The 136,214-nt window shown below is 58.0% G+C and overlaps 6 protein-coding genes and 1 non-coding gene across 8 annotated transcripts in view; 3 read left to right on the forward strand and 4 right to left on the reverse strand.

Moving 5' to 3' along the window:
- The first annotated feature begins 860 nt into the window (after positions 1-860).
- CHD3 (chromodomain helicase DNA binding protein 3) lies at positions 861-63,004 on the forward strand. The gene is made up of 41 exons (XM_065417167.1): positions 861-1,171; positions 16,931-17,049; positions 17,632-17,799; positions 20,551-20,675; positions 29,077-29,315; positions 30,106-30,236; positions 30,929-31,076; positions 32,182-32,196; positions 33,369-33,544; positions 34,070-34,303; positions 34,920-35,123; positions 35,338-35,549; positions 36,027-36,158; positions 36,535-36,634; positions 38,514-38,705; positions 39,257-39,457; positions 39,840-39,977; positions 40,665-40,786; positions 41,338-41,511; positions 42,058-42,199; positions 42,844-42,975; positions 43,314-43,431; positions 43,867-43,991; positions 45,915-46,146; positions 47,420-47,586; positions 47,666-47,843; positions 52,443-52,508; positions 53,392-53,477; positions 54,555-54,688; positions 55,247-55,391; positions 55,951-56,116; positions 56,835-56,956; positions 57,444-57,579; positions 57,912-58,001; positions 58,230-58,370; positions 58,559-58,667; positions 59,694-59,826; positions 60,466-60,661; positions 61,926-62,089; positions 62,348-62,465; positions 62,901-63,004. Exons 1-41 carry the CDS (start codon positions 970-972, stop codon positions 63,002-63,004), a joined length of 6,036 nt encoding a protein of 2,011 aa, XP_065273239.1. The 5' UTR covers positions 861-969.
- TRNAK-UUU (transfer RNA lysine (anticodon UUU)) lies at positions 15,446-15,518 on the forward strand. Its single transcript has one exon. It is a non-coding gene; the product is annotated as a tRNA-Lys (tRNA).
- A 1,964-nt stretch (positions 63,005-64,968) lies between the features above and the next one.
- LOC135889425 (protein mono-ADP-ribosyltransferase TIPARP-like) lies at positions 64,969-73,018 on the reverse strand. Its single transcript, XM_065417295.1, has 6 exons — positions 72,943-73,018; positions 68,369-68,971; positions 67,464-67,626; positions 67,101-67,288; positions 66,765-67,010; positions 64,969-65,493 (listed from the first exon to the last, which is right to left on the reverse strand). Exons 2-6 carry the CDS (start codon positions 68,932-68,934, stop codon positions 65,043-65,045), a joined length of 1,614 nt encoding a protein of 537 aa, XP_065273367.1. The 5' UTR covers positions 68,935-68,971; positions 72,943-73,018; the 3' UTR covers positions 64,969-65,042.
- A 19,367-nt stretch (positions 73,019-92,385) lies between these two features.
- Positions 92,386-94,766, reverse strand: RNF227 (ring finger protein 227). The gene is made up of 2 exons (XM_065417122.1): positions 94,268-94,766; positions 92,386-93,450 (listed from the first exon to the last, which is right to left on the reverse strand). Exons 1-2 carry the CDS (start codon positions 94,764-94,766, stop codon positions 93,398-93,400), a joined length of 552 nt encoding a protein of 183 aa, XP_065273194.1. The 3' UTR covers positions 92,386-93,397.
- A 14,780-nt stretch (positions 94,767-109,546) lies between these two features.
- On the reverse strand, positions 109,547-117,515 carry KCNAB3 (potassium voltage-gated channel subfamily A regulatory beta subunit 3). 2 transcript variants are annotated; one of them, XM_065417104.1, is made up of 14 exons: positions 117,274-117,515; positions 115,771-115,814; positions 115,547-115,584; positions 115,353-115,432; positions 114,700-114,744; positions 114,504-114,548; positions 114,202-114,245; positions 113,704-113,790; positions 111,730-111,815; positions 111,397-111,517; positions 110,861-110,955; positions 110,567-110,687; positions 110,260-110,348; positions 109,547-109,636 (listed from the first exon to the last, which is right to left on the reverse strand). In XM_065417104.1, the coding sequence occupies exons 1-14, from the start codon at positions 117,513-117,515 to the stop codon at positions 109,547-109,549; spliced, it is 1,227 nt and encodes a 408-aa protein (XP_065273176.1). The 2 variants fall into 2 exon arrangements, with proteins under 2 accessions (XP_065273176.1, XP_065273177.1); XM_065417105.1 differs by lacking the exon at positions 113,704-113,790.
- Positions 117,516-133,092: 15,577 nt separating this feature from the next.
- On the reverse strand, positions 133,093-135,507 carry TRAPPC1 (trafficking protein particle complex subunit 1). Its single transcript, XM_065417218.1, has 5 exons — positions 135,440-135,507; positions 134,675-134,773; positions 134,381-134,451; positions 133,642-133,780; positions 133,093-133,259 (listed from the first exon to the last, which is right to left on the reverse strand). Exons 2-5 carry the CDS (start codon positions 134,771-134,773, stop codon positions 133,131-133,133), a joined length of 438 nt encoding a protein of 145 aa, XP_065273290.1. The 5' UTR covers positions 135,440-135,507; the 3' UTR covers positions 133,093-133,130.
- Positions 135,508-135,560: 53 nt separating this feature from the next.
- The window catches only part of CNTROB (centrobin, centriole duplication and spindle assembly protein), a 12,948-nt gene continuing 12,294 nt past the window's right edge, over positions 135,561-136,214 (forward strand). Inside the window, exons 1-2 of the mRNA XM_065417373.1 lie at positions 135,561-135,596; positions 136,130-136,214. The exon at positions 136,130-136,214 is cut by the window's right edge and continues 4 nt beyond it. Of these exons, the coding sequence (XP_065273445.1) occupies positions 135,561-135,596; positions 136,130-136,214 (121 nt within the window). The remainder of the gene's footprint in view (positions 135,597-136,129) is intronic.

A 136,214-nucleotide genomic window follows, 5' to 3' on the forward strand; every position in this document is an offset into this window, starting at 1 on the left:
TCTCTTCTGAAGTATTTAAAAGTAAGAAAGGAAGAAAAAAAATGAAAGGGCCCCCCTTCTCTTGTCTCTCGCATGCACTAGTAAAGCAGGCAAAAAAAAATTATATATATATATATATATATATATATGGTGTTACTAGTATGGAACTAGTTAACCTTTAACAATTTATGCTGATGTCACACTGAGCATGAGTACTGATTAATCCCAGCCTTTTCTGCCCCCCCCCCGGAAAATATTTTTATTGAGGGAGGTGGGGGGGGAAGTATAAGAAAAAAGAAATAATTTAGAGCAGCCATCTTTGTTTTATGCAGAAATCTTTCTCTTTCAGTTCCCCCCCAGTGCCAGGAATATACAAATATTGTTCATCTATGCAATGAGCTGAGAGATTCAAACAAGCAACAATAAGGAGAAAAATTAAGGGGGGAATCTTTTTGTTGTTGTGGCTGTTTTGGATTGATTTTTGGGGGGGGGGCTGGGTTTTTTTTTTGTTAACCTCAAGGAAGAGGTGTGTGTGTGTGTGTGGGGGGGGGGGTGACTTAAAAATCAAGCCAGCCATTTTGTTTTTTTTTTCAATAAAGAAAGGGGTGGGGGGGATTTTTTCCCCCTTTTTTTCCCTCCTGGGGGGGTCTGTTTTAAAAATAATTTAAGGGCGGCCATTTTTATTCCTTGCTCTTGTGGCAAATATTATGCTGAGCTGCCCCCTCAGAATTTAAATATATTTTAAACTTCTCTCTTCCTCTCCCCCCCACTTTTATATTTTAAAGGGGGGGAGGGGAAAAAGTTAAGAGTTTTTTCCCCTCTCTTTTTTTTTTGAATTCATGGGACTTTTTCATGCAGTTCTTTTTTTTTTTTTTGTGACTGAGGTGATCTGAACGGGGGGGAGAGGATTTTTGTGTGTGGTGAAGGGGGGTTGTTCCCCCCCTTCTCTCTGTGTGTGTGTCCCTGCCCCCCCCCCCCCCCAGCACCACCATGGCTTCCCCTCTGAGGGAGGACGAGGAAGAGGAGGAGGAGATGGTGGTGTCTGAGGTGGAGGGGGATGAAGAAGAAGAGGAGGAAGAGGAGGAGGAAGAAGGAGCAGGGGACAACAGCCCAGGCGACATATTCCCGCCTGCTGCTGCTCCACTGGCACCAGCACCAGCAGCATCAACTCCACCAGCAGCGGCTCCTCCAGGTAAACAAGCCCCCTTCCCCCCGAGCAGGGCGCCAAAACAACCCCCCCTCCCCCTCCAACGGCTTTGGAACTTTCGGGGGGGGGGCACTGTTTGTAAACAACCAACGGCTGTGGAACGTTGAGGGGCCGAGAGTTCTGACTTCCGAGGCTTCCCCCCGCCGCGCGCGCGCCGCTGCCCAACGGTTTTGGAACGTTGAGGGGCCGAGAGTTCGCGGCACCCTCCTCCCCCCACCCCCCCGCTGCCCAACGGCTGTGGAACGTTGAGGGGCCGAGAGTTCACCCCCGCCCTCTCCCCCCGCAGGCGCGCACGCTGCCCAGAGGGGAGAGTTTCCAGCCCCCCCCTTCCCCTCTTTGGATCGTTGACGGGCCGAGAGTTCCGACCCCCCGGCCCCATGCGCCCGCGCTGCCCAATGGCTTTGGAACGCTGAGGGGCCGAGAGTTCAGCCCTCCCCCCCCCCGCGCGCGGCTTAACGGCTTTGGAACGTTAAGGGGGACCCCGAGAGTTTCTACCCCTCCCCACACGCGCCTCGCGCGCGCTGCCTAACGGCTTTGGAACGTTGAGGGGGCCCCCCGCGTTTCTAACGTTCAGGATGGGGGAGGGGTGGGGGAGGGGTACGGGCAAGCCCCCCTCGACTTGGTTTTCAGGGTCCCTCCCCCACCCGAAGTGGCCTCAGTGGGGCCCAATGCGCCTCCATCGATTCCAATAGAGAACAGGATCGCCCCCCCCCCCGAATGTGGGGTGGCCCTGATTGCTTGGCAACACAGCCCCCCTTCACCCTTCTCCATTAAAGCCCTGGAGGCTGCCCTCAAAGTGCTCCCCCACCCCCTGCCAGCTCCTGTGAGGTGGTGAGCACCCCCAGGGTTGAGGGGTTTCCCCAGCCCCAAAGACGGGGGCAGTTCTGGCAGTGGCGGTGGAGGAGCAACAAGATGGGACCCCTGGGGTCAGTGTGGGGGGAGTAGAATAGGGTTTGTGGGGTCAGCGGGTGCTTGGCTGGGGGGAAGCTTGGCATCCGATGGGCAGGACTGGGCCCGCTGGGCATTGGTGGGAATGTGGGGTGATTGGTGCCTGGCGGGCAGGATGGGGCCTGCTGGGCATTGGGAGAGGGGGGTAATAGGTGCCTGGTGGGCAGGATGGGGCCCCGTGCTTAGTCAGCAGATAGGGAGGGCATCTGGCAGACAGGACAGGGCACATGGGGTCCATGGACAGGGAGGGAACCTCGAGGGACCAGCTGATGGCATTTGCCAGCGGGCTGGGAGAGCGCTTTGGTGCCCTTCAGCATCAGATCAGCTGGAACGAGGTGGCGTGGGGGGGGGTCAGTAACCTGTGGGGCGTGGCCTGCTGGCATTAGGGGCGGTAGGTGGCATTTGGCCCTCTGACTAGTGGTGGTCTCCAGGGGATGTAATCTCAGGGTGTAGGGAGCAGATGGGGCCAAACACCCAACCCGACTCAGTGCCCTGCGGGATGGGCCGCCTCGGGTACGATGCAGGGGAGAGCGTTGGACTCTGTGCAGGGTGAGGACGTATTGGGAGAGCAAGTGGCTCCGCTGTCCATGGGACATGGCCACGGTGGTTACCTAAATTTGGATGTGGTGGTCTCTGGTGGGGTGGGGGTCAGTAGCCACAGCTTGTGTGGAGGGGACTTTGCACCCCTCTTGATAGCGTTACCTCACCTGTGATGGGAGTAAAGGGTGCCTTAAGGGATGGGGCTAATTGCCCTCAACAGGAGTGGACGGGGTCAGGGCCAGGTTGGCGATGGTGGGAGCGGAGGGTGATGTGAGGACAGGGTTAATGGGCTGTGGTGGCAGTGGGTGGGGTCAGAGCCAGGTTGGCGATGGCGGGAGCGGAGGGTGAGGTCAGGACAGGGTTAATGGGCTGTGGTGGCAGTGGATGGGATCAGGGCCAGGTTGGCGATGGCGGGAGCGGAGGGTGAGGTGAGGACAGGGTTAATGGGCTGCGGTGGGAGTGGGTGGAATTAGGACCAGGTTGGTGTTGGCGGGAGCGGAGGGTGACGTGAGGACAGGATTAATGGCCTGCGGTGGGAGTGGATGGGTCAGGGCCAGGTTGGCGATGGCGGGAGCGGAGGGTGAGGTAAGGACAGGGTTAATGGGCTGCGGTGGCAGTGGATGGGGTCAGGGCCAGGTTGGCGATGGCGGGAGTGGAGGGTGAGATGAGGACAGGGTTAATGGGCTGCGGTGGGAGTGGGTGGGGTCAGGCCCAGGCTGGCGATGGCGGGAGCGGAGGGTGACGTGAGGACAGGGTTAATGGGCTGCGGTGGGAGTGGGTGGGGTCAGAGCCAGGTTGACGATGGTGGGAGCGGAGGGTGAGGGGAGTACAGGGTTAATGGGCTGTGGTGGGTGTGTATGGGTCAGGACCAGGTTGGCGATGGCGGGAGCAGAGGGTGAGGTGAGGACAGGGTTAATGGGCTACGGTGGGAGTGGGTGGGGTCAGGACCAGGTTGGCGATGGTGGGAGCGGAGGGTGAGGTGAGGACAGGGTTAATGGGCTGCGGTGGGAGTGGGTGGGGTTAGGGACAGGCTGGTGATGGCGGGAGCGGAGGGTGAGGTGAGGACAGGGTTAATGGGCTGCGGTGGCAGTGGGTGGGGTCAGAGCCAGTTTGGCGATGGTGGGAGTGGAGGGTGAGGTGAGGACAGGGTTAATGGACTGCGGTGGGAGTGGGTGGGTCAGGCCCAGGCTGGCAATGGCGGGAGTGGAGGGTGACGTGAGGACAGGGTTAATGGGCTGCAGTGGGAGTTGTTGGGATCAGGACCAGGTTGGCGATGGCGGGAGCGGAGGGTGAGGGGAGGACAGGGTTAATGGGCTGCGGTGGGAGTGGATGGGGTCAGGGCCAGGTTGGCGATGGCGGGAGTGGACGGTGAAGTGAGGACAGGATTAATGGGCTGCGGTGGGAGTGGGTGGGGTCAGGCCCAGGTTGGCGATGGCGGGAGCGGAGGGTGAGGTGAGGACACGGTTAATGGGCTGTGGTGGCAGTGGGTGGGGTCAGGGCCAGGCTCGCGATGGTGGGAGCGGAGGGTGACATGAGGACAGGGTTAATGGGCTGCGGTGGCAGTGGGTGGGTCAGGGCCAGGTTGGCTATGGTGGGAACGGAGGGTGATGTGAGGACAGGGTTAATGGGCTGCGGTGGCAGTGGGTGGGGTCAGGACCAGGTTGGCGGTGGCAGGAACCGAGGGTGAGGTGAGGACAGGGTTAATGGGCTGCGGTGGGTGTGTATGGGTCAGGACCAGGTTGGCGATGGCGGGAGTGGAGGGTGAGGTGAGGACACGGTTAATGGGCTGCGGTGGCAGTGGGTGGGATCAGGGCCAGGTTGGCGATGGCAGGAGCGTAGGGTGACGTGAGGACAGGGTTAATGGGCTGCGGTGGGAGTGGATGGGATCAGGGCCAGGTTGGCGATGGCAGTAGCGGAGAGTGAGGTGAGGAGAGGGTGAATGGGCTGTGGTGGGAGTGGGTGGATCAGGGCCAGGTTGGCGATGGCGGGAGCGGAGGGTGAGGTGAGGACAGGGTTAAGCGGAAGGCAGGGTAGTAGGTGGGGTCAGGACTAGGGTGAATATGGCGGGGACCTTTTGCGATATGCATCAAATGCTGTGTTTTGCGAGTTTACCTTCACTTCAGTTGTTGCCCTAAGTCCAGTCCGTATTCCCCCTGTATAACTGACCTGCTCCCTGTTCTGTGGCACCCATTATCTTGGTATCGGACTCCTGCATGGTTTAAAAAGCAAATTTTAAATGTCAATGAAATCACAGGGATGTAACCAAAGGGTGTTGTCCGTTAAAATTGGAGAGTATTTTCCTGCTGCCAAACAAATCTCTACCCAGATTCGCTTCGATTTGCTCTCCCTTATTTAGAAAACCTCAGGCGTGGGGGGGAAGGACGCTTAAGGAATCGAAGGAGCAGAGAAATAAGGAAGTGTGGGCGTAAGATCGCACCGGTTCTCCCTCTCCCTTTATCGTTGGCATAATTATTAAATTATTTCTATTACAGTAACACCCGGATGCCGTAATCATGGATCAAGGCCCTGTTGTCCTAGGCTGTGGGTACCTGCCTAACAAATAGATGGTCTGTCGCCAGAGTTTACAACCTAAGGCTTCAGCCTTCCAAAGACTTGTCATTTGCCGTGCGTCATGTGAAAGACGTGCAAGTCTTTTGCCTTCGTCTAAATGGACAATCTCTGCCCCAATCCTATTATTCTCAGCAGTAGGGTCTTTCCGCACATTGATTGGTCATAATGATCAGTGCGTCGAGAGAGAAAAATATGCTTATTAGTTTCAGCCTTGTAGGAAAAGGATTTGTGACTTGAAAAAAAAAAAAGTGGGGGGCCGGGGAATAAAGTCAATATTTTTCTGTCACCAAATTTGATTTCCAGGTCTCCAAAGTCACTTTGCTTTCTCTTGATTTAATAAATGCGTTAATTTTAATGTTGGGCCGGGGGAGTGGAAAGACAGCTGTCTCCCCCGACCTTCTTTCTTAGCATTCCCTGAGTGACTGAAACACGTGATCGCTACATATAGAAAAAACATGTTCTGTAGTTTTGAAGCATGGGGCCTGGTCTACGCTGGGGTGGGGGGTCGATGTAAGATACGCAACTTCAGCTATGGGAATAGCGTAGCTGAAGTCGACGTATCTTATTTCGACTTACTTCCTGTCCTTACAGCGCGGGATCGACGACTGCGGCTCCCCCGTCGACTCCGCTACCGCCGCTTGCCCTGGTGGAGTTCCGGAGTCGACGGGAGCGCATTCGGGGATCGATATATTGCGTCGACGTGATATATTGATCCCCGATAGATCGATCGCTACCCGCTGATCTGGCGGGTAGTCTGGACGTACCCTAAGTGTCTGATCCTGGAGACGCTTGGGTGGGTAGCTTTGCTCATGGAAGTAGTCCCATTGGCTTCAGAGTGTGAGTCAAGTTCCATGTGTTGTGTGTTACATCGTGCCCGGAAGATGTGTGGCTTGAGATCTTCATTCAAATCCTGCCTCTGCCAGTGGCCTTGCTAGGTCACCTTGGGCGAACCGCTTCCCCACCCCATGCCTCGGTTTCCCCCTCTGTGAAATGAGGCTAAAGATACTGTTGACTTGCTTTGGAAAGTGCTTTGAAATCTACTGAAGAAAATAGATAAGAGCTGGGGATAATTATTATATGAGAAAGTGGAGGAAAGATTTGCAGGTTTATGACCTAACACGTGTGGCTAAGTTAAAGAAAGGCAAAGATGATTCCCCATTGTGAATACTGATTTTAAAAAAAATTAACACTAGAGAGGGAGAAAAACAATCACTTTATTTTCTCTTGATCAAGAAAAGCCACTTTCAGTGAAAAGGAAAAGAAAAGTGTGTGTGTGTGTGTGTGTGTGTGTGTGTGTGTATAAGCTCCAGGATTTAAAATAGAGTCTCCTCTTCCTCGCTTTTCAAAATGGTCAGAAATCGATGTTTCCGTTTTAAAAGCAGCGTTGCTTCATCACGAAAACGGTGTCCCCTCAATCTTTAAATCTACCTCCCGATTCTCCACCTGTAACATTGAGACGCTTAAGCGAAAGAATCCAGAACCGTTCATAAAATGACCGTATGGCCTTGCTTTTTGTTTATTTGTATTCAAGTACATGCTGCTGAGCAGAGATCAGGGCCGCCTTGAGCTAGGCCTTGTATTGAGTAGGCGCCGATCCTGCAAGGCTTTTCAGCATTTATGATGAAAATCCTGGCTGTGTTGAAATCAGTGGGGATTTTGCCTTTGTCCTCAATGAAGCCAGAATTTCGGCCATAATTTTTTGACTTCCAAACTCCTCCAGACCAGGGAGGTAGAAGATCACAGGTTGATTGTTTTTCCCAGAGCCCTGAAAACATCCGAACTCTGGTGCTGATTCTGGAAAGACTTAAACATGTGCGTAACGATGTGGACAGCTAAAGTCACTGATCGAAGTGGGACTCCTTGTGTGATCAGAATTAAGCACCTGATTAAGTCTTCGCAGGATTGGGTACCTGCAGGATGTAACACCGTGGTGCCCGCTTCGAAGAAGCAAGTTCCTGATTTGAAGAGGTGCTGAAGGCTCACCATTTGTACTGAAGTCTGCTGGACCTGCAGGTGCTCAGCACCTTTGCAAATCAGACCACTAAAGTTGGCAGGGGGGTGCTTTATAATTACTCCCCCCAAAAGGGGCACTTTAAGTAGTATTTCCACGTAAAACAACCACATGGAAATTCTTACAGGATCTGAGAAACGAGGGGATACGTTTAGCCCCTGATCCTGTGATTGATGACGGATCCAGCTGGAGGATTGGCGGCCTTGGTTGCTTTCCAGCATGAAATCTCTTCCAACGTAGCTGTCCCCTCTCCTGAGTAGGGCACTGGGAACTCCACCAGGTTTCCTTGGCAAGAGTTTTCCTCACATTGGTCGTAAAGCGGCGGCTAATCCAGCTCATCGTCTGAAATTCGGGAAGGTCTCAGTAACCTACCTACTCCTGCACTGGGTCTCTGATCTCTCCCGGCCCCCCTGCATTTCCTTGTCAGCTGGTGTCCCTGTGGATTTATACCCGATAACAGACTATTCTCTGAGGGCGAAATTTGCAAAGGGGCTCCGCATCCTACCTGGGAACAAGGGGGAAGAGGTGGGCTTTACGTACTTCTGAAAATCTGCCTGCTTCAATCAATTGCTTAACGGGGGACCTGAGCGCTTTCTGAAAATCTCCCTCGTAGCCTGTATTTAATTTGGCAGAGTTCCCGAGGTGCAGAATCCCTCCCTGACTGGCGAATTTCTACCTTGGGGACAATGATTTTTAAAGCCACTGTTAAAAATAAGGACATATTCCCCTGCCCCAGTGGAAATGGCCTCTGTTAACTGCCGTAGATAAAGGATCTGTTCTTGGTTTGCTTGTCTTTTGTTTAAATTTAAATATGCAAGTGGGGTGGAAAAGACATCTGTAGTGAATGAGATGAAGATTCTTGAGTCTTTCTTTGTTTCGGGTTATGGTGAAATAACTCTTGATTTCTGGTTTTAGTTAAATTTCCATCCCCGCCATCCCTTGTCGCGTTATATAATATCTATGTGTGTGCATGTATTTTATATATTATATATATATATAATTTTTTTTCCAAGGTAGGGAGTGAAATGTCACGTGTGTGGAAATTTCTAGTTGATTGCCTGCCAAAATACCGATCTCGGCTGCGCATGTGCATCAATATTATGATTAGGGCGGGGGGGGGGGGAGAATCTGAAAGGGGCGATGGGGGAAAAAAAAAAAAGAAAAGATTGATGGCAGGATTAGAAATTGACGGGATTGAGGGGCGGTAAGGAGGCACCGCGGCCTGCGCCGCTCCCCTCGGCTTTGTGAATTACATCCCACCGGGAACTGAGCAGCGGCTGAATGCAACCAGGTGATTCAAACCCAGAGGGCTGAAGAGATAATGTGGTATTGTCAGAAGAAACTGGGACCTAGCCAGATGCGTTAGACAGAAGGGGCTGGCGGCTGAGCCGGGCTCCGACAGGAATCTAGGCGGGGAGGGTGCGAAGCCGAGTCCACCCCGTTGGCTGTGCCTCCGTTTTTATTTTATTTTTATTTTTTTGCATTTTGATTTGCAAGGCAAAAGAGCTGGTGGTGTCAGCGTATGGGGTGTGTGCACGCCTGCGGCAGGGGGGGGTGGGTGGGTGTCAGAGGGCTGTGTTGTCATTTCTAACCTAGCAAGGCATCCCCTGTCGAGGTGACTGGCATCATCTGACAGGTCATTCCTCTCTGTGCTGCTGAGTTCATGTTTGCCTTGCAGCTGGCCAATGTCTCTCTCCCGTGGCCAGCCTGCTGTGTGAAGTTGCCAAAGGATTATTAGATGAGGAATCCACCCCGAAAGGTGGTCGGCAGGCTCCTGCATAAACCAGTGCATTTGTCTTGTCTTCCCTGAGGTTGTTTTTCCCCCCTCCCTTCCTCCCCCCCCCACAGGCCAGGGAAATCCATTATCTTCTTTTGTAAATCCAGGCTCATCAAGGCCTCGATCATCCAGCAAGTGGGACCCACTCAGATGCTTTGTTAGTTCGGGGCCTGTGGGCGAAGACGCGGTGGTGTGAATTTAGAGCCGGTGAAGGGTATTAGTTTGGGATCCTGGAGCGGACAGGTACAGTGGGATCAGTGTGCTTAATCTGTGACCTAGAGGGACCCTCTCCGGGTGCTTGAGCCGTGACCCCGTTTAGTTCTTGACCTCTGTCAAAAGACAGCCAGTTAGTGCCAGCTGTGATTTATGCGGCCGCCTGCCCCACGGGGAGCCAGGCTAAGAACCCGCCAGCTTGTAGGGTCACTGAACAGCCGTCGGATAACGACGCGGGCTTGATTTGGACGGATGAGCTAGAGGAGAAAGGCTCTGCATGCCGGGGAGGAAACTCCCGATTCGGGAGACGGACGCGCCGGTGTCTGATCCTGTCTGTCCCGGGCAAGAATTTGGAGCAATCAAATTTTTTAATTGCTCCGCTCCAGCTCCGTGCATAAAACCTACTGGTCCATGCTCCAGCTCCGGGCTCCGCTCCAAAGCTCTGGTCCCGGGGGCCCTGAGTCCCTTACAAACATCCCGACGGCTCTGTGGGGAAGGGACATGTCGTTATCCCCAGAACTGAGGGCCACAGGGATCGATGTTTTTTTGGTGCCAAAATCCCATTAATTCCAAATGCCTGTAAAAATCTGGGTCTCGGTGACTTAGCCAGGGTCGTATCAGAAGTCTGTGTTGGGAATTGAACTCAGATCTTCTGAGTCGTAGTCAAAAGCTTTACCCGCAAGACCCTCCTTCCTCTGCTTAAACCTAACTTTTAGGGGTCTGTCCTGTAAAGTGCCGAGGGCCTTTGGCTCACGGCAGGAAGTGCTCCCTGCTCAAGGTGTAAGGCGGGGAGTTGGGGCGCTTGGAGCTATGGAACAGTTTGAATCCAGCCCAGGTGCCATTGGGGTGTCCACCAGTGGCGTGCGGGGAAGCGCGGACTCACCTCTCCGTTGTTCTCAAGTGTCTCAGTTTTTGTTTAAAAAAAAAACAACTCTATCGGGGAGGGGAAGAGGACAAACCTTGACAATGTGAGGTGAGTGTAACTGACTCTTGAATTTGCAGAGAGCCTGCGCCCATTGGTCTGAGAGAGGGAAGCTGCCCCACGTGCAAGCAACGCTGCCTTCTTAGCATATGCACAATGTGCTGCGGGTGGGGGGTGACCAGGATTCATCACCGAATTTGGTCCGGTGGTCGGCTCATTAGCTTCCTCAGCCCAGGGAAGCGCGCAACGGGAACGGTGATCTATGCCCCCCAGTGACGCCGCCTGGGGGGACAGCTCAGTTAGGAAATGGATAGCTCAGTGGTTTGAGCAGTGGCCTGCTAAACCCAGGGTTGTGAGTTCAATCCTTGAGGGGGCCATTTAGGGATCTGGGGCAAAAATCTGTCTGGGGATTGGGCTTGCTTTGAGTAGGGGGTTGGACTAGATGACCTCCTGAGGTCCCTTCCAATCCTGATATTCTATGATTCATTCCTTTATGACGGCCGTACGGTGGCCGTTGTGTGAAGCGAGTGCAGCGTTCTCAAAAGTCCCACCCGAGCGCCTGTGTCAGACGAAGTGGTTGTAATGCCCCTTCTGGCCTCCAAAACGGACTCCAGGGCCCTGTCGCTGGCCATCCCAGCATTGAGGCCTGGCTGGGTTGTGCCTGTGTCTGTTTGCTAATTATCTTCTGTCCCCAGGGCTGCCAATCTGGCAATTTCACTGACACCAAATTAAAAAAAAAAAGGATCAAAACCCCATCGCCCTAGGTGCGAGGAATTTGGCTGTGCGAGGAATTTGGCTGAGCGTTGGTGGCTGGGATTCTGGTCTCGCTGGTTTGAGCGTGGGTTTTCTAGAGGCGATGCTAGATGTTCTGCGTTAGTCACGCTTGGGGAACGTTCCCCCACGGTCTCCAGTCAAGCAGGTGGAGAAACGGCTCACGGGGCGGGACGAAGCATGAGAATGGCTGTCTAATTGCTGTTCAGCTGGCTGTCTTGTGACATTAGCAAGGCCTCGTTACGTCTGGCCTCCCTGAGCTAATCAGAGCTTCTGCGGAGGAGAGCAGATGGTTAAACAGCTGTCCAAAAAAAGGTGCAGAGGGACCCATTCACACCAGCGGAGCGACTCCCGATTGACATTGGGGTGAGTGAGAAGAGAACAGGGAGCGTGCTGCACCCCACAAGCTCTGTCTTATTTTGCCGGTATGCTGAGGACGGCGCTGCAAAACTCTTGTGCCATTTCCTGATTTCCTTAAATCCTCAGCTCCCAGAGTCATGTGATTAGGTGAGACTTTCAGCTGTGGTTGTTTGAAAATAGCAAGTTGTGACCTCTCTGGGTTGTGGGGGAAAGCTTGAAAACATAAAACCGGGCGGGGGTGGGAGGAACCCTGGATTTATTATTTATTTTTTAAATCTCAGGATTATTATTATTTTTTTTTTAAGAAGTCGACCTCATGATTTTCTTTGCGGCCTGACTCATGGCTTTTGAAGGCTTCGGCTTGGCAGTGTCCAGTGGATTAAAAAAAAAATCCCCTTTTCCCAAGGTCTGGCTTCTGTCATTCATACTACCCTGAGCCACAGGCGAGGGAGCCAAAATCTCTTTCCTCTGCTCTTCGGCACATAACTCAGAGCTTTGCTTGTTTCAAACCGCCGTCGGCCTTGCCAGGATCCCGGTCGTCTGACATTTGATAGCTGCTCCGAGGTGATTGACTCATGGGTTTGCTGCTGCTGGCTTCGCCGGACGTGGTCCGTCTTGGGCTCTGGTCCCATCAGATCTCACAAGCTGGGTAGGACTCGGGGGACAGAGGCGCCAAGGTCGCAGCAGGGGAAGTGGTATTAGAGGAAAGAATGGTGATGGGAACGGTTCACTTCCTGTCTCAAACTCTGTCACGGTGTCGCTTGGCTCCACCCTCTCAGAGGTGGCTGCATTTTGGTAAAGCAGGGGAGACGACGGCGGAGCGTTAGAGCTTCAAACCGTGAATGTCTTGTCAACAAGGCAGGCACGTAAGTTACCATCGGGTCTGCCACGGTGCTGGGGTTTTTTGGGGTTCTTCACACTCCTGGCTTAGATTTGCAGCGGGTCCCTCGGCTGAGTGCCTTGGAGAGACTTTGGGTACGTCTATACTTACCTCCAGGTCCGGCGGTAAGAAATCGATCTTCTGGGATCGATTTATCGCGTCTTGTCTAGACGTGATAAATCGATCCTGGAAGTGCTCGCCATCGACACTCCTGCTCCGCGAGAGGAGTACGCGGAGTCGACGGGGGAGCCTGCCTGCCACGTCTGGACCCGCGGTAAGTTCGAACTAAGGTACTTCGACTTCAGCTACGTTATTAACATAGCTGAAGTTGCGTATCTTAGTTCGAAGTGGGGGGTTAGTGTGGACCAGGCCCTAGAGACTTCTTGGAGTTTAAGGCGGAAGGATCATCTACTCTGACCTCCTGTGATCTCACCCGGTTACGCCTGTAGTGAGCCCGATGACTTTAGTTAGACCAAAGCATCTTGATGTTGCATTAGCAGGAGCGTCGTAAGCCAGACACAGGAAGTAATTCTTACGCCCTACTCCGCGCTGATACAGCCTCAGCTGGAGTCTTGTGTCCAGTTCCGGGCGCCTCATTTTAGGAAAGATGGGGACGGATTGGAGAGAGTCCAGAGAAGGGCAACAAAAATGATGAGGGGTCTAGAAAACATGAGAGAAGATTGAAAAAATTGGGTTTGTTTAGTCTGGAGAAGAGAAGACTGAGAGGGGACATGATCACAGTTTTCAAGTACATAAAAGGTTGTTACAAGGAGAAGGGAGAAAAATTGTTCTCCTTAACCCCTGAGGATAGGACAAGAAGCAACGGGCTTAAATTGTAGCAAGGGCGGTTTAGGTTGGACATTAGGAAAAACTTCCTGACTGTCAGGGTGGTTAAGCTCTGAAATAAATTGCCCAGGGAGGTGGTGGAGTCTCCATCATTGAAGGTTTTTAAGAGCAGGTTGGACAAACACCTGTCAGGGATGGTCTAGATAATAGTTAGTCATAGAATCATAGAATATCAGGGTTGGACGGGACCTCAGGAGGTATCTTAGTCCAACCCCCTGCTCAAAGCAGGACCAATCCCCAACTAAATCATCCCAGCCAGGGCTTTGTCAAGCCGGGCCTTAAAAACCTCTAAGGAAGGAGATTCCACCACCTCCCTAGGGAACCCATTCCAGTGCTTCACCACCCTCCCAGTGAAAAAGTTTTTCCTAGACCTCCCCCACTGCAACTTGAGACCATTGCTCCTTGTTCTGTCATCTGCCACCACTGAGAACAGTCTAGATCCATTCTCTTTGGAACCCCCCTTCAGGTAGCTGAAGGCTGCTATCAAATCCCCCTTCACTCTTCTCTTCTGCAGACTAAATAACCCCAGTTTCCTCAGCCACTCCTCGTAAGTCATGTGCCCCAGCCCCCTAATCATTTTTGTTGCCCTCCGCTGGACTCTCTCCAATTTTTCCACATCCTTCTTGTAGTGTGGGGCCCAAAACTGGACACAGTACTCCAGATGAGGCCTTACCAGTGCCGAATAGAGGGGAATAATCACGTCCCTCCATCTGCTGGCAATGCCCCTACTTATACAGCCCAAAATGCCTTTGGCCTTCTTGGCAACAAGGGCACACTGCTGACTCATATCCAGCTTCTTTTCCACTGTAACCCCTAGGTCCTTTTCTGCAGATGGTCTAGTTGTCCTCTCTAGGTCTTTTCCAGCCTTACGGTTCTGTGATGCGTTGGGGCTTGGGTCTGCGAGGGAGTAGCTTGCAGGTGTAACTTTGCCTGCCAGATCCCCATATTTTTGCCTACTGTGAAATTGACAACGGGGTGGGGTAGGGTGTGAAATGACCAGCCGGGTCGGCCTAGAAACCATAATTTCGCTTTACGCAAGGCCCGAACTCATGTCTGACACTGTGTATTTATTATTTTGCAAGAGAAGAGTAACGGGTAAATATCTGTTTCACCCTAAAAGCCCTAATAATGGTTGGTTTTCCACAGCTGCATGGGTCAGTAGCACGACCCTAGGGAAGGAATAAATACCAGAATGCAGCTGTCTGCCCTTTGGTGAAATAACAGGGTCCTCGGAGTAAATATAGCATTTAGCCGGCGGGGGGGAGGTTGGGGCGGATTGCACGGGCGTATCTCAGCTGCTGGAAATCCGTTGCCAGCTGTGAGGAGGATGAAGATGCATTCTGACCTGGTGCGGCCTCGCTTTGGAGACGCATGTCAAGGCTTGAAAGTTAATTTGGAGGAAGGGAGGGTGAGAATCGAAAGCGCTGTCGCTGTTCCTGACAGGGAGGTTTTGTGGAACAGCTATTCCGCTTAATTTCCCTATGTAAATAATCCTTAATAGATAACGTGTGACTCCATCCCTAGGAGGCTTTCCGGGTTGGCACTGGCTTCTCTGTGACTTATGCGTTACTTGAAGGAAACCGTTGGGCCGGGGTGAAATGCCAAAAGCTATTCTTCCTGCGGTGCAAATGCCGTTACGGAAAGAGAACGTTTCCCGGTTCTTTGCTCCTGACGTCAGTCATTCTCAGCAGCGTGGACCGGGAACGCCAACATTTGCAAGGAGCCCAGTAACTTAGTGCAATTAGGACAACGACTCCGAGCCAATCTCATGCTTCAGGGCTCCGGCCAAGTTGCCTGCAGGGGTCAGGAAGGAATTGATGCGCAATTGGTATCGGGGAGTGGGAGCCACTTTCCCCTGGGGCATCAGAGATCGCCAGGGCTGGCTCTGCTGCTGACCCGCTGTGCGTCGGTGGGCGAGTCGTTCCCATTCCTGGTGCCTCAGTTTCCCCTTCTCTGCTGATTTCGATTGTAAGCTCTTTGGGACGGGGACTTGTCTCTGACGAGGCGTTTGTGCAGCGCCTGGCACAGCGGGGGCCCTGGTCTCAGCTGGGGCCTGCCGATGCTTCCGTATTATTGCAAAAAATAAACAAGAGTAACACTCCCTCAAAACGCCAGTGGAGAGGATTTGGCGCGTTTGCATAATGAATGGCCAGCCGATGGTTTGGAACCACGGCTATCCAGCCAGGTTTGGCTCACTAGCCAGCGGAGCTGCATCTACGTAAAGCTGGTGCAGGAAAGAAACGGAATTGAGCCCGTTGTTTCGTTGAAGGCCAGTTAGATCATCTAATCTGGCCTGTCCAACGCGGGCCCATCAATTTCCCCTGCACTCAGAGAAGTGTCATTTTACCCTTTCACACCGTACAAAAACCAGGGCTCACCCGCCAAAACAGAGGCAGCTGGTTTAGTACGAAGAAGAGGAAGTCCGGATAGCTCAGTCGGTAGAGCATCAGACTTTTAATCTGAGGGTCCAGGGTTCAAGTCCCTGTTCGGGCGAGTCTCGCTTTTGCCAAGAAGGCTAATGGCATTTGGGGCTGTATAAGTAGGGGCACTGCCAGCCGATCGAGGGATGTGATCATTCCCCTTTATTCGACATTAGTGAGGCCTCATCTGGAGTAGTGTGTCCAGTTTTGGGCCCCACACTACAAGAAGGATGTGGAAAAATTGGGAAGAGTCCAGCAGAGGGCAACAAAAATGCTTAGGGGGCTGGAGCACATGACTTATGAGGAGAGGCTGAGGGAACTGAGATTGTTTAGTCTGCAGAAGAGAAGAATGAGGGGGGATTTGATAGCTGCTTTCAACTACCTGAAAGGGGGTTCCAAAGAGGATGGATCTAGACTGTTCTCAGTGGTACCAGATGACAAAACAAGGAGTAATGGTCTCAAGTTGCAGTGGGGGAGGTCTCGGTTGGATATTAGGAAACACTAGTTCACTAGGAAGATGGCGAAGCACTGGAATGGGTTCCCTAGAGAGGTGGTGGAGTCTCCTTCCTTAGAGGTTTTTAAGGTCAGGCTTGACAAAGCCCTGGCTGGGATGAATTAGCTGGGGATTGGTCCTGCTTTGAGCAGGGGGTTGGACTAGATACCTCCTGAGGTCCCTTCCAACCCTGATATTCTATGATTCTAAGTTGTTTTTTTGCACAATTAATCTGTGGAAGTCCTTGCCATGGGATGTGGCGAAGACCAAAAATATAACTGGGTTCCCAAAAAGTTCACGGAGGATAGGTTCATTGGTGGCTCCTAGCCAAGATGGTCCGGGACGCAACCCCACGCTCGTGGTGACCCTAAACCGCGGGCTACCGGGAGTGGTAGAGCACAGTGGGTCACAGCATAATTGTCCTGTATGCTCTCCCAGCGCGCTAGCTCAGGCCACTGTTGGAGACAGGATACTAGGTTAGTTGTAGCGAGGCCTGACCCAGTCTGGCAGCCTTATGACTTCAGGATTGTGCAGGAGAGAATGAATGGGGAGCTAAGGTTGACGCCAGCCGAGAGATTCAAACTGTTCGCCCGCGGCTCTTTGGCCTGCCGTTCACCTCGGAGGTCCCCGCGCGTCCTCAACGCGGTGGCTTCGAGCGGCTGCAAAACGCGACGAGCCGGGCTCTGAGCCCAGTTCCTTGGGGGCCTGTAATCCGTGCCCGGCAGGCGTGGAGAACAGATGGCAGCTCCGGGCCCGCGGGACGGTGCGGCTGTAGGCAGGGGCTCTCGGCTTATTAGTGCCTGGCCCCGGCTGCTCAGAGGCGAGGATCCTAGGCAGGGTGGATTGTAGGGGTGGGCGAAGAGGGAGCCGGGGGGGGGGGGGGGGGAAGACAGCTTGCTTCAGCGTGTGAGCCAGACGCACAGAATCCTGGTGCCGGCAGCCCGCTCCCCGGTGCTGACTTACTTATCTTTTCTTTCCCCCCGGCTCTGCAGACGAAGAAGATGGGGATCTCAGGAACCAGGAGAGCGCCCTGGGCGTCAAGAAGAAGAAAAGGGGTCCCCGCAAACAGAAGGAGAACAAGCCGGGGAAGCCCCGGAAGCGCAAAAAATTAGTAAGCCAGTTTGCCGGGCGGCCGACTCGTCGGGGGCAGGGCAGCTGGAGGCGGGGTGTGTGTGTGATCTCAGATGGGGAGGGAGCAGCGGGTGTGAGGGTGGGGCGGGTTGATCTTGGACAGGGAGGGGAATCTATGCGGGGACACAGCCCTTTTTGAGCTCGGTGGGCTGATCTTGCCGCCGAGCTGCGTTTATCGGCCCTGCCCGTCTCCTCAGCCCGAGAAGGCTCAAACCCCGCGCCCAGAATCTGTTCGGCCTCTTTATTGGGGGCAGCATGTATTGGTGGCACAGGATCCTATTCCCAGCTCTGACACTGGGTAACCTAGAGCAAATCACTCCCTCCTCCTCCCCACCCCCACCGTGCCTCAGTTTCCCCATCTGCGAACTGATGCCGACCTCGTTTGTGAAATGCTTTGAGATCTGCTGATGAAACGCATAACAGCCGGGGCACCTGAGAGATTTCCCCCCCAAATCCTCCCAGCCGGTTCAACCGAGATTGACATCCGCCCTGTCCCCGCTGGGAGCCGTTGTGTTCCCTCGCCAATTAGCTCCCTCTTGACTTTGCCCCTCTCGCCCCTCAGGTGAGCGAGGATGAGTTTGAGTCGGACCGGGAGGAGTTCCGGGAGAAGTCGGAGAGCGGGAGCAGCGACTATGGAGGGGTGGCCAAGAAGAAGCGGCGGAAGCACCGGGAGAAGAAGGAGAAAAAGACCAAACGCCGGAAAAAGGTGGATGGTGATGCAGGCCAGAAAGTAAAGGTACAGAGCAGCGATCCGCCACCCGCTGCTGGCCGAGCTCTCTGGGGTGAAACCCCCCACCCCGGTGGCCCTTTGCACGTATAGGGGAAATCATCACCCGGATCAGTTTCATGGGCTGGAGCCGATATTCCCATAGAGCGTGAAGCCAGATGGGGCCACCAGGTTTCATAGAATAGAATATCAGGGTTGGAAGGGACCTCCAACCCCCTGCTCAAAGTAGGACCAATCCTCAGACAGATTTTTGCCCCAGATCCCTAAATGGCCCCCTCAAGGATTGAACTCATAACCCTGGGTTTAGCAGGCCACTGCTCAAACCACTGAGCTATCCCTCCCCCAATCCAGTCCACCCTCCTGTCTAGCATAGGCCAGTCACTTCCACCCACTTACCCCTCAACTGAGCCCAAAGACCTAACCATCTCCGGAGACTAACCCGGCAGAGACCGAGATACCCCCACTGCCTGATTTCCCTGCCCTGGCAGGGGATTGATGAGGCAAGATGTGCCCGGAGGATCCCAACAGGCAGTCCACCCCCAAACCTGACGAGCCGTTGGACCCCGCGTGAACAGGGCGGCGGGAGAGAGGGATTCCCAGAGCCGTGGCGGGAGAGCTTAACTGGATTTTAGCGAGCGCCGTTTGGGAGCTTGCCTCAACTCCTTGCTATCCCGTGCATGCAATGAACCGAAGCAGCGGGCCGCGGAACCACGCGCAAACGGACGGCATGGTTAGATCGGCCTGGGCTGACAGCAGCTTCGCTCTGGACAGAGGCCTGTTTGCTAGCAAACTTCTGCCTCAAAATCTCTGCTTTTTGGCTGATGTTTGGAAAGGGCACAAGGGACATCAGGAGTTAGGTGCATAAACTCTGGTAGGCCCTTCAGCCATTCCAAAGCACCTGCTCTTTCTCAAGATAACTCCCCTATTAGCGGAGTTTCCCTCCTCCCTGTTGTTTCGAAGCCGAGTTTGCCTGTCCAAAGCGCTCTGGGACTGCCGTTCTGTCGGAGAAGGTGCGGGGCAAACGGATGGCGTTGGGGAAATCCCAAATCTGAAATTGTCCACCAGCAAAATGTTGTGGGTTTGGGGAGAATTTTCCTTTCGAAACCACATTTTTTCTTTTTAATTGAAAATAGTTTGTTCCGATGTTCAGCTTTGCGATTTTGGGGTTTTTTCCCTCTTTCACCCTTTGATTAACCTTCTCCCTGAGAAAAAGTGGGAAGAACCCCCTCCCCAAAACAGGAAATCTGAAAATGGAAAACGGCAACGAAGCAACCGTTTTTTAGTTGAGACCTAGGACAGGCAGGGAACGCCCGAGTCACCAAGTTTGTGTCAGCTACGGCAGGCCCCCAATCAGACACTGGGCAAGGTCCGTCTTCAGACTCATTCGGCTGTCTCCCTCGTGCCCCCCACTGGAAGGCCGTTCCTGACCCTCCCTTCCTCTGATGGGTATAATTCTGCTTCGGAGCTCCAGCCTCAGTTAATCCCCATCTGTTCCGCCAAAAATTGAAGTGAAATTTCTCATTTTGATTTTCCCGCTTTGGGAGAAATGAAGCATTTAGTCGGTTTTGACAAAATCACATTTTCCAGTGGGAAGTTTTTCATGTGGAAAAAATCGGGAGTGTTTGAAAAATATAGATTCAGTGGCACCAAAATATTTAACAAATTTGCCTCCATTTTGCCAAATAGTTTTGGTCCCCAAGCAAAGTAACAAACAAAAAATTCCTAGGAACAAAAAAAAAAGCTGAAAAATTCAAACTGTTTCTAAACGACTTTTCATCTAATACATCTCTACCCCGATATAACGTGACCCGATATAACACAAATCCGGATATAACGCGGTAAAGCAGCGCTCTGGGGAGGGGGGGGGCTGCGCACTCCGGTGGATCAAAGCAAGTTCGATATAACGCGGTTTCACCTATAACGCGGTGAGATTTTTTGGCTCCCGAGGACAGCGTTATATCGGGGTAGAGGTGTAATTTCATTTAACAAAAATGGTAAATAGGGCTCAAAACCGAAATGAAACATTTTGATTTTTTCAGTTGAAAGCGATTTTCTATTTCTTCATTTCCTGTTGTTTTACTCTGAAAAAATCCAAAATGTTTTGGAAAAAAAAAAGTTTGCAGACGAAACGTTTGATTTTTGTTTTCTTCAAAACAACTTTCAAAATTTCTCTTCGTTTTATTTTTTTTAAAAAATGAAACCTGATCGAAATCGAAACCAATCATTTCATTTCCGGGCGAGCAAAAAGTTGCGTTCGACCCAAAACAGTTGGGTGGTTTGTTTTTTTTGGAGATGCCGAGAAGTTTGAAAAACTTTATTTTTGGTTCGAGCCCATCATGGTTCTCCCGTCCCCTGATTTGTCAGACTTGCCCATGAACTGGAAAACCGAGAAAGGTCCCCGCTTTTGTTGGGTTTAGTACGTGGCTGGCCATGCGCTAGACAGGAGGCCGTGCTGCATGATTTGGTAGAACCTTCTGGCCGCGAATGCTATGGCTCCATTTTGCCCACTCCCTTTTGCTGCTAATTACTGGATCCTTGGCAATTCAGTATGGATGCTCCATTGTATCCTGTCTCTAGCAGGGACGTAGGAGAATGGTAGATCTCTCAGGACTGGAATCTTTAGGATGCCTCTGTGGTGGTCCCTCACGCTTCCTCTCCACGCGCCAATCCTGGGAAACCTCCCACTGGGAGGGCAGGGGTGTATCCTCCCCTTTGGATAGGATCTGGCTAACGGGGAGCGTTTGGCTTGCTCAGCAGGTGGAGCAGAAGTCCTCGGCCCAGCTGCTCATGACCTGGGGGCTGGAAGACGTGGACCACGTGTTCTCCGAGGAGGATTATCACACGCTCACCAACTACAAAGCCTTCAGCCAGTTCATGAGGTAAGATCCTGGAGTCTTCGGATTTCCCATTGAATCAGGCTGTAGGGTGGACAGTGGGCGGCAGCTAGGAGTCAGGACACCTGGGTTCTGTTCATGCCCCTGCCCTGTCATGTGACCTCGGGTGGGTCGTCTCCCCTCCCACCCGTTGTTTGGGCAGAGAGGAAGGTTTCTGGGCAGGAACTGTACCTCATGCAGCGCCCGGCAGGCCTTCGTTGGGATCTCTATGGGGTGGTGGGCCCCATATCTTGGTCAGGTGGGTCTGTGCGGTGCCTGGTGTGATGGGGCCCTGATCTTGGCCAGGGGGGTCTGTGCAGCGCCCAGCACGACGGGGCCCCGATCTCGGTCGGGGCAGGGTGGGAGTTCTGTGCAGCGCTGAGCTCATGAGCTCGTTAGTAGTGCCTAATGGGGGTGCATGGAGCTGCTCTAGAGCGTCTCTGTTCTGGCGGTGGGGTGCTGCCCCAGGTCTGCCTGCCCTATGGCTGGGGAGGAGAAGGATGAAAAGGCTCCCCCAATCCCTAAAATATGCCCCCGCTGCTGATCACGACCCTGGACCAAGCCGTCGCCGTCTCCCTCTGCCCCAGCCCCCTTGGCGGCAGCTGCCGCCAGCAGATCCTGAAGCGGGAGGAGGAAGTGGATCCAGTCTCAGCTCCCCCCACGCTCGGAAGCACCAGATGTTCGGGGAGAAGGAACCCCAAGAAGACCAGTAACATGTGTCAGTGGAGCCAGGACTGATTGACACCAGCTGGGTTCTGGCCCCGTTGACTCCAACGGAGAGACACCCATTGATACCAGCTGGGATCTGGCCCCATTGACTCCAACGGAGAGACGCCCATTGACACGGGCTGGGATCTGGCCCCGTTGACTCCAATGGAGAGACGCCCATTGACACCAGCTGGGATCTGGCCCCGTTGACTCCAATGGAGAGATGCCCATTGACACGGGCTGGGATCTGGCCCCGTTGACTCCAATGGAGAGACGCCCATTGACACCAGCTGGGATCTGGCCCCGTTGACTCCAATGGAGAGACGCCCATTGACACCAGCCGGGATCTGGCCCCATTGACTCCAGTGGAGAGACGCCCATTGACACCAGCCGGGATCTGGCCCCATTGACTCCAACGGAGAGACGCCCATTGACACGGGCTGGGATCTGGCCCCGTTGACTCCAATGGAGAGACGCCCATTGACACCAGCTGGGATCTGGCCCCGTTGACTCCAGTGGAGAGACGCCCATTGACACCAGCCGGGATCTGGCCCCATTGACTCCAGTGGAGAGACGCCCATTGACACCAGCCGGGATCTGGCCCCATTGACTCCGATGGAGAGACGCCCATTGACACCAGTCGGGATCTGGCCCCATGGACTCCGATGGAGAGACGCCCATTGACACTGGCTGGGATCTGCCCCGTTGACTCCGATGGAGAGACGCCCATTGACACTGGCTGGGATCTGGCCCCATTGACACCAGTTGGGGTCTTTCCTCTGCCGACCCCCATCACTCTTCAGCCCGCTGTGCTAGGCCCAGAGGAGGGTCAGCCAGGAGACACGGGCTCTGCCATGCCGTCATTACCCCGATGACGCCCCAGCAGCCCGCCCCCGTCATGCCTCACCCAGCTGGTGCGGCAGCCCAGACATCTGTAGGGACCTGGGCTGAGTGCCCCCTGGCAGAGCCCCAAGAAGCCCGGGAGAACGCTGTGGGGAGCTGGCAGGGTTCACGCTGGCGCCCTTGAGCGAGGGAGTTTGCGGCAGCCAGCTCGGGGGCTGGAGTCAGATTCTAGTCTTGCCAGGGGAGGATCTACGGCCAAGAAGGCTTCCTTACTGCCTGGCGAGCGCGGCCGGCAGCCGTCCTGGCCGCGGAGAGCGAACACCTCCAGCCCTCCCAGAAAACCCAAGCCGGCGCCAAGTCTATTCAAGTGGAATTCCAGGCCCGGAGCGACGGGAGCCGTGGTGGCTGCCAGCTGGTTCCCGGGAGGAATTAAAGGCATCGGTAGTCGCCTAATTAGCCCTCGGAGCTGGTTCCCCGAATAGCAGAAGCACTCAGACTGGAGCTGACTTCTCAGTGTTTTCCATCAGGGGTCTCCTCTCCAGCTTGGCTTCCCGCAGGCCTTTGGAGCGAGCTGGGTGTCTATTGGCTCCTTTCAGCTGTGTCAGCTTTGGTCCTCCCCCGGGCCCAGAGACCAGGGGAGCAGCCCTGGATAGCGCTGGCGGTCGCGTTTCACCAGGCCTGTTCTTTGCACCCAGCATCCTTTGCGCCGCTGAGGAAGGGACCTGGTCGGATCCACTTCAGAGGATTGGCTGAGGCGCCGACTACTGGGGACCACCCCACAGACCCCCACTCCCAGCCAGGGGTGGGAGGCAGCATAGGCTGGGAGGTAGGAGATGTGGGTTCTGCCCACCTCCTCCGTGCCTCAGTTTCCCTGTTTGTAAAACAGGGATAATATTCGTCCTGGTCCTTTGCAAAGGACCCCCACCACTCAGGATGGAACAATGCTGCCGGGACCGATTGCCTCTAGGGCCCGAACCAGAATATCCCCACAAGCGGTGGCCTTTTTCCCTACTCCCCGAGGCCGTAGCTGGGCTGGGAGCGCCACCTGGTGTCTGATTTGCCAAATCAGCTCTTTCCATGAGTTGGATCTCGAGAGGTCTGGCCTCCACTAGGTCAGTCCACCGTGGGCGGACATGGAGAACAATTGGTCCCCGTCCTTTTTATAACAACCGTCTTACGGCTTTGAAGACTGCGACCGAGTCCCCCCCTCGGCCTTCTCTTCCCAAGACCTTTCCAGACTACGGTGTCCCTTGCAGGAGTCTGATTTGTCTTGTGTACCCCCAAGTTTCACCTCAGTAAAAACTACTTGCGTACAAAATCCCACATAAACATACCAAAGTGTCACAGCGCGCTACTACTGAACATGTGCTGACTTTCTCATTTTCACCCATATCATTATAAAATACATCGGTTGGAATCTAAATATTGTGCATATATTTGCATACAGTCTATAGAGCAGTATATAAAGACGTCGCCATATGACATTTTCGTTTGTACTGACGTCGCTCGTGCTTTTTATGTATGGGTGGCCACTTTATATCCGCAAACTGTGTTTGTGAATCATAGAATCATAGAAGATTAGGGTTGGAGGAGATCTCAGGAGGTATCTAGTCCAATCCCCTGCTCAAAGCAGGACCAACCCCAACTAAATCATCCCAGCCAGGGCTTTGTCAAGCTAGACCTTAAAAACCTTTAAGGAAGGAGATTCCACCGCCTCCCTAGGGGGAACCCATTCCAGTGCTTCACCATCCTCCTAGGGACATAGCGTTTCCTAATATCCAACCTAGACCTCCCTCACTGCAACTTGAGACCATTGCTCCTTGTTCTGTCATCTGCCACCACTGAGAACAGCCGAGCTCCATCCTCTTTGGAACCCCCCTTCAGATAGTTGAAGGCTGCTATCAAATCCCCCCTCATTCTTCTCTTCTGCAGACTAAACAATCCCAGTTCCCTCAGCCTCTCCTTGTAAGTCATGTGCCCCAACCCCCTAATCATTTTTGTTGCCCTCCGCTGGACTCTCTCCAATTTGTCCACATTCCTTCTGTAGTGGGGGGCCCAAAACTGGAAGCAGTACTCCAGATGTGGCCTCACCAGTGCTGAATAGAGGGGAATAATCACGTCCCTCGATCTGCTGGCAATGCACCTACTTATACAGCCCAAAATGCCGTTGGCCTTCTTGGCAACAAGGGCACACTGCTGACTCATATCCAGCTTCTTGTCCACTGTAACCCCCAGGTCCTTTTCTGCAGAACTGCCGCTTAGCCAGTTGGTCCCCAGCCTGTAGTGGTGCCTGGGATTCTGCATAGGTCACGTTTTTTCTAAAGCCCTGAGCGTTTTGTTGTTGTTGCTCTTCTCTGGATTCTCTCCAGTTTGGCCACGTGGCTGTTAAAGCCCAAAACGGGACGCAGTCCTCCAGCTTGACAGCGCGGAACAGTCACTGTGTCACGAGCCCTTGGCGTGCTCTGTAAAAACGGGGTGCAACTCCGAACTGATCCTTTATCAACAGGATCGGGCTGTCGTTCTAACCGGAATCATAGACGGGATCTCGAGAGGTCGCCTAGTCCAGTCCCCCGCACTCATGGCGGGAGTAAGTATTATCTAGACCATCCCTGACGGGCGTTTGTCTAATGAAGAGGGGGAATACAGATGATGTGTGTACTACAGAGCAGAAATGGTCACAAAGAGAGGGGGCGTTGCCCCTCTTAAAACCCAGATGGTTGTTTCCGTTCAGAGGAGAAATGGATGATAGAAGTCAGATATCCTCTTAGGTGCCATCCTGTTCGTTTACCAATAATATCCACCAACTCACAGTCTTAAATTTTAAATCAAGATGGGATTTCTCCCATCTTCCCCCGAGATCTATTCCAGTTCAAACTGGAATCACTTTGGGGAAGTTCTGTGGCCCGTGTTGTACGGGAGATCAGATGATCTCGGTGGTCCCGTCTGGTCTTGGAATCTGTGAATCTCTAAGCCCGCCTTTCTAGCCAGCAGTAGCGTAGCTGGGGGGAAGCGCGGAGCGGCCTTGTCAATTTCTTGGCACCTTTTTACTCACCCTGGAGAACGATTGGGAAAAAAAAAGGCGCCATCCACTGCGGCGCTTTTATTTTACTCACCCGGCGGTGCTCCGGGTCTTCGGTGGCGGGACCTTCACTCGCTCCGGGTCTTCAGCGGCACTTCGGCGGCGGGACCTTCAATGCTGCCGAAGACACCCAGAGTGAGTGAAGGGCCCGTCGCCGAAGACCCAGAGCGCCACAGGGTGAATAAAAGCGTGGGTGGTGCCTTTTTTTTTTTATTGCTCTCCCTGTTCCCTCCACCTGGCTACGCCACTGCTAGCCAGCCCTGTGGCCCAAGGAGCTCTGTCCCTTGGCCTCCTCCTAGGACACGACTGCCTTTCTCTCGCTTTCTGCTGGCTTGCTGTCACTCTCTCTCTCCCACGCACACTGCAACCAAATCAATCCCATGGAAACACCCTTAGCTTTTGCTCCGCATTGCTTTGGGCGTTGGCTTCCTGTTGTTTCAACTCTCGCTGCATAGAGGGATATTTAATTGCTCCTTTGGCTTAGCCCTATGAGCCTTGGCATTGGCCAGTGTTGCATGTTTCAGATGCAATAAAACCGCTATTAGAAAATACCTGCCCAGAAGGGAAATTTCATCCTCTCTATTTGTGTTTATGCCCTTTCTCCTGTCTGATGAGATCATATAAATGTCTGAGTGTGCGCAACAGGGTAGCAACTCCTCAACCTCTCTGTGTATCCCACTACAGCGGGACAGAGCACCACCCTGACCGGGTGTGGGCCGTCCATCTAAATGAAACGTTTGGGCTCATTTGGAATGTCGGATCATTTCTTTTCCCTTGATGCGAACAATTCGGTGAAACCGACACCAATTCACAAAACGTTCATTGGCGACGCCAAATCCGTGGTTGTGGTGGGGGGCGGAGGCTTTTTGGCTGAAAATTTTTGCCCCGCGTTCGTCTAAGGGCCTCTCCTATTCCAAGTAGGTTTTGAGAGATGTCAGTGTTTTATCTGCTAGCTGACCTATCTCTCGAGTGGGGCTTCACATGTGACTAAGGCTCCATTATCTCTGCCTAATGTGCTTCGTGCCACTTAGCTAGTGCATTAGGAGGCAGGGTGGTAAATTATTCAGACTCAAGGACGGGTGTCAACATAAAAGAACAAAGAACATCCTTCCTCCCTGTTTTGCCAGGCACTGAACAGACACACCCGGTGACCGAGATCAGGGTCCCTGGGGTGCAGGGTGCTGCACAGACAGGTAGCGAAAGAGACCGTCCCTGACCCAAAGTGCTTACAACCTAAATAGGGAAAACAACGGGGTGCGAGGGGAAACCAAGGCACAGAGCGGGGCAGGGAGTCTCTCGAAGTCGCGGAGCTGAGACCAGAACCCAGGCATCCTGCGTCCCAGTCGGTCCCCCTTGCACTGGCCCACACCGCCGCCTTCTCTTGCCCTTCATTCGTGACCTGGCCCCGTCGGGTTCCCACCGCGATTTGGGGCGTCTGGGTTCTGTCGCGATACAACTCTGCAGCCGAGGCGACGGTTTGCTAACTTGCAAGCTCCAGCGGCTTGCAGTGGGTCTCCCCGCCTGGGAATTTGGAGGTCTGGGGGTTGCTGACGCCCGGGACCTTTCTCTGGGCCTGTTTCCCGACGCTCTAAAATAGGAGTAATGAGGAACACTGCTTCAAGCAAAGCCTGTACTGGTGCAGATTGGTATCGGTGCAGGCTCTGGCTGCTTTCTTAACTTAAGGCTAGGTCTACACTACAGCGGGGGGTCGACCTAAGATACGCAACTTCAGCTACGTGAATAGTGTAGCTGAAGTGGCGTATTTTAGGTCGACTTACCTGGCTGTGAGGACGGCGGCAAGTCGACCGCTGCCACGCCGCCGTCGACTCCGCTGCCGCCTCTTGCCGCTGAGGATTTCCGGAGTCGACGGCAGAGCGATCAGGGATCGATTTTATCGCGTCTTCACTAGACGCGATAAGTCGATCCCCCATAAACCAATTGCTACCCGCCGATCCGGCGGGTAGTGAAGACGTGCCCTTTGTGAACACAGAAATATGCTTGTGATCATAAAGTCTTAGCACCTTTCGGTGCTGTTTTGCTGGTGAGCCGCTGTAGAGTCAGCTTTTGCTTCCTTTGATGCCGGTGTAAATCTGGAACGTCTCCCTTGGCTTCAGGGATTTACGCCGAGGTAACGGAGGGAGAGGAATTTAATGCTCCGGATGTGTTTCTCCTCTGACCTGGCTGTGAATTGGTTGCACTCCCAAATCGCGACTTTCATTTCAAAAGCAAAACCAAAGTCTGGCGCTTTTACGGCGGCCCAGAAAACACTCGCTTCACTCTGAGGGTTATCCGAGGCAGCCTGAGTCTGCAGAGAGCCTGAAACCAAATCCGCCTTGGGTGCGAACTGCCCCTAACGGGACTGACGCAGCCACATGTGCCTGAGAGGATAGCGCTGGGGGGGAGGGAGCTTCCCGGAGATTAGCTGGTGTCTGCAGAGAGCCTGAGCCAGTTGCTCAGCGAGGTGTTGAACTAAGCCTGTGCGTCTCCGAGGGTGCTAACTCCAATGGCAGAGACGGCATCGGTGCCGACTTCGTGGGTGCGCCGGGTCTGGAGCACTCACGGGAAAGAAAATTGTGCCAGCAGCCCCGCTGACCAGCTCCTCCGCCTCCTCGCCAGCACCTGCCAGTGATGAGCTGTTCGGCAGCGTGCAGGAGGCGCTGGGGGGAGGCAGAGGAGTGGGAGCAGGAAGAGGCGGGGCAGGTGCTTGGGAAATAGGTGGAGCGGGGGTGGGACCTGTGGCAGAGCAGGGGCAGGAAGAGGCAGTGGGGAGAGGCGGGGCAGGGGCAGGAAGAGGCAGTGGGGAGAGGCGGGGCAGGGGCAGGAAGAGGTGGGGATGGAAGACGCAGGGGGAGGGGGTTGGTGGAAAGGGGTGGAGTGGGGGCAGGGCCTGGGGCAGACCAGGGGCGGGAAGAGGCAGGGTGGGGGCAGGAAGAGGTGGAGAGGGGGCAGAGCGGGGTCGGGAAGAGGCGAGGTGGGGGCGGGAAGAGGCGGAGAGGGGGCAGAATGGGTCGGGAAGAGGCGAGGTGGGGGCAGGAAGAGGTGGAGGGGGGCAGAATGGATCAGGAAGAGGCGAGGTGGGGGCAGGAAGAGGCGGAGAGGGGGCAGAATGGGTCGGGAAAAGGCAAGGTGGGGGCAGGAAGAGGTGGAGGGGGGCAGAATGGGTCAGGAAGAGGCGAGGTGGGGGCAGGAAGAGGCGGAGAGGGGGCAGAATGGGTCGGGAAAAGGCGAGGTGGGGGCAGGAAGAGGTGGAGGGGGGCAGAATGGGTCGGGAAGAGGCGAGGTTGGGGCAGGAAGAGGTGAAAGGGGGCAGAATGGGGTGGGAAGAGGCGGGACGGGCAGGAAGAGGCGGGAAGAGGCGGAGAGGGGGCAGAATGGGGTGGGAAGAGGCGGGGAGGGGGCGGGAAGAGGCGGGGCGGGGGCAGGAAGGGGGAGGGGAGGGGGCGGGAAGAAGCGGGGCGGGGGCAGGAAGAGGCGGGGCGAGGGCGGGAAGAGGTGGAGAGGGTGCAGAATGGGGTGGGGCGAGGGTGGGAAGAGGCGGGGCGTGGGCAGGAAGGGGGAGGGGCGGGGTGGGGGCAGGGCCTGGAGCGGAGCAGGGCTCGAGCACACCCGGGAACTCTTGGCACGGCAGCGGGGTGACCCATGCTGCTGCTCGTCGCAGGGAGCCTGCAGGGGGTGGGGGGCGCTCAGATCTGGGGGGTGGGAAGGGGGGACTCTGCTCCCAAAGGCCCGGCCGGCGCCACGCTCACCCTCCCCCCCGTTTTGTCTCGTGCCGCGCAGGCCTCTCATTGCCAAAAAGAACCCCAAGATCCCCATGTCCAAGATGATGACCATCCTGGGCGCCAAGTGGCGGGAGTTCAGCGCCAACAACCCCTTCAAGGGCTCGGCAGCGGCTGTGGCGGCAGCGGCAGCGGCGGCAGCTGCTGCCGTGGCCGAGCAGGTGTCGGCCGCCGTCTCGGCCGTGGCTACCGAGCCGCAACCCGCTCCCATCCGCAAAGCCAAAACCAAAGAAGGGAAAGGTGAGTCGCCCGGGTTCCCGTCCCGCTTGTCTTCTGTGGGGTGAGGGAGGGGGTTGGACTACATCTCCCATGATGCACCAGGGCCAGGGACTATGACGATGCACTGCTTCTCCTCCCCCAAGACCATGGGGGAGCATTATGGGGGATGTAGTCCCACCAGGGACCCCGGACTACAGAGGGGAAGGGGCGCATGAAGCACCCACCACTACAATACCCATGATGCTTCCTGCCCGGGTATGCCCATGATGCACCCCTTCTCCAAGACCACGGTGCATCATGGGATATGTAGTCTGACCAGGAATAGTCCTCTGGCCTATAGAGGACAATAGCTGCATGGGGCACCTGCAACTACAATTCCCATGATGCATCAGGGCCGGGAGAGGAAAGGCCCTGTGTCTCATTCCCCTCCCCACCCACCTGGACTCCTGGGTTCTCTCCCCAGCTCTGGGAGGGGAGTGGGGGCTGGTGGGTTAGAGCAGGGGGGGCTGGCAGCCCGGACTCCTGGGTTCTCTCCCCGGCTCTGGGAGGGGAGGGGGGGCTGGTGGGTTAGCGCAGGGGGGCTGGGAGCCTGGACGACTGGGTTCTCTCCCCAGCTCTGGGAGGGGAGTGGGGGCTGGTGGGTTGGGGCGGCTGGGAGCCCGGACTCCTGGGTTCTACCCCCAGCTGCTTGCGTTGTGACCTATGGCTGGTCCCTTCCCCGTGCCTCAGTTTCCCCTTCTGGGACAGGAGGCCGGCCATGCCTGTCCAGGAGGTGGATTTGGAGCCTTTGTCTCGCTTTCTTTGACAAAAGGGCCGGGTCACAAAAGGCGGAGCAAGAGCCCTCGCGTGCCGGAGATGAAGAGGAAGATGAAGGGGAAGAGGATGGCTCCCCTGAAGATCAAGCTGGGCATGATCGGGGGGAAGCGGAAGAAGAGTAGCTCTGTAAGCCACGCCCCTGGGGGCCGTGGGCGCGGGGGGAGCCAGGGGTGGGGGCTGGGTGGTCAGGAGGGAGGTCACGCCGGGTCCCCAACTCTCACGAGGTCTCCCCGGCTCGCATCCATGCTTCAAAATAACCAGGTTGGGACTCGGGGCACCCGACCGACCCATGCCCCAGCAGGGTCCTACATCCCAAGTCCCGAGAGAAGCCCACTTGCCTTTGGTGCTTCCTGCCGTCACACCTCCGTCACGACCCGCTGCCCTGCCCTCCCGGCTTTCGGTAACCCCTGGGGGAAACTGAGGCACGCAGGCGCAGCCTTCGGACTCGACGTTAAGAGCATTCCCAGGCGAGCGCTGACCCAGGAGGCCGGGAAAAGCCTCCGTGGTGCGAAGAACCGCGGGCCGCAGTGCCCGAGTATTTGCAGTAATGGGTCCCGACAGGCGGGCTTTTTATCCCCGGCCTCGGGGCGCCGGGTAGGGCACGGCCTGTCCCAGCTGGGTCTCGTGTGCGACCGCGGGGGCCCCGCTAATCCATGGCCCCGGTCTCTTCGGTCCCACCGATGCCCCTTCTGTGCCAGGTCTGGGGGGAGGTTCAATGACCCCACGTGACCCGCCATCCGTCCCCGTTTCCCCCCCCCCTCCCCGTTTGTGCCTCTGGCCGAGCCCCTCCTAACGAGGGCCGCTCTGGTTATGTACAGCATGTGTTTCAGAGCGACGAGGTGGGCGAGATGGAGGAGGAGTCTGACGTCGACAACTCCAGCGTCCACAGCTCCTCAGTGCGCTCCGACAGCTCGGGGCGGGTCAAGAAACTCAAGCGGGGCCGGCCTGGCCGGAAAAGGAAGAAGGGTGAGCGTGGCCCTGGCAGCTGGGCGGGAGGAGCTTTCCGGCCAGGGGCGGGGCTTCTGGGGATGGGAGGGGCTTTTGTAATGGGGCGGGGCTTCTCAGGGTGGGAGGAGCTTTTACCCAGGGGGCAGAGCAGATATGTCCATTGGAATGACAGCCCGTGGGCCGAAATTGATTGAGAGACGCTCCAGCTGTCGCCGGCTTGCAGCAGAGGGGCTTCTAGTGTACCAGAGAGGGCTAGATGAGCCCAGGGGTCAGAGCCAGTGTGCCAGGGGGTGAGCCGGGAGACCGCGCTAGATGGGCACAGGGGTCAGAGCCTGCGTGCCAGAGGGCGTGCCGGGAGACCGGGCTAGATGGTCTGACTCGGGCCAGCAGTCCCTAAGATGTAGCTCGCCCCGGCTTGTGCAAAAAGGCCCCGGTAGCTTACAACTGTGACTCAGTGCGATATGCGTAGTATTCAAATACTTGACGTGCATCAGTCCAGGACCCCAAGGTAGACAAGCTGGGATGTCGGCCATTCACTTCCAGGCTTCAGGGCATGAGCTGTTTGAAGGGGTCAGGTAGCATCTTCCAGCACTCCTTAAAACGGAAAGGCCCCATGTCTCATTCCGTGCCTCCCCGTGCCAGGCAATTCCTGCCCTGGGGCCGGATGGGAGCCGGCGCCCCCTAGAGGGGACAGGCCCCTGCCCCATTCCCCGCCCCCCTGAGCCAGCCTGTGGGTACGACAGTGATGCAAACTCTGACCGTTATTGTATTACAGCGATCTCTGCAATCCCAGTCCAGGATCGGGGGCCCGTGGTGCTGGGCGCTGCGCAGACGCATGGTGAGAGGCTGCCCCCCACCCGGACGAGCTGTTCCAAGGCTGGGGAGGGATCGTGGTATCTCGTCTGACCTCCTGGGGGACACTTCCCTGAAGGAATTCGAGTGGTTGAACCAGAGCGTCTCTAGTTCCTATAATAACAGACTTTAACTCCTATCTAGCGCTTTCCAACAGCAGATCTCAAAGTGCTTTCCACAGGAGATCGGTGTCATTATGTCCATTTAGAGAAAGGGAAACTGAGGCACGAGGCGGCAAATTGCCCAGTGCCAAGCTGGGAACAGAACCCAGTTCTCCTGTGTCCCGGTTCAGTGGGTTTCTAGCTTGTTTTGGTAAATTTCACACTTCAAATTGGGTTTTTTTTATCGATTATTATTTTTTTTTTAGTTAAGTAGCCTGTAGAGAAGCCCTGAATAGATAGAGGCTAAGTGGGGAAACTGAGGCACAGAGGAAGTGACTTAACGCAGCTGGGCAGGGATAAAGCGCAGGACTCCCATGTCCTCCATCGAGCCAGACTTCCTCTGCTCCTAGTACGGACAATGCGGGAATCTTTCGATGAATCGTTTCTTCATCATCAGAAAATGCCGATTTGTGAAATCTGAAAGCATTCAGAACAGGTTGGGCTTGGGGGATTTTTCCGACTCAACCAAAATCCCAAGGCAGAGGGGAGGGGTTCGAAACCGTCGAAATGAAAAGTTCCAGTCGGAAACAACTCTTTGTTCAGAAATCTGAACTAATTAGGCTGCGAGGGGAAAAGAGCTCGCGATTGAAACGAGTCGTTATGAGATTCTCCAAATGAATCATTTTGATCGTCCCAAAACGGAAAAAAAATTCTGATTGTTCCGTTCTCGATTGGTTTTTTGAGAGGTCATGTTTTCGACCCGATTCAAGGCAGGGGAAAAAAACCGTGAACTCTCAAAAATATTCATGGGGACAGGAGAAATCTTGAAATTGTGGTTTCCGTTCTTTGGTTCGAAATGCCGTTTTGTTTAGAATTCGACTGGGAAAAGGTTGAAGTTGGGAATATTTTCAACATTGAAACTAGTCAAAATCATGAATGTTTTTGAAAGGGAAGTGAATTAGATCCCAAAAGGTGGAAATCAGCCACATTTCAAGCTGATTGGACTGAAAAAGATGAACATTTTCCGCTGGAAGAACGGTCAGAATCGCAAACGCTTTTGAAACATGAGCTAATTGGACTACAAACAAAGTTTGGAAACGGTCCAAATTGAAACCAAAGTTTTAGAAAGTCGCCAAACAGATTATTTCGATTGACCCGACGTGAGGAAAAAAAGTTTGGTCAGCCCGCCGCGAGCGGTGAACTTCTGAGCTTTTCGGCCTGGCCCGAGACGGGATCGCTGGGTGGGGATCCTGACCTCGCGGGGATGGGAAATCCGTTTCCTGGCCTGCGGGAACGGCGTGTCCCGGGAGGTCTGGGCGCCGCCTTCTGCAGCATCTGCTTTTGCGTCCCCTCCCAGTGCCGGGCGAGGAGGAGGTTGACGGCTACGAGACGGACCACCAGGACTACTGCGAGGTGTGCCAACAGGGCGGCGAGATCATCCTCTGCGACACCTGTCCCAGGGCCTACCACCTGGTGTGTCTGGACCCCGAACTCGACAAGGCGCCCGAGGGCAAATGGAGTTGTCCCCACTGCGTAAGCCGCCCCTGTTCCTTCCTGGCCGCCCCCCTCGCTCCCCGCCCCCCTGCCCGCCTAGGTACCATCCCTGTGCCCCGTAGACCCCCCCGCCGCCTTTCCCAGGAGGGCCTGGTGCATTTTGGGTGCTACTGAGAAATCAGTGCCCTTGGAGGCCTGGCACGTGTGATCCGGGCGACCCGGGTGCTGGCGGCTGGTGAAAAGCCGACCGGCCTGACTCGGTTTCCCTGGGCAAGCTGCTCGAATTTGGAGAGAAGAGAGTCCGGCTTTCTCTGAGAGAGGCTATTGATCTCTGCCTGGGCGTGCGTCCCGCTGGGCGCCTGGGCCCACGCCTGGCGTCGGGTCCCTGCCTGGGCGTGCGTCCCGCTGGGCGCCTGGGCCCACGCCTAGCGTCGGGTCCCTGCCTGGGCGTGCGTCCCGCTGGGCGCCTGGGCCCACGCCTGGGCGTACGTCTCGCTGGGCGCCTGCGTGTGGCTCGCGCTCTCGGCCTCGCTCGTCTCACCCGCTGCCTCGCTCCCCCCGCAGGAGAAGGAGGGGGTGCAGTGGGAAGCTAAGGAGGAAGACGAGGAGTACGAGGAAGAGCTGGAGGAGGAAGGCGAGAAGGAGGAGGAGGACGACCACATGGAGTACTGCCGGGTCTGCAAGGACGGCGGGGAGCTGTTGTGCTGTGACGCCTGCATCTCCTCCTACCACATCCACTGCCTCAACCCGCCGCTGCCTGAGATCCCCAACGGCGAATGGCTCTGCCCTCGCTGCACGGTAGGGGCCCCCCACTCCGCTCCCCGTGCTGGGGGAGACCCAGGCCCCCTCCCACTGGCCTCCCCGGGCTGAGCACCGAGGGAAAAGCGCCACGGGGAGATCTCTGCATTGTAAAGCGGCTCCGGGGCCTTTTCGTCCCGCAGGATCCCAGAGAGACTGGGAGTTCGTGGACGTGGGGAGAGCTGGAAAATTGGAGCAGAGATGCAGCCACCTCTGGGGCGGGGCGGCTGGTTACCCAGGGACCCCTTGCCCGGCGCTGAGATGAAGCCACCTCTGGGGCGGGGCGGCTGGTTACCCAGGGACCCCTCGCCCGGCGCTGAGATGCGGCCACCTCTGGGGCGGGGCGGCTGATTACCCAGGGACCCCTCATCCAGTGCTGAGATGCAGCCACCTCTGGGGTGGGGCATATCAGCTGTTCTGAGGCAGGATGACCAAACCTAACAGGGCCTTTTTAGGACAGGAAGTGGAGTCCTGCCCAGAGTGCAAGGGAGCAGCAGACTCTGCGGGGATCAGGGGGAGCTGGCGCTGAATCCGAGCGGGACCCGGTGCCCGGGTGGGCGTTGGGGGGGGGGGGGGGAGCACGGTGGGCCTGACTCTCCCTCCGTCCCCTCCGCAGTGCCCCGTGCTGAAGGGCCGGGTCCAGAAGATCCTGCACTGGCGCTGGGGGGAGCCGCCCCCGCCCGTGCTGGTGCCCCGGCTGCCCGACGCCGCCCCGGACGAGCCCTCACCCAAGGCGCTGCAGGGGCGCTCGGAGCGGGAGTTCTTCGTCAAGTGGGTTGGCCAGTCGTACTGGCACTGCTCCTGGGCCAAGGAGCTGCAGGTAGCTCTCCGGGGGGGGCTGGGGGGCGCATGGGGGTGTGTGGGGGCGCGGGGTGGGGTGGGGAGCGCATGGGGGGGCATGGGGGCGCGGGGTGGGCTGGGGGGTGTTGGGGTGCATGGGGCTCTGTGCAGAGTCCGGCAAAGCCCCAGTAGCCGCCCCCGGGCTCGGCCGGCCGAGCGCCTCACCCCCTTTCCTCTCCCCGCCCGGCGCCCAGCTGGAGATCTTCCACCTGGTGATGTACCGCAACTACCAGCGCAAGAACGACATGGACGAGCCGCCCCCGCTGGACTACGGCTCCGGCGAGGACGACGGCAAGAGCGAGAAGCGGAAGAGCAAAGACCCGCTCTACGCCCAGATGGAGGAACGCTTCTACCGCTACGGCATCAAGCCCGAGTGGATGGCCATTCACCGCATCATCAACCACAGGTGGGCCGGGGCGAGGCCCTGGGTGTGCCCCCGTCTGCCCCCCGCGCTGCCCTGGGTGTGCCCCCGTCTGCCCCCCGCGCACTGCCCTGGGTGCCCCCCGTCTGCCCCCTGCGCTGCCCTGGGTGTGCCCCCGTCTGCTCCCGCGCTGCCCTGGGGCCCTGGGTGTCCCCGTCTGCCCCCTGCGCTGCCCTGGGGCCCTGGGTGTCTCTCCCTCTCCCCCTGCTCCACCCTCAGTGACCCCTGGGCGGCCCCGCGGAGAGCTGGGGACCCTCATTTCTGTCCCCAAAGTCCCCGGCACCACACTGGGCATCGGGCGGGGGCGGGGGGCCGTCAGCTGATTGCCCAGAGCCATGCAGCCCGTTCCAGCCGCCGGCCCCCATCTCCCTCCGGCACATCCCACCCCCCACCCCCGTCCCTCACCGGCTCCCTCTGGCACATCCCACCGCCCCATCCCTCACCGGCTCCCTCCCCGGGCAGCATCGACAAGAAGGGGAACTACCACTACCTGGTGAAGTGGCGCGACCTGCCCTATGACCAGTCCACGTGGGAGGAGGACGAGATGGCCATCCCCGACTTTGACTTCCACAAGCACGCCTACTGGAGACACAGGTACCCGCTGGGGGGAGCCGGGGAGGGAATCCCGGGCCCCGAGGATGTGGGGTCGGCAACCGGCCAGCCCCGGCTTTGGCCTTGAAACGAAGCGAAGGTTTTTCTAACCACCGGCGGAGCCAAGCTCGGGAGCCGCGGGGGGCAAAAAAAACCGAACTGGTTTCTCGATCCGTTTACAGAGGGGACGGGGCGAGGGGACTGGGGGTGTTCTTCAGCGTGGGGCGCGGCTTGCCTGCCGGCATCCTCTGCCCCACGGCTCGCCGATTCCCTGCCATGGCGGGGGGCTTCCGGGGCCCCCCGCGCTCTGTCCCGTTCGCCGCCGGTTACCTCTGCACCGGAGCCGGGTCGGTTCCTAACTCGTCTCTCACCCGCCCAGGGAGCTGATCATGGGCGAGGACCCGGCCCAGCCCCGCAGGTACAAGAAGAAGAAGAAGGAGATGCCGTCGGAGGGCCCCCCGAACTCCCCCACCAACGACGTGAGTGTGTGTGTGTGTGTGTGCCCCACGCCGCGCCCCTGCGGTTTCCAGGAGGGGGATGCCGGATGCTGGAGGCACCCGGGAACTGGGGTAACAGGGGGTGCTCCTCCGGTGGAGAACTGAATGGGGCTCGGTGATGGGGGGGGGGGGCAGTGGGTCACTGACTCTATATGAGTGTGTGTGTGTAGGTTTGTGTGTGGGACGGTGGGTCACTGACTCTGTGTGTGTGTGTGTGTGTGTGTGTGTGTGTGTGTATGTGTCTGGATGGTTGGTACGACTCCGTGTGTGCAGGGTGGATTTGATTTAAATCAAATCTAGTTAAATCCTGATTTAAATCACTAGTCAGGAAGACTCGATTTAATCATGGTTTTCTACACAAAAGTGCATTCTTGTGGGTTGTTATAACCTCAATACATATTCTTCACACCTCAGAGCTAGCTGTCGCTTTCGTTTGTAGAAGGTCCACACGATACATTTTTAAAGTGATTTATTCTGAAAACTTTCCAGCCGAGTTTTACAGCTATATCAGAAAATGAATGATTGATGGCTTGGTTATTTCGTTTACCAAAGATAATTGAAGCAGATATTTCTGAAGTCATTGAGAGGTGAACTATCTCCAATTCAACTACACCTCTACCCTGATATAACGCTGTCCTCGGGAGCCAAAAAAAATCTCACCGCGTTACAGGTGAAACCGCGTTATATCGAACTTGCTTTGATCTGCCGGAGCGCGCAGCCCTGCCCCCCCCTCCCCCCCCGGAGCGCTGCTTTGCCGCGTTATATCTGAATTCGTGTTATATCGGGTCGCGTTATATCGGGGTAGAGGTGTATCTCCAATTCATTAATATTTGGAGGATTTTCTCGCCAGGCTGTATTAGGAGGAGAATATCACCAGACAGACATTTACATTGTTTATTGAACTAAAACAACAACGTTAAGTATTCTGGATTTTTTTCTTCAATGGCAAACATAATATTTTAACAAAAAAGCGTCTGTCCCTCGCCTCTGACATTTACCTCCAGACGTCTTCTCCTTGGCCATTGGTCTATTCCGCCCCCAACAATCTTCTCGTCATTGAACTTTTTGAAATGTTTCACTTTTAGAGAGAGGTCAGGAATTGACTCTGTGTATTTGCAGAGGGACAATAGAGTTGAGGTCTGTTATTTCTCACCTCTATATATTATTTATTTATTTAAAACATTTTTGCTGCTAACAAGCATGTTACCTCTGGAGACACAAATCCACAGTTGGAGACCTGCAAAACTAAACATCTCTGATGGTATCTTCTAGACTGAGCTCTGAGTCCCATTGGGGAGATCGAAAGATTAACCGAAATAATCGATACAGAAGCCTGTGGAACCCCATCAAATTGGGTCCCTAATCCATGACCTATTAGAACTCACTCACAAAACTTTTCTTAAATGTTACCTGAATATATTGTCTTACACTATAGAATTCGAATTTATAATCCCTATTCCATGATGAGCTATAATGTATCTTAATTAAAACGACCTTTAGAGAAAATGCTTTTTGAGGGAAAAAATTTAAATAAAAAGAATATTTTTTTTTTTGACTTTTTAAAAAAGAACCATTGATTTTTATCCACCCTGCGTGTGTGTGTGTGTAGGTTTGTGGGTCACTGACTTTGTGTGTGTGTGTGTGTGTGTGTATAGGTTTGTGGGTGGGACGGTGGGTCACTGACTTTGTGTGTGTGTGTGTGTGTGGGATGGTGTGTGGGATGGTTTCAGTGTGGGGGGGAGGTGCTTTGGAGCGTTGTGAGTGCGTGACCTGTGGGGCGGGCCCGCCCTGTCGCACGTGTGTTTGTTCCTGCCGTGATCCCTTGTGCCTCCCATCACCGGCTCCCTTTCTCGCCCTGCAGCCCACGGTGAAGTACGAGACCCAGCCACGGTTCATCACCTCCACAGGTGGGACCCTGCACATGTACCAGCTGGAGGGGCTCAACTGGCTGCGCTTCTCCTGGGCCCAGGGCACCGACACCATCCTGGCCGACGAGATGGGCCTCGGCAAGACCATCCAGACCATTGTCTTCCTCTACTCCCTTTACAAGGAGGTAACGTCGCCTGGGGAAACAGCCAGAGAGCCGGCCGCCCCGCCCCAGAGGTGGCCGCATCTCCGCGCTGGCCAAGGGGCCCCCGTGTAACCAGCTGCCCCGCCCCAGAGGTGGCTGCATCTCAGCGCCGGGCGAGGGGTCCCTGGATAACCAGCTGCCCAGCCCCAGAGGTGGCTGCATCTCCGCTCCAGGCGAGGGGTCCCTGGGTAACCAGCCGCTCCGCCCCAGAGGTGGCCGAATCTCAGTGCCGGGCGAGGGGTCCCTGGGTAACCAGCCGCCCCGCCCCAGAGGTGGCTGCATCTCAGCGCCGGGCGAGGGGTCCCTGGATAACCAGCCGCCCAGCCCCAGAGGTGGCTGCATCTCCGCTCCGGGCGAGGGGTCCCTGGGTAACCTGCCGCCCCGCCCCAGAGGTGGCCGCATCTCAGCGCCGGGCGAAGGGTCCCTGGATAACTGTTCGCCCCGCCCCAGAGGTGGTCGCATCTCCGGTTCCCTGGATAACCACCCGCTCTTTTCTCTGCCCCCTAACCTGCCGGGTGTCTCTCTCTGCCCAGGGTCACACCAAAGGCCCCTTCCTGGTCAGCGCCCCACTCTCCACCATCATCAACTGGGAGCGGGAGTTCCAGATGTGGGCGCCCAAGTTCTACGTGGTGACGTACACGGGCGACAAGGACAGCCGCTCCATCATCCGTGAGAACGAGTTCTCCTTCGAGGACAACGCCATGAAGGGCGGGAAGAAGGCTTTCAAGATGAAGGCGAGACACACACCCCCTCCCCCCGAGCCACGTGTGCCTGGTTATTCTCATTGGGCAGGGGAGCCAGGACTCCTGGGTTCTCTCCCCGGCAGGGGGAGGGGAGTGGGGTCTAGTGGTTATAGCAGCGGGGGGCTGGGAGATCGGACTCCTGGGTTCTCTTGTCAGCTCCCGTCACCTGCCTGGCTCACGGTGCTAGGGGCTTGCAGGGCGCTGAGGCCGGGTAGGGGAGGCGCAGGGGCTGGGGATCGCTGAGGGGGCTGCCCACTGGCCCGTGGCTCGGGGTCTCCGGCTCATTAGCTGCCAGGCGCCCGGTAGGGCCCGTCCCCAGCGGGGGTCCCGGCTGCCGCTCCATCCACTCACCTGGCCCGGCCTTTCCCTGCAGAGGGAAGCTCAGGTGAAGTTCCACGTGCTGCTCACGTCCTACGAGCTGGTCACCATTGACCAGGCGGCGCTGGGCTCCATCCGCTGGGCCTGCCTGGTGGTGGACGAGGCTCATCGGCTGAAGAACAACCAGTCCAAGGTACGGGCACGGGGCGGGGAGTGGGGGCTGGGGGGTCAGAGCAGGGGGGGCTGGGAGCCAGGACTCCTGGGTTCTCTCTCTGGCTCTGGGAAGGGAGTGGGGGCTGGTGAGTTAGAGCAGGGGGGGCTGGGAGCCAGGACTCCTGGGTTCTCTCCCTGGCTCTGGGAAGGGAGTGGGGGCTGGTGGGTTAGAGCAGGGGGGCTGGGAGCCAGGACTCCTGGGTTCTCTCTCTGGCTCTGGGAGGGGAGTGGGGGCTGGTGGGTTAGAGCAGGGGGGGCTGGGAGCCAGGAGTCCTGGGTTCTCTCTCTGGCTCTGGGAAGGGAGTGGGGGCTGGTGGGTTAGAGCAGGGGGGCTGGGAGCCAGGACTCCTGGGTTCTCTCCCCGGCTCTGGGAGTGGAGTGGGGGCTGGTGAGTTAGAGCGGGGGGGCTGGGAGCCAGGACTCCTGGGTTCTCTCCCTGGCTCTGGGAGGAGAGTGGGGGCTGGTGGGTTAGAGCAGGGGGGGCTGGGAGCCAGGACTCCTGGGTTCTCCCCCTGCCTCTGGGAGTGGAGTGGGGTCTGGCGGCTTCAGCTGTTTCTCTGCTGGGTTGCCGAGCTCTCTGAGCTCCCTGCAGAGGACCCTCGGGCTGCCCCCCCTGTTGTCTGGGGGGGCTGCAAGCCCCTGACACCCCCCCCCGCGCCCCTCCCAGTTCTTCAGGGTGCTGAACGGTTACAAGATCGACCACAAGCTGCTGCTGACGGGGACGCCGCTGCAGAACAACCTGGAGGAGCTTTTCCACCTGCTCAACTTCCTCACGCCGGAGCGCTTCAAGTACGTCAGCCCCTCCCACCCCCCTGCCCCACACGAGACCCCCACCCCGCCCCCTGGGGTCCCCAAGGGAGCCGGGACGTGTCCTCGCCCTGGGAATTTCACTACACCACCCTTCCTGGCAAATGGCCCCACCTCAAAGAGACAGCCGTCCCCCGATTCGCCTCCACCCCGCCTGGGCATCACCCCACACTGGTTGGCTTGATTTTGGGGAGGGGGCGTGGGAAAGTCACGCCCCACGACCCCTAGGAGTATGGGACCTCTCACCCACGGTGGCACAGCAAAGTTCGGTGGCGTGCTCTGCTGGGGATTGGAGACCCCAGGCCTCTTGGGTCCAATTCCCCTAGTGAAGCAGGATAGGGCCGGGGACACCAGGGGGAGTGGGGCTGCGGGCTGGCGGGGCTCAGCGGGGTGCAGGGCAGGGGGCGCTCTCCTCCCGTTAAGGGGTCTGTGCTGCATGCCGGGGCATTGGCCCAGGCCCGGCGAGGGAGGCTGCCAGCGCTGCCGGGCCAGGGGGCCCAGGCTAACCCGGCCCCGTCCGCCTGTCCCCACAGTAACCTGGAGGGCTTCCTGGAGGAGTTTGCCGACATCTCCAAGGAAGACCAGATCAAGAAGCTGCACGACCTGCTGGGCCCTCACATGCTCCGGCGCCTCAAGGCCGACGTCTTCAAGAACATGCCGGCCAAGACGGAGCTGATCGTGCGTGTGGAGCTGAGCCCCATGCAGAAGTATGGCCTGTCGGTGGGGGAGGGGCACACACACACTCTGGGGGGACAGACCAGCTAAAGGGCCAGTGCCCCAAGGCGGTGCTAGAGGGCGCTGTGGGGCAGGGAGCGGGGCCGGGGGCTCAGCAGGGGGCGCTCTCCCCTGGCAGGCAGGGCTGGCCGCAGGGCGGCGCTAGGGGGCACTGTGGGGCAGGGAGCGGGGCGGGGGCTCAGTGGGGGACATAGGAGATAGGGTCATAGGATGTAGTATGGATGGGATCGGAGAGCCGTTCCCTGCCTGGCACTGTGTGAGTGTGTCGGGGAACGTGATGAGAGCAGGGGGTCGGGCTGGGAGCCAGGACTCCTGGGTTCTCTCCCCAGCTCTTGGAGGGGAGTGGGGGCTGGTGGTTAGAGCAGGGGGGACTGGGAGCCAGGACTCCTGGGTTCTCTCCCCAGATCAGAGCTGGGTCTAGGGGTTAGAGCTGGGGGCTGGGCGTCAGGGTCCCTGGGGAGCAGAGTCTGGGATGGTGGCAGGGCCCAGCCTCACCCTCCCTCCCTCTACCCACTCAGGAAATACTACAAATACATCCTGACCCGCAACTTCGAGGCCCTCAACTCCCGGGGGGGCGGAAACCAGGTCTCACTGCTCAACATCATGATGGACCTCAAGAAGTGCTGCAACCATCCCTACCTCTTCCCCGTGGCTGCGATGGTACGTCCCGCCTGTCCCCGGGGGAGGGGAGGAGTCTGGGGAGACCCCGGTGTACCCCGGAGGGTGTGGGCGCATTGGTACCTGGGCCTGTCGAAGTGGTATGGGGGGGGGAGTCAGGCAGACCATGGTTCATCCCGAAAGGGCGGGGCTTGGCCCCAGGAGGCGGAGTCAGCAGAGCTGGGTGGAGCTTTATATGTAGATTAGGCCCCCTGGACACATTCTATGACTTCCCATTGATTTCGGTCCGGAGAGAATCCGTTTAAAGCAATGTATCGACATGGGAACTTTGTTTTTTTGAAAACGTTCGAACGATTTTACCACGTCTCGATTCCGAGCATTGGTTGAACGCCGGGAAAATTAGCGAGCGCGGCCTGGGGGGGCGGGAAACAGTGAATTTTATTTAAAAACCGACGAGGTGGGGGAGGGAATCCGGGGTTTTTTTGGCGGGGCTGTTTCATTGTGGCTGAGGATTTGGCGCCGGGGGTGGGCCGATCTCCGTCCCGTTACCTGCCCGAGGGCTGGCGTCCACCCCAAAGGTCTCCCCTGAGCGGCGCCAGGGATCGGCCCCGCCTGGGGCAGGACGGGCGGCGGGGGGCGGGCGGGTGGGCTTCGGAGCCGAACGGCTGCCGTCTTTGCCTCGCCAGGAATCCCCCAAGCTGCCCAGCGGTGCCTACGAGGGCGGGGCCCTCATCAAATCCTCCGGCAAGCTGATGCTACTCCAGAAGATGCTGCGGAAGCTGAAGGAGCAGGGGCACCGGGTGCTAATCTTCTCACAGGTGAGGGACCGGCCTGGGTCTGCGGGTACGTCACAGCCTCGGGTGGGTGACACGTACGTTGTGTCTTTCCTCCCATGCCCGAATGCCCAGGCGTCGCAGGGTGTGAACCCAGGCGTCCTGGGGAGTTCCGGCCCCGGGCAATTTCATCCTGCCCGCTGAATCCCCTCCCAGACGGATACAGCAACCTCTTTCGCGTCCCGTCTGAAACTCCTGCATGGCCATGGGTGGTTAAACAGGGGCTGCGGCCACCCCAGAGGTGGCTGCATCTCCGTGCCAGGCGAGGGAGCAACGTTTTTGGAGCCCAGTATTGACCACCCTGATCTCCCCTGGCCACTCAGATGACGAAAATGCTGGACCTGCTGGAGGATTTCCTGGACTACGAAGGCTACAAGTATGAGCGGATCGACGGTGGGATCACTGGGACGTTGCGGCAAGAGGCCATCGACAGATTCAATGGTACGATTCCTCCTGCCCACCCCCCCAGACCGAGATCGGGGGCCCCGTCACGCCGGGGCACTGCTCAGACCCCCCCAGACCGAGATCGGGGGCCCCCTCACGCCGGGCGCTGCCCACACCCCCCGCAGATCGAGATCGGGGCCCCGTAATGCCGGGCGCTGCCCAGGGAGGTGGTGCAGAGGGACGGTGACGTCGCGAGCTGACGCCTCCAGCCTTGGCCCTGTGAGGCTTGCGTTAGCAGCTGCGGGCGGTTTGGTTCGTTAGTGTCCCGCTCTCGTCAGGGAGGAGATTCCACCCCGGCCCCCTCTTCCCCAGTCCCATGGTGCCCAGGGTCTTGGTCCCAGACAGCGAGAGCTTTGATTGGGGGGGGGGGTGTTCTTGCCGTGCGGGAGGCCAGGATTTCCCCCGTGTGACCCGTGCGATCTCTCCCCCCAGCTCCCGGCGCTCAGCAGTTCTGCTTCCTGCTCTCCACCCGGGCGGGGGGCTTGGGCATCAACCTGGCCACCGCCGACACAGTGGTGATCTTCGATTCGGACTGGAACCCCCACAACGACATCCAGGTGAGTCCCCTGCAGGGGCAGGAGAGGATCCCCCTTTCCCAGGCTGGCTGCCACGGAGAACCGGGCCCGGGGACCCGTCCCGAGCCCCAGGTTGCATCTCTGGCTGCAGAGTAGCTCGGTGGCCACCCATGAAGCCTCTGCTCCTTACCCCGGTCAGGGGTCTGGCCCGTCTCTGAGGTCCTGCCCTGAAGGGGAAGCTGGGAAGAAGTCAGCTGGCCAGAGAGATGCCCCTGGGGCGGGGTGGTTGGGTAGATAGAGCCGTAGGGGACTCAGGGGGGTGGACTCAGGCAGAGAGCTGCCCTGGAGGACGGGGTAGGTAGATCTTTGCCTCTGAGATGGGCTGGGTGGATGTGGGTCACGGGGAGGGAGGGAGGGATGGAAGGGACAGACCGGCGTCCCTGGGCACGTGGATGGCTGGGTGGAGGGGGAGGCAGGCGGGTGGGTCGGGTGGACGGACGGGCCGATGGGGAGGCAGGCGGGTGGGCCGGGTGGACAGAGGGAGGCGGGTGGATGGTCAGGCGGACGAGGAGGCAGGCGGGTGCGTCAGGTGGACAGAGGGAGGCGGGTGGATGGGCAGGCGGACGGGGAGGCAGGCAGGTGGGTCGGCTGGACGGACGGGCGGATGGGGAGGCAGGCGGGTGGGTCGGGTGGATGGACGGGCGGATGGGGAGGCAGGCGGACGGACGGAGGGAGGCGGGTGGTGGGTCAGGCGGACGAGGAGGCGGGTGCGTTGGGCGGACGGGGAGGCAGGCGGGTGGATGGTCGGGCGGATGGATGGACGGAGGTGCATGGACAGACGGATTGGCGGACGGAGAGGCAGGCGGGTGCGTCGGGCGGAGGGAGGCGGGTGGATGGTCGGACAGATGGAGGGAGGTGCATGGACGGACGGACTGGCGGATGGGGAGGCGGGTGGGTCGGACGGACGGAGGCAGGCGGGTGGGACGGGTGGACGAGGAGGCAGGCGGGTGGGTCGGGTGAACGGATGGACGGAGGGAGGCAGCTGGGTCAGGAGGACAGAGGCGGGTGGATGGTCGGGCAGCCAGGGAGGCAGGCAGGTGGGTCTGTGGACGGACGGAGGGAGGCGGATGGATGGTCGGGCGGACGGGGAGGGAGGCGGATGGATGGATGGGAAGGGAGGAGGTGGGTGGGTCGGGCGGACGGAGGGAGGCGGGTGTGGGGTGGGAGCAGGTGGGTGGATGGTCGGGCAGAAGGGGAGACAGGTGGACGGGCAGATAGGCGGACGGGGAGGCAGATGGGTGGATGGGGAGACGGTCGGGTGGACGGACAGACGGACGGGGAGGCAGGCAGGTGGGTCGGGCAGACGGAAGGAGGCGGGTGGATGGTCGGAGAGACGGGCCGATGGGGAGGGAGGCAGGCAGGTCGATGGTCGGGCGGACGGACAGACGGGCGGATGGGGAGGGAGGCGGGCGGGTGGATGGTCGGGCGGACGGACAGACAGGTGGATGGGGAGGGAGGCGGGCAGGTCGATGGTCGGGCGGACGGACAGACGGGCGGATGGGGAGGGAGGCGGGCAGGTGGATGGTCGGGCGGACGGACAGACGGGCGGATGGGGAGGGAGGCAGGCAGGTCGATGGTCGGGCGGACGCACGGACAGACGGGCGGATGGGGAGGGAGGCGGGCAGGTGGATGGTCGGGCGGACGGACAGACGGGCGGATGGGGAGGGAGGCGGGCAGGTGGATGGTCGGGCGGACGGACAGACGGGTGGATGGGGAGGGAGGCGGGCGGGTGGATGGTCGGGCGGACGGACAGACAGGTGGATGGGGAGGGAGGCAGGCAGGTGGATGGTCGGGCGGACGGGAAGGCAGGCGGGTGGACGGGGAGACGGTCGGGTGGACGGACGGACGGACAGACAGACCGGCACCCCCGCATCTCACCCCACGCCCACCTGTCCGGCCCCGCAGGCCTTCAGCCGGGCTCACCGCATCGGCCAGGCCAACAAGGTAATGATCTACCGGTTCGTGACGCGGGCCTCGGTGGAGGAGCGGATCACGCAGGTGGCCAAGCGGAAGATGATGCTGACCCACCTCGTGGTGCGCCCGGGGCTGGGCTCCAAGGCCGGCAGCATGTCCAAGCAGGAGCTGGACGACATCCTGAAATTCGGCACTGAGGAGCTCTTCAAGGACGAGAACGAGGGTGAGGGGCGGCTGGGTTAGGGGGTGGGGGATAGGGGGTGGGGGAAGGGATGGCTGGGGAGGGGGGTGGGGGATAGGGGGTGGGGGAGGGGATGGCTGGGGTGGGGGGAGGGATACAGGTGGGGCTGCCTGGGGAGGGGGTTGAGAGATAGGGGGTGGGGGAGGGGATGGCTGGGGTGGGGGGGAGGGATACAGGTGGGGCTGCCTGGGGAGGGGGTTGGGGGAGGAGATGGGTGGGGAGGGGGTTGGGGGATACAGGTGGGACTGCCTGTGGAGGGGGTGGGGGAGGGGATGGCTGAGGCGGGGGGAGGGGGATACAGGTGGGACTGCCTGTGGAGGGGGTGGGGGAGGGGATGGCTGAGGCGGGGGGAGGGGGATACAGGTGGGACTGCCTGTGGAGGGGGTTGAGGGAGGGGATGGCTGGGGTGGGGGTTGGGGGATACAGGTGGGGCTGCCTGGGGAGGGGGTTGGGGGAGGAGATGGGTGGGGAGGGGGTTGGGGGATACAGGTGGGGCTGCCTGGGGAGGGGGTTGGGGGATACAGGTGGGACTGCCTGTGGAGGGGGTTGAGGGAGGGGATGGCTGGGGTGGGGGTTGGGGGATACAGGTGGGGCTGCATGGGGAGGGGGTTGGCAGATAGGGGGTGGGGGAGGGGATGGCTGGGGTGGGGGTGAGGGATAAGGGGGGGGCTCCCTGGGGAGGGGTTGGGGGAGGGGATGGCTGGGTGCGGGGGGAGGGATAAGGGTGGGGCTGCCTGGGGTGGGGGTTGGGGGATACAGGTGGGGGTGCCTGGGGAGGCAGTTGGGGGATAGGGGGTGGGGGAGGGGATGGCTGTGGTGAGGGGGAGGGATAAGGGTGGGGCTGCCTGGGGAGGGGTTGGGGGATAGGGGGTGGAGGATGGAGCGGCTGGTTTGGGTGTGTGGGGCGAGAGATGAGCATGGGGCTTGGAGGCAGTGGGGGATGGGGAAGGGGATGGGGGTGGAGCTTGGAGGGGGCCAGCTGGGTGCGGGGGGGGGGGCAGGACTTGGAGGAGCCTTGGCCGTGTGGAGGGGCTGACTGGGGTGGGGGCGAGGCCAGGCTGAGGGACGGGGGCCCTGCGATCCCAGGGGGGCGGAGCCTGGAGGGCAGCGGGACCGCCCAGCGGGGGGGAGGAGGTGGGGCTTGGAGCGGGGGAGGGGAGACCCCCAGACTCGCCCTCCTGGCTTCAGCCTCTTTGAGGGGGCCGTGGGTGGGGCTCAAGGGGCCCCTGGCACTGATTTGGTTCTGGCCCCCCAGGGGAGAACAAGGAAGAGGACAGCAGCGTGATCCACTACGACAATGAGGCCATCGCCCGGCTGCTCGACCGCAACCAGGACGCCACTGACGACGCCGACGTGCAGAACATGAACGAGTATCTCAGCTCCTTCAAGGTGGCCCAGTACGTGGTGCGGGAGGAGGACAAGGTGAGTGGGGGGGGAGCTGTGGAGGGGTGGGGAGCCCCACCTGGCCCCGCCCGCCCCTCACCCCTGGCTGCCTCGGCAGATCGAGGAGATCGAGCGGGAGATCATTAAGCAGGAGGAGAACGTGGACCCCGACTACTGGGAGAAGCTCCTGCGCCATCACTACGAGCAGCAGCAGGAGGACCTGGCCCGCAACCTGGGGAAGGGCAAACGGGTCCGGAAACAGGTCAACTACAACGATGCCGCGCAGGAGGACCAAGGTCAGCGCTCGCGGAGCCCGGCGCGTGGGCGCGGAGCCCGGGGGGGCAGGGCCGGGCTAGCGGGGGCGGCGGGTCGGGAGTGAGGGGCACCAGCCAGGGCCGGCTCCAGGCACCAGGCAACCAAGCTGGTGCTTGGGGCGGCACCTGGAGGGGGGCGGCGCGGTGCTCGGGCCGCCGGGGAGAGCGGGGCCACAGCCAGGCTCGCCGCCCTCCCCCCGGCGCTCTGGCCGCCCTCCCCCCCGCGCCCTCCCCCCGGCTGCTGGGGGGAGAGCGGCGAGCCCCTGCTGGGGCTCGCCGCCCTGCGCTCTGGCCGCCGGGGGGAGAGCCGAGCCCCAGCCGGGGCTCGCCGCCCTCTCGCCGCCCTGCCCCGGCGCTCTGGCCGCCGGGGGGTGGGGAGAGCCGAGCCCCCGCCGGGGCTCGCCGCCCTCCTCCCAGGGCTCCGGCCGCCCTCCCCTCCGGCGCCCTACCCCGGCCGCCGGGGGGAGAGCGGAGCCCACGCCGGGGCTCGCCGCCCTCGCCCCGGGGCTCCGGCCGCCCTCCCCCCGGCGGGAGAGCGGAGCCCCCGCCGGGACTCACCGCCCCCCCCCGGGCTCCGCCCCCCCCCCCACGGGGGGGGGGGGCGGAGGCTTTTTTGCCTGGGGCGGCAAAAAAGCCAGAGCCGGCCCTGGCACCGGCAGATCTGGGGCGGGGCAGGGCTGGGCTAGCAGGGGGCTGCGGGTCGGGAGTGAGGGGCACTGGCAGGGCTGGGAGGGGCAGGACTGGGCTAGCAGGGGCTGCAGGTCGGGAGTGAGGGGCACCGGCAGAGCTGGGGAGGGCAGGGCTGGGCTAGCAGGGGCTGTGGGTCGGGAGTGAGGGGCACCGGCAGGGCTGGGAGGGGCTGTGAGTCGGGACTGAGGGGCACCGGCAGAGCTGGGGGAGGCAGGACTGGGCTAGCAGGGGCTGCAGGTCGGGAGTGAGGGGCACCGGCAGAGCTGGGGGGGCAGAGCTGGGGGAGGCAGGGCTGGGCTAGCAGGGGCTGCGGGTCGGGAGTGAGGGGCACCGGCAGAGCTGGGGGGGCAGAGCTGGGGGAGGCAGGGCTGGGCTAGCAGGGGCTGCGGGTCGGGAGTGAGGGGCACCGGCAGAGCTGGGGGGGGGCAGGGCTGGGCTAGCAGGGGCTGCGGGTCGGGAGTGAGGGGCACTGGCAGGGCTGGGAGGGGCAGGACTGGGCTAGCAGGGGCTGCAGGTCGGGAGTGAGGGGCACCGGCAGAGCTGGGGAGGGCAGGGCTGGGCTAGCAGGGGGTTGCGGGTCGGGAGTGAGGGGCACCGGCAGGGCTGGGAGGGGCTGTGAGTCGGGACTGAGGGGCACCGGCAGAGCTGGGGGAGGCAGGACTGGGCTAGCAGGGGCTGCAGGTCGGGAGTGAGGGGCACCGGCAGAGCTGGGGGGGCAGGGCTGGGGGGGGGCAGGGCTGGGCTAGCAGGGGCTGCGGGTCGGGAGTGAGGGGCACCGGCAGAGCTGGGGGGGGCAGGGCTGGGCTAGCAGGGGCTGCGGGTCGGGAGTGAGGGGCACCGGCAGAGCTGGTGGGGGCAGGGCTGGGCTAGCAGGGGGCTGCGGGTCGGGAGTGAGGGGCACTGGCAGGGCTCGGGGGGCAGAGCTGGACCAGCAGGGGGTTGTGGGGCAGGCCTGAAGACAGGGCAGGGCCAGGCAGAGCTGCTGTTATGGGGTCCTCTCCTGTATCCCGCGGCTGAGAGGGTGAATTGCATAGGGCCGGGGGGTGGGGGTGTTATTCCTACTCAGCGACATTGGGGCGAGTGGGGGAGAAAAGGGGGCATCTACAGGGTGGGTAAAACGAGTGTGTGGTGCAAATGAGGGTCCGGGGGGTAGTGTCCTTTTCGGTGCAAATGCACCACACCCTTTTTACACCTTCAGCCTTAGATTCGCAATATTAGTGAGCTCCGTCTTCCGGGATTGACGGGAGAATAGGTGCTGGATATAACGGGATGTGGTGTGTCCTAGGGGGTACAGTATTGGGCTGGGGCGTCCTGGCGTCCTCCGCCAGCGACCTTGAGCAAGCCCCCACCCCGTGCCTCGGTTGCCCCGTAATGCTGCTGGCCTTCTTGAGAGCTGCTGCTAAAAGCTACGGGATTAAGAACCCGGATTAAGAATCCGTCTTGCGTGAAATTGGTGCTGACCCTTAAATCGAGCGGTTGGGGGTTGGAGGCAGGTACCTTCGGCCTGGAGATAGGATGCAGATTTCTCACCGCCAATGGCAACAGCTTCCCCCGCAGGTGGTGGATCCACGGTGGATCCGTCTTTTTGTAAGATCCGCGCTAGCTCCCCCACCAGATATTGGCTGGGGGCAGGGATTCCTGGGTGAAACTGGTCTGTGAGTTCAGATCAGATCATCTGATTGACCCTTCCCGGTCTATCAATTCATGACTCTTCCTGCGCAGGTCTTTAATCAGAACCAATCAGAAATCGGTCAGCACAGCCGTTTTCTGTCCGGAAAACACTGTTTTGGCTAAATCCAAATGTGTCGTGGGAAGGCGTCAATTTCAATGGGAAAATGTCAAAATGCTTCGGATCGACATGGAGGGATCTCGGTTCACGGCGTTTCGACTTTCTCGTTGAGCTTTGTTCCCTCTTTATAGCGCCTTTTGAGTTTTAATTTTTAAAAACTTACACTTTTAATGTTCTTATTATTTGTATATATAATATTTTCTATATATAGAATACTTTATATATTATAGTTGATAATAGTCTACTTTCAATTGTATCTGTAAATTAATAGTTAGGTATTTATCTATATATACTTGATATTTAAATATTATCTCTAATATAAAATATTAACTATTAAAATATACGTTTTAATTAAAATTTAATATTTATTTAATAGTACTTGTTATATTTAAAGTATAATATAAAATCTAAGATTTTATATTATGAAATAAAATATATGTTGTTATAATTTATATTATTAAAATATATTCTAATAATATATAATAATGGTAGGGGGGCATGATGGAGGTCTGGTTTTAGGGGGTGGGTCTGTGCCGTGCCTGGCATAATGGGGACCCAGTTTGGGACGGGGACGGGGTGGGGTCCGTGTAGCTCGGGGAGCCGCTCCAGCCGTCCCCACGCCAAGCACCCGGCTCCGTTCCCGGGCCCCGCAGCAGGGTCTCCGGCCTCTCTGGGCTGGCTAAGATTTTATATTATACTTTAACTATAACAAATACTATTAAAATAAATATTAAATTTTAATTAAAATGTATATTTTAATAGTTAATATTTCATATTAGAGATAATATTGAAATATCAAGTCTATATAGATTTTATATTATACTTTAAATATAACAAATACTATTAAATACATATTAAATTTTAAATAAATTAATTTAATATTAATTAAAATGTATATTTTAATAGTTAAAATTTTGTATTAGAGATAATATTTAAATATCAAGTTTATATAATGTAAATATTAACTATTACTATATATATATAGATCTTATTTTATATATACTTTAAATATAATACAAAGTATTAACTATTAATATATATAAACATTTATATTATACATTTAATATAATATTAACTATTAAATATCTATGTATCTATTTTACTCTAAAGTTTTATACGGAAAGCAGATATGAACTATTAAAGTATACATTTATCCATTTTAATAGTTCATATTTCATTTCTGTATAATACTTCATATTTAATCGTTGATATTTTATAAGCAAATATTTGATAGTAAAATGAAAATAAAGACAATATATAAAACATAATATTTCATATTATACTTTGGTTTTTATATTTAATAGTTTATACTATCTATAGCACTTTAAATATCAATATATAAATATAAGTTAATATTTTCTATAACACTACATTTAACATAGAAAATGTTGCATACCATTGTGAATATCTTATATTCGATATAATACTTTCCATATTATATTCAATATGCAAGACTTGGTAGCATTTATATTATTATACGGGGTGGATGTGTGAATTATTTCACATGGATCGAGAGCTGTATACACCTCTACCCCGATATAACGCTGTCCTTGGGAGCCAAAAAATCTTACCGCATTATAGGTGAAACCACGTTATATCGAACTTGCTTTGATCCACCAGAGTGTGCAGCCCCGTCCCCCCCCCAGAGCGCTGCTTTACCACGTTATATCCGAATTCGTGTTATATCAGGTCGCGTTATATCGGGGTAGAGGTGTATGTATCATACTTTCTAATGTTTCAACATCCCATCAGGAAGGGCATTTTGAGGTGTCCTAAACCAAATGTTCCCAAATTCCCATCTTGCGGGAAATTTCAGAATTTCGACTTTGGGAGAGACGGGAAAAATGGGTCGGCGTTAGCCACTGAGTCTGCGATTTCCCCTCCCCGCCATCTGGGTATCTTTGGATGTGAACGAGCCGGCCACTTTGTTAAGTCGGAGCCGTGCTGTGATGTGGGGGGCAGGCTAGCGAACCGCGGAGCAGAGGGGGTCAGAAGGAGGAATCTGTGCTGCGATTCCCCGCATCCCCCCGCCCCTTGCTCCGGGGAGGGGCTAACGAGGGACAGTCCGGTTCCGGTTACAAACTGCCGTGCTGATCTTTCAGACAATCAGTCCGAGTACTCGGTGGGATCGGAAGAGGAAGACGAAGACTTCGACGAGAGGCCGGAAGGTGAGGGCCCGGGTTTGGGGGTACAACAGCTCTGTGTCAGTGGGGGGGAAGACATTTAAGGCCCATTTAAGCCCCGCGTAGGCATGTCAAATTTCCAGAAATTTTGCAGGCGTGACAATTTTTTGAGGGAGGCAAAAAGACCCCACGGAAATTTGGGGAAAGACCGAGATTCCGTCCGTTGTCTCCCGCTTGTCTAAACTTGCTCTGTTCCTTCACGGAGGAGAACGGGATGTAGTTAGCACTTAAGAAAGGAGAACTGGTGACGTTGATGAAATCAGTGTGCCTAAATCCTTTTGTTTTGATTCGGCTAGAGTGAGTAGGAGCTAGATCTGCCCACCAAGGTACTGGGGCGAATTTCGGGGTTTTTTTTGCCCGTTGGCAAGCAGGGTCAAAAACCAAACGTTGCCAATCGAAAGCGTCCGGCGTGGGATGAGCCAAACCAGAAGGTTGTATCTTTTCCGTGGACGTTATCACGCGGGTGGAAAAGCCGCTCTTCTTTCTAGTGGAAAAGCTCGGATAGCGGGCGTCCCTAAATCGCGGTTAACGAGCACGGTCCATTGGCGTTCTTGGATACGGCCGGCGTCGTAGATGTAGTGTAGACAGACCCAGCCGCTCTCTGAACGCGGCCCCTGGAAGGTGGCTCGGCTGGGCGGGAAGCTCTGAGCCCGGCATCGGAGATTTATTTTGACCACCACCTCCAGATCTCGCGCCTGGTGTGACGGGGGGCATGATGGAGGCCCAGTTTGGGACGGGGTGGGGTCCGTGCAGCTCGGGGAGCCGCTCCAGCTGTCCTCACGCCAAGCACCCGGCTCCGTTCTCGGCCCCCGGCCTCTCTGGGCTGGCGGGCAGGGGCATTTCATCGCGTCTCCTTCCGCCCACGCAGGACGGCGCCAGTCCAAACGCCAGCTCCGCAACGAGAAAGACAAACCTCTGCCACCCCTGCTGGCGCGAGTCGGGGGCAACATTGAGGTGAGACGCTGTCCTGGGAGCCTGGACGCCTGGGTTCTCTCCCAGCTCTGGTTGGGGAGCGGGGGGCTGGGAGCCAGGACTCCTGGGTTCTCTCCCTGGCTCTGGGAGGGGAGTGGAGTCTAGTGGTCAAAGCGGGGGGGGCTGGGAGCCAGGACTCCTGGGTTCTCTCCCTGGCTCTGGGAGGGGATTGGGGGCTAGTGGTTAGAGCAGGGGGGACGGGAACCGGGACTCCTGGGTTCTCTCCACGACTCTGGGAGGGGAGTGGGGTCTAGTGGTCAGAGCGGGGGGGCTGGAAGCCTGGACGCCTGGGTTCTCTCCCAGCTCTGGTTGGGGAGCGGGGGGCTGGGAGCCAGGACTCCTGGGTTCTCTCCCTGGCTCTGGGAGGGGAGTGGAGTCTAGTGGTCAAAGCGGGGGGGGCTGGGAGCCAGGACTCCTGGGTTCTCTCCCTGGCTCTGGGAGGGGATTGGGGGCTAGTGGTTAGAGCAGGGGGGACGGGAACCGGGACTCCTGGGTTCTCTCCACGACTCTAGGAGGGGAGTGGGGTCTAGTGGTCAGAGCGGGGGGGCTGGAAGCCAGGACTCCTGGGTTCTCTCCCCGGCTCTGGGAGGGGATTGGGGGCTGATGGGTTAGAGCCGGGGGGGGCTGGAAGCCAGGACTCCTGGGTTCTCTCCCTGGCTCTGGGAGGGGAGTGGAGTCTAGTGGTCAGAGCGGGGGGGGGCTGGGAGCCAGGACTCCTGGGTTCTCTCCCTGGCTCTGGGAGGGGAGTGGGGACTGGTGGGTTAGAACGGGGGGGGCTGGGAGCCAGGACTCCCCAGTTCTGGGAGAGGGGAGCAGGTGAGCTCTGGCTCTGCTAAGCAGGGCTGTATCTCTCAGCAGTGGGCCCCGCGGGCACTCGGGCCATGGGAGGGCGCTGGAGGGAACCGCAGAGGGCGGGGAGCTGCCCGGGGAGGGCGCCGGGGGGAACCGCAGAGGGCGGGGAGGTTCCCGGGGAAGGTGCCAGGGGGGACCGGCAGAGGGCGGGGAGCTGCCCGGGGAGGGCCTCGGGGGTCTCTCTCTCTCACCTACCTCCGCCGTCAGGTGCTGGGGTTCAACACGCGCCAGCGCAAGGCCTTCCTGAACGCCGTCATGCGCTGGGGGATGCCGCCCCAGGACGCCTTCACCACCCAGTGGCTGGTCCGGGACCTGCGAGGCAAAACAGAGAAGGAGTTCAAGTAGGTGTAGGCGCAGGGTGCCGGCCGGGGGGAGCTCGCCTGACTGGGGAGACCCTGCTCCCCGATTCCCCCAGCCTCTCTGGGGCCCGGGGAGGGAGGGGAAGCAGGACCCCCCCCCAATCCACGGGGGCTGCTTGTTCCCACTTGCCACGTGATGACGGTCCTTACTCATCTGAGCGCCCGTCGCGCCGCCAGCCGTCTGCTTTCCTGGAGTGGGCGTGGGAAGGCGCCGCCCCCTCCCTCGCGCAGACGGAGATCACCCCCTTGTGGGGGCGGCCGGGCCGAGGAAACGGGGGGGGCCTGAGCTGTGGCTGTCCCCCGACCCAGAGCCGGCCTGCCACATGGGCTCCCCGCGGGGCGCCCCTATGCAGGACGGGATGAGAAGCCAGGTCTGATGGCAACTGGCAGGCATTCGAGGGTGGGGAGCCAGTGATTTCCCCCGCCGTCCCGTGTGTCCTAGCCCCCGCGCGTTGCTAGCAGCCAGCGGCGGGGCTGTTCTCGCCGAGCAGGGGGCTCCGTGGTTCTCAGCTCCCGGTCTCCCCACTCCCTCCCCCGCAGGGCCTACGTCTCCCTCTTCATGAGGCACCTGTGCGAGCCCGGGGCGGACGGCTCGGAGACCTTCGCCGACGGCGTGCCCAGGGAGGGGCTGTCCCGGCAGCAGGTCCTGACGCGCATCGGCGTCATGTCGCTGGTGAAGAAGAAGGTGCGTTGCTGGTAGAGGGGTTGGGGGGGCTGGGGTTGACGAATGCGGGTGGGAGGCGCGTCTGTCTGTCTGTCCGTCCATCCCATGGGGTCCCGGGACTGCGGAAAGGAGCTTGGCATTGCTGGAGCGTCGGCAAGCGGCCGCCGCTGGAGAGGATCCGGGGTGCGGGCTGAGCGGCCTCCGGGGAGGAGGTCTGAACGGCGTCACCTCAGTGTATAGTGAAGCCGATCCCGGAGTGGGGGTCGGGGGGAGCTGGGAAAGGCATGATCCAGTTAATAGCCACTGCCCTTCCACCTCCCCAATCCTGCACTGTGCCTCAGTTTCCCCTCCTGCCCTTTGTCTGTTTAAACTTTGAGCTCTCTGAGGCAGGGGCTTTTTTCTCACCATGTGTCTGTCAGGCTCCCCCATTTCATTTAGGGCAGAGGAGTTGATCTCGGTCGGGGGGGGGGGGGGCTCTGAGTTAGGGTTAGGGAGGGCAAACGGGGCCACAGAAGGCAGTCGGGGGGGGGGGGGGCGCCTGGCGTGTGGGACTGACGCGGCGCCATCTGCTCCCCCGCAGGTGCAGGAGTTCGAGCACATCAACGGGCGGTGGAGCATGCCCGAGCTCATGCCTGACCCCAGCGCCGACTCCAAGCGCTCGTCCCGCGCCTCCTCGCCAACCATCAAGACCTCCACCACCACCCCCGAGCCCAGCTGCACCAACACGCCCTGCACCTCCAAGCCAGGTAGGGCCTGGCACCGCGGGGGCCGGATCCCGGGTATCTCCCCCCCACGGGTGGGGGAGGAGCCTGGGCCTCACCCTATCACAGGGAAGGATGAATGGGGTGGAGCCTGGTGCCTCGCCCTATTTCAGTTGAGGGAGGGGGAGGAGCCTGGGGCCTCACCCTATCACAGCGCAGGGAGGGGGAGGAGCCTGGGTCTCACCCTATCACGGGGCAGGGAGGGGGAGGAGCCTGGATCTCACCCTATCACAGTGCAGGGAGGGAGAGGAGCCTGGGGCTTCACCCTATCAAGGGCAGGGAGGGGGAGGAGCCTGGGTCTCACCCTATCACAGTGCAGGGAGGGGGAGGAGCCTGGGTCTCACCCTATCACAGGGCAGGGAGGGGGAGGAGCCTGGATCTCACCCTATCACGGGGCAGGGAGGGGGAGGAGCCTGGATCTCACCCTATCACTGCAGGGAGGGGGAGGAGCCTGGGGCCTCACCCTATCACGGGGCAGGGAGGGGGAGGAGCCTGGGTCTCACCCTGTCACAGGGGAGGAGCCTGGGGCCTCACCCTATCACAGGGAGGGATGAAGGGGGAAGAGCTGGGGGTCTCACCCTATCACAGCGCAGGGAGGGGGAGGAGTCTGGGATCTCTCCCCGCCCCGGGGTCCCTGCCCCCATCCATGGCGGGGATGGGCAGGGTCCCCTGGCCCCGCCCAGTTGATGCCATTTCCTCGCAGCCACGCCAGCCCCCAGCGAGCGCGGGGACGGGATGGGGCCACTGCCCGAGAAGGAGGAGCCAGAGAGCAAGGAGCCGGAAAAGGAACCGAAAAGCAGCGAGCGGATGGAGACGGAGGTTGGTGCTCGATGCAGAGCCCGGCGCTGTCCAGCCCAGCCAGGGACCCAAAGGGAAACTGAGGCAGGGGCCTGGGGCTAAACTTCGGTAACAAGGGCACGGGGCCTTGCTCGGGGCTGATCTCCACGCTCCTCTGGCACAGCCGCCCGGGCCTCACCTCTGCTGGGCTCGGGTAGTTTCGAGATTTGCACGTTTTCCCCTCATTCTGTGGTGCGGCGACACCGAGACCTTGTGGGTACCCCCCTTTCCACCCCCCAGAGACGACCCAGAAGAGCGTTGGCCAGCGGGCAGGTCCCTGGTTCCGTGGGATAATTCCCCCGTGGCTGGAGATGGGACTAAACTCCAGGGAGGTGCCTCCCTCTGAGACTCAGTTTCCCCACCTGTGCAGGGTAATAATCCGCCCCTCGTTCCGGGGCAGATAAACGGGGATTTCCCTCAGCATTTCCGCCTCCTCGAACCCGTGTCCTCTCCCCGTTAGGGTCCTGCTCTGGAGCAGCCAACACCCACCACCTCCCCCGGGGAGAAGAGCGAGCCGAAAGCGGACGAGGAAGAGCCCATGGTGCCGGGGGAGAAGGAGCCGGAGGCAGAGCCATTGGTCAAGGAGGAGAAGGAGAAGTCAGGTAACGCCCGTTGGAGTCAATGGGGCCAGATCCCAGCTGACGTCAATGGACATATATGAGGAAGGATAGATAGTGTCTATGGGGCTGGATGGATGGGTGTATGGCGATGGAGAGCATCTATGGGGTGGATGGATGAATAGCATCTATAGGGACGGATGGAGACCCAGCGCTTTGCATGTCTGACAGATGGGGAAACCGAGGCTGGGAGAATTGCTGGGACTTGCCCGGGGAGGTTGTGGCCAAGGCGGGTCCTAACCTGGTCCTTCCCTCCCGAGCTTGTCCCTGGCTGATCTTGGCTCACGGGTCTCGGTGCCGTCTGGTTCCAGGTGCCGGGCCGGAAGAGACGGTGGCGGAGAAGGCCGAGGAGAGACCTGCTGACAGCGATGAGCCCAAGGAGAAGGGGGATGGGGAAGGGTCGGAGGTGAAGAAAGGTAACTTCCTTCCACACGGCGTGAACTGCCCCCGTGCAGCTCCGTCGGGCGTTAACTCTGAACCCTAATGATGGATATTTCAAAAGCCGTCCTTATTAGCTCTTTCACACACAGCCGTTGCAGGGTGTGGGGGGGTGAGGGGCAACGTTTGGGCCTGAGCGGTCAGTCTGTGGGCGTAGCAACTGGGGGCGTTGACTCTGACCCCTAATGATGGCCTTGTGCTTGCAGAAGAGGTGAAGGTGGAGAAGGAAGCCGGCAAGGAGCCCAAGCCGGGCAGCATCAAGGAGGAGAGCAAGGCCAACGGGCGGAAGGAAGACAAGGCCGACAAGCCTCGGTTCATGTTCAACATCGCGGACGGCGGCTTCACAGGTGAGAGGCCACCCGAGAGCCGCTGGTGTGCCGGGGCTCGCGGCTGGAGAGCGGGCGCGGAGAGGGGGGGACGGTCTGTGCAGCGCCCAGCGCGATCTCTGTGGGGGGGGGGTGTCTGGGCGGTGTGGGCACGCCCGCGGATCTCACGCCGCCCGCCTCCCACCCCCGCCCCCCTGTTTTCTCCGCAGAGCTGCACACGCTGTGGCAGAACGAGGAGCGGGCGGCCATCTCCTCCGGGAAGCTGAATGAGATCTGGCACCGTCGCCACGACTACTGGCTACTGGCTGGCATCGTGCTGTATCCTTCACCGTGGCCTGGCTCTGGGGACGGGGAATCTGAGATCGGGCAGTCCCCCCACCCCCGCCCCGCACAAATTTCAAAGTCTCTAATCGATCCCAGCATGCAATTCCCCACCCCCCCACGCAACCCGCAAGCCATGGGATATCACTGATCCCAAAACCCAATTTCCCTGTGGAACTCCCTGCCACTGGATATCACTGATCCCAAAACCCAATTTCCCTGTGGACCTCCCTGCCACTGGATATCACTGATGCCAAAACCCATTTTCCCTGTGGAACTCCCCACCACTGGATATCACCGATCCCAAAACCCAATTTCCCTGTGGCACTCCCCGCCACTGGATATCACCGATCCCAAAATCCAATTTCCCTGTGGAACTCCCTGCCACTGGATATCACCGATCTCAAAATCCAATTTCCCTGTGGAACTCCCTGCCATTGAATATTACTGATCCCAAAACCCAGTTTCCCTGTGGAACTCCCCGCCACTGGATATCACTGATCCCCGAACATTTCCCTGTGGAACTCCCTGCCACTGGATATCACTGATCCCAAAACCCAATTTCCCTGTGGAACTCCCCGCCACTGGATATCACTGATCCCCGAACATTTCCCTGTGGAACTCCCTGCCACTGGATATCACTGACCCCAAAACCCAATTTCCCTGTGGAACTCCCCGCCACTGGATATCACCGATTCCCAAACCCAGTTTTCCTGTGGAACTCCCCGCCGCAGGATGCTACTTAATGCTCCAGTGCCAGGACTGATACCCGCAAGTTCCAGGGAGCCTGGTTGTTTTGAACCAGTTGCCCAGCATGCCCGGTCTCCTCCCACCCCGGAGAGCTGCCCAGCCAAGCTTTCCTGGCACCCCTATTCCTGGCAGGTTCTCCGGTGCGTCCCCGAGCCTCTCCCCTCCCGTGAGCCATCGGCAGGGTGTCTGGTTGGGAGCGGGAGGGAGAGGCGAAGGGGGCAGCCCCCATCCACAGCCCGGCAGGATCCTTAGCGCCCCCCCCGCCCGGACCAGGCACGGCTACGCCCGCTGGCAGGACATCCAGAACGACGCCCAGTTCACCATCATCAACGAGCCCTTCAAAACTGAGGCCAACAAGGGGAATTTCCTGGAGATGAAGAACAAGTTCCTGGCCAGGAGGTTCAAGGTAGGAGCGGGAAGTGGGGACCCCCCCTGACCCCCAGAGTCAGCGGGGCTGGGCGGGCGGCAGCGCCCAGGACCGCTCTTAACAGCAGGGGCACAATGCTCCTGGGAGAGGAGAATCCTAACGTAGGACTCCTGGGTTCTCTCCCCGGCTCTGGAACGGGAGTGGGGTGCTGGTGGGTTAGAGCAGGGGGGGCTGGGATCCAGGACTCCTGGGTTCTCTCCCCTGGAGTGGGGGCTGGTGGGTTAGAGCAGGGGGGGCTGGGAGCCAGGACTCCTGGGTTCTCTCCCCGGCTCTGGAACGGGAGTGTGGTGCTGGTGGGTTAGAGCAGGGGGGGCTGGGATCCAGGACTCCTGGGTTCTCTCCCCGGCGCTGGGAGGGGAGTGGGCTCGGGTGGGTTAGAGCAGGGGGGGCTGGGAGCCAGGACTCCTGGGTTCTCTCCCCGGCTCTGGAACGGGAGTGTGGTGCTGGTGGGTTAGAGTAGGGGGGGTTGGGAGCCAGGACTCCTGGGTTCTCTCCCCGGCGCTGGGAGGGGAGTGGGGTGTAGAGGGTCAGAGCAGGGCAGTTGGTGACCGTCCGTGGGCCCTGTGCCCCTGCGGGTTGCGGGCGGCTCAGCTGACTCTCCTGCCCCCTTCCCCGCAGCTCCTGGAGCAGGCGCTGGTGATCGAGGAGCAGCTGCGCCGAGCCGCCTACCTGAACATGACCCAGGACCCCAGCCACCCGGCCATGGCGCTCAACACCCGCTTTGCCGAGGTCGAGTGTCTGGCCGAGAGCCACCAGCACTTGTCCAAGGAGTCCCTGGCTGGCAACAAGCCTGCCAACGCCGTACTTCACAAGGGTAAGAGGAGGGCGGGCAGGCGGGCGCGGAGAGGACGGTGTCTGTAACGTCCAAAGCATCCTCTGTACCGTGCTCTCTGAATCATTAAAGTGGGGTTGTGATCAGAAATGCCGCTGTGTTCGGTTGTCTCCTTAATCCTGCTCTGTGTATCTCTGGTGTATCCTCTGAGTATCTCTTTGTGTATCTGCTGAGTATCCCCCAAACTTCTGCTGAGTATCCCCCCAAGCATTGGCTAAGTATTCCTGGGGTATCACTCGAGTATCAGCTAAGTATCTCCGGTGTATCCCCCGAGTATCGGATGGGTATGCCTGGAGTATCTCTAGTGTATCTGATGACTATCCTCCAAGTATCTGCTGAGTATTGCTGATGTGTGCGCTGAGTATCGCTGGTGTATGCCCTGAGTATCTGCTGAGTATCGTTGGTGTGTGCCCTGAGTATCGCTGGTGTGTGCCCTGAGTATTGCTGGTGTATCTCTCGAGTATCCTTTGAGTATCTCTTGGGTATCACTTGTGTATTTCTCCCCGAGTATCATGTGAGTATCTCTTGTGTATTTCTCCCCCAAGAATTATGTGAGTATCTCTGGTGTATTTCACCTCCCTCCCTAACCCCGAGTATCATGTGAGTGTCTCTGGTGTACTTCCTCCTGCGTATCTCCGGTGCATTACTCCACCATCACACCCCTCCCCCCCACACCTGACGGGTATCTCTGGTGTATTCCTGTCCCGAGTATCATGTGAGTATCTCTGGTGTATTCATCCTCTTGAGTATCTCTGGTACATCGGTCCCCGCTGAATATCTCCAGTGTATTTCTCCCCGAGTGTCACGGTGTATTTCTCCTCTTGAGTATCTCCAGCATATTCATCCCCCTGAGTATCACTTGAGTATCTCTGGTGTATTCATCCCCCTGAGTATCTCTGGAGTATTCTTTCTCCTGAGTATCCCTTGAGTATCTCTGGAGTATTCATCCCCTGAGTATCCCCCGAGTATCTCTGGAGTATTCATCCCCTGAGTATCTCTGGAGTATTCTTCCTCCTGAGTATCTCTGGAGTATTCATCCCCTGAGTATCTCTGGAGTAATGTCCCTCCCCACTCGATGGTCTCTGGGCTGAGCTGACCTGACATGGAGGTTGGGGGAGATGGGGCAGGGCCCTTCTCTGCCTCTGGAGTCCGGGCTGGCTCGGCCCTGGCGGGGCGGGGGCAGCCGGCCAGGCCCCCGCGCCCCGCCTGACGCCTCTCCCCCTCTCTCTGTCTCTCTGCGCCCCAGTGCTCAACCAGCTGGAGGAGCTGCTGAGCGACATGAAGGCCGACGTGACGCGCCTGCCGGCCACGCTGTCCCGCATCCCGCCCATCGCCGCCCGCCTCCAGATGTCCGAGCGCAGCATCCTTAGCCGCCTGGCCAACAAGGGCAACGAGACGCAGACCGCCCCGGTAACGCCTGGGGGGGCTTGGCCACGGCCCCATGGGCCCCATAACGCCAGGGCCACATCCCCATGGGCCTCATAACTACTGGGGGGCGCTTGGCCCTGCTCCCATGGGTACCATAATGCCTGGGGGGGGGCCTGGCCACACCCCCATGGGTCTTGTAACAAATGGGGGGCCTTGGCCCTGGCCCCGCAGACCCCATAATGCCCTGATCCACCCCCCATGGGCCTTGGGGAGCTTACTGCCCCCCACCTTCTCTTCCAGGCCTTCCCACCGGGCCCATACGCCACCCCCCAGAGCTTCGGGGGCTCCTTCAGTGCCGGAGCCCTGCCCACGGGGGGGGCCAACTACAGCCACATGCCCGCCGGGTCCTTCATCACAGGTCAGCCCCCGTGGGTCCAGCGCATGGTGGTGGGGGCTGGGAGCCAGGACTCCTGGGTTCTCTCCCCAGCGCTGGGAGGGGCATGGGGTCGGGTGGGTTAGAGCAGGGGGGGCTGGGAGCCAGGACACCTGGGTTCTCTCCCTGGCTCTGGGAGGGGAGTGGTGGCTGGTGGGTTAGAGTGGGGGGGGCGGGAGCCGGAACTCCTGGGTTCTCTCCCTGGCTCTAGGAGAGGAGCGGTGGCTGGTGGGTTAGAGTGGGGGGGGCGGGAGCCAGGACACCTGGGTTCTCTCCCCGGCTCTGGGAGTGGAGTGGGGGCTGGTGGGTTACAGCAGGAGAGGCTGGGAGCCAGGACTCCTGGGTTCTCTCCCTGGCTCTAGGAGAGGAGCGGTGGCTGGTGGGTTTCTCTCTTTTCACACCCCCCCCTCTTCCCCGCAGCCGCCACCAACGGCCCCCCGGTTCTGGTGAAGAGGGAGCGGGACACCGACCCCCTGGAGAAGAAGGAGCCCCGGGCCGGCGAGGTGATCTGTATCGATGACTGAGGGGGACCCCTCCCCTCCCGCGGGCAGGGGGCAGCCGCCTCCCCCTCTCTCTCTTTCCCCGGGGGAGGGGGGCACTAAACCTGCCTCGCCCCTGCTCTGTCCAGATGGGACCCCGCTCCCCCCCCACCTCCTGGGGGGTGGGTACGTAGCCTGGGCAGGTGACGGGGGGGGGGGGTCCTGCGCTCGTACCCCCGCCCTACCGGCTACTCTATAAATATGAATATATATATATATATACACACATACTGTATGGGGTGCCTGCCGCCAGCCCCCCAGGCCCTCCCCTCAGCACCCCACTGTGGGGGCAGCCCCCCCCCAGCCTGGGAAGGTCACCCCCCCATCCCAAAGCAGGGCAGGGTGGCAGTTCTACCTCGCTGCGGTCTGGCTTTGGGGGGGCTGGGTGGGTGGGAGCGCGCCGGGAGTCACTCCGGATTGTCGCCAGTTCGCATCACTTCTTGTTTAAACCGCGCGGAATAAAGGCACCGTTTCCTTGGCTACGTGACCCCGCCTCCGGCTGTGTTTGGGGGGGGACGGGGGTCTCCCTACCCCCGCAGCGGGGCAGGGCCCCGTGCCCCCACAGCGGGAAGCCGCTCCCCAAAGACCTCCCCAGCCCGCCGCTCCTCTTGGCACGGCCGCATGCCCGTCCCTGCACGTCCGCCTGTCCCCACGGACCTGTCCATCCCCTCACGCCCGCCTGTTCCTGTCTGTCCCTGCACGTCCGCCTGTCCCCACGGACCTGTCCATCCCCTCACACCCACCTGTTCCTGTCTGTCCCTGCACGTCCGCCTGTCCATCCCCTCACGCCCGCCTGTTCCTGTCTGTCCCTGCTTGGCCGCCTGTCCCCACGGACCTGTCCATCCCCTCACGCCCGCCTGTCCCCCCACACCTGTCTGTCCCTGCACATCCGCCTGTCCCCACGCACCAGCCTGTCCATCCCCTCACACCTGCCTGTTCCCGCCTGTCCCCACCTGCCTGTCTGTCCCTGCTTATCCGCCTGTCACCCGCACCTGTCCGTCCCTGTATCTGTCCCTGCTCGTCCGCCTATCCCCGCACACCTGTCCAACTCCAGGTGCCCATCTGGCTGTCCCCCTGCACCCATGGGGAATGGGGCCTCTGCCAGGAACCATGAGCTGCTAGCGGAGCGGGGAGGGGGGAGAAACACCCAGCCCCCCGGCTCTGCTCCTGGCTGGAAAGAAAGAGCCAGGTGGGGAAACTGAGGCAAGGTTTGTTCGAGCCCAGCCTAGCGGAACCGTGACCCCGGGGGACACTTGACCTCCAGCCCCGCCCCACAGAGAACACGGACGTCACGGCCTGAGCTCCGCGCCTGGTTTATTGCTTTGGTGCACGGCTGGGGGGCGCCGGAGCCAGGCCCAAGCCTGGACCCTACAACCAGCCCCACGCCCACTTGGTAAAGCAGCAGGAGACGCCCGCAGGCAGGTCCCGGGTTCAAGCCCAGCAAGGCGGCCCTCTCCGCCAATCGGGAGCAGGTTTGGCAAAGTGGGAGGGGCCTCCTGCAGGCCACGCTTAGTTTGCGCCCAATCAGAATCTGGCTTGTAAGAGTGGGTGGGGCCTCCCACTGGTCCTGCACCCCGTTGGTTGGCTCTGTAATGACATCATGGCCTGGCGTAGCTTTCATACATGACATCAAGGCCTGCGAGCAGCCAAGCCCATTGGCGGACGTCACTTCCTGCTGGAGTCCTGTAGCATGACCCCGAGCGGCTGGGTTGGGTCCAGTGACATCACAGCCTGCTGTAGAATGACATCACTTCCTGCTGGACCCCGGGCGGACGGGTTGGGCCTCGTGACATCACTTCCAGACCCAATCAAGACCAATCACGGCCGCACTGGCCCCTTCCACGGGACGTCCTGTCCCTCCAGCATCCTTGTGTCCACCCCGCACTGTCATCTCCTGGGGGGGGGGGCAGCCCCATCCTCCCTTGAACACAGAGCCGGAAAATCCAGAGGGCAGCCGCAGGACTCCTGGGTTCTTTCCCCCTCACTCCAGCTGGGGTTGGCCGCAGGACTCCTGGGTTCTTCCTCAGTCCACCTTCACCACCTCCTCCAGCTCACGGTACTGGAGGAGGAAGTAGGGGTAGCACTGGTCGTTGTCGAAGACCACGTAGATCTGGGGGTCACTCAGGCTGTCCACGCACGAGTCGTACAGGTTGCTGGCTGGGTCGCCGGGGTCCAGGGGCGGGGGCCGGCGCAGGGCCAGCTGCCCCAGGGCCGAGCGCCCCACCAGCACCTTGCAGAGGAAGACGTGGCGCAGGCCGGCCTCGGCGGGGGGCGCGTAGCGGTGGGAGTAGCTGGCCCGGCGGGCGAAGTAGCTGCCCTGCCCGTAGATGGCGGCGTGTTTCCCTGACAGCCGGGGGTCCAGGTTGTGTTTGCAGATGGCCGGCACCGCGCCCGCCGCCGTCCCGTGGAAGAGGTGACGCTCGTTCCGCAGCCGCTGCTCCGGGGACATCTGCCGGCTCATGTGGCTCTGCTTCCTGCAGGGGAAGACACCGGACTCCTGGGTTCTCGCCCCGGCTCTGGGAGGGGAGTGGGGGCTGGTGGGTTAGAGCGGGGGGGGCTGGGAGCCAGGACTCCTGGGTTCTCTCCCCGGCTCTGGGAGGGGAGTGGGGGCTGGTGGGTTAGAGCGGGGGGGGCTGGGAGCCAGGACTCCTGGGTTCTCTCCCCGGCTCTGGGAGGGGAGTGGGGGCTGGTGGGTTAGAGCGGGGGGGGCTGGGAGCCAGGACTCCTGGGTTCTCTCCCCGGCTCTGGGAGGGGAGTGGGGGCTGGTGGTTAGAGCGGGGGGGGCTGGGAGCCAGGACTCCTGGGTTCTCTCCCCGGCTCTGGGAGGGGAGTGGGGGCTGGTGGGTTAGAGCGGGGGGGGGCTGGGAGCCAGGACTCCTGGGTTCTCTCCCCGGCTCTGGGAGAGGAGTGGGGGCTGGTGGGTTAGAGCGGGGGGGGCTGGGAGCCAGGACTCCTGGGTTCTCTCCCCGGCTCTGGGAGGGGAGTGGGGGCTAGTGGTTAGAGCGGGGGGGCTGGGAGCCAGGACTCCTGGGTTCTCTCCCCAGCTCTGGGAGGGGAGTGGGGGCTGGTGGTTAGAGCGGGGGGGCTGGGAGCCAGGACTCCTGGGTTCTCTCCCCGGCTCTGGGAGGGGAGTGGGGGCTGGTGGTTAGAGCGGGGGGGCTGGGAGCCAGGACTCCTGGGTTCTCTCCCCAGCTCTGGGAGGGGAGTGGGGGCTGGTGGTTAGAGCGGGGGGGCTGGGAGCCAGGACTCCTGGGTTCTCTCCCCAGCTCTGGGAGGGGAGTGGGGGCTGGTGGTTAGAGCGGGGGGGCTGGGAGCCAGGACTCCTGGGTTCTCTCCCCGGCTCTGGGAGGGGAGCGGGGGCTGGTGGGTTAGAGCAGGGGGGGCTGGGAGCCAGGACTCCTGGGTTCTCTCCCCAGCTCTGGGAGGGGAGTGGGGGCTGGTGGTTAGAGCTGGGCCCTTCCATTTGTCCCTGTCGCACAGGAAGAGGTTCTACGCCCAGGAGATGCCCAGGGGGAAGAGGTTAGGGGATGCTGGTTGCAGGAACTAGAGCTGGGGTGTGTGGGGGGCGCAGGGCTGGGAGGGGCACTCACCGCTTGTCCCGGTCCCAGGGTGAGGGGCTGGGGGGTGCTGGGAACAGGGGATAGTGCTGGGGGGTGCTGGATGCAGGAGTTAGAGCTGGGGGGTGCGGGGCACACAGGGGGCGCAAGAGTTAGAGCTGGAGGGTGCGGGGGGGGGGGGCACTCACCGCTTGTACTTGTCCCACAGGAAGGGGTTCTGCACCCGCCAGACCCGCTCCAGGCGGTACTGCGCCTCGGGCAGGCTCTTGTGGAAGAGCCCATAGATGAGGCGGAAGCCGCGCTCCTCCACCGCCACCGGCGCCTGGTGCCAGTCCTGCCCGGGGGCCAGCGGCACCCAGGTCTCGGGGTAGGGCTGCACCGGGGGGGGGCCTGGGGCCGGCGGGGGGCCCAGGTACAGGCTGCCGGACAGCGTCCTGCGGGGGCAAGGCAGGGGGTCAGGGGGCCGGGAGCAGGGCTTGCGGGGGGGGGAGGGTGTCGCGGCGGGACGGGGAGGGGGGGGTTACCGTAGCTCCGGCAGCAGCAGGGCGGGGGCACGGAAGACGGGCCGGGCCCGCAGGGGGCGCAGGGTGCCCGTGGCCAGGTTGCGCTGGTAGCCGGCCCGCAGGTTAAGCTGGTAGCTGTGCTCGGCCGTGCTGCACAGCGCCTCCTGCTGCCCGCTCCGCAGCGCCGCCTCGATGCTCTCGGTGAAGGGCTGGGGGCAGAGAGAGGAGGGGTCAGCGCCGGCGAGAGAACCCAGGAGTCCTGGCTCCCAGCCCCCCCCGCTCTGACCCATCTGCCCCCACTCCCCTCCCAGAGCTGGGGAGAGAACCCAGGAGTCCGGGCTCCCTGCCCCCGCTGCGGGGAGGGAACCCCGGCGTCCGGCGCACCTGGCTGTAGGGTTCCCAGCCGCTGAGTGCTCGCCAGTAGTAGACGTGGCTGGTGCCAAAGGGGGAGCCGGGCACGGACGAGGTGCCGAGGCGCCGGACCCGGCTGAAGCTGGGGCTGTTCCACACCTTCATAGCCACCAGGTCGATGTCGAAGGTAACGCCCCTGCAGGGCCAAGGGGAGACGGGGGTCACTAGGGGTCACCGGGGGCGAGACACTGCCGGGGTGGGGACCAACCTGCCCATCACCCCCGACTGCCCCCCAATACCCGCTCACTGCCCCCTAAACAGCCAGTGCCTTCACACCCCAAACACTACCCCGCTGCCCCTGGTTCCCCCCACACCGCCAGCCTCCCGCCCCCAAACCCTGACCCACTGCCCCCTAGTCCCCCCCACACTGCCAGCCCCTCATCCCCCCCACACCGCCAGCCCCACCACCCTCAAACCCTGCCCCACTGCCCCCCCATTCACCCCACACCGCCACACCCAACCCCCAGACCCTGCCCCACTGCCCCCATTCCCCCCACACCACCAGCCCCGCCACCCTCAAACCCTGCCCCTCATTTCCCCCACACTGCCACCCCCACACCCCAGACCCTGCCCCACTGCCCCCATTCCCCCACCTCCAGCCCCCATCCCAAACACTGCCTCTCTTCCCCCCCCACCCCCAAACCCTGCCCCACTGCCCCCCATTACCCCCACATTGTCAGCCTCCCCACCCCCCAAAATCTGCCCCACTGCTCCCCATTCCTCCCACTGCCTGCCCCCCACACCCCCACACCCTTCCCCACTGCCCCCTATTGCCCCCAAACCACCAGCTCCCCTATGCCCCAAAACACTGCCCCCCACACCCAGAGCCGGGGCGAGAACCCAGGTGTCCTGGCTCCTTCCCCCCGCCGCGCACTCACTGGTAGGAGGCCCGCACAAGGGTGCGCTCGGGGTCGCTGTAGAGCCGCTCCAGCGTCTCATGGGCCTCAGGCCCAACGCTCAGCCAGCCGGGCGGGAGGCTGGCCGTCTGCCACAGCTGCCAGTGGTAGGGCAGCAGGGTGTGGTGCTGGGGGCAGCAGGCCCCGGAGAAGCAGCAGCCCAGGAGGAAGAGGGGGCAGATCTCCACACCGTCCTCGGGGTGGGTGTGGTACTCCAGCTGGGCCACGATCTCCAGCAGGTGGTCCAAGGTCAGCTCCTCGCACCCAGGCCCGGCCTCGGGGGCCGGCTCCGGAGCCGCCTCCGCCTCCCGCAGTGCCAGCTCCACTCGCTCCCCGTAAGGGTCGCCGGTGGGGGGCGCCGGGGCCGGGGAGGGCAGGCTGGGGGCTGCGGTGGCCCCGCCCGGCTCCGGGGGACGGTGGCGGAGCAGCTGCGCCTGGGCCTTGATCCGCAGCGCAACGGGGAGGCGGAACGCCAAACGGCGGGAGCGTTTGAGGCGAGCGAGCCGGGCGCACGGCGGGGCCGTGGGGGCATCACTGCCGGCCGCCATGGGGCGCCTCGACGCAGCCCGATCCTCCAGGGGAGAGCTGGAAAACAGGGAGACAGAGAATGACTAGCGGTTAGTGCTGGGGGACAGAACCCAGGAGTCCTGGCTCCCACCCATCCCCTGCTTTAACCACTAGTCCCCACTCCTCTCCCAGAGCTGGGGAGAGAACCCAGGAGTCCTGGCTCCTAGCTACGATTCAGTCGATGCCGGTCGCTGGCAGAGCCGGGATGCCGAACAAGATGGGCCTGATCTGGTGTGACGACTCCCCCACCCCCACCCCAGCTCCAGGGCTAACGAGGGTCTGTTTGAGAGGGTGGGATTTGGGACTGATGTCTAGAGCTGGGGTAAATCCCGTGTTTTAGGAAGAGATCAGAGACAAAGAAACCTCCCCCATCCTGGAAGAAAAAGGCCCACCCGGAGACACCAAAATCGGTTGTGAATTTGTGGTAGTTTGGTAGTTTCACCCTATATTTCGTCTCGGTGTGTCGGGGGGGAAGGGGACTGTTCTGACATTTTTCTCACAAAACCGTCCCGGCTTGAAGCCACTTTGGGTTTCCAAACTTTGATTTAAAAGGGGGGACTTTTTTTCCCCCCAAAACACGTTTCCGGTTACAATGGAAAGTTTCTTTCAACGCCTCGAATCACAGACGCTTTGCCGCTTCTGGTCCCGCCTGAAATTTGAGGTCGGCGTCTCGAAAAGGCCGGTGCGGCGGAAATCCAAAAAAACCCCGAGCCGATCCTTTTTCCGGCGTCCTGTGTGTCTGATCCCCGGTGATCCAGTCACCTGCCGGCTTCGCCTCGCTCAGCTAAAGAGGGCTGATAAGTTTTGCCGCGTTCTTTTGAATCCTCGATGCTCTTCCCACATATTTTGCCGACTTGCTCAACACTTAAAGTGTGGCCATGTCGGTCAAGAGTATGAAAAAAGCGCCACTTCAGCAGCACGGCTATGCTGACCAAAACCCCAGCGTAGACGCGGCTAAGCCAACAGAAGAGAAACAGCATTTGTATGTCGGCCTTGGCTGGGCCATCTCTACCGGTGTAGGCTGCGTGGTACGGGCATAAGCCTCCGACTTCTCTCCATGATTTCTCTGATAATTTTTGTGCCTCTGCTGAATTTTCTCCATCGTTTCTGCTTCCTTGGTGAAGTGCCGACACCGGAACTAGAGCGGTGGGTTTTGCAGATCACAGGCAGTTAAAAAAAATGGTTTTTTGAAAGCGTTTGGAGTTAAAGAAACAAACTTTTGGGGAGGAGTTTTTGGTGAACTGGAGAGTAAATCGGCATGAGTAAAAATTGTTTCAATTTTGAGGGTTTTATTAAAAAAAAAAAGTTTTGGCAAATGTGAAAAAAATTAAATGCCTGGAAAAGCCCAACCTAGAGCAGTTTCAAATAGATCTTCATTTTGTGTTTAATGTTTGGGCAATTTTTCAACCACCTACGATGCAGACCAAAAGTCGGTCGGAATAAATTTCAACGCAACAAAAATGTTTGGGCCATTGTTAAACAAAAAACACAAGGTCATTGCGAACCAAACGCCGGATTTCAATCGTTTTTAACAGGTTTTGGCGATTTTTAAACACATCCCGTGGAAGGAAATTCGAAGCGTCCTTTTGATCCTTTCTGACCCCAAAAGAAATATCAAGCCAGTTTTGACTTTTTTAGAAGCTTTTTGCCCCCAGTGGGACAGTTCGGCAAAACCACCGAGAACCGGCGAGACGCGTCGCTGTGTTTTTTGCTGCGGTGGGGAGCTGGGAGTTTAAGTTTCGCACCAGAACTGAGACACAGTTTCCTCATCGCACCAGGGCCAAATCCAGAGGTAAAAAAATCACCTCTCTGTTCCTCCTCCGGACGTATCATTTTCCTTTATTGAGGACCAAGCCCAGGCAGTTTGTTCCCCCTGTCCTCCCCAGAATCAGCAACCCTGAGGGCCACAGGATGGGGGTCACCGATCCATCGCATTTTGCAGCCCCCCATGTGGGGGGAGGAGCTGGGATATGAGCTACGGGCCCCAGATCAGCCCCGAGAGAACAGGCCCCATCCCCCAGCACCCCCAAGCACCAGGGAGCTGAAAGTGTCACAGCAAACGGGTCTTGTGATTCAGCACTTCCCAGCTATTGCCAGGCAGGGCTGGAAATGGCTGGAATGGAACCCAGGAGTCCTGGCTCCAAACCCCCACCCTCTGCTCTAACCCCCCCTCCCAGAGCTGGAGAGAGAACCTAGGAGTCCTGGCTCCCAGCCCCTCCCCACTCTAACCACCAGCCCCCACTCCCCTCCAGAGCCGGGGAGAGAACCCACGAGTCCTGGCTCCCAGCCCCCCTGCTCTAACCCACCAGACCCTGCTCCTCTCCTCCACCCAGGGCGTTTGTTAGTGTAGGGTCTCGCCCTGGCTCCCGCGGGCCACCTCCAGAGCAGGCCAACGGGCCCAGGACTGACATCAGACACACCCCACCCCCAACAAGAAGATATGGTGGGTACAGATATCACCCCCCCAGATCCATTCCACTACTTAGGGAGATGGCTCCATAGTGGGGGTATTTTAGGGGGCTGGGGAAAGCAATATACGACCTGTTTGGGGGCAGGAGGTGGGAGCCAGGACTCCTGGGTTCTCTCCCTGGCTCTGGGAGGGGAGTGGGGTCTAGCAGTTAGAGCAGGGGGGGCTGGGAGCCAGGTCTCCTGGGTTCTCTCCCTGGCTCTGGGAGGGGAGTGGGGTCTAGCAGTTAGAGCAGGGGGGGCTGGGAGCCAGGTCTCCTGGGTTCTCTCCCTGGCTCTGGGAGGGGAGGGGAGTCTAGCGGTTAGAGCGGGGAGGGGGGGGAGGGCTGGGATCCCGGCCTACTGATTCATAAACAGTCTTGAAACTGTCAAGCCCTCCCCTCTCTCGACAGCTGGGAAATGAATCATGAGGCCTGGTCCCGGGAAAATGCTCAGGCCTGTGCTCACAAGAAGTGGGGGTTGTTTTTTAAAGGGTCAAAACCCAAAACAAATCTTTGTAGCGGAGGGTTGTTCTGAGATTTGAGCCCCACTTCCCTGCTGCAAGTCTCTGCCCTCCCCCATGCCGTGCCTCAGTTTCCCCCCTAATCCCAGCCTGACACCCTCGGAGCTCTGCGGATGAAAAGTGTGGGTCCAGCTTAGGGTTTTGTGACTCAGGGGGGCCGGATCAAATGGGGGAAAGGCAGAGGGGGTAATTCAGTGACACCCCCTCCCCCTTTCAACTGGGTTTGCACAGCTGCAGGGAGGGGGAGGGGCAGGGACAGGAGACACCTAATTGAGGCAAGGTCTGGAAATATCACCCCACCCCTCCCCGGGCCACAGCTTGATCAGCAGCCCCAGCCTGGGGGGTGGGCGGAAAGCGGGGGGGGGGGGGAAGCAGATCTCGGAAGAAAGCAGCTGGGTTTTTACAGAAAAACACACAGACGGTAGGGAAGAGGAAATAGTGGTGCAGAGAGATCAGAGTGCATGGGGCGGGGAGAGAACCCAGGAGTGCTAGTTCCCAACCCCCCACCACACCCCCCTCTCCTCCCAGAGCCGGGGAGAGAACCCAGGAGTCCTGGCTCCCAGCCCCCCCTGCTCTAACCCACCAGCCCCCACTCCCCTCCCAGAGCTGGGGAGAGAATCCAGGAGTCCTGGCTCCCAGCGCAACCCCTGCTCTAACCCACCAGCCCCGCACTCCCCTCCCAGAGCCAGGGAGAGAACCCAGGAGTCCTGGCTCCCAGCCCCCCCGCTCTAACCCACCGGCCCCCACTCCCCTCCCAGAGCCAGGGAGAGAACCCAGGAGTCCTGGCTCCCAGCCCCCCCTGCTCTGATCAACCAGCCCCCACTCTCCTCCCAGAGCCAGGGAGAGAACCCAGGAGTCCTGGCTCCCAGCTTTCCGGAAACCATCCACTCACCTCATCGCATCCGTTCTCAGCCCAGACCCGCCCCAATACCTCAGCTCCCCGCAGCCAAACAGAGCAGGAACACCCTCCCACCCCAAAAAAAGCCATCAACACCCTTTGGGGGCTGCACCCCCCACTCACCCCCTCTGCAGCCAGCTCCGCCTTCACAGCAGCCGGGTCTCCGCACCCCACCTGTCTCCGATCAGCGTCCAACTGCAAGGGGGGGGGGGGGGACGCCTGTTGCTTGTAGTTTTTCCCCTCTTCTCTTCTATTTTTTTGGGGGGGGCGCTGCCCAGGCTGCCTGGCCCTGAGCTAATGGGGGCTCAGGCGTTGGGAGAAGCCAGACACAACCACGATCCAAAAAAACAAAAAGCGACCCAAACAATAACAAAAAGTTATTATAAGTTTCACTTCTCTCCGCCCCCCGCCCCGCCCGGGCTCGCAGCTCTGAGCAATGGTCCAGTCCCCACCACAGCCAACTTCTCGCAACTTGCTGAAAAGTGCCTTCAGTTCCCCCCTTTCACCCCCGGCACTTCCTGGTCTCCTCCCCCGGCTGGCCAGCACTTGACCTGAGTCATGGTGAGAAGAAACCTCGCTGGCTCCTCCCAAGCAGCAGACTTCGGGTCTGGGCAGCCAGCCAGGCTTTCGCTTTCCTTTTCTCAGCACATGGGGAGGAGAAGGCAGAAGAGGCCTGAGTGGGCTTAAATTAAAAAGAAATTGAGACAGTGACTGATTTGGAGGTGTGTGAGAGTGTGTGTCAATTTCCCCTCCAAAGAAAGAGGTGGATTTAGTTTTGATTTAGTGAGAGGATCAATTTTGGGTCAAATTCACTATGTGCCAATTTAGATCTACTTACAATAATTCAGCGGATCATGGCTTCTCTGAGTCCATTTCATTAGAATGAAATGTGCACAGTTAAGTTGAATTTAAAAACAATTGAGACAAATCACTGCTATTTGGGGTCAACATCACTCAAATTTAGATGTACAGTAATTGAGATGAAACCTGAGTCTTTGGGTCAATTTCACTGGAAGGAAATGCGCGTGTTTAGTTTTAATTTCACTGATTTTGGGGACGGGGGAGTCAATTTCACTTCAAATTGAGTTTTACTGAAAAAAGTATTATTTGGTAAGTTTTTTGCAGTTTTGATTGGGGGGGGGAAATCTATCTTTACGGTGAAATAATTTTAAAAATGTAAGTTGATCACAACGCCTTTGTTGGGGTACCACAGAGTGATTTGGGTAAAAAAAGTTGACTGTAATTGAATCCCAGCAGCAGGACTGGGAATAGGACCCAGGAGTCTGGGCCCAGTCCAGCTGCTGGGTCAGGCTTCACAGGAAACAGCTCCAAAATAGCAACAGAGGGTCCTGTGGCACCTTTAAGACTAACAGAAGTATTGGGAGCATAAGCTTTCGTGGGTAAGAACCTCACTTCTTCAGATTCACTTGCATCTGAAGAAGTGAGGTTCTTACCCACGAAAGCTTATGCTCCCAATACTTCTGTTAGTCTTAAAGGTGCCACAGGACCCTCTGTTGCTTTTTACAGATTCAGACTAACACGGCTACCCCTCTGATACTTAGCTCCAAAATATTTTCTCCCCAGCTCTGATAATATTTCAAGCGCAATTCCTCTCAGTGATACAGATTACAAGAAAGATGAATGCAAGTGGAGTGGGTTTTGAATGATCCATATGCTTAAACTATTTATACTGATATTTCCATACACGCCTAGCAGTCCCCATCATGCCCCCCGCCTGCGCTAGGGGCTGTACAAACAGAACAAAACTTACGACCTATGTGAAATTAATCTCAGACCAAGATAAGTCACTTTCCACTTCGTCAGTACCGATTTTGCCACCATGGTTATATCACTTTAGATTTCACAGTAACACCACCTCACTCTCAACAGCAGGTCTCCAGGTGCTTTTCCATATTCTCTGTAGCAGATGGGGAAACTGAAGCAGAGATCAGTGGAGCGGCTTTACCCAAGGTCATCCAGTGGCCAAGCCAGGAATAGAACCCAGGTCGGTCCTGACTCACCTCTACAGGGCTCCTTAGTATGTAACATGTCAAAATCCCAGTGGCTTCAAATACTCTTTGGGGGCAGGGATAGCTCAGTGGTTTGAGCATTGGCCTGCTAAACCCAGGGTTGTGAGTTCAATCCTTGAGGGGGCCACTTAGGGATCTGGGGCAAAATCAGTACTTGGTCCTGCTAGTGAAGGCAGGGGGCTGGACTCGATGACCTTTCAAGGTCCCTTCCAGTCCTAGGAGATGGGATATCTCTAAATAAAAAAAAAAAAAAAAAAATACTCTGCTGTCTGATCTTCCTGTCTGGTGTCCTGCTGTGGCCATCCTCTGAGGCTGCAGAGGCAGGGTAAAAAAAAAATCCCAGATATATCTGACCAATTGTGCATTGGGGAAACATTCCTTCCTGACCACTGCTGGTGGCCAGCTGAAGGCCTGAAGCATGAAATTGGATTGGAGTTATTCTCTTAATGCACCAGTTTAACCATATACAAATAGAGGGCACAACCCAGCTGCCTAAAGTCAAGCACCTGTGTGAAGATTAGGGGCCTTTTCTGGAGGCCCAACAGAAACAAGTTTTTCTTTAGAAACTGAAACAAATCAATTTGCTTGTTCTGAAAAAAATGTCTAAACAAAACATTTGGGCAATTCTTCCTCAACATTTTTTTGAAGCGGGAAATTCATCGAACCCGACCCCATTGTGTGAACAGTTTGGGAATAGCGAAATCACTATTTTTTGACCAAAAAACCCCCCTGATGCAGTGAACAATTCCTAAGCGTCTCTATCTACCCCTCATAGACTGCAACCTTGTTCCCAAACTGTCGAAGGATAAGTGTTGAAGGACGAGTGACAGATCTCCGCAATGTTCTTCAGAATCTCAGCTTGCATGTTAAAAAAAAGCAAGTCTCCAGACGTTATAGTTACTGTGATGAAATGGGGTTTTATTCACCTTGTTATGTTGCATGTGAGTCTTACTGTCCTGTATTAATACTGTCCCTGTGTATTGCACCAATGCCTAGGTGGTGGGAATTGGGTGTGTGATTTTTGCTGAGGCCCTCGGGGGGCACGTGAGGCTGCCCAGATGTCTGCACGTATGTAACCTGAGACCCAGGAGGGGGATGCGACCAGGTAACACCTTTTGCCCAGGAAGCAGGGCAAAGACCAGGAGGAGGAGCAAAGGGTGTTGGGAGTCGGGTCGCTGGAAGTAGGTAGTCTGCAGCGCGAGACTGGAAGAGGGGGAGGCCAGGCCAGGCCAGTCTGCGGTGTGGGACTGGAAGAGTCGTCGTCCAGGGAAGTCTGCGGCGTGGGACCGGCAGAGGGGGAGCCCGGGGCAGTCTGCGGTGTGGGACCGGAGGAGGGGGAGTCCAGGGCGTCTGGGCCAGGACTCCCCAAGATGGACTTGGCTGAAAGTCACTGATTTCTGTGCTAACAAATTCTGTTCTCCGCTGTGTTCCTGACGACTAATAAACCTTCTGTTTTACGCTGGCTGAGAGTCATGTCTGACTGTGGAGTTGGGGTGCAGGGCCCCTTGGCTTCCCCAGGAGCCCCACCGAGGTGGACTCGCTGCAGGAAGCACACGGTGTGGAAGGGGAAGCTGAATGCTCCAAAGTCAGCCCCAGGAAGGTGGAAGCTGTGTAAGCTTCTTGTCCTGGTGACAATATGCTCAGAGAGAGGAGGCTCCCCCAGAGTCCTGACTGGCTTTGTATGGAGCAGTTCCAGAGCATCCCCCGGTGACTCTGTGACAGTTACAGAGAAAACCTTCAAATTGTGCCTTGAGCATCAGCAATGCTGCCTGAGTCTGCTCAGAGCCTGAGCCCAATGCTAAGAGAGTGGGGAGCTGCCTCAAATGTAACCAGTGCAGAGACGTCAGCCACAGGCGTGTACAGGCTGTGATGCTGTATGAAATCTGGGGGACACTTGAGGATATTATGAATATTAATATTGTAAATTTGCAATGAGTTGTGCCAGATATGCCATGTAAGGTATCTGCAAAACTGTTATGATTTGCCAGATATGATAATCTCATTTATGGCTTGTATCACCTCTGTATTATGAGTTATAGATATGTATGCATGTCTGTATTTCAAAACTTGTGCTATGCTTCTGGGTGACACCCCCAGACAGTTTGGGTGTCAGCACTGTCTAGCCTGCTTGATGGCCCATTAAGGACCATCAGCTATACAATCGACTCATTGAGAGAAGGCAAGGGATACTCTGACTCGGCAAGGCATGCAGGAGTGCGCATGGCTTCCAAGCCATGCGCTGAGCACCTTGTGTTGGAAACAAAGGAAGCGCAGGCCGTGTGGCAAGAGACTATAAAAGGCAGCTGCATCTTCTCCATTTTGTCTTCAGTCCTGCTTCTTACCTCTGGAGGAACCTTTCTACAAATTGAAGCTCCGAACACAGGACTAAAACACAGAATCATAGAGGATTAGGGTTGGAAGGGACCTCAGGAGGTATCTAGTCCAGTCCCCAGCAGGACCAACCCCAACTAATTCATCCCAGCCAGGGCTTTGTCAAGCCGGACCTTAAAAACCTCTAAGGATGGAGATTCCACCACCTCCCTAGGGAACCCCTTCCAGTGCTTCACCCCCCTCCTAGTGAAATAGTGTTTCCTAATATCCAACCTAGACCTCCCCCACTGCAACTTGAGACCATTGCTCCTTGTTCTGTCATCTGCCACCACTGAGAACAGTCCTCTTTGGAACCCCGCTTCAGGTAGTTGAAAGCTGCTATCAAATGCCCCCTCACTCTTCTCTTCTGCAGACTAAATAATCCAGTTCCCCCAGCCTTGCCTCGTAAGTCATGTGCCCCAGCCTCCTAATCATTTTCGTTGCCCTCTGATGGACTCTCTCCAATTTGTCCACATCCCTTCTGTAGTGGGGGGCCCAAAACTGGATGCAATACTCCAGGTGTGGCCTCACCGGTGCTGAATAGAGGGGAATAATCACTTCCCTCAATCTGCTGGCAATGCTCCGTTAGCCTTCTTGGCAACTGCTGACTCATATCCAGCTTCTCGTCCACTGTAACCCCCCAGGTCTTTTTCTGCAGAACTGCTGCATGACCCATCCAAACTCTGGATGTGTTCCAGAGGGACTTTCAAGCCAGCAAACTCACCAATACTGCTAGGAACCTAATATGTGGACTCTGAAGTCTTTGTATGTACATGACTGTTTTACCATTTGACGTCTCTCTCCTTGTCTTTTCTTGTTTCTTTATAATAAACCTTTAGTTTTAGACTCTAAAGGATTTGGCCGACAGCGTGGTATTTTAGGTAAGATCCAAACCTATACGGACCTGGTGATATGGCTGATCCTTTGGGGTCAGAAGAACATTTTGTCTATGGAAGCAGAGTTTTTTAATTACTTCTCACTGGACTGGACCCAGGTGCTGACTGGGAGGCAGAGAACTGGAATGCAGTAAGATCACTGGGCGATTTCTTTTTTGTGTCTCGCTAAGCAGTGTGGGGGATCAGAAGCACGGTCTGGGACTGGTTGGGGAATTTAACTTCAGTGTTACCCAGCAGTTGTTGGAGGATCTGCGCTCCCTTCTGCAGCCTGCCCTGACCTGGGCACCCCGGGTCACACAGGCCTGGATCCCACGAGACGGAGGGGGGTAGGTGCTGGGAGTGTGACTACCAGTGCCCCTCACTCCCGACCTGCAGCCCCTGATAGCCCAGTCCTGCCCCCCAGCTCTGCCGGTGCCCCTCATTCCTGACCCGCAGCCCCTACTAGCCCAGCCCTGGGCTTCCCCCAGCTCTGCCAGTGCCCCTCACTCCTGACCCGCAGCCCCTACTAGCCCAGCCCTGGGCTCCCCCCCGAGCTCTGCCGGTGCCCCTCACTCCCGACCCACAGCCCCTGCTAGCCCAGCCAGTCTCCTGCCCTGGCACTTGATGCCAGATTGGGGCCCCATGTCCCATTCCCCACTCCCGCAGGCTGGCTGGTCTCTGTTCTTCCTGTCTGGGGCCCCACTGGGAAATTCCTGAGTTTCATTTCAGGAGAAGAGGAACGGGCAAATTCCCCCTCCAGCTGGGCTTTGGCTCCGCTCTGCAGTGGGATCGGCCATCCCCAGCTCTGAAAGAAAGATTTCCCAGCAACAGGAAGAAAAAGAAGAGTGCAGAGCCGGAACCGGCCTGAAGGAAGAGGCTGTGGGGCCGGCACTGGGGGGAAATGTACCTGCCCCCCATCTCATCTCCTTGGGGAGTTGCAGTCATCCCAGCTGTGATACGGAGTCCTGGCCCTGCCTGCACTAGTGCTGTCTGGCAACCAGTCCCTGGGGGTCTGGACCCACACAGAGACCTACAGAGACAAACACACCAAGATCTGTCACACAGACAGACCCACAAACACACACCGATAGTACAGACACATACAGACTTCCCCCTGCCCCACAACACACACCAGACCCGGAGACTCACAAACACCACACAAATTGCACACACCGACACAGACACACAGCTCTCTCTCACACAGAGACACACCCACAGGGCTCAGAAGACCCAAAGATCTCACACACACGCTTGCACCCCCTTCCCGCTTGGGGTCATCTGCAGATTTTCTAAGCCTACGCCCCACTCCATTATCCAAGTTGGTCATGAAAATACTGAATCGTCCAGGACTGACACCGGCAGTATCCCACTAGATTCGCCCTCCCAGTCTGACAGCGATCACTTGATAACTACTCTTCGAGTCCCGTCTTTCAGCCGGTCATGCACCCACCTTATATTGATTTCATCCCTCCCATGTTCCCCAGGTTTGCTTCTGACAATGTCCTGTCTCTCTCATGTCTACTGCCTCCCCATCTACTAGGCCTGTCAAAGGATCACCCCCGGATCTCAGTCGACCTTTTGCCCACCGCATCCTCACGGTCAGCTGATTATCCCCCCATGCTCCCCCAAATCCTTTTCCGCGTACCTGCTTTTCTGGAGAGAGTCCCCCGGCCAGTAAGTCAGGCGTGCGTTTGTCTTGATGACGGGTGGGCTGGGTTGAGACCACGATCAATTGCGCTGACCGGTATCCGTCCGTCTGATGTCTGGTACGTAGATCGGAAGCGGTTTGTACAGCATCGAGCGGGGGGCCCTACAGGAACAGAAATCATCCATAATAATTAAGAATAATAAATTATCCAGAGGGGTTTGATGCTTCCTCAACAACCGCACTTAGGAAGCATCACGCTAGGTTATAACACCCACTCAGGGGCTGTAAATGGGTTACCTCTGTAATGCCAGTGTTGAGGGAGGGAATGGGGTAACTCTATGGGCTAGTGGCTAGGGACCCCGGAGTCCGGGTTTAGAATCATAGAAGATTAGGGTTGGAAGAGACCTCAGGAAGTATCTAGCCCAACCCCCTGCTCAAAGCAGGTCCAACCCCAACTAAATCATCCCAGCCAGGGCTTTGTCAAGCCGGGCCTTAAAAACCTCTAAGGATGGAGATTCCACCACCTCCCTAGAGAACCCATTCCAGTGCTTCACCACCCTCCTAGTGAAATAGTGTTTCCTAATATCCAACCTAGACCTCCCCCACTGCAACTTGAGACCATTGCTCCTTGTTCTGTCATCTGCCACCACTGAGGTTCCATCCTCTTTGGAACCCTCCTTCAGGTAGTTGAAAGCAGCTATCAAATCCCCCCTCACTCTTCTCTTCTGCAGACTAAACAATCCCAGTTCCCTCAGCCTCTCCTCATAAGTCATATGCTCCAGTCCCCTAACCATTTTTGTTGCCCTCCACTGGACTCCCTCCAATTTGTCCACATCCTTCTTGTAGCGTGGGGCCCAAAACTGGACGCAATACTCCAGATGAGGCCTCACCAGTGCCAAATAGAGGGGAATAATCACGTCCCTCGATCTGCTGCCAATGTCTCTACTAATACAGCCCAATATGCCGTTGGCCTTCTTGTCAACGAGGGCACACTGCTGACTCATATCCAGCTTCTCATCCACTGTAATCCCCGGGGCCTTTTCTGCAGAACTGCTGCTTAGCCAGTCAGTCCCCAGCCCTGCCACAAGCCTGCTGTGAGATCCCAGGCTAATCTCTGCCTCACTGTTGACTCTGGTGTACAGCGCGAGTCACTCCTGGAAAAGGTGGAATGAGAAGAGCATGAAATTCTCCCGCTAGTGATCTTCAATTGCTCTTTCCTCTCGGCCCGGATTCGCCTCTCACACCGGTTGCACGCCACATATAAAAGAGGGTGTCTCTCTGGCAGCTGTAAATTAAATTATATGAACCTCCTTTCTTCCTCATTGACCAGTAATTCAAAGGCACTGGTTGCAAAGTCAAATGGCTTAGAGAAGAGGTTTTGATATTTTCCCATCAAAACGTGGCATTTGCAAAACATTTTGTTTAGATTCTGACCTCATTTTTCCACAGGGGAGAGCTGGATCTTTTTTTCCTCGTCAGCGCCATTATAAATCTGATATTTCAAACCTTCTGAGTATTGAAGTATAGTAGAACCTCAGAGTTACGAACCCCCAGAGTTACGAACTGACCGCTCAACCACACACCTCGTTTGGAACCGGAAGTGTGCAATCAGGCAGCAGAAGAGACCAAAAATAAGAGCAAATACGTTACTAAAAAATCAAGGGAAAGCAGCATTTTTCTTCTGCATAGTCCAGTTTCAAAGCTGTATTAAGTCACTGTTCAGCTGTAAACTTTTGAAAGAACCACCTTCACCATAACGTTTTGTTCAGAGTTACAAACATTTCAGTTACGAACAACCAGGTGTACTCTAAGGTTCCATTGTATTAAAAATATGCTTATCTGACCACTAGATGGCAGCAAACCTCTACAGAAATAATCTGTAGTAGCGTTATCAGTTTGGGGGCTAGGACTCCTGGGTTCTCTACCTGGCTCTGGGAGGGGAGTGGGATCTAATGGCTTAATGGAGGGGTTTGAACATTTTTCCATCAAAATTTGGCAAATAAAACGTTTCACTCTGAAAATGTGTCAAAAATGGGATTTTTTTTTTACTTTTTTTTTTTGTCACAAAGAACAAATTATCATGTCTGCCCCCTTGTGGTGGAAAGTTTGGGTATTGGGCAATTGGCATTTTCTGACGAGAAGAAAGTTCCATGTCAAAAATTCCTGACCAAATCAAGTCAAAAAAGACTCTGCTCTTGGTAGCCATGGGATTTTGGAGGAGATTACCCCGTCACAGATCCGCAGGGTCTATGTTTAAGCAGACACTTGGGAAGACCTCTTCAGTGTACCAGACCCCCAAGGGGTTCCAGAGCATCCATGCCGTCGCAACGCCCGTGAGCTCTGCCCAGCGAGTCCAAGGATTTTATGCTCCTCAGGGACACACACCTCAGCAAGGATTTGCAGTGACACCCGACAGACCTTTGGAACAGGGTCGGGTTTGTCAGTCAGCTGGAACATGGCCTCAGAAGTCCTTAGGTTCACACAGAAGAGCAAAAGATAAGACCAAGTCTGTCCTGCCCAGTGCCAGGGCTCCGTGGCGCCGTGCCGCTGTGGAATGATCTTTGCTTCCTTCCTCTGTTTCTGTTCCTTTGTGACAGTCTGGGTGCAGAGCTGCGGCCGCTGCGTCTCCTTCAGGTGCCTTTCCCTGAGCTCTGTGGAGCTTGAAACCTTGTCTTGTAGAACCACATAAAAGACATTATCTCCCCTGCCTTGTCTCTCTCTTATCCTGGGACCAACATGGCTACAACACCACTGCAAACATCCTAAAACCAATGGAAATCAGACGCCTATTACCATTGGTCTTAGAATTTGAGCTCTCTCCTAGGTCATGGGCCAGGAGGCTGCGTTCGGAGCAGTGGATAAGCGTTGACATGCTAGAGCTTTTTACCTAGCTTAAACAGCTGTAATATTGCCTGGACTGAGGGCGCTCCGTGTGCTTTAAGCTTTAAGCTACTTGGTGTAGTGTTCAGGACTTCAGACATCATAAGCTTGAGCAGCTGAAATCACGGTCAAAACCTTCAGATGGATGAAGGTGTTCTAGACCTTGGAAGTGTTGGAAGAAGGAGATCTGGGATGGACCTAAGAAAGGAGCAGGCTCTTGCTGTGTTACTCTGGGTGTAAACCCTCCAGCTCAGACAGAGATCAGAACCAGCCCCATGAACTCCAGGAGTAACTCCACTGGTTGACACCAGCGTGAGAGGGGAATGGGCCCCAATTGATTCCAGTGGAATTACTCCTGATCGACACTGGAGTGAGGGGAATGGGACCCATGGACTCCAGTGGAGTACTCCTGAACGACACAGGGATGTAAACACATGAGAAATCAGCCCCAGTGATTCAGCCGGAGGAAGACACCAAAGGGACTGACAACGAATGCCTCCATCAAGCAGTAGAGAAAACGCCTGGGACTTAACGACAGAGAGGATGCACAAAGAGAGTCGGAGGATAGACAGGGCTGGTGAAATCCTAAGCGAGGTCCAATGGTGCAGGAAAAATTCAGATAAGAATGTCTACATGGAGAATTATCTCAGCATAGCTATGCTAGTCAGCTTCCTCTCGTGGACATGATCCAAGGCTCAGACCAGCTGATAGCTCTAGGCACAGACTACGGAAAACGTGGGAAGGCTGTTTGTCCAATAAAAGATATTTCCTCACCCACCTTGTCTCTCTGCTATGTTTATGAACACAACAGACCAGCTAGGCATTTCCTGGAAGGCCGACGGAGGAGTCTCGGAATGCAAAAGCTAAGAATTCTTAGTGGGAATCACCATCAATGGGAAAAATATGTTCTTGGAAGAAAAAGGTTCAGGCGACTTGGAAGAGTAGCTGAGAACCTCTATGGCGTGGTGTATTGAAAACTGTAGTATATAGCTTCTCGACTCTCTCTGAGCTAAGATGTGAAAAAATTATCTAAGCTATATCATTTCAAATTCTCAGGCATTTTCCTGGTCCTGCAGGCTGGCTGGTGTGGTCTGTATGGAAGCATACACTCTAGGTATTGCAGCAGTCAGTTTACAGCCAGCCAGCCTAGAAAAGTGAAGTGAGTTTTCTCTGTTTGTTTTGGGGAGCAGCCTGTTTTGTCTCTCTGTTTTTGGTTCTTGAGTGTTAGGGTTATTCATTGTAAGCAATAAAGTCATGATGTGTTGCAGTTTCCAGCAAGTCTCCAGAATTTTATCTTGGTTTTTTTCTCTCTAACTTCTCTGCTTGTATGCCCTGAACATATTGTCCATAGACCAGGGAGAAGGAGTAGTAGTATTTTTATGAGCAAGATGTGACTCAGTTTCCCCTACTCACTTGGTACTGCTAGCCACTGGGTGTGAAGGGGTTAGTTTCTTCCTTGGGGTGGGGGAATGGGGTCAGAGTCCCAGGAGGCAGGGCTGAGTTGGTACGAATTAAGTGTCCAGAACTGTCGATGAAGCAGAAAGGCAGCAAGAGATGAAACCCAGGGGGCTGCAGGCAGGGGATTCCATCAGCAAGGACTGTGAGTGAAGACTAACCAAAGATATTAGATCTTAGATCCTGGATTTCAGGTGACTAAAAATGCCAGCTTCTTTTGGAAGCCTGCCCTGAATCTCTGCAAATCCCTAAAGAACGAAGTCTCTGCTGGGGAGCCATGGGGACAATCGAGCTGCAGGGCCCAGTCATAGAATCATAGAAGATCAGGGTTGGAAGAGACCTCAGGAGGTATCTAGTCCAACTCCCTGCTCAAAGCAGGACCAACCCCAACCAAATCATCCCAGCCAGGGCTTTGTCAAGCCTGACCTTAAAAACCTCTAAGGATGGAGATTCCACCACCTCCCTAGGGAACCCATTGCAGTGCTTCACCACCCTCCTAGTGAAATAGTGTTTCCTAATATCCAACCTAGACCGCCCCCACAGAGTAGTGGAAAAAGTGAAGGGGCCTAGCACAACAAAACAGGGTGCAACCGGAGAGGCTGAAAGATTTGGGCGTTGTGTGGTGGATCAACAGCTGAACGTGAGCTCCCAGGGCAACGCTGTGGCCGAAACAGCTAATACGATCCTGGGACGTACAAACAGAGGACTCTCAAGTAGGAGCAGAGAGGTGATTTTCCCTCCAGATTTGGCATTGGTGCGACTGCTACTGAAATCCTATGTCCAGTGCCGGTACCCACAATTGAAGAAGGATGTTGGTGAGTTCCAGAGGGACCAGAGAAGAGCCATGGGAATGATTCAAGGATTAGAACGTGATCCGTTTAGCTTCACAAAGAGAAGGTTTACACTGGGATCAAGTCACCTCTAGTCAGTACCTCCAGGGGGAGGAAGTTGATTTCAGTAGGAACTAAGAGCCTTGGAGAATTTGGGCCAATTATAGCGACCTCCTTTCTAAAGGGCTTTGAGATCTGCTGACGAAAAGAGCTAGACAAGAACTAGGGATTATTATTTCCCAACCCTTCAACCATGTTGCAGTTACAAATTTCATCCCCGAGTAACTCTTTAAAGTAAACCTTGCTTCCTGAAAGGGGGAGAGTGGGTACTGGACACTAGCGAAGATCAGAACCGGGTGTTTTCAAAACAGATGTCCTGTGATTTTTAGTGGAGGGAGGGGGAGCTGTATTGCAGGAACTCTTTGCTCGAATGACCTCAAATTAGGATTACTAGACCTAGTGCAACCATGTTGCAGTTACAAATTTCATCCCCGAGTAACTCTTTAAAGTAAACCTTGCTTCCTGAAAGGGGGAGAGTGGGTACCGGACACTAGCGAAGATCAGAACCGGGTGTTTTCAAAACAGATGTCCTGTGATTTTTAGTGGAGGGAGGGGGAGCTGTATTGCAGGAACTCTTTGCTCGAATGACCTCAAATTAGGATTACTAGACCCAGTGTGTCCCCCTGAGGTACAATAATTTTCAAGACAATCCAAGCTAGCCGGTGTGGATTTTAGGGCACATAGAAAAATCTGCTGTTAAAAGGAAGCTCATCTCAACCTTAACTACAGTGGCCAAAATAACATTGATTATCAAGAAGGTCCCAATGTGACACTGTGGCCAAAAGGGCTTAATGAGATTCTTGGATACATAAGCAGGGGCAACTTGAGTAGGAGTGGACAGGTTCTATTACCTCTGTATTTGGCACCAGTGCGACCGCTGCTGGAATCCTGTGACCAGTTCTGGTGTTCACAGTTGAAGAAGGATATGAATGAATTGGAGAAGGATCAGGGAAGAGCCATAAGAATGATTAAGGGACTGGAAAACATGCCCTATTGTGAGACACTCCCGGAACACAATCAATTTAGCTTCACAAAGCGAAGGTTATGGGGTGACTTAATCCCAGTCTATAAGTACCTACATGCGGAAATAAATTTGGTAACAGAAGGCACTTTAATCTAGCAGACAAAGGTCTAACAAGATCCGATGGCCGGAAGTTGGAAGGAGACAAATTCAGACTGGAAATAAGGTGTACATCGGGGTAGGCAACCTATGGCACGTTTGCTGAAGGTGGCACGCAAGCTGATTTTCAGTGGCACACTGCCTGGGTCCTGGCCACCGGTCCGGGGGGCTCTGCATTTTAATTTAATTTTAAATGAAGCTTCTTAAACATTTTAAAAACCTTATTTACTTTACATACAACAATTGTTTAGTTATATATTATAGACTTATAGAAAGAGACCTTCTAAAAACGTTAAAATGTATTACTGGCAGCGAAACCTTAAATTAGAGTGAATAAATGAAGACTAGGCACACCACTTCTGAAAGGTTGCCGACCCCTGGTGTACATTTTTAACAGCCAGGGGAATTAACCATCGGAACGACTGTGGTTGATTCGCCATCACCGGCGATTCTTCAATCAAGATTAGATGTTTTCCTGAAAGATCTGCTCTAGTTGAGCCAGGAACCAATTCAGGGCAGCTTTATGCCTGTGTTATAGGAGGTCAGACTGGATGATCTGGCTTAGGATCTATGAAATAAAAAAAATAAAAGCAAATAAAAAAACCACTCAAAAATAAATCTTCTCAACGATTAATGTGTCCACTTACCCACTAGGTGGCAGAGATGAACTGAGTGAAGAAACATACTGATTTGATTCTGTTGCGCAGTACTTTGAAATAGAATGAGATAAGCGCCAAGATCCCTTAAAATATTCCTGTGTGTTTACCAATATAGATACATCTGATGTTTAGACACACGCCCAACTCTGCTAAGCCGCCGATTTCGCCCGATCCATCTCTAACACAGATTTTATTATATAATTCTGAGCTTGCTAGTCTTCAAATACATCTAACGAAGTAAGCTCTAAACAGCGAAGGGAACCATTCTATTGCACAAAAGTAAAACGTTTAGCAAATGTTTGGGGTGCTTATATAGACAGCTAAATAAGATTCAAAATAGAAATGTGTGCACCTTCCAAAAATTATACACATACATAAGAACGGCCATACTGGGTCAGATCAATGGTCCATATAGCCCAGTATCCTGTCTTCCGACAGTGGCCATTGGCAGATGCTTCAGAGGGAATACTACTAGGAAATCATCGTGCTTGAGAAATATGACTGGTAAACTCAAAAATAAACTCCTTTGAGCAGGGCCGGCTCTGGCTTTTTTGCCGCCCTAGGCAAAAAAGCCACCCGCCACCCCACCCCACCCCCGCCACCCCCCAGCGCGGCAGGGGAGGGCGCCGAGCCCGGCTGCGGGCCCGCAATCCCCGACCGGCCGGAGTGCCGGGGGGAGGGCGGCGAGCCCGGCCGGGGCACTCCGCTCTCCCCGGCGGCCAGAGCGCCGGGAGGAGGGCGGAGAGCCCGCTGTGGCTCCGCTCTCCCCAGTGGCCGGAGCGCCGCGGGGAGGGCGGCGAGCCCAGTCGCGGCCCCGCTCTCGGGCCGGAGCGCCCCGCCGCGCCGCCCCCCTCCAGGCGCCGCCCCAAGCACATGCTTGGTGGGCTGGTGCCTGGAGCCGGCCCTGCATTTGAGTTACGAGATTCACTTTGAGTTTTCGACATTGGTGAGGCCTCATCTGGAGTACTGTGTCCAGTTTTGGGCCCCACACTACAAGAAGGATGTGGAAAAATTGGAAAGAGTCCAGCGGAGGGCAACAAAAATGATTAGGGGTCTGGAGCGCATGACTTATGAGGAGAGGTTGAGGGAACTGGGATTGTTTAGTCTCCAGAAGAGAAGAATGAGGGGGGATTTGATAGCAGCCTTCAACTACCTGAAGGGGGGTTCCAAAGAGGATGGAACTCGGCTGTTCTCAATGGTGGCAGATGACAGAACAAGGAGCAATGGTCTCAAGTTGCAGTGGGGGAGGTCTAGGTTGGATATTAGAAAACACTATTTCACTAGGAGGGTGGTGAAGCTCTGGAATGCGTTACCTAGGGAGGTGGTGGAGTCTCCTTCCTTGGAGGTTTTTAAGGCCCGGCTTGACAAAGCCCTGGCTGGGATGATTTAGTTGGGAATTGGTCCTGCTTTGAGCAGGGGGTGGACTAGATGACCTCCTGAGGTCCCTTCCAACCCTGATATTCTATGATTCTATGATTTTGAGGAAACTCAGCCAAAGTTATCAAGTTCCACATAGTTTAAGAGTTAGGGCTATTCTTAGATACTAGGCAGCTGGGAGAAGTTTGTTAAATATGTCATTTCTCTCCCTTTGAAACATCCTTCATGCTCTTTAACGCACAGCGTTTCTATCTGCTTGTGCTTATTTACTCATGGTTCGGAGGCCGCCCAAGATGATCTGAAATAGCCCAAATAACGCGACTATCCAGGCATGCTGCAAAAGACCTTTGTTGGGCAGGATCTCTAGAGACAGCTTCCTCGATGAAGGGGTAGGTAGCTGGCCGTCCGAGACCCTGTGAAGCAATGATTTTAACACTGCTCAGATTTAATTTAATTATATGTTTAATTATGCTAGGGTGCATCAGCGTGTCAGAAAGGCATCTTTCGGATTTGAAATCTAAAAACAAAATAAATATAGCCCAGAAACTGGGCTGGGGGCTTCCCACCCAGCGTATTATACAAGATAGGACTACAATGGTCGCTCCTGGTGTTATAATCTATGCATCCATGTTAGAACGACAAGGGACCCAAGAGATAGAATTATTGTGGACGGCACGCAGCTCCATTTCCCTCTGCTTAGCCTCGGAGAGCTGAAATCCAACCACATCTGACCTAGTTACACTGCTCTTTTATGCACGTACCTCTTTTATGGCTGTCACACAGCGCCGCACGGGTGGATTTTAATAGCTTCGCTGAGGCTGTTTTCTGCTCAACTCCCATCCCTCCTGACACCTCTCTCTCAACCGGGGACAGCTGGCCAAGCTTCTGAGCACAAGGCACTTTTGAACATCTTAGAAGCGACTTTTCAGGAACTTAAGTCTCATTGAAAGTCAGTGAAATGTAGGCTCAACTCTTCAAAGGTATTTAAGCTCCTAACTCATCAGTGATTTCAGTGGAAGTTAGAACACACTGAATCTTGATTTAAAAAATGGTCAGTGAGAGAATCCACCACAGCCCCTGGTAAGTTGCTCCTACGGTTAACTGCTCTGTTAAAATTTTATGCCTTATTTCCAGTCTGAATTTGTCTCGCTTCAATTTCCAGCCATAGGAACATGTTATTCTACCTTTCTCTACTTGATTGAAGAACCCGTTATTAAATATTGGTTCCCCATGTACATACTTACAGACTGTGATCAAGTCACCCCTGGTCCTTCTCTTTCTTAAATTATCTAGATTGAGCTCCTTGACTCTCTCACTCTAAGGCAGGTTTTCGAATCCTGTAATCATTCTCATGGCTCTTCTCTGATCCTTCTCCAATTTATCAACATCCTTCCTGAATTGTGGACACCAGACCTGGACTCGGCATTCCAGCAGCAGTCACACCCGTGCCAAATACAGAAGTAAAATAACCTCTCTGCTCCTACTTATGCTGCTCCTGTTTACGCATCCAAGCACTGCATTAGCCCTTTTGGTCACAGAGTTGCATTGGGAGTTCATGGTTCACCTGATTATCCACCACACTCCCCATATTTTTTTTCAGAGTCATTGCTTTCAAGGATAGCCCCCCCCCCCCCCCAACATGTAAATATGTAGCCTACATACTTTGTTCAGAAAACAGCCTCCTCTGTTAGGAACGTGGGTGAAATGCAGCCAACCAGCCTGAGGCCCTTCTGTATGACGTCACCTTATGAAGCAAGCAGATCCAGGCACGAAAAATCTCCAGGAGAAGCTACAGAAGCAGTGGTTTCTTCCCTTGAGCTGGAAGGCAAATACCAGAGAGGGTGACATTTCAAGGGACTCTCCCTTGTTTGGAGCCTTTATGACAAGATAGCTTTGTGAAAGAGGTGTTTTAATCCAGCTTCTGTGGGCTGTTTGGATGGTTTTTGTGGTCCCAATTGGTCTTGGAGTCTATGAATCCAACCTCATGTTTCAGGGCTTCAGCTGGTCACCTGCAGGGGCCAAGAACGGATTTTTTTCCCCCACCCGCTGTGTGTTTGCAATCTCCCCTGCCCCCACCTTCCTCTGAAACATCAACAATTGGCCACAACAGGAGACAGGACAGTGCTCTGAGCTTGTCCAGAGAATCCTCTCTGGATGCCTGGCTGCTATGTCTTGCTCACATGCAGGTCCAATTGATCGACAGATTTGGTGGATGGGAAGGAATTTCCTCACAGATCAAATAGGCAGGGACTTTGTGTGTGTGTGTGGGAGGGGGGGAGGAGGGGGCAGGGAATTCACCTAGTCAATTCCCTGCCATTGCGGGGGCCCCAGACTTGGCACCTGGCGCTCTTCTGTTCTCGGCCAGTTTAGCATCCTGAGGGCTGACATGCTTTGGTCTAACTGAAATCATCAGGCTCAAGGTAGCAGTATCTGGGTGAAATTGACCAGCCCGTGCTCCGCAGAAGGTCAGACGAGATGATCCGACAGCCCCTTGCGGCCTTAAACCCACTTACACCTCCTTTGGGAAAGGGCACAGATGGAAAAAATCCACTTCACGAGCTCCCCAAACTGGGTCGAACTTAAAAAAAGGAAAGTCCACCCACTTCTGTTTATTTTTACTCTAGATTTGTTTCCTGTCAGGCACAAAGCGCAAGCAACTACAATTAAGAGCCACAGAGGCCCATTAGCAAGACAGGGGGTCTCTAGGGACTGGCCATGTTCCAATCTGCCTGGCTGGTGTCCCTCATTTCCCCCTATTTACTGCCACCAAGAAACTCTACTTGAGGCTCAGTGTCACATCCTAGGTGACAAAGGAGAAGAGCACGTCCGGGAGGGTGTAGGCTGTGAGGCAATGCCCTCTTTGTGATCTGAAAGTCACATGCCAAGAGATCATTTTAAGATCAGAGGAAGCATGAGTCAATGGAGGTGCTGGTAAGAAGGGGGTCAAGCTGAACTTAGCCAGGGATCATGCATGGCTAGTGACTGTAGATGCCAAACCGTCACTACAAAAGCAGGGTGGAATTTTTCAGCTGAAATTTTTGGCCAAAGAAAAGAAAGGTTGAGATTCTAAATGTCTGTTTCAAACTTTACTTCAAGTTTGAATTGCTAAATCACAAAAATCAAAGTGTTACATTTTGGGTTAAATTCAACCTTTTCTGTGACATGACTTTTTCCTCCACTGTTCAGTTCACCAGAGTTCCAAAAATTCTCGTTTCTACCCAAAATGACCCCCCCACACACATTTTTTAGAACAGCCAGAAAACAAAACAGTTATTTGCACAATTCTAGTTCTGACAATTTTAATGTGTTCTCTTTATAGCCCTGCCCTGAAGTGGGGTACCCCAGGATCAAGTTTTCTTCTAGAGGAGAGGCCAACCAACAGAGATCTGTGGTGATCAAGATTGGATGTTTTTTCTAAGAGATTCTACTCTAATTTAAACAGGAGATAATTCAAGGAAGCTCTCTGGCCTGTGTTATGCAGATCAGACTAGATGATCACAGAGGGCTTAGAATCTATTAAATTTCGCATGATAAACAGCTGGTGCTTAATGAGAGTTGTTAGTCACCAAAATCTTAGTCATACCCTCTCCCCTAGGCCAGGTAGAGATAGGTAGTTATGGCATGCAGCTCTAATCTCAGGCGATGGTGCAGCCAAATCCACATGGAGTTTAAAGGGCCCATTTTAAAGAGCGGTCGGTGGTAGGAAATGAAAACCTGAAGTCCTGAGTAGGGGATAAAATGGAGGCACCTCGGCAGAACACAGGTGCAGAGAACTATCAGAGAGGCTCAAAGAGTGGGAAAGAAAGAGCAGAGGCAGCTGTGAGAGTTAGAGACCGTTTCTGTGCCACCTCGATAAAAGTGTTGGGTCTACAAAGGGGACAGAAGCTGCACACGGTCTTAAAACGACACAGAAGTAGGAGCAGGCCATAAGATAACTAGAATGACTCTTCTAGGAGGTTGTTTCTGCTGCTAGCCCCTGGCAAGAGATGCCACAAATCAATGCGAGTACCCTTCAAATTTGAGGTTAGGCACTATTCAGGATAAGGCAGGACTCTGGCTCTGCAACAGGGCTTAAAAGAGAACCACCTCCTGCTCTAACCACTACAGACCATTCCCTAAGCCAGAGCCAGGGATAGAAAGAGTCCCGACTCCCTGTCCTGATGATTGGACCTCCCTCCCAAGTAACAGCAATGTGGTCTACTGATGACCCTGCCCCCAGGCACCACCTCCCTGCTGGAAAGGAGATCAAGGCAACCTAATAAACGTTGACATCTCAGGTTTTATTAAAATTAAATATAAGTTACAGTAGTCAAATATTAAAGACAACAGATGCAGACATTCTCTATTTCAAACCCTTCAATATTTAAATTCATTTCACAGAAATGCTACAATAGCAGAGAGCACCAAGAAGCCAGCCTCTTCGTCTGAAACCCTCGCCTCATGCAATATAGTCACATGCAGCACTCCGGAACTGGGGCCAGACAGGAATTCTGCCTGCCGATCGGGCTGCTAACTTGCGCAATGGTAAAGGATAAGGGTTGGCAGATAATTTGGCAACACCACCACAGCAATAGGCTTTTCATTGGGATTCGCAGAGAAAGAGGTCATGGGTTTGAGGGGTATTTTTAACTAGTTCATTAGTACACAGACTTAACCTTGCTGTCTGAATCCGTTAATACTTGAGGTTCAGATTTTGCCCGTACAGGACTTTCCACCAGAGATATTTACAGTATCTGCTGGTAGGTAGGTCAGTGGCATCGCTGGCATTTTATATGGCAGAGAGAGGTGGAGAGTGGAAGAGCCAGACACGTAGGCATTTCAGGGACTGCAGATGTCAGGACCAGACAAGCTGTTGGGATGCCAGCCTCCAAAATGATCAGCCACCAGGCCTCATGGTGACAGGTGGTCAGAGATCTCCAGGAAGGGACACCTCTGCCTATCTGCTGCTGATTCGACCCGACAGCCCCCGTCAAGTCTCCGTGCTCCAACAGAGATGAGCAGTGATGAGTCAAGGCCGCAGGCGATCACATCAATTCCGGGTGCCTTGCGAATCTCTCTCCGCAGGTTAATGACAACCAGGAACTCTAGCTCCAGTGCTATGGTAGAGTCCCATAGAGCTGATGGAGTCTGATGAGACCGGACAGTCAGTAACTACCTGCCTGGAGGGGAAGCGCAGCCAACACTGCGTGGGGGGAAGAGCTGGTTTCTCCTAAGAGTCTTCAAAGCCTTTTGACGAACAGCCAGCCCCAGCTCTTGGGGCTAGCCCTTGGAGCCTCACATGATGTAGCAGGTCATGAGGGCGAGGTCCTTCATCTCTGGACCGTAGGCTGCGGGAGAGAGTCACAGAGCCGTGAGTACAGGCAGAGACGTAACTACACAAGCGAGAACGTCACCCACCCCACTTCCCGGCCCACACAACCCAGTCTGGCAAATATTTACCAATGAAACGCCGCTGCTTGAGGATTTCCTGTCCCTGCGTTAGAGAAGGGGACTGAGCAGAAAGGAGGGACAGATCCTGATGATGCCCGATCTCCTGCCCCACTTGTCTCCGAGAGCCCCCCACCCCCACTCTAACCCACTAGACCCCACTTCCCTCCCAGAGTTAGGGATGGAACCCAGGAGTCCTGGCTCCCAGCCCGCTCCCGCACCCCCACTCTTATCACTAGACCCTACTCTCCCCATGGCCAAGGACAGGGGGTGACGTCACCCCTCCAATAAGAGATGACATCACCAAGGAGGGGGAATGACATCACCCACCTAGGAGTGAGGGGTCACATGCTGGGGGGATTGAGCTGACGTCACCCCCCAAGGGTGGGCATGATGAGGGGGGGAGGGAGTGACTTGACATCTCCCACATCACCCCCCCCCCCCAGAGACCTCTAGGGGTGGTGGGGCGCACGGGCTGAAGGGGGGGTTAACTTGACACCTCCCTCCGCCCCCATTGGCCAAGTGACGTCAGGCTCCCTCCCCTCAGAGCCCGCCCTCGGCCCAAGTGTGAAGGACCCGGATGTAAGTGGCTAAGGCTCTGCGCCCTCCTCAGGCGCGTGCGGCCCCGCCCCTCGGGTAGGCAGCGCGCCCCCGAACCGTTGAGACGGTTGGAGGGGAGCGGGGGAGTTGAAGGAGCGCGCGAGGCGAGATACTCACGGTTGATTGGCTGCCGCTCCCGCGCACTACTGCGGTTGCCGCCGCCGCCTCCTCTCAGGAGCTTCTTCAGCGCCCGCCACAGCCGCGATTGGCCCGCCTCCTCCGGTACGTCATCGCCAGGGGCCGCCTCCTCCTGCTCCCCCGCTCCTTCCCGCCCGCCAATCCGCTTCCAGAGCTCGGGGTCGACGGGGGGCAGGGCCAGGCGGCGCCGGCTGCTGCTGTTCCGCCATCTCCTCCCCGCCTCCCCGCCCCCGCCCCTGCTGCGCACGCGCAGCGAGGTGAGGGTGCGGCAGAAGGGGCATGTGACCGCCTCCCAGCCCTGGTCGCGCGCCAGGCGGCAGAGGCAGGCGGTGCAGAGCGCGTGGCGGCAGGGGGCGGGGCGGCGCCAGGCGCCGTGCGCGGGCCCGAGACGGCGCGGGGCGCGCGCCTGGCGGTCATAGGGCAGGTAGCAGATGCCGCACTCCAACTCGGCGGCGCCCGCCTCCGCGTTCGCGTCCATGGCTCGCGTGTCCGCTGCCGGCCGCCGTACCCGAGAGGGGGAAGGGGCCACGCGCGCGCTCGGACTCGTTCTCTCGCCTAACGGCTTCCTCGCGCGGGCCGGCGGCGGTTATATACCCGGCCTGGCCACGCCCCCTGCCTGGGGGGCGGGGCCCGCCCGCGGCCCAAACCCCGCCCCTTCCCGGACCCGCCGCGCGGGGTAGCCCCGGACTCCTGGGTTCTCTGGGGGGGGGATGGGAGCCCGGACTCCTGGGTTCTCTCTGGGGGGGATGGGAGCCCGGACTCCTGGGTTCTCTGGGGGGGATGGGAGCCCGGACTCCTGGGTTCTCTCTGGGGGGGATGGGAGCCCGGACTCCTGGGTTCTCTGGAGGGGATGGGAGCCCGGACTCCTGGGTTCTCGGGGTGGGGGGTGGATGGGAGCCCGGACTCCTGGGTTCTCTCTGGGGGTGGATGGGAGCCCGGACTCCTGGGTTCTCGGGGTTGTGGGTGGATGGGAGCCCGGACTCCTGGGTTCTCGGGGTGGGGGTGGATGGGAGCCCGGACTCCTGGGTTCTCGGGGTGGGGGGTGGATGGGAGCCCGGACTCCTGGGTTCTCTCTGGGGTGGGGGGGATGGGAGCCCCGGACTCCTGGGTTCTCTGTGGGAGCCCCGGACTCCTGGGTTCTCTGGGGGGGATGGGAGCCCGGACTCCTGGGTTCTCTCTGGGGGGCGGGGGATGGGAGCCCGGACTCCTGGGTTCTCTCTGGGGGGTGGATGGGAGCCCCGGACTCCTGGGTTCTCGGGGTGTGGGGTGGATGGGAGCCCGGACTCCTGGGTTCTCTGTGGGAGCCCCGGACTCCTGGGTTCTCTGGAGGGGATGGGAGCCCGGACTCCTGGGTTCTCTCTGAGGGGGGGATGGGAGCCCGGACTCCTGGGTTCTCTCTGGGGGTGGATGGGAGCCTGGACTCCTGGGTTCTCGGGGTGGGGGGTGGATGGGAACCCGGACTCCTGGGTTCTCTCTGGGGGGGGGGGCGGGGATGGGAGGCCGGACTCCTGGGTTCTGTCCCCGTCTCTGACCTTGGGCCTGTCACAGTGTCACTTTCTCCCGCTGTAAAAGGAGGCACAGAGCAGCCGACCGAAGGAGCTTGGTTCGGGAAACCCCAGGGCGGCGCCTCCAGCTGCCGGGCTGAGGGGATCCCCTAACCCTGGTTCCCTGGCAGAGCCCAGACCGCTCTGTGCCCCCTTCCCCCCCGGCTAACGGCCTGTTTCCGTCCGTCCGAAACCCGTCGCTTCCCCTCACGCCTCTGCCGGCCTCCTGTGCGTGCCCCCGGCGCAGCCCTCAGCCGGGCCTGGGGCCCCTGGGCGCCCGCCAGAGAGAAATCATAAATAATTCCCCTCTGAGGGGACCGGCTCTCTGGCGGGGCTCGGGGTCTCTGCGCAGGCTACTTAACGCCGCCAAGTCTGGGTGGCCGGCTGCGTTTGCCGGAATGGCTCGGCCGCAGGCACAGAAATACCAGCGTCCCTCTGTCTCTGCAGGACACAGTCACAATTTCTGCGCATCACTGTCGTATGTAACGGTCCCAGTTAAAATCAGGGCCCCGTCGCACTGGGTGCTGCACGGACTCCGGCCGAGATTGGGGCCCCGTCGCGCCAGGCGCTGCACGGACCCCGTTTGAGATCGGGTCCCGTTGTGCCGGGCGCTGCACGGACCCCGGCCGAGATTGGGGCCCCGTCATGCTGGGTACTGCGCGGATGCAGACAGCCCCTGCCTCAAAAGAGCGATCAATCTCAATAGGCAAAGGCTAGGTGGGGAAACTGAGGCACTGAGAGGGTGGAAGTGATAGCCCAAGGTGGGGATAGACTCGGGTGCCCACGCCCAGAGCCCCAGCCACTAGACTGAGCTCTCCCTTCAGCCTTCAATCCAGCCGAGGGCCTGGACTGACCCTCCGTGCTTTACAGGACTGGGCATGTGGGCCCCCCGGTGGGTCCGGCTGTTGTTCTGACAGGACCCCATGGCTTACGGCCTCCCCCTGCCCCGTCCGCCTATTCCAGCTTCCTAATGTGGTTCTTGCACATCCTGTCCTAAACGATCGTGTCATGTGGCTGTTAAACCTCAGTGGTGCCCTGCCCCAGAAGTGGCTGCATTCCGGTCCCGGGCCAGCGATCCCTAGGCAGCGTTGCTCTGGGGCTGTTACCCAGCTGCCGCATGCCACCCCAGAGGTGGCTGCATTGGAGTGCTAGGTGAGCAATCCCTATGCACTGTTCCTCTGCGACTGTTACACGGCTGCTGCGTCCCACCCCAGAGGTGGCCGCGTTTCTCGGCGGGCCGTCAATGCTGCCTTGGTTTCCTGCGCCGGAAAGGGGCTGAGGAGAGGGAGTGGCAGGATACCACGGGGGTAGGATGAGGTCATCCCCCAGCTGCTGGTCCAACCATGCGTCATTTGCTCTTCCTGCAGGTGACGGGCCCTGGCCTGGATCCAAGTGGAGTCGGCAGGCCCAGCCCAGCGTCCCAGCCCCAGGGCGGCCGGAGCCAGCAGTGGCTGGAGTCGTTAGCAAATAGCTGGGCTCCCTTGTCAACAGTGGGCCTGGATGGGTGATTAGAGTGGGGGGTTGGGAGCCAGGTTCTGGGTTCTCTCCCTGTTCTGGGAGGGGAGTGGGGGCTAGTGGTTAGAGCAGGGGTGGCTGGGTGCTTGCAATTCGCCACGGGTTTGGCGCATTGGGCGGCTGTGTGGTTGTGCGGCTGTCTCTGGCCCCATCTCCAGTGCGTTACCTGTTGCCCGCGAGCGGGGGTATGGCGACGGTCATGGTGCGGGTGGCGGCACAGTGTGCCAGTTCGTCTGGCTGTGCGCTGGTGTACCCGCGACCATGGTCGTCTATGGCGTCTCCAGGCCGACCGCCCTGGTGGTGGTACATTTGTGGTGTCCCCCCCGCGGGTTGTGCGTGGGCGATTGATAGATCGGGTGTGTTTATGTCCCAAACATCCGCTTTCCTCTCCAGCACCCGTGTACCCCAACTATCCCTTCTCCGACTGTCATAGAATCATAGAATATCAGGGTTGGAAGGGACCTCAGGAGGTATCTAGTCCAACCCCCTGCTCAAAGCAGGACCAATCCCCAGACAGATTTTTGCCCCAGATCCCTAACATGGCCCCCTCAAAGATTGAACTCACAACCCTGCGTTTAGCAGGCCAATGCTCAAACCACTGAGCTATCCCTCCCCCATCCTACAACCAGCCTGATTTCCCCTCCCCAGACCCCAGCTGGTGCAGGGGGGTTTCCTGTTGTCTGCCTGGCTCGGGGTTGCAACAGGATTCGGACACCCCCAAACCAGCAGGAACCTTGGCCTGTCCCGTTCGCTGTCGGCGGGCCTTGGTTTTACTGGAGTCTGGGCTGGGCCTGGGGGTGTCGGGGTGAATCGGGGGGCCTGGGAGCTACAGAGGGGATCTAGGTGCCCGTGTGACCCCTGAGGCAAATAGCTTCTGGGAAGGGGGAGATGACCCGGCGGCCTGTGCCCTGCCGCATGGCCGATTTCCCAACTTCTGACTCACACCCACCAGCCACAACCTGTGAGTCATTCCCAGCGGGTAAATAAATACACCAGGTGCCTACATGCCACACAGCCAGAAAGCTACAGGTGTCCCGCCCCCGGGGCCGGCTCTTAACCCCCTCCTCTCCGGTACGGGGGACGGACCCAGGCCTTTCTCCCCCCGGCTCCCACCTGGCCCCAGGGTGGGGACCGGCTGGCTCATGGGGCAGGGGCCTGTCCCCTCTAGGGGGTGCTGGCTCCCACCCGGCCCCAGGGCGGGGACTGGCTGGCTCAGGGGGGCAGGGAATGGGGCAGGGGCCTGTCCCCTCTCGGGGGTGCCGGCTCTGCAGGGCTCGGAGTGGGGGCTGGGCAGAGAGGTGCGCGCCGGGGGTTGGGTCCTGGCCTGATTTCCCAGCCCCGGGCACCGTGCCAGCTTCCACCAGGATTTGCATAATCCCAGGAACCGGTTTTCCCAGGATTACTCAACCCGGCGCCAGCGGCTGGGATTGTAACCCGGAAAGGGGGCTGAGCAAACTGACCCCCAGCCCTGGGCTTCCCCCCAGTTCTGCCGGTGCCCCTCACTCCTGACCCGCAGCCCCACTGCTATCCCCTCCCAGCCCTGCGAAATAATCACACAGTCTTATGGAAGCTGCAAGCGCACCCAATCAGATCTCGGCCCCCCACATTGTGCCAGGTGCTGCACAGACTCCCGGCGAGCAACGGGCACTGCCCCAAAGACTAGCCAAAGAGGTGGGGAAACTGAGGCACACAGCCCCACCCGCCTGTCTCTGGAAATTGAAGCCGCCACGTGCCCGGCCAGCCTCCCTCGGTCATGGGAGGCGCGTTATCCCCACGTGCTGAGGAAGCATGAAATTTGTCGGCTAATTACTGTGGGCCTGGCGGCTGGCTGGGCCAGACCAGCCACTTTCCTGGCACGGCTGTAACTGGGGTGTCACTGCACCCGAGGGGTGAAGAGGAAGAGGCGAATTAGCGAACAGGACGTGATCAGGCGGGTTTGGGACGCGGCGCGTGGGGGCGCCCAGCCGGGTGCGAGAAGGTGGAAGAGCAGGGACCGCCCGTGGGAGTTGGGCGCCGATATGCCATAGAGGGGGCAGCGTGGCGCACCGTGCCAGCCCCTGTTCTTGCACTGGGCGGCCCGGCATCACACAGGGCAAGGGGGTTACAGCCAAGATGTGGAGTGACGTCTGATTGACGCCTGAATGAGTGTGTGTGTGTGGGTGATTGTCCCAGTGCTCCTGTGGAGTGACTCCTGATTGATTCTGGAGTGAGGGAGTGGGAGTCGGCCCCAGTGACTCCAGTGGAGTGACTCCTGATTGACTGTGGAGTGAGGGAGTGGGAGTTGGCCCCAGTGACTCCAGTGGAGTGACTCTGGATTGACTCCGGAGTGAGCGAGCGGGGGATCAGACCATAGACTCCAGTGAAATGACTCTGGATTGACTCCGGAGTGAATAAGAGGCTAACTGGGTTTATGGGTCAAGTATTTTGTCCCCTCTGTTATTCTCCGCCGGGATTAGCGAGATATTGGCCTGATCCGAACTCAGTCATGTAGCAAACGACTGGTACGTCGGATGGACATTGGGGTGTTTGGGGTTTGTTTTGGGGGGGAGTGGGAGCTAGCCCCACTCCCCTCCCAGAGCCAGGGAGAGAACCCAGGAGTCCTGGCTCCCAGCCCCCGGCTCTAACCACTACACCTCACTCCCCTTCCAGAGCTGGGGAGAGAACCCAGGAGTCCTGACTCCCAGCCCCCCCTGCTCTAACCCACCAGTCCCCACTCTCCTCCCAGAGCTGGGGAGAGAACCCAGGAATCCGGGCTCCCAGCACCCCGGCTCTAACCCACCAGCCCCCACACCCTTCCCAGAGCCGGGGAGAGAACGCAGGAGTTCTGGCTCCCAGTCCCCCGGCTCTAACCACTAGACCGCACTCCCCTCCCAGAGCTGGGGAGAGAACCCAGGAGTCCTGGCTCCTGCCACGCGCCCCCCTTCCGGGAGCTGGGAAGCTGTGACGTTATTGCTATAATCTGGAACCATATAGATCATTGTTGCAACCAAGGTTCTGTAGTGGCACCAAAATCTTGTATAAAGGGGGTCAAATGGGGTGTCTTAGACAAGGTTATGGTTTACTGGTTATAATTATGCTGTCTATATGTGTGTATCAATTTTGTAGTTGAAGTTATGAATATTGGCTCTATACTGTCTGTATTTCAAACTTATGCTATGCTGCTGGGTGACATCCCAGACAAACTGGTGTTAGCTCTGCCTAGCCTGCTTGATGGCCCATTAAGGACCATCAGCTATACAATGGACCCATTGAGAGAAGGCAAATATGCCTTGAGACTCAGCAAAGTATGCAGGGACTGGCCCATGTGACTCCAGGCTCCATTTTGCTGTAATTTTCCACAGTAAGGACAAAGAGGTGTTCTTACACCTGGAAAAGACTATATAAGGAGGATGCCTCATCTCCATTGGGTCTTCAATCCTGCTTCTTACCTCTGGAGGAACTTTGCTACAAGCTGAAGCTTTGAACAAAGGACTGAGGACCCATCCCAGCGGGGGATGTATTCCAGAGACTTGATTTGAACCTGCAGTTTATTCTATCGCTGCTGCAAGCCTGAACCAAGAACTTTGCCATTACTGTATGTAATTGATCCCATTTAACCGATTCTAACTCTCATCTCTATCTTTTTCCTTTTATGAATAAACCTTTAGATTTTAGATTCTAAAGGATTGGCAACAGCGTGATTTGTGGGTAAGATCTGATTTGTATATTGACCTGGGTCTGGGGCTTGGTCCTTTGGGATCAGGAGAACCTTTTTCTTTTACTGGGGTCTTGGTTTTCATAACCATTTGTCCCCATAACGAGTGGCACTGGTGGTGATACTGGGAAACTGGAGTGTCTAAGGAGATTGCTTGTGAGACTTGCGGTTAGCCAGTGGGGTGAGACCGAAGTCCTCTTAGTCTAGCTGGTTTGGTTTGCCTTAGAGGTGGAAAAACCCCCAGCCTTGGGCTGTAACTGCCCTGTTTGAGCAATTTGTCCTGAGTTGGCACTCTCAGTTGGGTTCCGCCAGAACCGCATTGTCACAGTGGCGTAGTCGTGCTTGGATCCACAGAACCAGGTCAATTAAGCTTTGGGTCAGAACCCCCCGCTATCCAAATTTGAATTTTGGGATTGAGAGTTTGGTTGGTTAAAGAACAGTTGCAATGGCTGAGCAAAGAGCATATGAGGGCCTTGACAAAAAGGCCCTGAAAGATTTGTGTTCAGAAAAGGGGATAAGCTTTAGAAAGAAAGCTACAAACCAAGAACTGAGAGATCTGTTAATGGCCAGTGATCAGACGGCAGAAGCAATTGAAATGCAAAAGGCAGCAAGTACACTGCAACTTGAGCATGAACAAAGGCTGGAAGAAATTCGATTGCAGGAACTAGAAGCTGAGGCAAAAGTGCAAAGACTTCAGCTCCAAGTCCAAAAAGCAAGGGACGAAAAGCAGAAATTGTATCCTCTTGAAAGTCCAGTTTCTAACAATGTTGGTATGTTGTATAACTCGGAGCAGTTGTCTGGGTGTAACCAAATGTTCCCCAACACTGCCACCTTTTATGTAAATGCTGTTACTGTGTGTTCAGTAGAGGGTGGCTCCATAACTTGTGCCCATGCTCTGTATGGGAGCGGTAGTGAAACATTCACAGAGAATGTAAAAGTCAATGGGAAAAGCTGTTTAGGGCAAATTATGGCTTCTAACATCACTCTTGTTAAAGCAGATCTTGTCAAAGAGGAAGATTATTTACCAAATCAGAGTGTGAATGTTGTAGTCCTCTATGAGTTTACTGTATGTGTGCCTTTAGCCAGAATCCACCTTGAATGGAATGGTGCTAAGCATGAGGTTATAGCTGGCGTAAGGAAGTTATTGCCTAAAGATCTTTTGATTGGGGAAAATGTTAAAGCTTTGTTCAGTCCAGGTAGTCAGTCACAGGACAGGAATGATCTTAAACCTCTGTCTATTGTGGGCAATGATTTGCCTGGGGAGGTTTGCTCCAAAGGTTTGTCTGAGAAGAGCTATTTGTCTGTAAATGAAGTTTCTGAATGTCGGTCTAGTGTCTCAGAAGTGAATCTGGAGTTAAATCAAGAGCAGCAAAATCTTATTGGGCAGGAAAATGTTTCTCTGGAGCAGATTAAAGTGGATGGTCAGGTGGAAGCCCTAACTGAGGAAGGAAAGGGTGGATTTTTGATGGGTGATGCATTGGTGGCTAGTACAGCTTGTAAAAGTGAACCTGAAAAGGGTAACTGTGATTTGCTGGCCGTGGCTCAGTGTAGTAAGAAGAGCAGTTTATCTGTTGGGAGTGGCAAGGTGCCTGGTAAGGAAGCTGCCCCACTCTCCCAGTCTTTGTCTGTAATCAGCCCTGTGTGCTGGGACAAAGGAGAGGAAGGCAGGAAAAGTTTGGAGGAGCCAAGGCAGCCTTGTGAGCTGATGGCTTTGTCTAGTCAGCAGTTTGGGAAGGCAGGGATAGTGGAAGATGAATGTCCCTATACCTTACCTGTTTCCTGTGTGGAGAATACTGATAGTGAAGGAAATGTGCCTGTATCTGTCAGGGGTATTGACTTGCCTATGGAGGAAGCTACCTCAGTCTCCAAGCAGTTGTCTGTGAACAGCCCTGTGTGCTGGGACAAGGGAAATGAAATCCCGAGCTGTGTGTCTGGTAAAAAAGGTGTCTCCAGCTCTTCTGTGTCTGTGGAGCAGACAGAAGGTGCCTTTCAGCCTGTGATGGTTGAGAATAGTGCAGTTGTCTCAGAGTTGGTTCTGAATTCAAGTAAAGCCCAGGAAGGGAATGGTCCTAAGTCTGTGTCTGCTGGGGAGAATGGCACTGTAACTAAGTTGCATCCAGTTAGTGTCTTAGCAAAATCCCAGAGACCAGACAATTCTGGTGCTTATATTTTGCCTATTGCTAGTGTGTGGTTGGTAAAGGATGTAGCAACTCTGTCTGATCAGGGTAATATCCTAGCCAGGGCACAAGGAGAGCATGAAGGTGATTCGGTTGTGTTACCTACTGATGGTGTGGAAACTTGTAGCAAGAAGGAAAAGATTCCTGAACTTGTGTGTGGCAAAGGGAAGGGAAATGTTTCTAACCTTTTATCTAGGAAGTCTATGGGTTGGCCTGAAAGGGGATTGTGTAGAAATCTGCCTGATGGGCCAAAGGTGATCCTGGATGTAAGTAAGACCCAGAAAAAGTCTGTTGTTGCTCAGGGAAGTGTTCCTTTAGAGCAAGCCCTAGGTGAAGAGGGTAAGGGCAAAATTTCTGTGAGGGGTGATTTGCTGCTTAGAAAAGCTCCTGGGGAAAGGAATCCTCATGGTAATCTGTGCAAGCAGTTCCCTGCAACTGAAGGGCGTGAGAGTGATTTAATCAAGGAAGTTTCAGTTCCTAACAGCCAGAAATTTTCTGTTGTGAATGGATCCACTGACTTTCCTTTTGAAAGATCCAGTGTGGGTAGCTTTGAGAAGGTCTCAGATGGAGTAAGAGCTGTTAAGAAAGTTAAGCAGCCCTATAACCAAGTGGCTGTGTGTGGCCATCTTGTTGGGAAGACAATGGTGTTGGGACAGGACTGTCTCCATGCTAATTCGTTAAGTGAGCAGTCTGTGCCTCAGGGTCTGAGGACAGATTTGGTTATTGGTGTTTCAAAGCAGAACAGTCTTATGGCCGAATGCTTGAGGATGCAGGGGAGAGCAAGCAAACTCTCACCCTCAGACTCTTTGGATTTGTGTGGTATCTCTTTAAGACAGAGTCCAACCTTGGAAATGATAGCAGTTAAGGATATGAAAACTGGTGGACTGGCTCCTGTCTGTGGTAATGCAAATTACTTGTCTGGCTGGGAGAGGAAGGACTTGCTAATAGCTGTTAGCACAGAGAGCCCACCCCATCAGCCAGTGAATTCTGTTAAGCAAGAGAAATCAGGGTTTGATCCTGCAGGACAAGGAGGAAAGAGAAAACTGAATTTTGCAAAGGGAAGCAACAGGTTAACCCTAAAATGCCCAAACTCCAATGGTATTGAGCCAAAGGTGTGGCATGACAACCATGATTGTAGATGGACACTTGCAATGGATTTGTTGTTAATGCTAATGGTGATTTTGTAACTAATGTGTTGCTATTACCAAGAACTGTAAGAATGTACAATGTTCCTAATCTTTTGGAAAATCCCTTGAACATGTTAAAAGGAATACATGAGAACACACTTTATGTTAAAAGGCCTTGTTATACTGATGGTTCACAGTTGATGCCTGTAAACAGTATTGGAACTTTTCACAGGAGAAAAGACATTCCAGACCTAATGTGCTGTATGAAAAGGGAAACTGAGGCACACTACCATATTGCTTTCACGGCTAAATGCCAAGATTCCTGTACTATGAACATCATTAATATCTACATTGATTTAATGTTAATTGGGTTCCAAACATTTGCCAGAGCTTGTATGGATAAAGTAGCTGTTTTCTTTAGCTCTTGGCAAGATCACATGAGACATACAGGAACCATGCTGCAAGAGCAGATCCAATCCACTATTGTTCTAACCAAGTTTTACCTTGAGTTTGTAAAGAGGTTCAATCATGTTGTTGAACATAATTTTGATAAACCATTTCTGTTATACTCTGATATGGCTTCTAACCCCAATACTAGCTGTAGTGAGACAAACCCAAGGATGGGGAGCTCTTGGGATGCAGTCAGTGATGTTTGTGTCATCCCTTCCTGCATCAATTTTGTGTTGGGGGTGTGACGTTATTGCTATAATCTGGAACCATATAGATCATTGTTGCAACCAAGGTTCTGTAGTGGCACCAAAATCTTGTATAAAGGGGGTCAAATGGGGTGTCTTAGACAAGGTTATGGTTTACTGGTTATAATTATGCTGTCTATATGTGTGTATCAATTTTGTAGTTGAAGTTATGAATATTGGCTCTATACTGTCTGTATTTCAAACTGACAGGTTTCAGAGTAGCAGCCGTGTTAGTCTGTATCCGCAAAAATAACAGGAGTACTTGTGGCACCTTAGAGACTAACAAATGTATTAGAGCATAAGCTTTCGTGGGCTACAACCCACTTCTTCGGATGCATAAAGAGTGAACCATATATTGAGGAGATATATATACACACACATACAGAGAGCATGAACAGGTGGGAGTTGTCTTACCAACTCTGAGAGGCCAATTAAGTAAGAGAAAAAAAACTTTTGAAGTGATAATCAAGATGGTTCAGTACAGACAGTTTGATAAGAAGCAAGTGTGAAAATACTTACAAGGGGAGATAGATTCAATGTTTGTAATGGCTCAGCCATTCCCAATCCCTATTTAGCCCTGAGTTGATTGTGTCTAGTTTGCATATCAATTCCAGCTCAGCAGTCTCTCGTTGGAGTCTGTTTTTGAAGTTTTTCTGTTTTAAGAAAACAGTTTTTCTGTTTTAAGAAAAGTTTTCTGTTTTGTATTTCAAACTTATGCTATGCTGCTGGGTGACATCCCAGACAAACTGGTGTTAGCTCTGCCTAGCCTGCTTGATGGCCCATTAAGGACCATCAGCTATACAATGGACCCATTGAGAGAAGGCAAATATGCCTTGAGACTCAGCAAAGTATGCAGGGACTGGCCCATGTGACTCCAGGCTCCATTTTGCTGTAATTTTCCACAGTAAGGACAAAGAGGTGTTCTTACACCTGGAAAAGACTATATAAGGAGGATGCCTCATCTCCATTGGGTCTTCAATCCTGCTTCTTACCTCTGGAGGAACTTTGCTACAAGCTGAAGCTTTGAACAAAGGACTGAGGACCCATCCCAGCGGGGGATGTATTCCAGAGACTTGATTTGAACCTGCAGTTTATTCTATCGCTGCTGCAAGCCTGAACCAAGAACTTTGCCATTACTGTATGTAATTGATCCCATTTAACCGATTCTAACTCTCATCTCTATCTTTTTCCTTTTATGAATAAACCTTTAGATTTTAGATTCTAAAGGATTGGCAACAGCGTGATTTGTGGGTAAGATCTGATTTGTATATTGACCTGGGTCTGGGGCTTGGTCCTTTGGGATCAGGAGAACCTTTTTCTTTTACTGGGGTCTTGGTTTTCATAACCATTTGTCCCCATAACGAGTGGCACTGGTGGTGATACTGGGAAACTGGAGTGTCTAAGGAGATTGCTTGTGAGACTTGCGGTTAGCCAGTGGGGTGAGACCGAAGTCCTCTTAGTCTAGCTGGTTTGGTTTGCCTTAGAGGTGGAAAAACCCCCAGCCTTGGGCTGTAACTGCCCTGTTTGAGCAATTTGTCCTGAGTTGGCACTCTCAGTTGGGTTCCGCCAGAACCGCATTGTCACAGAAGCCTCCAGAAACGCGCTGCCTGTGTGCACTGGCCCGTCGCCACCACCCGTGTGACTCGATTACCGATGAGTCAGCGGCTCTCCAGGGACTTTCCCGGCTGCCGAGGCCCTGGCCACACGTCGGTCCTGTCCAACCCCGCACGCGCCAGGCTCCCCGGTCGTGACCAGCATGGCACCGGGGCTGATGCAGGCCGCCTTTGTGGGCCCGATCTCAGCCACGCTCCCGCCCCGGGCTCAGCCCAGCGCTTTCCAAGCGTAACCCCAGTTGTCCACACGCCGTCTGCCAAGGGGCCCGGGGGACAAGCCGGGACTGGCCAGTCTCTGTGGGGTGGGGGGGGGATGCTCAGCTGGGGGATGGGGCTGAAACCATCCAGGGGAGCAGCGTAAAAAACAGCCTTAGGTAGGGGGGAAAAACGTAGCCACTATGTCGGGATGCACTGGGGGGGTTACGCGGGAGCCCCACTTCGGGGTGATGCTGTGGGGGGAAGAGGTGGGGCAGCTGGTTACCCAAGCACCCTTCACCCAGCCCTGAGATGCAGCCACCTCTGTGGCGGGGCGGCTGGTTACAGAGGGACCCCTCGCCTGGCGCTGAGATGCAGCCACCTCTGGGGCGGGGCGGCTGGTTACACAGGGACCCCTCGCCTAGCCATGTGGCCCCTTCACTGCCCCCTACTGACCCACTGGAAGAAGACAGGCAGCACCAGGTTCGGTTGGTTACTGATTTATTATTTCCCTTTTTACATTTCAACCTTCTTCCAAAAAGAGCGAAGCTTCCACAGCCAAACCCCAAAAATCTCTGGGCCGGGGGGGGGGGGGGGCTCTGTGTGGGGTGAAGCTACAGGGCAGGGGGGCCCAACTGGAGGGCCCAACAGAATGACCTGCAATGCACCGCATCACGTGGGAGGGGAGGCATAGCCCTGAGATAGACCCACACCTGAACCCCCCACACCCCAGCTCTGCCGGTGCCCCTCACTTCCAACCCGCAGCCCCTGCTAGCCGAGCCCTGCCCCCCCCCAGCTCTGCCGGTGCCTCTCACTCCCAACCCGCAGCCTCTGCTAGCCCCGCCCCGGGCCCCCCCCAGCTCTGCCGGTGCCCCTCACTCCCGACCTGCAGCCCCGCCCCGCCCCCCCCCCCCCAGCTCAGCCGGTGCCCCTCACTCCCGACCTGCAGCCCCGCCCCCCCCCCCCCCCCCAGCTTGGCCGGTGCCCCTCACTCCCGACCTGCAGCCCCTCAGCTATTTCAGGCCTTGGGCTATTCTAAGCTCCTTTCACGCTCTGCTGCGGAGCAAACATCCATTCAGCTGCAAAACCTGCCTTTCAAGTGGCTCATTATGAACAGCGGAGAACATGGCCAAGGTCACAGACAGCATCAGCTACGAATAGAACCCAGGGTCCTGGCTCCCAGCCCCCCTGCTCTCACCACTAGCTCCCACTCCCCACCCAGAGCAGCGCAGAGAACCCAGGTGTCCTGGCTCCCAGCCCGCCCTGCTCTAACCCACCAGCCTCCGCTCCCCTCCCAGAGCCGGGGAGAGAACCCAGGAGTCTTGGCTCCCAGCCCCCTTCTGCTCTAACCCACCCCGGAGTTTAATTCCCCTCCCACGTCTTAAACTCATCTGGTGGAATCTAAGAAAAATGCGCTCCCTACTGGCTCTTGGGGTGCACTGCAGGTTCACACAGGGTTTGCGGAAAAAGAGCCCCGTTCAGGGTGGGGATGGAACCGTGCCCAGACCCCGGGGCAGAGCTGGGGCCGTCTGCTGTAGGCCCCGTTGGAGCCGGTCCTGGGCTACGTTACAGTGACATGCTCAGCAGCTGTTGCCCGGAGCTGGTGAGAGATTGGATCCCGTTCAGTGCCGAGATGCAGCCACCTCTGGGGTGGGGCGGCTGGTTACAGAGGGCCCCCTTGCCTGGCGCTGAGATGCAGCCACCTCTGGGGGGGGGGGAGGGGGGGAGTGGCTGGTTACATAGGGACCCCTCGCCCGGCACTGAGATGCGGCCACCTCTGGGGCGAGTCATGGCAGCTGCTGAACTGCCGCCTGCAACTCCATGAGATGTGGAGTGGAGACTTTGTCCCGGACTCCTGGGTCCTGTCCCCCCGGCTTTCCTCTGGGTGTTTGCCGGCAGCAAGGCCCCTTGGTCCCCCGGAAGAATCGGAAGTGCCGCTGTCGTTTCTGTACAGAGTCCACCAACCCCGAGAGGACGGGGCCCATCTGTCCAGCCACCAGCCGGCCAACCGGAAGCCAGGATTGTGCGAAAGCGGGGGGGGGGGGGTGTTCCCGGATGGGGGGGGGCTTGTAGCCCCCCCTCGCCCTCCCTCTCGCTGGAGCATTATTGCTATAGGAAAAGCTGGCTCTGGATGATCAATGGGTTTTGTTGTTTTTTCATTTAAAGCGGAGAAAGAAACTCGAGTGGAAAGAAAAATGTCCTGGGTGGATTTGATCAATATCCTTCCGCCACGGGGAAAGGGGGGGGCAGGGAGAGAAAAATAGTCCCCCCCAAGGGAATTCCCCAAGTCCCCAGCAGGGGGCACCAACGGGGGGGGGGGACGGGACAGAGGCCCAAGGCCACACCGGAGCCAACTGAGGGTGCGCAGGGAAAGCCACAAGTGCCCCCCATTCTCCACGTCGGCTGGGTTAATTAGATTATCCCTTTAAAAACGAGAGCATGGATACGGCGGGAGGCGAAGCGGCCGGCGAGATCCGGCGCGAAAGCTGGCGGGGAGGGCGGGGCCTTTCACCCGCCAATCCCCTGGCTCATGCCGGCAGCAGGGATAGGTCGAAGCACCAGGAAGATACGGGGGAGGTGGGTGGTCTTGGGTCATGCGCGAAGTGGCTCCTCCTCCCCAGCAGTGCAGAGAGCCGGGCAGAGGGATACGCAGTCCGGTGGGACAAGGGCATGCACAGTCCCGGGCGCCGATGTGTCCCTACGCCCGGGACTCTTTTTTCGTATTGGGCTTGTTGCCCAGGAGGGCGTCGATTTCCTGAATGACGGGCGGGGTCAGCTGGGCCAGCACCTGCCGGGAGGGGGGGGGTGAGATCCCCCGGGCCAACGCCACTCCCCCTGCTGGGAGAGAACCCAGGAGTCCTGGCTCCCAGCCCCCCTTGCTCTAACCCACCAGCCCCCACTCCCCTCCCAGAGCCGGGGAGAGAACCCAGGAGTCCTGGCTCCCAGCCCCCCTGCTCTAACCCACCAGCCCCCACTCCCCTCCCAAAGCCGGGGAGAGAACCCAGGAGTCCTGGCTCCCAGCCCCCCTTGCTCTAACCCACCAGCCCCCACTCCCCTCCCAAAGCCGGGGAGAGAACCCAGGAGTCCTGGCTCCCAGCCCCCCTTGCTCTAACCCACCAGCCCCCACTCCCCTCCCAAAGCCGGGGAGAGAACCCAGGAGTCCTGGCTCCCAGCCCCCCTTGCTCTAACCCACCAGCCCCCACTCCCCTCCCAAAGCCGGGGAGAGAACCCAGGAGTCCTGGCTCCCAGGCCCCTCTGTTCTAACCCCCAGCCCCCACTCCCCTCCCCTCCCAGAGCTGGGGAGAGAACCCAGAAGTCCTGGCTCCCAGGCCCCCCTGCTCTGACCCACCAGCCCCCACTCCCCTCCCAGAGCTGGGGGGGGGGGGGGCACGGCGGGGGAGGGGTGCTCACCTGGATGGCTCCGAGGTTCTCGATCAGCTGTTCGGCGCTGGACACCCCGAGCAGGACGGAGCTAACGCCCTCAGAGCGCAGGCACCAGGCTGTGGGGCAGAGACGGGGAGGTGGGAAGGGCCTGTGGGGGGCAGTCCCCCCTGCCTGCCAGGGGAGAGTGCCCCCTGATGAGCCCCCTGCTCCACTCCCTGCCCCACAGCGCCCCCTTGGGGCCAGCCCTGCCTACCAGGTGAGAGCGCCCCCTGCTGAGCCCCCTGACCCACTCCCTGCCCCACAGCGCCGCCCTGGGGCAGGGCCTGTTCCTCACCGATCGCCAGCTGGGCCACGGTGCAGCCCAGACGCTCGGCGATGGGCTGCAGCTCCTTGATCTTGGCCTGTTGCTTCCGCCCGTCGTCGCTCTGCAGCTTCTCCTTCAGCCACTGATAGCCCTGGGTGGGGGGGACAGGGCGTCAGGCGGTGCCGAGGGGGGGAGTGGGGGGGTTTAGGGGATGGAGGGGCAGGGGGAGCCCAGATGGGGGTGCAGGGCCACCGGGGCACTGGGGACGCAGAGGCATGGATGGGATGGGGGGGTCCCGGCAGGGCATGGGGGAGGCCCCCGTACCTTGATGGCAGCCCGACAGTTCTCGGGGACCCGCTCCTCATACTTGCCGGTGATGAGGCCGCAGGCCAGGGGGGACCAGGTAACGGCACCCACACCTGGGGGGAAAAGAGGGATTAGCTCCCCCCTAGCGATGCCCCCTGCCCCTCCCCCTTCGCCCCACAGATCCTCCCATCCTCATCCCCTCCCCCACAGCCCCTGCCCCACAGGTCCCTTCTACCCCATCTGCACCCTCCAACACCCTGCCTCATGGACCCCCCAACCTCCTCCCCTCCACCCCCAGATCCCCACCCCTCCCCCACAACACCCTGCCCCATGGATCCCCCCACCCATCATCTATCCCACAGATCCCCTTCATCCCCAGCTCCCCACTCCTCCCCCCACACCCTGCCCCATGGAGCCCTGTCCTCCCATCCCCTCTCCAGAGATCCCTTCCACTCCCGAATCCCCACTCCTCCCTCTCAGCACCCTGCCCCATGGACCCCCTCCCCCCCCAGGCCCCGTCCGCCCGCCCCCCCCCCCCCGGTGCGGGCACCCACCGATCTTGTGGTAGAGCTCGGGGAGCTGCGACTCCACCTTGTCGCGCTGGAACATGTGGTACTCGGCCTGTTCGCACACCGGCGGCACGAGGTTGAACTGCCGGGCCACTGAATACGCCTCCTGTGGGGCATGGGGGGCAGGGGGTGAGACGGGCGTGGCCAGGGGACGCCCTCCCCGGTATTCCCCCATGCCTCCTGGCATCGTCCTCCCTGGCATGGGCCCCTGAAAGGCTCCCCCTGCCTGGGGGCCCTGTCCCCTCCCTCTACCCTGCTCCCCCCCAAACCGGGGGTGCCCTCCGCCCCGCCAATTCCCGGTGCGGGTGGGTCACTCACCATGATCTCCATGGCGCTCCAGCGCGAGGTGCCCCAGTACATGGCCATGCCCTGGTTGATGACGTAAGTCATGGCCCGCACGATCTCTGGGCACGGGGGGGGAAGAGGGGAGACAGGTCAGCCGAGGACCCCCGCTTCCCCCCTACCGGGGGAGCCCCACTTTCAAACCCCAGCTGCTCAAAGCTGCGGGACCTGAGCCCCACTTGGGTGCCGTGTTCACTCTGAACCCTACTGATGGCCATTCCTAGCGCCGGCAGAGACGTTACCTGCGGCCACTCACACAGTGTTAACTCTGAACCTGACTGATGGGGAATGTTAGCCCTGCCTGCAGGACGATAGCTGAGCTCGAGCAACCTCCTGCCCCGCTAGATAAGAGTGAGTGTTCACTCTGAACCCTACTGACGGTCGTTCCTAGCGCCAGCAGAGATGTTACCTGCGGCCGCGCGCACAGCATTAACTCTGAACTCTGCTGACAGTGACTGTTAGCCCTGCCTGCAGAACAGCTGTGCCAGAGACACTCCCTATATAACAACGTTCACTCTGAACCCTACTGATATCACATTTTAGCCTGGCCTGTGGAACAATGGCTCTGTCAGACCTACGACCTGCTGGCAGTGATACCAATGGGAGTGTTAATCCTGGCCCCTGCTGATGGGCAAATACATCTCAATAGCACTGACAGATATGGGGGCCGTTACCATTTAGCTCAACGGACCGTTGACTCTGAAACCTACTGATGGCAGCATTTCCCGCCCACTCTGCGGACAGACCTGTGACCTGGCCCAATTTATCTCAGTGACCGGGTTATTTCTGGTGATGAATTCACTCCTAGCTGGCCCCAGGAGAGACGTGATACGGCCCTATTTAGCGCAATGGGGTGTTGACTCTGAAACCTACTGAGGGCGGTTTTTCACACCCAGACTGCAGAGCCAGAGCAGACAGAGGTGGGACCTGGGCCGAGCCATCTCCGAGGGATGTGCCGGCCATGGGCCTGTTAGGATCTGTGTCTGTCTGGCTGCAGGCAGGTTCCACCCCCCTCTCAAACATTACAGTACGAGCAGACACCCCTCTGCACTGACACATACGTATAGAGCCCGACCTGTAGGGTAGAGTCCCGTGAACACCACAGCGACCCAGCATGGGGTCTCTATCCTACACTGCTTGGTCAATGGGGGTCAGGGGCTATGGGGTTCTAGGGGGCTTTGGGGCGGGACTGGGTCAATGGGGAGGTCTCTGGGGACTTGGGGGGTCCACCCTATGGGGGAGGTCTATGGGGTTTGGAGAACAAGGGGGGTTAACGGGGTTCTAGGGAGTTCGGGGAATCTCTGCCCTACAGTGCCGGGTCCATGTGTGTGTGGGGGGGGGAGGGAGAGCAAGGAAGTTTGTGGGGCATTCAGGTTCTATTGGTTTTAAGGGGCAACTATGGGGTTTCGGTGATTTCTATCCTACGGGGCCAGGTCTATGGGGTTCTATGAGGTTTGGGGGGGTCAATGAGCATTCAGGGGGGTCTCTGCCCTATGGGGCCAGGTCTATGGATTTTGGGGGGTCTACAGGGGTTCAGGGGGTCTCTGGGGTTTGGGGGTGTCAATGAGAGTTCAGGGGGGTCTCTAGCCCACAACGCTGGGCCTATTGGGTTCTATAGGTTCTGGGAGGATCTATAGGAGTTTGGGGGGTCTATGGGGCTATAGAGGGTTTCCATGGGGTGGGGGTCTACAGGGGGTCTCTCCAGTACCTTCCAGTAGCAGTAGGCGGAAGTTGGGGTCATACTCTGCGGGGGGAAGCAGACAGAGGTGAGGGGAAGATATGGGGGGCCCATCCCCCTACAACCCCCCCCATGAGATATCCCGGGGGGGGGGCACACACACATGCGCGAGGGCTGTCGGTGCTGGGCTGGGGGTGTCCCGGAGAGGCAATGCTGAAGGGACGGGGGGAGGGGCACGGAGGGGGCGGAGCCAACGGGGGGGCAGGACCCACCTTCCATGGGGCTGTTGGCATCCATGCGGTTGGCGAAGACGATATCGACGTAGTCCAGCTGCAGCCGCTCCAGCGACCCCCTCAGCCCTGGGGGGGATATGGCGGGGGGGGTCAGTCGGGGGGGCGCAGGGACCCCCCACCCCACAAGGCCCCCTGAATCCTGCCACCTGCCACAGACTCCTCCCCACAGAGTCCCGGTGCCCCTCACTCCCCCCTGGGATGGACGCCCCCCATGCTTCCCCCCCCACCCAGCCCCCACTCCTACCCCACTACCCTCTTCTGCTGCCCCCTCCCCACAGCACTCCCCCACCTGCCCAGCCCCCCTGAATCCTGCTAGCCCCCACCCCATCCCTTGCTCCATCTCCCGAGGCCCCCAAATCCTACCCGCACCCCCTCCTGCTGCCCCCCCTCCCCTCAGCCCTGCCCCCGTCAGCCCAAACCCTGCCCCGCCCCCAGCTCCACCCCACCCCAGTGCTGCCCCCCTCATCCGCATCTCACCCTCAATGATGTGCTTCCGGGAGAGGCCCCGCTCCGTCTCTGCCCTGGAGGGGGAGAGATTAAGATTTGAGGGTGGGGGGGGGTCCCCTAAGCCACCCCATAGGGACCTGCCCCCAGGGGGAACAGGGGGCCTCAGGGCCCATGGCCAGCTCAGCCTCCCCCCCCACCCCCCACTGGGCTGAGACCCGGCAAACTCATCTCATTGATAAACAGGGATCCGGATGGGAGCCGGCGCCCCCTAGAGGGGACAGGCCCCTGCCCCATTCCCCACCCCCCAGCCCCATGGCATTCTGAGTACTCACTGGCCACCCCAGTAGATCTTGGTCGTGACAACGTAGCTGGATCGCCTGGGGGAAGGAAGGGAGGCAGGTTAGACAGGCAATGGGGAGACCCCCAGCCCAGCTCCACTGGCTCTGCTCCCTGGTAGGGGCTGAGCCCCCCACCCTGGTCCCTGCCCCATAGTGTCCCCTACAGAAGGGAGGTTGGGGGCCCGGTTACCTCCAGCCTTTGCTTCGCAGGATGTTGCCCAGAGTTTTTTCTGCCCTGAAGGGAAGAGGGGGGGAAAAAAGCAGATGAAAGAGAAAATAGAGAAATAGAAGGAGCCCCCCCGACCCAGCCACAGAGTCTTCCCTAGCCAGGACTCCTGGGTTCTCTCCCAGCTCTGGAAGGGGAGTGGGGGCTGGTGGTTAGAGCAGGGGGCGGGGGGGGGGGCAGGGAGCCAGGACTCCTGGGTTCTCTCCCCGGCTCTGGGAGGGGAGTGGGGGCTGGCGGTTAGAGCAGGGGGGGCTGGGACCCAGGACTCCTGGGTTCTCTCCCTGGCTCTGGGAGGGGAGTGGGGGCTGGCGGTTAGAGCAGGGGGGGCTGGGAGCCAGGACTCCTGGGTTCTCTCCCGGCTCTGGGAGGGGAGTGGGGGTTTGCGGTTAGAGCAGGGGGGGCTGGGAGCCAGGACTCCTGGGTTCTCTCCCGGCTCTGGAAGGGGAGTGGGGGCTGGTGGGGTTAGAGCAGGGGGGGCTGGGAGCCAGGACTCCTGGGTTCTCTCCCCGGCTCTGGGAGGGGAGTTGGGGCTGATGGGTTAGAGCGGGGGGGGGGGGGGGGGGGGGGCTGGGAGCCAGGACTCCTGGGTTCTCCCTTGCAGGGGGAGGGACACCTACTTGCCAGAAGCATAGACTTCGGCCGTGTCGAAGAGGTTGACCCCGTTCTCGTAGGCGATGGTCATCACGTTCTCCGCCGTCTGGGGGTGCAGAGAGCTGAGTCAGGCGAGGGACCCACGGTTCCGCGCCGCCCCCCCTCACCTGCGCTGGCCCCCCAGGATCTCACAGGGACCCCCGGCTGACCCAGAACTCACCTCGTCTGAGATCTGGGAGCCAAACGTCACCCAGGTGCCTGCGGGGGAGAGAATCGGTGATATGAGCCGGAGCCAGGAGAGGGGGAGGGTGTAGGGGCTGGGGGGGGGCACAGCCCCCTCTACCCTCCCCAGTCTGTGCCCTTCCAGTGACCCCCAAGCCCCACCGGGATCCCCCCAGCCTGCGCTCCCCACGCCACCCACCTGCCCCCGACACGAGAACTCACCAAGCCCGAGGCAGGAGACACGGAGCCCGGATTTACCCAGATTTCTGCAGGAGAAAGAGCAGAATTGGGGGGGGTTTACAGACGCCCCCCCCCAGGACAGAGAGTCCCGGTGCCCCTCACTCCCGACCCGCAGCCCCCTGCTGGCCCAGCCCTGGGCACCCTCCACCCCAGCTCTGCTAATGCTCTTCGATTACCTTGAGCCCCACCGGGCCAAGGGTCCCTGCGTAACCAGCCACCCCGCCCCAGAGGTGGCTGCATCTCAGCACCGGGCGAGGGGTCCCCGTGTAACCGGCCGCCCTGCCCCAGAGGTGGCTGCATCTTAGCGCTGGGCAAGGGGTCCCTGTGTAACCAGCCGCCCCGCCCCAGAGATGGCTGCATCTCAGCGCCGGGCGAGGGATCCCCAGGTAACCAGCCACCCCGCCCCAGAGGTGGCCGCATCTCAGCGCCGGGTGAGGGGTCCCAGGGTAACCAGCTGCCCCGCCCCAGAGGTGGCTGCATCTCAGCGTCAGGTGAGGGGTCGCTGGATAACCGGCCGCCCCGCCCCAGAGGTGGCTGCATTTCGGCGAAGTGTCCCATATACGAGGCAGATACACATTCTCTGGTGTCCCATCTCCCCCACGGCTCTGGCTTATTCCCGGTGGTGCGGATCTCGGAACTATTTATAGTAACTTCTCGCTCACTGCGGCTGCTCCGGCTGGCACAGGAGCTGGGCATCTCCAGCCGGAGCAGAGAGGGGAAACCGAGGCACTGACCACAGGCCATGCCAGAGGTCACACAGCTAGTCTGGGGAGCAACAAACCCAGGAGTCCTGGCTCCCAGCCCCCCTGTTCTAACCCACCAGCCCCAACGCCCCTCCCAGAGCTGGGGAAAGAACCCAGGAGTCCTGCAGCCACAGGACTACCCCCACCTTACGGAAGGGGACTAGCACCCACAGCTGGGGGGAGGGGCATTATTTTAAAGCCATTTAAAGGGTAAAATGGGACAGAATTAATTGGCCCCTGCCAGGGTGAGGGTGGGAAGGGGGTACAGAGCCCAGTTACCCCATCACAGCTCTCTGTAACCCCAGAGACCCTACAAAAACACACCCGCACACACAGTCCCAGTGCCCCTACAATAATACACCAGTGGAAACTAAACTGGTAGGACTTGGAGTATCTGTGATTGGAAGTTGAATGAAGTGTGGCCAATTGTCCCCAATCCCTGCCCCTTCCCAACCCACTAGCCCCCCACTCCCCTCCCTGAGCTGGGAGAGAACCCAGGAGTCCTGGCTCCCAGCCCCCCCTGCTCTAACCCACCAGCCCCCTCTCCCCTCCCAGAGCCGGGGAGAGAACCCAGGAGACCTAGCTCCCTGCCCCCCTGCTCTAACCACTGAGACAGGAGCACTTCTTATCCATCTCAATGTCCCCTACGCCCCATGGGTGCCCCCAACTCCCCCTTTCTGTCCCCAGCCCCCATTCCCCCTCTAATCCAACTCCCCCTCCGGCCCAGCCCCAGCCCCCCTACCTGTATTTCATTCCTGTGGCCAGCCCGGTGGACTCCCGCAGCAGGAACGCGATGTGGGGCAGGTTCTGGCCGGGTGCTCGCAGCCCCGCCACGGCCACCAGCCCCCGGGCCCCCTTAGGGGGCTGGTGCCCCCCATTCCCCGGGCCCCCCTGGGCCAGCACCCCGCGCCCCCCCGCACAGAGCCGCTCCTCTGTGCTGCGGCTCCGCAGATTCTGCTCGGTGCAGGCGATAGAGACCTGCATGGCTCAACAGCAATGGGGGGCTGGGACCCCCAGGGATCCTGGCTCGTAACCTTAGGGTGACTGCAGCCCCCCCCCCCCGTCCCCGGAAGGGGCTGCCGGGAATCTGGGGTCGGAGTGGGGGAGGGGCCGAGGCCGTGCGGGAGAGGGGGCAAATGGGGTTGGGCGGGGGGAAGTGGTGGGGAGGGGGCAGAGAGGTTCCCCCCAGTCCCGGAGGGTTCGCTGCACAGTGCACAGCAGCCTCGGCCTCATTAGCATAACAGGCTCCGCCCATTAGTCCCGGGCAAGGGATGGTGGGAGGGAAGCAGATGGATTGCCGGCTCTGGGAGGGGACTGGGGGGTTAGAGTAGGGGGGGCTGGGAGCCCGGACTCCTGGGTTCTCTCCACAGCACTGGGAGGGGAGTGGGGGCTGGTGGGTTAGAGCAGGGGGGGCTGGGAGCCCGGACTCCTGGGTTCTCTCCACAGCACTGGGAGGGGAGTGGGGGCTGGGGGGTTAGAGGTGAGGGGCCTGGGAGCCAGGAGGCCTGGGTTCTCTCCTAAGGTGAACTCTGACACCCCCTCTCCCCACCCCAGCCCCGGGCCTCTGATTCCCGCAGTCTGATCACAGCCCCCCACCCCCCAAAGCTGGAGGGGGAGGGGCGCTGCGCTCACAGCCGCAGTGACTCTTAAAGGGCCCCCACCCCCGGGGTGCACCCCTCCAGCACACCCCCCCAGCTAGGAGTGTGAGGCTCTGCTGGGGGGGGGGGAGCTGCTGATGCTGTGTAGGACAGTTCACCCCCCCCCCCAGTCCCGCTCCAGTGTGTATGGGGGAGGGGTGGACTGGTCCCCTCCCAGCCCGCAGCCGGACGCCTGGGTCCACCCTGGAGTTTCTGAGATAAAGTATAAGAATTACGGGGGGGGTGATGAATGGGCACCGGATGGGGGGGGGGGCGGGAAGAGCTGGAAACGGTGAGACGGAGAAGCCCAGCACCCCCCCCCCCTCAAATGCAAGGGGCCGGGAGAAGCGAGCTCAGGGCTCCCCCTGCTGGGCGTGGGTGGCAGCGCAGCTGGGAGGTACCGACACTGAGCAGCCCCTCCACATCAGACCCCCCCCCCGATATTGGGAGAAGGGAGGGGAGGGGATGGTTGTACGAGGTGAGGTCGAGTGGGGTGGGGGCTGGGAGCCAGGACTCCTGGGTTCTCTCCCCGGCTCTGGGAGGGGAGTGGGGGCTAGTGGGTTAGAGCAGGGGGAGCTGTTGCAGGGGGTCCCTGCTGGATACAGCGGTTGGGGGCAGGGCTGGGGTTCGAACCCAGGGCCTTGCACAGCCTGCATATCTCCCTCACAGAACAGCACGTTGCTGGGGGGGGACACACCCCGAAATCCCAGCTCAGGGCTGGGCCTTAGAACAGCCCGGGCTGCCTTCCTCCCCGCAGCGCATCGGCTGCAGCGCCTTTTGCAGCCACATGGTGGCGCCATTTCCCCATCAATGGGGAAAGGCTCTACCCCGCCCCCCCAGCCCCCACTCCCCTCCCAGAGCCAGGGAGAGAACCCAGGAGTCCTGGCTCCCAGCCCCCCCTGCTCTAACCACTAGCCCCCACTCCCCTCCCAGAGCCAGTGAGAGAACCCAGGAGTCCTGGCTCCCAGCCCCCCCTGCTCTGACCCACCAGCCTCCACTCCCCTCCGAGAGCCGGGGAGAGAACCCAGGAGTCCTGGCTCCCACCCCCCCGTCTAATTACCAGCCCCCACTCCCCTCCCAGAGCTGGGGAGAGAGCGGAGGGAGGCACCCTGCTCTGGTGCGTTATTGTAGGGTTTCTCAGGGTCAGCGGGGCAGGGAGCCTGGCGGGAGCTGGGTCAAGGCCCCGATGAGGGTCTGGCCTCACTGAAGCATCTGCTGACCCCCCACTCCCTATGCCAGGGCTGTGCCAGCCCCCAGCCCCCCTTAGCCCCCGCCCTCCTGGTAGCGGGGAGGGGGGGCAGAGGGAGCCCAGGGCACCTGTCTACACCCATCTGTGCTGAGACATGCCAGAGACCTGGGCCAGGTGCCACCTGTGCTGTTTTTTTGGGGGGTGGGGGGAGCTGGGCAGGCTGCCAGGGACAGGAGGGGGAGCTGATAACGGGCGGGTGATAAGGGGGGGGGGGAAGAAGGCAGCACCCAGTGTTTCCGCTTCCCTGATCACAGGAGTTAGCTCTGGACAAGTGTGTGTGTTATTGTAGGGTCTTTGCAGTCGCTGGGGCTGCGTGGGGGGGTTTGTCATTGTAGGGTATCTGGGGCACTGGGGTTCGTGTGTGTGTGTTATTGTAGGGTCTCTGGTGGCTCTGGGGCTGCGTGTGTTGGTGTGTTATTGTAGGGTCTTCGTAGTCGCTGGGGCAGCGTGTGGGGGTTTGTCATTGAAGGGTATCTGGGGCATTGGGGTTTGTGTGTGTGTGTTATTGTAGGGTCTCTGGGGGTGCTAGGGCTGTGTGTACGGGTGTATTATTCAGATTCAGGGCCGGCTCTGGCTTTTTGGCTGCCCCAAGCAAAAAAAAAAAAAAAAAAAAAAGCGGCGGCCAGAACGGCAAAGCAAAAAAACCCAACCAATCTGCGGCGCGGCCGGAGCGCGGGTGCAGGGGGATCGGCTAGTGGGGGGGGGAGGGAGCGGGCAGGAGAGAGAGAGAAGGGGGGCGGCCAGGGCTACAGCGGGGCGCTGCCACGCGGCCCCTCCCCCCACACCACGCCACCTGCCGGGAGGGCTCCGCTCCGGTCGGCGGGAAGGGAAGGACGCGGCTGCCCTGCCAGGCTTCCTGCAGGGCGCTCCCGTCCTCCGCGCCACCGCCCCCTACAGGGCAGCTGGAGCGGAACAAAACAAAAAGCGGCCGTGCCGCCCTAGGATTGGGCGGAATGCCGCCTCGTTCAATCTGCCGCCCCAAGCACCAGCTTGCTCGGCTGGTGCCTGGAGTCGGCCCTGGTATTATTATAGGGTATCTGGGAGCACCAGGGCTGTGTGTGTGTTATTGTAGGGTCTCTTGGGGGCTGGACTTGTGTGTCCGGGTGTGTTATTGTAGGGTCTCCGGGGTTGCTGGGGCGACGTGTGTGGGTTTCTTATTGTCCGGTCTCTGGAGGCGATGGGGCTGCGTGTGTGAGTGTGTTATTGTAGGGTCTCTGGGGGTGCCGGTGTTGCATGTGAGGGAGAGTTATTGGTACTGGTGCCGCCTTTCACATAACAAGCCTCTAAGTGCGACCCCCCTTATAAATTAAAAAACACGTTTAAATATAATTAACAACCTTAGAAATGCTGGAGGCAAAGCAGGCTTTGGGGTGGACGCTGACAGCTCATGACCCCCCGTGTAATAACCTCGCGACCCCCTGAGGGGTCCTGACCCCCAGTTTGAGAACCCCTCTGGGGACGTTGGGCCTCGTCTGTGGGTTTGTTTTTGTAGGGTCTCTGGGGGCGCTGGAGCTGTGTGTGCGGGTGTGTTATTGTAGGTCTCTGGGGCGCCGGGACTGTGTGTGTGTGTGTGTTATTGTAGGGTCTCTGGGGGCGCTGGAGCTGTGTGTGCGGGTGTGTTATTGTAGGGTCTCTGGTGGTTATGGGGCTGCGTTTGGGTGTGTTATTGTAGGGTCTCTGGGGCACTGGGGCTGTGTGTGCGGGTGTGTTATTGTAGGGTCTCTGGGGGTACTGGGGCTCTACGTGCGGGTGTGTTATTGTGGGGTCTCTGGGGGCGCTGGAGCTGTGTGTGCGGGTGTGTTATTGTAGGGTCTCTGGGGGCACTGGGGCTTCGTGTGCAGGTGTGTTATTGTAGGGTTTCTGGGGGCGCTGGGGCTGCGCATACGGGTGTGTTATTGTAGGGTCTCTGGGCTCTGAGGCTGCGGGTATGTTATTGTAGATTCTCTGTCGGGGATGGGGCTGCGTGTGCTGCTCTGTTTTTGTGGGGTCTCTGTGGGCACTGGGGCTGCGTGTGTGGGTGTGTTATTGTAGGGTCTCTGGGGGCGCTGGGGCTGTACGTGCGGGTGTGTTATTGTAGGGTTTCTGGGGATGATGGGGCTGCGTGTGCTGCTCTGTTATTGTATCAGAGGGGTAGCCGTGTTAGTCTGAATCTGTAAAAAGCAACAGAGGGTCCTGTGGCACCTTTAAGACTAACAGAAGTATTGGGAGCATAAGCTTTCGTGGGTAAGAACCTCACTTCTTCAGATGCAAGTAATGGAAATCTCCAGAGGCAGGTATAAATCAGTGTGGAGATAACGAGGTTAGTTCAATCAGGGAGGGTGAGGTGCTCTGCTAGCAGTAGAGGTGTGAACACCAAGGGAGGAGAAACTGCTTCTGTAGTTGGATAGCCATTCACAGTCTTTGTTTAATCCTGATCTGATGGTGTCAAATTTGCAAATGAACTGGAGCTCAGCAGTTTCTCTTTGGAGTCTGGTCCTGAAGTTTTTTTGCTGTAAGATGGCTACCTTAACATCTGCTATTGTGTGGCCAGGGAGGTTAAAGTGTTCTCCTACAGGTTTTTGTATATTGCCATTCCTGATATCTGACTTGTGTCCATTTATCCTCTTGCGTAGTGACTGTCCAGTTTGGCCAATGTACATAGCAGAGGGGCATTGCTGGCACATGATGGCATATATAACATTGGTGGACGTGCAGGTGAATGAGCCGGTGATGTTGTAGCTGATCTGGTTAGGTCCTGTGATAGTGCTGCTGGTGTAGATATGTGGGCAGAGTTGGCATCGAGGTTTGTTGCATGGGTTGGTTCCTGAGTTAGAGTTGTTATGGTGCGGTGCGTGGTTGCTGGTGAGAATATGCTTAAGGTTGGCGGGTTGTCTGTGGGCGAGGACTGGCCTGCCTCCCAAGGTCTGTGAAAGTGAGGGGTCATTGTCCAGGATGGGTTGTAGATCACTGATGATGCGTTGGAGAGGTTTAAGCTGAGGGCTGTAGGTGATGGCCAGTGGAGTTCTGTTGGTTTCTTTTTTGGGCCTGTCTTTTAGCAGGAGGCTTCTGGGTACACGTCTGGCTTTGTTGATTTGTTCCTTTATTTCCTTGTGTGGGTATCGTAGTTTTGAGAATGCTTGGTGAAGATCTTGTAGGTGTTGGTCTCTGTCTGAGGGGTTGGAGCAGATGCGGTTGTACCTCAGTGCTTGGCTGTAGACGATGGATCGTGTGGTGTGTCCGGGGTGGAAGCTGGAGGCATGAAGGTAGGCATAGCGGTCGGTGGGTTTTCGGTATAGGGTGGTGTTAACGTGGCCATTGCTTATTTGTACTGTGGTGTCCAGGAAGTGGACCTCCCGTGTAGATTGGTCCAGGCTGAGTTTGATGGTGGGGTGGAAGCTGTTGAAATCATGGTGGAATTCTTCCAGGGTCTCCTTCCCATGGGTCCAGATGATGAAGATGTCATCAGTGTAGCGTAGGTAGAGAAGGGGCGTGAGTGGACGAGAGCTGAGGAAGCGTTGTTCCAGGTCAGCCATAAAGATGTTGGCATATTGTGGGGCCATGCGGGTGCCCATAGCGGTGCCACTGGTCTGGAGGTATATATTGTCACCAAATTTGAAATAATTGTGCGTGAGGATAAAGTCACAGAGCTCAGCAATAAGTTGTGCTGTGTCATCATCAGGGATACTGTTCCTGACAGCTTGTATTCCATCTGTGTGTGGGATGTTTGTGTAGAGAGCCTCTACATCCATGGTGGCTAGGATGGTGTTTTCTGGGAGGTCACCAATGCATTGTAGTTTTCTCAGGAAATCTGTGGTGTCACGGAGATAGCTGGGAGTGCTGGTGGCGTAGGGTCTGAGTAGGGAGTCCACATATCCAGACAGTCCTTCAGTGAGAGTGCCAATGCCCGAGATGATGGGGCGTCCAGGATTTCCAGGTTTGTGGATCTTGGGTAGTAGATAGAATAACCCCGGTCGGGGCTCTAAGGGTATGTTGATTTGTTCCTGTGTTAGTGTAGGGAGTGTCCTGAGTAGCTGGTGCAGTTTCTTAGTGTATTCCTCAGTGGGATCTGAGGAAAGTGGCCTGTAGAATTTGGTATTGGAGAGTTGTCTGGCGGCCTCCTTCTGGTAGTCAGACCTGTTCATGATGACAACAGCACCTCCTTTATCAGCCTCTTTGATGATAATGTCAGGGTGGTTTCTGAGGCTGTGGATGGCATTGCGTTCTGCACGACTTAGGTTATGAGGCAGGCGATGTTGTTTTTCCACAATTTCTGCCTGTGCACGTCGGCGGAAGCATTCTATGTATAGGTCCAGACTGTCATTTCGACCACAGACAACCAGTCCTCGCCCACAGACAACCCGCCAACCTTAAGCATATTCTCACCAGCAACCACGCACCGCACCATAACAACTCTAACTCAGGAACCAACCCATGCAACAAACCTCGATGCCAACTCTGCCCACATATCTACACCAGCAGCACTATCACAGGACCTAACCAGATCAGCTACAACATCACCGGCTCATTCACCTGCACGTCCACCAATGTTATATATGCCATCATGTGCCAGCAATGCCCCTCTGCTATGTACATTGGCCAAACTGGACAGTCACTACGCAAGAGGATAAATGGACACAAGTCAGATATCAGGAATGGCAATATACAAAAACCTGTAGGAGAACACTTCAACCTCCCTGGACACACAATAGCAGATGTTAAGGTAGCCATCTTACAGCAAAAAAACTTCAGGACCAGACTCCAAAGAGAAACTGCTGAGCTCCAGTTCATTTGCAAATTTGACACCATCAGATCAGGATTAAACAAAGACTGTGAATGGCTATCCAACTACAGAAGCAGTTTCTCCTCCCTTGGTGTTCACACCTCTACTGCTAGCAGAGCACCTCACCCTCCCTGATTGAACTAACCTCGTTATCTCCACACTGATTTATACCTGCCTCTGGAGATTTCCATTACTTGCATCTGAAGAAGTGAGGTTCTTACCCACGAAAGCTTATGCTCCCAATACTTCTGTTAGTCTTAAAGGTGCCACAGGACCCTCTGTTGCTTTTTTCTGTTATTGTAGGGTCTCTGGGGGCACTGGGGCTGTATGTGCAGGTGTGTTGTTGTAGGGACTCTGGGGCTGCGGGTGTGTTATTGTGGGGTCTCTGGGGGCAATCGGGTTGCGTGTGCGGGTGTGTAATTTTTGGGTCTCTGGGGGCGCTGGGGCTGCATGTGCGGGTCTGTCATAGGGTCTCCAGCGTCCTGAGGCGTGTGTGTGTGTTTCTTATTGTCCTGTCTCCGGGGGCGCTGGGTCTTTGTGTGCGGGTGTGTTGTTGTAGGGTCTCTGGGGCGATGGGGCTGTGTGTGCAGGTGTGTTATTGTAGGGGCACTGGGGGCGCTGGAGCTGCGTGTGTGGGTGTGTTACTGTGGGGTCTCTGCGGGCGCTGGGCCTGCGTGTGCGGGTGTTATTGTAGGGTCTCTGGGGCTGCGTGTGCGGGTGTTGTTGTTGTAGTGTCTCTGGGGGCACTGAGGCTGCATGGCGGGTGTGTTATTGTAGGGTCTTTGGGGGCGCTGGGGCTGCGTGTGCGGGTGTGTTGTTGTAGCATCTCCGGGAGCACTGGGGCTGTGTGTGCGGGTTTGTTATTGTAGGGTCTCTGGGGCTGTACGTGCAGGTGTGTTATTGAAGGTCTCTGGGGCTGCGTGTCCAGGTGCGTTATTGTAGGGTCTCTTGGGAGCTGGCGCTGCGTGTGCAGGTGTGTTATGGTATGTTCTCTGTGGCCACTGGGATGGTGTGTGCGGTTGTGTTGTTGTCAGGTCTCTGGGGGCACTGGGGCTGCTGGTGTGTTATTCTAGGGTCTCTGGGGCTGCATGTTCAGGTGTGTTTATGTAGAGTCTCTGGGGGCGCTGGGGCTGCGTGTGTGGGTGTGTTATGGTACGTTCTCTGGGGGCATTGGGATGGTGTGTGCGGGTCTGTTATTGTAGGGTCTCTGGGAGCACTGGGGCTGCATGTGCGGGTGTGTTTATGTAGAGTCTCTGGGGGCGCTGGGGCTGCGGGTGTGTTATTGTAGGGTCTCTGGGGGTGCTGGGGCTGTGTGTTTGGGTTTGTTATTGTAAGGTATCTGTGGGTTCTGGGGCTGCGGGTGTGTGTGTGATCCTGTTGGCTGGCGGGAGGTGGAGGGAAGGCAGGAGGAAACCTGGGCCCCAGCGCCCCCCACTTCTGTCTGATGCAGCCCGGGTACATGTCTGTGCCTCCCTGCGCCTCACAGGGAGCATGGGGATGCGGGTCGGGAGTGAGGGGCACCGGCAGAGCTGGGGGGCCCAGGGCTGGGCTAGCCGTGGGCTCCGGGTCATGCCGTCGCAGGGGCCCCCAGCCCTGACTCCCAGTGGTAGGGATCAGAGACCCAGAGCTGCCCAGGTCAGCCACTTCTTCTGGGATGCTCTGGGCTGTGGGACACTGGGCCGCTCGCACGCTTTGCGGAACCCTGGGAATCTCGCATGTTGGCTGCGGGCGCTGACGTGTGAAGGCTGCAGGCGGGGCTGGGTGAGGTAGGGGGAAGAGACGCCCCGCCGGTACAGGGCATGTGTCGGGGTGTATACAATAAACCTGTGTGTATCTGTGGGGTGCCGGTGTCCGGCTGCGCTCTTCCCAGAATCCCCTTCCCCTGCGAAGCCGACGGCGCCTTTGGGGGTCAAATCCAGGGAACTCGTCCAAGCCCAGATGAATACACACCTCGATTTCCTGCCCAAGGGGACTGGCGTGCCGGGCTCCTGTCCAGCCAGGCCGGAGACCAGCCCCAAAATAACCCCTAGAGCAGATCTGGTAGAAAACCAGCCAATCCTGGCTGAAAAATTACCAGCGACAGAGACCCTGACCGTGCCCCGGGGCCAGTGGTTAATTCCTCTCACCGGTCAAAACTTGCACCTTGTATCGGCTGATTCCCCCCCAAATCCCTTTCCGAGCCCCCCAGCCCAGCGGCCCGGCCTGCGTTCCGTGTTCCCCGATGTCTGCACTTGCACTGGGCCGTGGGCGGGCGCCCAGCTCCCTGAGTGATCCCGCCTGCTCCGGCCTTTCCCAGCCCATTTCCCGGTTTGCTCTGCGTTTGCCCCACAAGCTGCATGGAGACTGTCCCAGGGTAGCCAGCGAGTCCGCCCTGGCCTCAGTGGCTCTGGAAATGCAGGGTTCAAACCGAGACGGGGGACGGTGCTGTCCTGGCCCGAGGTCTGCAGGCTCGGTGGCAATGTCCACAGCCAAGGATAGGGAGGCAGAGAACAGGGAAAGGAGGGGTGTGTGTCTCCCTGCCCCCCCCCCATTTCTAACCACTAGCCTCCACTCCCCTCCCAGAGCCGGGGAGAGAACCCAGGAGTCCTGGCTCCCAGCCCCCCCTGCTCTAACCTACCAGCCCCCACTCTCCTCCCAAAGCCAGGGAGAGAACCCAGGAGTCCTGGCTCCCAGCCCCCCTGCTCTAACCCACCAGCCCCCACTCCCCTCCCAGAGCCGGGGAGAGAACCCAGGAGTCCTGGCTCCCAGCCCCCCCTGCTCTAACCTACCAGCCCCCACTCTCCTCCCAAAGCCAGGGAGAGAACCCAGGAGTCCTGGCTCCCAGCCCCCCTGCTCTAACCCACCAGCCCCCACTCCCCTCCCAGAGCCGGGGAGAGAACCCAGGAGTCCTGGCTCCCAGCCCCCCCTGCTCTGACCCACCAGCCCCCACTCTCCTCCCAGAGCCGGGGAGAGAACCCAGGAGTCCTGGCTCCCAGGCCCCCTGCTCTAACCCACCAGCCCCCACTCCCTTCACAGAGCTGGGGACAGAACCCAGGAGTCCTGGGTCCCAGCCCAATCGGAGCTGTTTTGGTGGGTCACAGCTACCTCTGGAGGATTATGGGCCCAGCTGGGAGGTGGGGGAATGGCTCTGCCAGCTGGGGGGGGGGGCGGTGCCCGCATCTGTCTCCCCTGATTAGGCTCCGTGGCAGGAAGCAGAGGACACCAGCTGGTGGGGCCACGTTCATCTCGGCTCAGTCCAGGGACAGATTGCGAGGGATTAGCATGAGGTGTGTGTGTGTGCGTGTGGATGTTGGGGGCACATGGGGTCTCACACAGCACTGACCAGCAAGGGTGCTCCCCCTGACTCCTAGCCCCCGTTCTGTACACCCACTAAGCCCCACTCCCCTCCAAGAGCTGGTGATGGAACCAGGAGTCCTGGCTCCCAGCCCTCCTTCCTCTAAGCACCAGACCCCACACCCCTCCCAGAGCCGGGGAGAGAACCCAGGAGTCCTGGCTCTTAGCATCCCCCACTCTACTGCACTCAACCCCACTCCCCTCCCAGAGCAGAGGCTAAGAACCCAGTCCAGATTCCTGACATTCCAGGGCCATCTCACAAACACATACCCTGCTTCCAGGCATCTGCCGCAAGGCTGGGGTCTGCACATGGGATAACAACCTTCTATTGTGACCAAACCCCACCCAAGCTCATGGGAAAGGGGTCTGTGCCGGGGTTCTAGAGCCTCAATCCCAGCCGATGAGGGGCTGTAGCCAAATGCATAGGAGGGGGTCAGAGTTAAGGTGAAATGGACATCCTTAACGCCTGGACTTCGCCCTCGTTGGGGCGTATCTAGAAGAAAGAGCTGGAGGTCCCTCATTGATTCACTGGTGGCCCCTGCGAACGTGCCGGTTGCTGCTCCCCAACCCCCAGAATCTGGTTGCCATGTTGAGGGAGCTGTCCCCTTGCGTGTGGGGAGCACAAGCCGGAGGCCTGTGGAGATTTTGCTCCTTCCCTGGTGGTGCCATCTTATGCAAATCACCCCAGCTCCTTTGCATAGGGAAGCCTCATTTGCATAGAGCCACCCAGCATGGGTTTTGGGGGGGCCCCGACGAGGACATGGATCACAGCTGCCCCCAGGGGGCGCTACCAGGACCTTGTAGCCCGAAAAATGGGGGTCCAGGTATGGGGTGCACAGAGCCCCCAGTGTGGAGGGAGGGGGTGGGTCGAGCTGCAGGGTGCCCCCCATGTCCTGCTTGGGGACCTACCCCCGGTCCCCCCCTACCCTGCACTGGCACCTCCCCCCAGTGCCCCCTGACCTGGCACCTCCCCCCTGGTGCCCCCTGTACCCTGCACTGGTACCTTCTCCCGGTGCCCCCTGTGCCCTGTCCTGGCACCTCCCTCTGGTGCCCCCTGTGCCCTGTCCTGGCACCTTCCCCTGGTGCCCCCTGTGCCCTGCACTGGTACCTCCCCCTGTACCCTGCACTGGTACCTTCCCCCAGTGCCCCCTGTACCCTCCGCTGGTACCTTCACCCAGTGCCCCCTGTACCCTGCACTGGCACCTTCCCCTGGTGCCCCTTGTACCCTGCACTGGTACCTCCCCCAGTGCCCCCTGTACCCTGTGCTGGTACCTTCCCCCAGTGCCCCCTGTACCCTGTGCTGGTACCTTCCCCTGGTGCCCCTTGTACCCTGCACTGGTACCTCCCCCGGTGCCCCCTGTACCCCACGCTGGCACCTCCCCCCTGTACCCCTTGCTGGTACTTCCCCTGGTGCCCCCTGTACCCTGCACTGGTACCTTCCCCAGTGCCCCGCATTGGCATCTTCCCCCAGTGCCCCCTGTACCCTGCGGTGGCACCTTCCCCTGGTGCCCCCTATACCCTGCACTGGTACCTTCCCCCGGTGCCCCCTGGGCCCTGCACTGGTATCTTCCCCCGGTGCCCCCTGTACCCTGCACTGGTACCTCCCCCTTGTACCCCTTGCTGGTACTTCCCCTGGTGCCCCCTGTACCCTGCGCTGGTACCTTCCCCAGGTGCCCCCTGTACTGACACCTCCCTCAGGTACCCCGCGCCCGCAGCCTGCTCTGGGGCTCCCCTACTAGGACCCCCCTCACCCTGCCCCTCTCCGCTGTCCCCACCCCGGCAGCGCCCCCTACCGGTAGCCCATGGCGGTGCGGTTGCTCTGCAGCTCCTCGGCCGGCAGCCCCGCCTCCAGCAGGTAGCTCTCCAGCCGCCTGCGCTCCAGCAGCCGCCGCGCCGCCTCCAGCAGCTGGCCCGGGGTGAGAGGCGGGTCCCGGCCCGCCGCGCTCCCCTGGCTGCGCCGCCGCCCGCCCTCGCCCCGCCCGCCTTTGCCCTTCTTCGCGGTCGGCAGCCCGTACAGCTCGTCCACGCTCAGCTTGGCCCCCGCCGCGCCGCGCCCCGCCGGGCCCGGGGCCCCCCGCGAGGAGCTGGCGAACATGGCCTCGGTGCTCCCTGGCCTCGGTCGGTGCGCCCTGCCCCTTCTCCGTGCGCCCTGATCTCGGTGCGCCCTGCGCCTTCTCCGTGCGCCCTGGTCTCGGTGCGCCCTGCGCCTTTCCGTGCGCCCTGCGCTCCCGGCATCGGGACACTCTCCCCTCTACTCCCCTCCCCGGGGAGCCACGTGGAGCCGGCTTAGCCGGGAGCTGGGCAGCTGCCTTGCTGTGTCCCTCTCCCCCCTCCCACCATCTGCCCCCTCCCCATCCCCCGTGTGACCCGTCCCCAGTCCCCTCTTCTTGCGCCCCCTTTCTGCAGCTCATTAACCGTGGGCCCCCGCCCCTCCCTCCGGGGGCACTTACCCCCTGCCCTTACGCCCCCCTGGAGAGCCACTCCCTTGGTGAACCTCCACAGCAGGGGGACCCCTGGCAGAGGCAGGGTGATCTCCTCTCCCTACCTACTCCACAGGCACTGCCCCTCCCCACCCTGTGCCCCCAACTGCTGCCCACCCCCAGGCTATAGGGACTATGCCATGTGAACTGGTCTGCCCGATGCCCCTCTCCCAGCCTGGGCACATCTCTAACCCACCCGCCCTGCCCCCGCTGTAGGGGGCACGGACGGACAGGGATCACAGCGCCCTTCCCATAGGCAGTGGGTTCTCACCAGCCGTGTTCTCACAAGGACTGGTTCTCACAAGAGCCTGGATAGTTTCCCAAATGGCCTGTGGTTTTCACGAGTGGTTCCTGATTCTCACCAGAGACCTGTGATGCTCATAAAAGACCTGAGATTTTCACAAGGAGTCCCTGATTTTCACAGGAAGCCCATGATTTTCACAAGTGGTCACTGATTCTCACAAGAGCCTGGAGATTTTCACAAGAGGCTGGTGGTTTTCATGAGTGGTTCCTGAATCTCACAAGAGGCCAGAGATTGTCACGATGGTTTTTCACACGCACTCCCTGCGTCTCACAAGAGGCCTGAGATTTTCACAAGACCAATGATTTTTCACGAGGGTTTCCTCATTTTCACAGGTCAGTGATTTTTTGGAGGGGGGCTCAGACCCAGGGACACTAGGAAGGGGGAGACTCCCCCTCTAGGCAGACCCCCTCCTTTTCTAAGCACAGCCCCCCCCCACCATATCACCATGACAGCAGCTTCCAGGAGTGACCAGATTAGCTAAGCTGCTTAAGGGAACAGGAGGCCAGCAGCCTGGGTTGGCTCAGAGCTGGGAGTGGGGGGAAGAAGGGGCATCTGCCGGGGGGGAGGGGAAAGGGCCCTTACACAGTGTGCGTGTGTGGCGGGGCTAGATCACCCTGTGGTGTCCAGGCATCCCCCACGCTGTGGGTTCACCAAGGGAATCTCTCTCCAGGAGCCTGACAAGCACGGGGGCTGGGAGCCAGGACTCCTGGGTTCTTTCCCCAGCTCTGGGAGGGGAGTGGGGTTGGGTGGTTAGAGCAGGGGGGGCTGGGAGCCAGGACTCCTGGGTTCTCTCCCCAGCTCTGGGAGGGGAGTGGGGGCTAGCAGTTGGGGAGGGTCATCAGTGAGAGGGCACATGGTTTCTATCCCCACACAGGGCCTGTGAGGGCATTATGGGGGAGCAGGGTACCCAGGACTCATCCCCTGCTATGTCCACGGAGTGCCAGCCTGGCTGGGCCCAGCTCCTGGGAGCAGGTGCCAGGCTAGGGGCAGGCCGACCCGCAGCCCTGGAAGGGTTAATGCTGACAGCGCTGCTCAGATCCCGGTATTTGGGGCTGTCAGGGAATTAAAGCACCAGCATCATGCAAAAAACTAATGCCCAATGCGCCACCTGGCACCAGATTACCTCCACCCCCCGCGGCAGCACCGCTCCGCTCGCACAGGGGACCCTATGGAGACCGGCGATGGAGCCCACTGAGCCAGGGAGAGAATCCAGGAGTCCTGGCTCCCGGGCCCCCCTGCTCTAACCCACCAGCCCCCACTCTCCTCCCAGAGACAGGGAGAGAGCCCAGGAGTCCTGGCTCCCAGCCCCCTCTGCTCTAACCACTAGACCTGACTCAGACTCAGTTTCCCTCTGTGTTTTGCATTGCTACCCCGGGGGGAGGGGCGGGGAAGAAAGGGTTACGCCTGCTTTCGGGGTAGGTGCGGCTGTCATCTTGGGGTCTGGGCCACGGCTCGTTCAGGGAGGGCTTGTGAGCCCCACCAAGGTGGCCTCCAGCTAGACGGTGGGCTATCTCCCACAACTCAACAGTTGCTCCCTCGCCAGTGGGACGCTCCGGCCCACAGCAGCAGCCGCCTCGGGAAGCCATGAGGGGCCCCACCCGGAACCACGGCCGCCCTCCCAGCCCAAGTACAAGGTCACCCCCCCCACAATTCTGCCCCCAGCTCTGGAGGGGGGGCGGGGAGCCAGGACTCCTGGGTTCCGCCCAGATGGGAACCAGCCGCAGCCCTTCCCCGGTGCTGGTACCTGAGCGTCCCGGCAGGGGATTAGAGGAATTATCTCCAACAGATGCTCCCCAGCACAGGCAGCAGGCGCTGCCTTTTAGCACCAGGTGCCACATGGCACCACCTGGTGCCCCCCTCCCCCCACACTGCTCCTGGGCCAGCCCCCAGCTGGCAAATACAGGGTTAACAGGGATAGTCCTCCCTCTCCCCAGCATGACAGGGGAGCTGACGCCCCCTAGAGGGGACAGGCCCAGTGCCCCATTCCCCGCCCCCCTGCGCCAGCCAGTCCCCGCCCTGCAGCCGGATGGGCCCAAGGCAAGATGCTTGCTGACTGTGCCGACCCCGGTCTGTCCAGCAGCAGGTGTACCCACTTGCCAGACACGAGCTGGTGCCCTCTGCCCCATGCCCGCTCCCCGGGGGGCCAGAGGCGCCGGCACTGAAGGGAAGGCCACTGGAATGGGAGAGCAACACTTTAATTCACCAAGGAGCCTCTGCTATGGAACTGGGATCTGCTCAGGACAACCCCAACGCCCGCCTAGCTCATGGAAGGTCTGAACATGCCCACTAATGCCACACTGAACAGGAGAAGCGTGTCCCACTTGGCAAAGGGCTGGGAGCCAGGACTCCTGAGTTCTCTCCCGGGCTCCACCTGGACGGGATTGGGGTCTAGGGCAGAGAAGGATGAAAGTCAGGAACCCTCCTCACTCCTGAGCTCCTGCTCGAACCACCAGCCCCCACTCCCCTCCCATAGCCGGGGAGAGAACCCAGGAGTCCTGGCTCCCAGCCTCCCCAGCTCTAACCCTCCAGCCCCCACTCGCCCCCCAGAGCCGGGGAGAAAACCCAGGGGTCCTGCCTCCCAGCCCCCCAACATCCCTGCTCTATTCACTTAAACCCCACTCCCCTCCCAGACTGAGCGAGCCCCCCCCAGCTAGACCCCGGGGGGGGGGGGGGGGCACCAGCCTGCAGGGAATTGTGGGATGCGGACTCACCCGGCTCTGTGAAGGGGGCGGGAGGGTGGGGGTGAGCCGGGGGCAGCCCCACGTCTTGTGCGGAGGGCTGGGGTTTGGCTGGTAGAGAGGCGCGGCGGGTGCCAGCTGCGGGGGGGGTGGGGGGACTCAGCCGGCCCGGGCCGAGAAGAAGGGCAGGCCCCGGATGAAGCCGTCCAGCTTGGCGTGGAAGAGCTCACTCTGGATGGGTTCGCTCAGGCTGCACAGCGGGTTCTTCACCACGAACTCCACGTAGATCTGGGGGAGGGAAGAGAACCCAGGAGTCCTGGTTCCTGCTCTAACCCACCAGCCCCCACTCCCCTCCCAGAGCCGGGGAGAGAACCCAGGAGTCCTGGCTCCCAGCCCCCCTGCTCTAACCCACCAGCCCCCACTCCCCTCCCAGAGCTGGGGAGAGAACCCAGGAGTCCTGGCTCCCAGCTCCCCCTGCTCTAACCCACCAGCCCCCACTCCCCTCCCAGAGCTGGGGAGAGAACCCAGGAGTCCTGGCTCCCAGCCCCTCCCGCTCTAACCACCAGCCCCCACTCCCCTCCCAGAGCCGGGGAGAGAACCCAGGAGTCCTGGCTCCCAACCCCCGCCCCCAGGCAGGGCCCAGGCGCTGTGGGGCCAGGCCCAGGCTCACGTTGCTGTAGATCTGGTGGAGCACGTCTCGGATGTTGCCCACGCCCAGGTCCGTGTTCATGACGACCTTGAGCCCGCTGGGTGTCTCGTAATAATGCAACTTGTACTTGCTGGTCTGAAAGGCCAGGAACCCGTCCTTCCTGCGCCCGCGCGGCTAAGGAGTGTGATGGGGTCTGGCCCCCGCCCCGGAGAGACACCCCCGAAAACTCCCCAACCCCAGCCCGGGCATGTGGATCGAGAACCTCCCCCATGCTCATCACATGGACAGAGAACCCCCCCCCAGACCCTACAGAGCCCCCCCAGCCCATCGCATGGACAGAGACCCTCCCCCAGACCCTACACAGCTCCCCTGCTGGCCCCCCCCAGCTCATCACATGGACAGAGACCCCCCCCCCGACCCTACACAGCCCCCTGCTGGGCCCCCCAGCTCATCACATGGATAGAGACCCCCCCAGACCCTACACAGCCCCCTGCTGGGCCCCCCAGCTCATCACATGGATAGAGACCCCCCCCCAACCCTACACAGCCCCCTGCTGGGCCCCCCAGCTCATCACATGGATAGAGATTCCCCCCCCCTCCCCCACAGTCCCCTGCTGGGCCCTCCAGCTCATCACATGGATAGAGACTGCCCCGGACTCTACATATCCTCCCAGCCCATCACATGCCTACAGACCCCCCGCCCCCCGGTCCTGCACAGCCCCTGCCCCCCAGCGGAGCCCCACGGCGGGGCGGAAGGATACATGTCGACGGGGCTCATCTTGCCGACGAAGGAGCGCATGGAGAAGAGCATGCCGTACATGAGTTTGAACTCCTGGGGGGCAGCGAGAGAGAGGGCAGTGTGAGACCCCCCCCTTGCCACAACGGGGCTGGGGTGGGTAGGAGGACGTGCACCCCCGCCCCACTGGGATGGCTGCCGCCATGGCTAGCTAAGGGCCCCCGGGTCTCTCCTGGCGCCCCATGGGCTCAGCCCCCCAGGAAGCAAGAGTCTGGGCCCGGCCGACCGAGGTGTGGGGGGGGGCGGGAGGGGGTCTCACCTCCTCCTTGGAGATGCCGGCCTGTTTCTTGCGGTGCCACTCGCTGTAGTGCAGGCAGATCCCATTGCGGTCGAAGAGGTACAGGTTGTGCACCGTCATCTGTGGGATGGAAAGGGGCAGGGCATGGGGGTAATGGGCACACAAGAGGGCAGGGCACGGGGGGAGACGGTCAAACAAGGGGGCGGGGGGGGAGAGACCTTCGTTACTGGGCTCATTAATTTCCTTCTGCTTTTCTCCCTCTCCCTGACCCTGCAGCTCTGCCCCTCCCAAGCCCCCCACATGGAGCCCCACAGTCCCTCCCAGCCCCACCTGAGCCCGCCTTTCCCCCAACTGCCTCACAACCCACCCCAGCCCCCCAAGGCCCCACCTTCCATTCAACCAACCCCCCCGTCCCGCCCCCAGCCTTTTTACCCACAAACCAGCCCCGCCCCCGTACCCCACCCCTGCCCCCCAACAACCCCAACTCTGCCCCACCCCCAGGCTTTTCACCCGCAAACCAGCCCATCCCGCCCCCTGCCCCCAAACCACCCCCAGCCCCACCTGAGCCCATCTTTCCCCCAGCTGCCCCACAACCCACCCCAAACCCCACCTTCCATTCAACCAACCCCACCTGCCCCACCCCCAGCCTTTTCACCCCCAAACCAGCCCCGCCCCAACTCTGCCCCACCCCCGACCTTTTCACCCCGCCCCCCAAACCACCCCCACGCCCCAGCCCTCCAACCCCGCCCCTTGCCCCCAAACCGCCCCACCCCCGCACTCTCAGACCTCTGCCGCTGCTGGCCCTAGCCCCGGCCCCAGCCCCGCCGCAGGCTTTTTCCCTTCCGCGCCGCCGCTTCCGCTTCCGCTTCCGCCCCGCCCCGCGCGCCGGCCCTTGCCCCGCACCAAGATGGCGGCGGCCGCCTCGCGCCCAGGTGACCGGTGGGCGGGAGGGGAGGGGAGGGGCGCGCGGGGATGGTGGCGGGGAGTCGGTTGGCGGGGCGGGGCGGGGCGGTGTGAGGGAAGGGGGTGGGGCTGGGGATGAGGAGGGGCGGGGCTGGAGCGCTGGGGGCGGGGCTGAAGCGTCGCGGGGCGGGGGGGGGGTGGAGCAGTGGAGGCGGGGCTGGCGCGCCGCGAGGCAGGGGGCGGGGCTGGAAGAGCAGTTGAGGGGGGTGAGGCTGGGCAGCCCCATGGGGGGGGGGGGATTTTCTCAAGGGGGAGAGACAGGAGCCTTATGGGGCTGGAGGAGGGGCTGGGCTGGAGGAGACCCCAGTGGGGCTGGGCTGGGGGGGTGACCCCAGTGGGGCTGGAGGAGGGGCTGGGCTGGGGGGGAGACCCCAGTGGGGCTGGAGGCGGTGAGCCCCTGTGGGGGGAGGGGCTAAGGGAGTCATGGGGGGATGGGGAGACCCTGGTGGTGCTGGTGGCCTGGCTGGGTCCCCCCCTGACTGCTCTGTGCCCCCCCAACCCCTGCACCCCCAGGGTCTATGCGGAGCCAGAGCCTGGAGCGCCCCCCGGCGGCTGTTGCCCTGGCGTGAGGGGCCCAGCACCTTCCCCATCACCTCTG

This window comes from Emys orbicularis, chromosome 15 (genome assembly GCF_028017835.1).
Source record: "Emys orbicularis isolate rEmyOrb1 chromosome 15, rEmyOrb1.hap1, whole genome shotgun sequence".
Lineage (NCBI taxonomy): Eukaryota > Metazoa > Chordata > Testudines > Emydidae > Emys > Emys orbicularis.

Bases quoted from the DNA above. Each gene is read 5' to 3' on its own strand.
- CHD3 (XM_065417167.1), top strand. From the start codon at position 970: ATGGCTTCCCCTCTGAGGGAGGACGAGGAAGAGGAGGAGGAGATGGTG. The intron at 33,545-34,069 runs GTAAGCCGCCCC...CTCCCCCCGCAG, and splicing joins AATGGAGTTGTCCCCACTGC to GAGAAGGAGGGGGTGCAGTG. The intron at 35,124-35,337 runs GTAGCTCTCCGG...CCCGGCGCCCAG, and splicing joins CCTGGGCCAAGGAGCTGCAG to CTGGAGATCTTCCACCTGGT.
- LOC135889425 (XM_065417295.1), bottom strand. From the start codon at position 68,934: ATGGCGGCCGGCAGTGATGCCCCCACGGCCCCGCCGTGCGCCCGGCTC. The intron at 67,627-68,368 runs GTGAGTGCGCGG...TTGGCCCTGCAG, and splicing joins CTTGTGCGGGCCTCCTACCA to GGGCGTTACCTTCGACATCG. The intron at 67,011-67,100 runs GTAACCCCCCCC...TTGCCCCCGCAG, and splicing joins CTGCTGCTGCCGGAGCTACG to GACGCTGTCCGGCAGCCTGT.
- RNF227 (XM_065417122.1), bottom strand. From the start codon at position 94,766: ATGGACGCGAACGCGGAGGCGGGCGCCGCCGAGTTGGAGTGCGGCATC. The intron at 93,451-94,267 runs GTGAGTATCTCG...TCTCTCCCGCAG, and splicing joins GGAGCGGCAGCCAATCAACC to CCTACGGTCCAGAGATGAAG.
- TRAPPC1 (XM_065417218.1), bottom strand. From the start codon at position 134,773: ATGACGGTGCACAACCTGTACCTCTTCGACCGCAATGGGATCTGCCTG. The intron at 134,452-134,674 runs GTGAGACCCCCT...GCTGCCCCCCAG, and splicing joins CCGGCATCTCCAAGGAGGAG to GAGTTCAAACTCATGTACGG. The intron at 133,260-133,641 runs GTGAGCCTGGGC...TCCCTCCCCCAG, and splicing joins TCCACCAGATCTACAGCAAC to ATCTACGTGGAGTTCGTGGT.
- KCNAB3 (XM_065417104.1), bottom strand. From the start codon at position 117,515: ATGCAGGTCTCTATCGCCTGCACCGAGCAGAATCTGCGGAGCCGCAGC. The intron at 115,585-115,770 runs GTGAGTTCTCGT...TCTCCCCCGCAG, and splicing joins TGTCTCCTGCCTCGGGCTTG to GCACCTGGGTGACGTTTGGC. The intron at 110,688-110,860 runs GTACGGGGGCCT...CCCCCCACCCAG, and splicing joins ACTGTCGGGCTGCCATCAAG to GGCTATCAGTGGCTGAAGGA.